Raw genomic sequence first — 144,179 nt, 5'->3', positions numbered from 1 at the left:
CCTGATCCTGGCTTTCAGGTCCCTCTGTATTGCCCTCAGCTCCTCCCTATTTCCATCTCTAACGCCCTCTTTTTAGCGTTCAGGATGTCCTTAATGTCCTTTGTCACCCATGGCTTGTTATTTGAATAACGAAGGACAGTTCTTGTCGGAACTTTGCAGTCCACACAGAAGTTGATGTAATCAGTGATGCACTCTGTGAGCCCATCAATATCCTTTCCACGTGGCTCACAGAGTGCCTGCCAGTCTGTCACCTCAAAACAACCCTGGAGCGCCTCATAAGCCTCCTCCGACCATTTCCTCACTGTCCTCGAGGTTGCAGGTTTACTCTTCACCAGAGGCACGTAGCAGGGTTTTAGATGCACCAGGATGTGATCTGACCTTCCCAGTGGGGGGAGGGGAGAGGAGCTGTATGCATCCTTAACGTTAGCGTACATCAAATCCAGAGTCCTCTCCCCTCTGGTTGTATAGCTCACATACTGCATGAAGTTGGGCAGTGTTCTATCCATGGTAACCTGGTTGAAGTCACCCGAGATGGTAATGAGGGCACTCAGGTGCTGGGTTTGTAGTCTGGCTATGAGGTGTAAATGATGTTACACGCCGATGTCGGGTTGGCAGAGGGAGGGGTGTACACAACATCCACAATTGCATGCGAGATTTCCCTTAGCAAATAATATGGCCGAAGTCCAACAGCAAAAAGTTCAATATCCGGGCTACAAACACGTTCCTTGATTGTAATATGCCCAGGATTGCACCATCTGTTATTTACCAGAACCGCCAGGCCCCCCTCCTTTACGCTTACCGCTCTCAGTGCAATTCCGGTCAGCTCGAAGGTCATCACGCTTGTAGCCAAGAAGTGGAACTCCTTACCTAGGCCAGCTCCTTCATCAGAGGGCCTGTAGTGGTTCAAGGCCATTTAACATAGAAACATAAAAAACCTACAGCACAATACAGCTGTACTGAACATGTCCTTATCTTAGAAACTACCTGGGGTTACCCTTAGCTCTCTATTTTTCTAAGCTTTATGTACCTATCTAGAAGTCTCTTAAAAAATCCTATTGCATCCACCTCCACGCACTCACCACTCTGCATAAAAAAATTTACCCCTGACATCTCCTCTGTACCTACTTCCCTGCACCTTAAATCTATGCCCTCCCGTGCTAGCTATTACATCCCTGGGGAAAAAAGCCTCTGACTATCCACACGATCAATGCCTCTCATCACCTTATACACCACTATCAGGTCACCTCTCATCCCCTGTCACTCCAAGAAGAAAAGGCCGAGTTCACTCAACCTATTCTCATAAGGCATGCTCCCCAATCCAGGCAACATCCTTGTAAATCTCCTCTGCACCCTTTCTATAGTTTCCACATCCTTCCTCTAGTGAGTTGACCAGAACTGAGCACAGTACTCCAAGTGGGGTCTGACCAGGATCGTATGTAGCTGCAACATTACCTCTCGGCTCTTGAACTCAGTCCCATGGTTGATGAAGGCTAATGCTCTGTATGCCTTCTTAACCACAGAGTCAACCTGCGCATGTTAGTTATGTCTTGTCATAAGTAACGCTGTCCTGATTTTCTGCCCAGTCCCACCTGGACCATATCATTCCATACTCCTCTCATTCACGTACTTATCCAAACTTCTCTTAATTTTACCTGCATCCACCACTTCCACTAGCTGCTCAAAACACACCCGCACTACCATCCGAGTGAAGAAGATTGTCCTAACATTCCTTTTAAATATTCCACCTTTCACCCTTAACCTATGATGACCTCTCACCCAGCCTGAAGGGGAAACATCAAGGATGAACAGTGCTGTCCTCACCAATAATCTCCAGATCTCAAAAAAAATCATGATTCTTTATAAAAATGATAAAAGCAGGCAAGTCCTGCACAAAAATGTGGCCTCATAGATCCTGAAATAGCTGGAGCGAGTTAAGTACCTTCGGACCATATGTGGCTCACCAACATCTTCTGAAGGGCAAATACTGAAGAGAATTGACTGCAATCTCGGACAGACTCAGGAATAAATATACTAAGAAGTATTTGTGAAAATAATTCCATTTATTTTCATTTCAATAGTGTGATTAATTCCACTGAACACATTTCCTATTTAATAAAAGAGATTTTGCATTAAAGCCTTAAAAAATCTTTCTTTATATGAATCAGTGTTTTGACTTTCAAAGAAACAATAACATTTTTTTCCTCCTTTTATTTTGGAACAATTACTAAAAATTGTAAACACTGTAATTCGGTTTGGGGTATTAAAAAATGCAAAGATTAATGGAAATCAGCTTCAGGCCTCTTCTCAGCAGACTCGGATAGCAGCTGCAGCTTTGCTTGTTAGTATTAATAGTCTCAAATGTGCATGAAGCTTTCAGTCACCCCTGCACAAAATGCACTTCCTTTCTACACACAGATTAAACTAACACGGGGCACCGCTGCTCACTTTAGTGGAGCCATGCACTGTGGGAATGAACTCCTTCCGTCAGCTAATTCGCAAGCCATCGGCTTCTTCCCCTGTGGGACAGAAAGCTTTGTTAGTAAACTAGAACATCACTGCAGTACTGAGGTCATTAGCAGAGCATAACCAACTCTTTGGCAACCGTTGGAAAGTCACAATGTGCTTTAGGCTCACCAACAAAAGCTGGAGTATTGGCTTCACCTACAGCTAAACCACTTCCTAAATGGAAATTTATTCAAGGCCAACGATACCAAGGTCAGCACTACCTCAACCTCACTGTTTTTTGCTTTTGAATCACTTATTTAATTCTTATATATACACATTCCTTATTGCAATTTATAGTATATGTAATGGGGTGACCATTGGATCTTATTCAGTATCGTTAAAACTGTACTTAGGCATCCATCTGGGTAATACTAGAACAGTTGTCTGTGCCTTTAAGGGAGACGGTGATGTCATTGCGCACATGCGGGATAGTGGGGAGACCATTTTGTTTTCTGCTGAAGACGCTGGTGGGGCGTTGGAATCTGGTCTCTGCCAGGGTGTGCTGGGCATGGTGAGGAAAGGTGAGCATTAATTGACGATATCCATGTGAATTCATTTATTCTTGCTGGCGAATTGAGAATATCGGTAGTTTGACATGTGGATGCTTTAGATTTTCTTGAGTGAATGACTCAACGCTGGATTGCGTGGCTTCAGCAAAGTTCCTCACCAGCCAAGTAGGTCAGTCTTCCTGTAATTTAACTACCAGGCGATACCTTGTAAAAGCTGTGCCAAAGTGTACCTTTTGTCTAACTCTATTGCATCGGGACTGATTGTGCATGTAACCGCGTAGCGTGAATGTTCAGTCTCTGTTCGGAAGTTCAGCACGTGTGTACGTCTCAGATGAGATGTATTCGCTTACACTTTTCACTGTTATGTATAAAATGCAGGGTGGGTGGGATTCTAATGTTGTTTGTATTGTGTTCCTTCAGGATTGCCACTACCGTATTAGTTCTGGTATTTTTATACTGCATATGCAATTCTGTCCATACATAAGGATATGAATTGGAAGTTAAACTGAGATTTTAACAGCAAGAACTGGTTATAAATTCATTTGTTTTGTTTCGCGACCCTCTACTGGCACTTAAACATCGAAAACCGATAAAGGAATTAAACCTGAAAAGGTCTTTGTTGTCCTGAACGTGTACTTTTCCCCAGGCAACATATATATTATGTATTACACTGTACTGTTGCCACAAAACAACAAATATTGCAACATATGTCAGTGGTTGGGTAGTGGGTAGTGGCTCCATAGGTCACTACCACAGGGCTTGACGACCCTGCCCTACACGAGTCCCGGGCTCAGCTGGCTCTGGCTGACAGTACCCGGTATGGGCCCCTATCCAGGGTTACGGATCCCACTGCCTTGTGGGTATCTTTGGGAGGAGAGAAGGCTAAGGAGTAAACCCTACACAAATCCGAAGTGGAGCCCCTAAAGCGGTTGGATGACGTATCACGTCACCTCCCAGCAGCTCCTGCAGCCAAGCTGATGCCAAATGTACCGCTTCGCATTCCTTTGGACCAGATCCGCGAGGCCGAGAGAGGGATCTCTATGTCTGGGCAGCCCAGGATCTCCATATTCATCGCCCTGGTCTGCCCCCTGGAGTGGTCACTCCGACAGGTGGATCCATTGTCTACTTAGGCAGACGGAGCCATTACATGTCAGTGGTAATAAACTTGATTCTGATTCGGAAATAACAAAGTACCCCCGGCCAAGACAATCCTATAACCCTTCTTCTTGAATACCTAAGCATTTGTGGCAAAACTGGAAGGGTAATCCCACAACCTAGTTATGAAATTCAAGTTACCAATAACCCTTTGTGCCCCACTATCACCCTTGTCTAGGCCCTGTCCCACAGATAGAGACGTTTCTGAGGTACATAGCCTTGTGGTTAGGTCAGACAAGTCTGGATGATGTTTGTCCCACTATCACCCCTGTCTAGGCCCTATCCCACAGATAGAGACGTTTCAGAGGTACATAGCCTTGTGGTTAGGTCAGACAAGTCTGGATGATGTTTGTCCCACTATCACCCTTGTCTAGGCCCTGTCCCACAGATGGAGACGTTTCTGAGGTACATAGCCTTGTGGTTAGGTCAGACAAATCTGGATGATGAAAGTTTAAGTCTCAGTAGAGCAAATACGAATTTAAATTCAAGGGATGAAAATCCATCAATCAATCTGGAACAATGACCGTGAGACCGGGGGTTATTTAAAGAAACTTATATGCCTTTTATATGATGATGAGACAGAGTATAGAGAGGAAGTGGATTGGTGTGAGAAGAACAGCCTAAGCCTGAATGTGGGGAAGCCCAAGGATATCATTGTGGACTTCAGGAAGGTGCAGATGAACCATCTCCTCTGTGAATACATAGCTCCTCCGTAGAGAGAGTTAAATGCACCAAGATCCTGGGAGTTCATATCACAGAGGACCTCACCTGGTCCCTTCATACCACCTCCCTGAACAAGAAGGCACAGCAGCACCTCCACTTCCTGAGGAGATTGAGGGCAAGTGAGGCTCCCGTCCCCCATCTTCGGTGAATTTTACAGGAGCATCATTGACAGCGTCCTGATAAGTTACATCTCCGTCTGGTATGGGAGCAGCCGAGCATCGGTCTGGAAGGCCCTACAAAGGACTGTGAGATCGGCAGAGAGGGTCATCGGAGTCTCCCTACCATCCATTGGGGACATTTTCAGGAGCACTGCGTATGCAGGGCCCTTAGTATTATTCAGGATCCCACCCAACTATGCAGCCAGCACCCCTTTTTACTTTCTACCATCAGGCGGGAGACTCCGATGCATAAAAACAAGAACAGTCAGCATGAAGCAGTTTCTTCCCTCAGGCCATTAGGCATTCGTTAATCTGTTCTGTGCCTTTACTTTGTTTATTCATATGTAATTCATCTGTAGATTTTATCATACTTTCATGAGTTATTGTGTGTTATATTTGTGCTACTGTGCTTTACACCCCAGTTCAAAGAAACTTTGTCTCGTTTGACATTATACACGTATATCTTAACTGACAATAAACTTGACTTGACTCAAGGATGCTCACCTACCATCCTTACCCAGTTTGGCCCACATGTGACCAGAGAAACCAATAAGGTTTGACTCCTGACTACTTTTTTCATTTGGGGAGCGCATGGTCACATGGACAACAAATGCTGATATTGCCCGGAATGTGCATGTCCTGAAGACACATACACACACTTGCACGTGGGCAGAAGAGATCGGTCACATTCATTCCAGACCCCACGAAGTCAAATAGCATCAGGTCAGACAAGGCCAGAACACATCAGGTGGCCACCTACAGACTTCTCTCAGGTTTCCTCCATGTTGAATACCACTAAGAAAAGCATTTAGAGTGCCAACGGTATAGAATGGAGTCACGGCAAAAGGGCTCAGCAGTTTTATTGGAGGAAGGGGGTAACTACAGTGAAGAAGCAGATTTCTAACTGCATGTGCTGTGTCATGCTGTGTGTGACTATATGTATTGCGTTTTGTACCTTGGCCCCGGAATAACAATGTTTTGTTTAGTTGTATACATGTGTATGTTGAATGACAATAAACTTGAACTTCTTGGCACAGTGTTTGAGATGTAACAACAATAGTTCAGCCACTCACCTTGTAAGTGTTACACACTAGGTTAAACAGAGAATTTACAGCCTGGGCCTCCAACTCTTGGGTGTGTTTCTGTGAAAGGAATCAAGATTTACCCCGGTCAGACCAAGCTTCCAATAGGAAATTACTTTCCTAATCTACTGGACCTCAACAAAAAGAATTAACGTAAAAGAAACGAATATCTAATGAGGATGTCATGAACAGAGCAAATACAAAAAGAGAAATAATGTATGAGATCATGAAAAGGCAACATAACTTCATTGGACATGTGATTAGGAAAGAGGAGTTAGAATGCACGGTAATTATGGGAAAGATTGAAGGGAAGAAAGCAAGAGGAAGACAAAGACAAATGATAATGGAGACAGCAGCCAGAGAACTGGAAATGAATACCAATGAATTGATCCACTTGACCCGAAACAGGAGTGTGTGGGCCATGGCAGTCAAAGCTCAAACTGGGCACGGCACCTGATGATGATGATAATGATGAATCAAACAGCGGGGAGAGAGCCAATGGCCAAATGTGCACCAATATAAATTAGTCAGAATGGGCATATTCACAAACTTGGCCCTACACATCCCAAGCTTTATCCAATGCTCTTCTATTAGAGAATGGGTAAATAATAATAATGATTGCTATTTTGTTAACTAATGAACAACAAACAACAAAGTAATAAAACTACTGTATATTGATTGCTGGCAACCAAGTTAAGTATTACATTTAAACACCCCCCATTCAATAACTGACTTGACCGCTAATCTATGCTGAAAGCAAGCAAAACAATCAAGGTATGAACTTTGTTTCTTGGAGGACAGAGAGCTAAATGGAAGCTGATAACGAATAATGCCAAGCACTGTACATCAAACAGCTTAGGACTATATTTTTAAATATCTGCATTACGCAATTTAGCAAAATTGAATATTTTAAGGTTCCAGTAGAGTATGTTAGATCTGGCAAAACTACCAAAGTGCGTTGAGCTATGTGAGACTGAGACTGGAACCATTTCCCTCAGTTGCCAGGTTCAGTCTAAGGAAAATGTGCTTCAGTGGAGAGCTGATAGAGGCCTTTAATACAAAAAGGAGCTTTGACAAAGTGGATGTGAGAGAACGTCTACATTTGACAGGAAGGGGCGCAAGTACGAGATGGTCCAGTAGGAAGTACAGATGAAACTTTTTTATCAGAATGTGGAACTAGCCACAACAGAGAATGGTTGAGGTTAATATTCAGATGCTTTTAAGAGACTGGGTAAGAATGGGTGAGAGAAGGGAATAGAGACTTAGACAAAGGAAAATAAGAGGCTCTCTTTGTCAATGCTGTTAGAGGATGTTACGGAAGCTCTACAATTTATGGATTGGACTGTGGACTGTAGTTCAATCTCACTCTCTTCCAGTTCTATGTTTTTTTTGGCAATCTGGCTTTCATTCATTCTTTCTTGTTGCCGTCTGGTGCGATTTGTAAGTTTTTTTGAGTGAGGGAGGGGCTTGGGGTTTGATGTTCTTATTGCTATTGGGCACAATCTATTAGCTTTTTGTGTGAGGAAGGGGCTTGGTGTTCTTGGTGTTGTTTGCTGCAATCTGTTGGTTTTTTCTTGTGCGAGGGGGGGGTTTGGCGGTTTGGAGTTTGATGTCTTTGTCGTTTGGCACAATCTGTTAGTTTTTTAATGTGAGGGAGGGGGTTTGACATTTTTGGTGTCGTTTGGTGCGACCTGTTATTTTTTATGTGAGGGAGGAGGTTGGAGGTTTGGGGTTTGATGGTCTTATTGCCATTGACGCAATTTGTTTTTTACGTGGAGTGGATGGTTGATAATCGTGTTGCCGTTTGTGAGAATTGGATTTCTTGTGCAGGGGTGGGGGTGGACGTCTGTCTTTGAATGAGTTCCATGGTTTTCATTGTTTCATGGCTATCTGGAGAAGACAAATCTCAAGAGTTGTATACTACATACATACTTTGATAATAAATGAACCTGTGAATGGAGCATGAACACATGCACGAACTACTTCTGTGCTGTATATCCTATGTGATCCTTAGTAAGATCTCCAGCTGCTGTTTTTACCTTAATATGCTTCTTTAAAGGAGAGAAAATATTGGTTATGTTCAACAGTTTAGAAAACAGTGGAGAAAGAAACCTCAAAACATCCTGATGTAAGGTAATCAATCTTAAAATTCAACTCTGTTATTCTCTCCACAGATTCTGCCTGACCCGAGGAGCATCTTCACTGTCCTCTGTTCTGTTCCAGATATGTAGCATCTGCAGTGTCCTGCCCTCGCTGGGACACGACTGTAACAGCAATGGAAGTTTGGCAACTTACCCCGTTGACCAGGATCCAGGGAACGTACTGGTGGGGCGGGCTCAGCGCTGAAGTTCGTTCTGCATTCTTGTGCATCAGCTTGTTTCCCAAGTCGCCTTTGACACATTCTTCGATAACACTCCAGGTGACATTGGGCTCGTAAACTTTTAGACACTGCAGAGGTGATAGAATGAAGCTGTAACTTCAAAACCGAACTTATAAGAGAATCGCGGCTCCTGTCACAGGGTGCGAGAACTTCGCTCTTGCACGGGACACGTTGTTTCTCAGAGGGACCCCATGGGTTAGTAATTGGACCCCGAGTCAGTGTTCTCAGTGATGGCACGGGGAAAGGAAAAGCCCTCAGTTCAGACTCGAGAGCTGGCTCTCCCGCCAGCTGGTTCAGGAACTGTGTTGCACTTGCAGCAGCACAGCTGCTGAGGGTATTCAATTCAAAAGCAACAGTAGGCACTCTGGTAGACCACAGCACAGGTGTTTTGAGCAAGAAAGGGGAACTGCAGACACAAAAATACTTTCTTAAAACAGAGGAAGTGGGAGTGTGTCAGAAAATGCCCCAGACTCAGACTGCTGTATGTCTAACCCACAGTCCCATTGATACTTCATCAGCTCACTGCTTTGTAGCCCAGGCTACAGTAAGACATAAGACCATAAGACATAGGAGCAGAATCAGCCCATTCGGCCCATTGAATCTGTTCCACCATTCTGTCATGGCTGATTTATTTTCCCTCTCGACCCCATTCTCCTGCCTTTTCTTCAATTACTATTCAGGAGGGAACGTCGACTCAGACCATGAGAGGTCTGCGTCGGGCATTTTCATGCCTTACAAGGCGCAGATTGGAAGTCTGTGTGGGGCACTACGCCTCGCACAGACACTAGAGCAATGTGTGGCTTGCTCAAGGACACAAGCACGCTGCCACAGCTGAGGCTCGAACTAGCAACCTTCAGCTCACTAGACGAACACCTTAACCACTTGGCCACATGCTATTCAAGAACCTATCAACCTCTGCTTTAAATATACCCAATAACTTGACTTCCACAGCCATCTGTGGCAATGAATTCCACAGATTTACTGACTAAATTTATAATTTAAATCTGATTTATAATTTACATTTCTAATATTTACTAATTTTAACTATTTTTAACATCTTTAATATTTAATATTTGTAATCCAGGGAGTGTGAAGCGCAGAATCAAATATCGCTCTGATGATTGTACGTTCTAGTACCAATTGTTTGGCGACAATAAAGTATAGAGAAATTCCTGACTAAAGAATTCCTCACTAAATTCTCTGACTAAAGAAATTCCTCTGCATCTCTGTTCTAAAGTTCCACCCTCAGCAATGAAAACTATCTCCTAGCCATCTCTTCTAAACCACGCCCCCCGCCAACCCCCATTCCAGCTTTGGCACAGTAGCAACCCACAACCTTGTACTTGGAACACTCCCTGATGTTCTCTGCAGAACAGTCAACCAAACTATGCTGCTGTATGTAACACTGTACAGCTCTGGGTTGGTTTTGTACTGGCCTTACATCTGCAAGCTATTTATGGGATCTTACCACGTGTCACAGCAATGCTATCTTGCAATCACTTAATTCCACTTCTGTTCTTCGATTCGAAAGTACTGAGGGACGGCTACGTAACTAAGCCTTCTGCACAATCCCTTGCTGGACCCCAGGGTCCAGGTAATGAGAGTCAAAGTGGGGAAGTCCTCATGGAACAGTGCTCAGGATACAGGGTCTCATTTGACCCTCAGTTTTGTCCAGTTACCCCACTCTTCCCCCTACTCCCTGGCCACCTTGCCCACCACCCATCCCATTGTCCCTAGTTCACTTTCTAAGATTTCGAACTTTGCCTCATTTCGTGGACTTGCCATGTGCTGGGTAAGCAGTTCATTACATAGTTCTCCTGAGTAGTCATCGATGGTTGGCTTTGGTTGGCTAAGGTGTGGGCAAAGAGCAATTTTAACTTCTGACATTCCGCATTTTCTAATTAAACCACACGAAGTAGTCTTTGCAAGTATTTCAGAAATTTGCCCTCCCTTCCAAACCATCAGCCTCGTTCTTCAGCAGCACCTTGCCCAAGCCTGGACCTTTATCTGAGAAACCTCCTCCTTGGTTTTGAACCCTTCAGTCTCGGGTAATGGCATCAGTTCAAGCCTGGTCTGCTGCTGAACTGATTCCTAATGGTGGGCTTGTCATGGATCATAGAACAATACAGCCCAGGAGTAGGACATTCACTCCACAATGATGTACCGAACTAACCAAACTAGTAAACAAATGTCCAACTAAACTACAAAATGATCATATCCTTTCATTTCCTGTACATTCGTGTGCCTGAGGATCTCCTGAATTCCTCCTTTGTATTTGCCCCCAACACCACCCCAGGCAACGCATCCTAAGAACCCACCATAGTCTGAGCAATAAATTTGCTCTGCCTATCTCCTTCGAATTTGCCCCCTCTTACCTTAATTACCTGCATTCTGCTATTAGACATTTCAATCCTGAGAAAAAGATACTGGGTGTCTAATCTATTTATGCGTCTCATAATCTTATAAACCCCGATCATATCTCCACTCAGTCTCCAGCGCTCCACAAAAAACAACTCAAGTTTGTTCAATCTCTTCTTAAAGCATTTGCCATCTAATCCAGTCAGCATCCTGGTGAACCCCTGTGGCATCCTCAGCACCCTTCCGGTAATTGGGCAACCAGAAATGAAAGTAATACTCCAGACACGGCCTGACTCGAATCTTATAAAGCTGCAACAGCTTACAACAGTGTCATTCGAGAGAAAAAAAGATTCTGACTGGGCTGAAACTCTACACGTAATATGTTTCCCCTACTTGGGGTGTTGAGAACCAGGGAGCACTTGTCTCAAAAGAAAGGATCAATCATTCAGTTCTGAGAGGAAAATAAATTCCCTCCTAGAGGGTAGAGATTCTTTGGAAATCATCACTTAAGGAGGTTGTGCAGGTTCAGTCACTGTGCATACGCAAGACAGAGACGGGCAGGATTTTAAATCTTACGAGGAATAAAGAGATATGGGTAAAGTGCAGAAAAATGGCACTGAGGAACATATCTTCCAGGGCAGGACACACACTTGAGGGGCTCAGTGATTTATTCCTGCTTCTTTTTTTAATGTTTTAAATCAATTGGTTAAGTGTAGAACATACATGTGTGTTGGCGCGTGGCCAAGTGGTTAAGGCATCAGTCTAGTGATCTGAAGGTCGCTAGTTCGAGCCTTGGCTGAGGCAGCGTGTTGTGTCCTTGAGCAAGGCACTTAACCACACATTGCTTCTGTGATGACACTGGTGCCAAGCTGTATGGGTCCTAATGCCCTTCCCTTGGACAACATCGGTGGCGTGGAGAGGGGAGACTTGCAGCATGGGCAACTGCTGGTCTTCCGTACAACCTTGCCCAGGCCTGCACCCTGGAAACTTTCCAAGGCACAAATCTATGGTCTCATAATAATACTATTAATGGATGCCTATTATTATTATTAGAACATACAGTCAGTGGCCACTTTATTCGGTCCCTCCTGTACCTAATAAAGTGGCCACTGAGTGTATGTCCATGGTCTTCTGTCTCTGTGGCCACTCCACTTCAAAGTTTGACGTGTTGTGCATTCAGAGAAGCTCTTCTACACACCACAGTTGTAACACATGGTTATTTGAGTTACTGTCTCCTTCCCGTCAGCTTGAAGCAGTCTGATCATTCTCCTCTGACCCCTCTCATCAACAAGCTGTTTTCACCCACAGAACTGCCGCTCGCTGGATGTTTTTAGTTTTTTTTCAGCATTCTCTGTGAACTCTAGAGACTTGTGGGTGAAAATCGCGGCATATCAGCAGTTTCTGAGATGCTCAAAACCTGGCACCGACAATCATTCCACCGTCAACGTGTCTTAGATCACAAATTCTTCCCCATTCTGATGTTTGGCCTGAACAACAACTGAACCACAGGACCATGTCTGCATGCTTTTATGCATGGGGTCGCTGCCACATGATTGGCTGATTAGATAATTGTATTAACGAGGAGGTGTACCTAACAAAGTGGCCACTGAGAATAGAATATTACAGCTCAGTACAGGCCCTTCAGCCCACAATGTTGTGCCAACTTTTTAATCTACTCTAAATTTAATCTAACCCTTCCTTCCTACATTGCCCTCCAGTTTTACATCATCCATGTGCCGATCTAAAAGTTTCTTAAGTCCAAACCCTTTGAGTAGTTTGACTTCTTTTGTCACCAATCACTTATCTTTGTTGTAAAAATATTAAACACCTGACCTGTATGTGGATGGAGACTGGCCTTAGTTTGGGAGGGTAGTGGGGAGTGGGAATATCCATGTCTGACCAGTAAAGTAAAGGCATCTGTTAGTCTTGTGAGACCATGGATCTGCGCCTGGAAAGTCTTCACTCTCCAGGGCGCAGGCCTGGGCAAGGTTGTATGGAAGACCAGCAGTTGCCCATGCTGCAAATCTCCCCTCTCCACAACACCAATGTTGTCCAAGGGAAGGGCATTAGGACCCATACGGCTTGGCACCAGAGTCGTCGCAGAGCACTGTGTGATTATGTGCCTTGCTCAAGGACACAACACGCTGCCTCGGCTGGGGCTCGAACTCACAACCTTCAGGTAGCTAGTCCAATGCCTTAACCACTTGGCCACGTGCCCACATACCAGTAGGTAACTGAAAACTCACCAGCGGAGCAGCTGAAAGCACATTGGATGCTGATTCCATGCAGAAAATGATGGGGAAGTATCGTTCAGGGACCTGGAGGGTGTGCATCAAGCAAGCCTGAAAATTGAACAACACAGGTAAAGGAAACTGCGTAAAGCAATGAAACAGCTACGTGTACCTGCTGCACCCAGATGGTCATCTGAAGAATAGCACTGAACTCAGCAAGTCAGGCAGTATCTATGGAAGGGAATAACCAGACGACTTCTCCTCCCAAGTTCTTTCATTGGACTGAAACACCAGCTGTTTATTCCCCTCCATGGATGCTGCCTGACTTGCTCGGTTCTTCCAGAATTTTGTGTAAACTGTCCAAGATTTCCAGCATCTGCAGAACCTCTTACGTTAAATATCCCCAAAACATTCTGATAATAAAATTATGCCTTTCACAGTCAAGTCAAGTCACTTTTTATTGTCATTTCGACCATAACTGCTGGTACAGTACACAGTAAAAATGAGACAACATTTTTCAGGACCATGGTGCTACATGAAACAATACAAAAACTACACTGATCTACGTAAACGCATTGAACAGGTCTTGCATTAACAGACAGATGCTGCAAAGACCAACAATCTGTCATTCATTCTTTGGAGTTTTTTCAGCTTCATGGATGTCTGTGAAGAGTAAGAATTTCAGGTTGTATGCATTCTCCGAGATTAAATTGAACCTCTGAAACATTGGAACGACTATCATAAAAATGAGGGGTGGGGGTGGGGTGGATCTTGCTGTTGGGAGAACAGTACACAGGCCCCAGATACTTGGCTAGAATTCAGCAATGATGCAGGGAAGGAGTACAAAAGCAGCATATTAATAGTATAGGACATTATCCACCCTGATATTAAATGGGATAGCTGCAGTGTGAATGGTGCATTCAGAACAATCTTTCATACATTACAGAAGAAGTCCACTATGTGAGGGTTGGTTTCAGAGTTTGCAAAGTGAAGCTGTAGATAGTGGAAATGGTGGTAGTAGGAGACCATCAGGTGCAGTTATGGAAAAGGACCAAAATACACTGGCAGTGCAGTATTAAACTAGGAAAGGCCAGTTTTGCTAAACTGAGACGTCATTTATCAATGTGAACAGGAAATAGCTGCTTAAAGAAAAAAGTCAGCCTGATAATAGTGAGGTACATAGCACCTATCGGTGGTGAGAGTCAATGTTTGGTCAAGGAAGTTGGAGGAGTGCTTACAGGACTGCTTTGAATCGGTCGACTGGACAGTGTTCAGGGGTTCATCTTCGAGTCTGAATGAATGTGCCACAGTTGTCACCAACTTCATCAAAGCCTCTGTGGATGTGCGTGTGCCTTCGAGGTCATACTGGACATACCCAAATCAAAAGCTGTGGATGAACCAGGAGATTCAAAGTGTGCTGAGGGCCAGATCTGGGGCATTCAAAATCAGGGATCCAGAACTGTACAAGAAGTCCAGGCACAAGCTGCAGAAGGCCGTCTTAGGAGTGAAAAGACAATTTCAATTGAGGTTAGGTACAGAATCAGATGCACGTTAGCTCTGGCAGTGTTTGCAGGCCATTGCTTCCTACAAAGTGAAACCTAACATCACGATTGGATGTGATGCATCACTCCCAGATGAGCTCAATGCCATTAATGCAAGCTTTGAAAGGGAGAATAAAAGAATACCTGCACAGATCCGTGCAGCATCCGGTCACCCTGTGATCTGTCTCAGAGGCCAACGTCAGAACAACTTTCAAGAAGGTAAACCCTCACATGGCATCAGGCCCTGATAGGGCTCTGAAAACCTGTGCCAACTGGTGGGAGTGTTCAAGGACATCTTCAATCCCTCACTGCTGCAGCTGCAGGTTCCCATCTGTTTCAAAAGGGCGACAATCATACCAGTGCCCAAGAAGAGCAGGGTGAGTTGCCTCAAAGACTATCACCCAGTGGGCCTCACATCTACTGTGATGAAGTGCTTTGAGAGTTTGGTTATGGCTAGAATCAACTCCTGCCTAAGCAATGACTTGGACTCACTGCAACTTGCCTATCGCCACAATAGGTCTACAGTAGATGCAGTCTCACTGGCTCTCCACTGGGCCTCGGATCACCTGGACAACAGCAATACCTACATCAGGCTGCTGTTTATTGACCACAGCTCAGCGTACAACACAATCATACCTTCAGTGCTAATCAAAAAGCTCCAAAACCTGGGCCTCTGTACCTCCCTTTGCAACTGATCCTCGACTTCCTCACCGGGAGACCACCGTCTGTGAAGATTGAAAATAACATTTCTGCTCTCTGACAATCAACACTGGCGCACCTCAGGGATGTGTGCTTAGCCCTCTGCTCTACTCTCTCAACACCCATGACTGTGTGGATAGGCACAGCTCAAACACCATCTACATATTTGACAATGACACAACTATTGTTCACAGAATTTCAGACAAGGAGGCAAACAGAAGCAAGATAGACCCAGTGATGTCACAGCAATAACCTTTCACTTAACATCAATAAAATCAAGGAATTGATCGTAGACGTCAGGAAGAGGAAGTCAAGGGAACACACATCAGTCCTCATCGAGGGATCAAAAGTGGAAATTCCTGGGTGTCAACATCTCTGATGAGCTATCCTGGGTCCAACATATCGATGCAATGACAAAGTTCAAAATAAACCTCAAAGTTCAAGGAAGACATGACTTTAGCTATATTTCGTTAGAAGTTTGAGGAGAATTGGTTTGTTGCTGAAGACATTCGCAAATTTCTACGGGGATGTACCGTGCAGAGCATTGCAGTCTGGTTTGGAGGGGCCACTGCACAGGACTGGAAAACGTGCAGAAAGTTGTAAACTCATCCAGCTTCATCATGGGCACCAGCCTCCCCAGTATCGTCAGGTGATGTCTCAGAAAGGACCTCCACCACCCAGGAGATGCCCTCTACTCATTGCTACCATCAGGGAGCAGGTACAGGAGCCTAATGTTTCAGGAACTGCTTCTTCCCCTCCACCATCAGATTTCTGAATACACAATGAACCCATGAACACTTCCTCAGTAATTTTTCTCCCTCTCTTTTTGTACCATCTATTTAATTTATTCTTACACGCGTCCTGTTGAAATTTATAGTTTTTATTATTATGTATTGCAATGTACTGCTGCCGCAAAACAACAAATTTCATGACATACGCCTGGTTCCATACTCAAGGCGGAGTCTGAGGGAATGAACAAGGAGACGAGAGAGAGAGTGAGACAGGGGAAAGAGATCATGAGTAAGAGCGAGTGATGAAAATGAAAGGTAGAAATATGACACGAAAATCCATGAATAGCCTAATACAGCATTAACCATTTGCTGGGAGAGGGACAGTGGCAAACAGAGTTATTAAGGAGAACTGGGGACACAGATTTTAATTAGAGAATGTTTCTGCCCTCCAGCACTGGACAGTGGGCAACTTAGAGCAAGGTACAATTGTGTGTTGTTAATGTGAGTGTCCGTGTCTGTGTGTTGGGCGGAACGGGCTTGTTTTTTAGATAGATAGATAGACATACTTCATTGATCCCGAGGGAAACTGGGTTTCGTTACAGCTGCACCAACCAAGAATAGAGCATAAATATAGCAATACAAAAACCACAAACAATCAAACAACAAAATGCAAACTATGCCAGATGGAAATAAGTCCAGGACCAGCCTATTGGCTCAGGGTGTCTGACCCTCCACAGGAGGAGCTGCAAAGTTCGATGGCCACAGGCAGGAACAACCTCCCATGACGCCCAGCGTTGTATCTCGGTGGAATATGGCCGGAGTCCAACAGCAAGAAGTTCAATATCCGGGTTACAAACACGTTCTTCGATCATAATATGACCAGGATTGCACCATCTGTTGTTAACCAGAACAGCAAGCCCCCAACTCCTTTACGCTTACCGCTCCCACTGCACTTCCGGTCAGCCCGAACGGTCTGGAAGCCGTCAATGGAAACATTTTGGTCGGGTATGTTCTCGTGCAGCCATGTTTCAGTAAAACACATAACACTGCTCTCCCGAAATGTTCTCTGACTCCTGGCTAGCGCGTCAACTCGTCCATTTTATTACCCAGCGATCTCACATTGCCCGTAATGAGAGAGGGAAGACACGGCTTATAACGCCTCTTCTCCATAAGTCTCTGTTGTCTCGACCCGGTCCTCTTTCCTCACCTTTTTGATCCCCCTCTGCATCCCCTGTGTGTTTTCCTCCAGATTTCAGCAGGGGTGTCCGCCGCTCTGTTCGCTAAACCGGCCAGCATAAGCGCACTCAGCTGGTCCCTGGAATAAACAATGTGACCATACTGCTGCCCCGCTAATGAGACGTGTCCGAATGTAACCATTTCCAGCGCTAAAAACCCAAATAAAACTCTCTCCACCAGCATATTAGAGAGGGTGCAGCTTCAACATGTTACCGCGAAATAAATACAACAAATAATGTAAGTTAAACAGAAAAAAGTAAGAAAACTAGTTGGAACGGCTATAACAGGCTGCGTGCATGACCGGCGCATGTGTTTTGTTGTTGTTCCTCGTGTTGTTACACTGAACGTGGTGGACATGCTACGTTGGCGCGGGAATACGTGGCGCTACTTGCAGGCTGCCCCCAGCGCATCCTCAGGTTGCGTTGGTTGTTAACGCAAACGGCACATTGCACTGTATGCTTCGATGTAGATGTGATAAATAAATATATCTGAAGGAAGAGATGGCATGTGATTAGATGTATTTGAGGAGCAGCTGGAGAATCCAAGGAGAGATCTTTGGAGGTCCCAGCAGTATCAGTGCAACCCTGGTCTTTGCTGGAGCTGCTCTGACTGGATAAGAATGAAGCAAGCCCTTCTTTTTCCAATCGGGGAGGATTTTAAATTGGATACAAAAAGGGGCGACTAAAGGAGAAAATGGAAGCGAAGCAGCCAACATGGACTGTTAGGATTTGGAGATAAATATCGTAACATTTGGTAACTGAGGAAAGTCAAGTTCCAGAGAGGGTAAGGAAACATTCAAGTAAGGTTCCACCACTCCTTCTGATTGGTTTCTGCTAAGCCCCATGATATGAGTATCATGACGATAAAGGGCAGACTCCATAGAGACTGGGCTGGGTCTGATGAGCAGGTATTCGTTTATTATTGTCATACGTACCAAGGTACAATGAAAACCTCATCTTGCATTCTGTTTATACAGATCAAATCATTACACGGTGTACTGAATTAAAGCAATAACAATGCAGAATATAGTGTAAAAGATATCAGAAAAGAGCAGTGTGGATAGATAATGAAGTGCAAGATCAGAACGAGGTAGATTGTGAGGCCAAGACTTCACCTTATCGTAAAAGAGGTCTGTTTAAGAGTTTTGATAACAGTGAGACAAAAGCTGTCCTTCAGCCTGGTGGTACGTGCCTTCAGGCTTTTCTATCTTCTGCCCGATGGGGACGGGAGAAGAGAGAATGTGTGAGGTGGGTGGGGACTTTTATTATGCTGGCTGCTTTACTGAGGGTGTGAGAGGTGTAAGTAGTCCGGTTCCTGTGTTAACAACTCTCTGCAGTTTCTTGCCAGTTGCCAATGTGCATCCAGGCAGAATGGTGTAGTTGGTACAGCCAGGCTCCAGCAGACATTTCGGGTGGCTGTATCAGTGAAGGGGCAGGATCTGCCACTGCTCGAGGGAAGATCATAACCACTGCCTTTCCGGGGGTGCACAAATGGGACCCCCAAGCAGATGGCAAGGAGGCGATTTGACAGCCAAGGTGTGCTGAAGGGATTCGGGAGAGCAGAGGATCTGAGAGGGGCAAAGGTGAAGGAGAATTAGAAAGGCTGAATTCAGATCAATAGGAGGCATGGATCTAGAAGCCATAGATAAAGTAGTCTGACAGGAAGTCTTAGGGAGTAGGCCAAAGGCCTTTATTCCTTTTTGAATCCAATACACACCTCAATCAAGTTTCCGGTACATTCGTCCTCGCCATGCTGACAGGTGAAAATCCACTTCCCACTTTCATTTTTCTCCTACAAGAGACAGAAAGAAAATGTTTCAGGGTTATCAAGGGAGATTTCAACAGAACCCAGAGTGGTTTGAAATCAGGCCAGCGTCACACAGTAAACAGCTGATGCAAAATCTTATCTCACCCCTCCAGATTTGGTGTCAATTTCTTCCTTTATCAAACTCGGTTCACCACAGGACAGGTTTCTGAAAATGTCAATTCAGTGTTAATGAGTGTAGGATGTGGCTGTAGCTGAGGGTCTGGTACTACAGTGGAGGAAGCACTGGGAGACTAAGGGGCAATTTGGGCATCGTGGAGGGAGGTGGGACCCTGGAAAGGGAAGTGTATGGTTTTTGCCCTTCAACCACCAACCCTACAATTCAGGATTTCTTTAGCTCTCAGTGTGTTGGGCACCAATGATCAGTGCAGTTGGAGCACCCAGCCTCTAAAGTTCTTTATAGTACCCGAACTTGCACAGTTTGGACAGGCCACCACAGAAAAAGATTCAGAGCTTTTCTAATGCAGAGAACACCAAAGGACAGAGAAGTACTTTGAATATAAATACAGAAGAGGTTAAGTGTAGGTTGACAACAGGCTGTGATGTAGGGCACTCTGAGTCAACTTGTGAATTGCTTCCTTCACACAGGAGAGTCAAACTTCCTCAGTCACCATAGAGAAAAAAGATCAAGCGCCCCCTCGGAATGGCCTCATTCCTTATGTGCTGGGGAACAGAGCATGGAACTACGTGGCCCACCTTTCCCCACTGACTGTCACCAGTGCTTACCATAGCGTTTCCATATGGGATGAGAGCGACGCTCATCACGTCGTTCAGCATCAGCCAGGTGGGGAAAAGCTGCAGTATAAGGAAACCTCGACACGCTCCGCAGAGACTCTCATAGTATAGGCTGACCTGGACGGGATCAGCGGACCCCAGCTGTTTGGACTCCAGACACTGGTCTAGCACCTAGAACAGGAAGCAGGTGGTCAAGTACTGAGCCAAAACAGAGAATAATGAAGATACTAGCTTTCAGCCCACCAAATCCATGTGAACCATCAAGTACCCATATACTTGTAAAAAAAATCCATCCAGATGAACGGCCTAATGATCCACAAGATTGTCAGCAAGAAAAAGGAGATGGTTATCAACTTCAGGGGAACTTGCTCCATTCACGCCCCTCTCTACGTTGGCAACACAGCAGTGGAAACTGCAAGCAGTTTCAAACTCCTGGGGATGCACATCGCACACGACCCCTCAGGGTCCCAGAAAACACCCTGCACAATCAGGAGAGCTTGGCAATGCCTCTGCTTTCTGAGGAGCCTAAAGAGAGCTGGACTATGAAGATCAGTATTCACATCATTCTACAGCTGCACAGTAGAGAGCATCCTAGCGTGCTGTGTCACTGCACAGTACGGAAACTACAGCAGACAGCAAGACTCTACAATGGGCATCCGCCATCAAGGACATATATACGGCAGCAGCTCCCAACCTTTTTTATGCTGTGGTCCGATACCAGTAAGCAAAAGGTCCACTGACCCCAGGTTGGAAACCCCTATAGACATGGAAATGGGCCAGTAACATCATGAAGGATCCCACCCACCCTGCTCATAGACTGTCTGCCCCACTCCCATCACAGAGGAGGCTACGTAGCATCCACGACAGTGCCAGCAGTCTCCAAAACAGTTACTTTCCCCAAGTAGTAAGGCTGATCAACATCTCCAGCCAACAACCCACCCTTCCACATGCCCCAAGCACCACTCCCAGAATCATTTCCTGTCAGTCACCTTTTGTACAGACACTCCTTTATGGACATACAATCAATCTATGTATATAAGCTTATCTCATGTGCTTATATTTATTGTGTTTTTTATTACTGGGTCCCTTATTGTGATTCCTTTTGTGCTGCATTGGATCTGGAGAAACAACTAATTCGTTTCCCTTTACACTTCTGTTCCGAAATCACATTCAACAATCTTGAATCGATTCCATCAATTGAATAAATTTAGAAATAAAATGGCAGCGTCAAGAAAGATGCCCATGAAACTCCTGCCCAGTCACAGAAACCCACCTGGTCTATAGATACGGCGCAGAAAAGCAGCTCTGCCAAACTGGCCCACTTTGACCTATTTGTGACTCGATCCACAGCAGAGTGAGTAACGTCAAATCACTCTCTGATAAAGCCCTGGGAAATGGCTCTACTTAATCATGAAGTACCAAGGGAGCGCCTTTACTGCAGGAAAACAAAAAGGTGCATCATCTTTCCAGTGGTGCTCAGAGGGAGGTAGCAAATGTCGACCTTACCAATAATGTCCAGGGATGGGATTAAATAACAACGAACCACCCTCACTCTTCTAAACTCAAGGATTGAGTAAGAAGCATGCAATAGGACCTGGTGTTAATCACTGCCACCCATAATCACCCTCGTGTTTGGGGGTGCTTCACCCTATCCAAGAACATATCTCCCCAGCCAAGGCCTGGGTGGGGGGATACTCACTGTCATGCAGACGAGGTTTGATCGGAACAGCATTATAATGCAGCTATTCTGAGATTTTTTTTAAATGTTCTATTGGTATTATATTTTAGGTTCCACAGCAGAATTTCAAAACATGGCATGAGGAATTGGACCAAGAATACAATTCAAGTGAGGAGCACCTGACCAGGTGAGGAATATTCTGTCTAACAGAGTGGGCTGGTCTCACTTTCTGGAGCTCCTGCCGGTTTCAGTAGAGGGAACAGGATTCCTGCCATGGAGCTCAGCAATGATTAACTCCCGCCCCCACCCCCCGGAGCTTCTGCTGAAGACAGAAACTGCGGCAAAACGCTGGAGGAAGGGTCTCGGCCTGAAACGTCGACTGCACCTCTTCCTACAGATGCTGCTTGGCCTGCTGCGTTCACCAGCAACTTTGATGTGTGTTGCTGGAGGAACTCAGCAGGTCAGAAAGCACCGATGGAAAAGAACAGACAATGTCTCGGGCCGAGACCATTCATCAGGACTGGTTCGGATCCCAGCAAAATAACCACATTCTGATTAAAGTTTGAGCACCTATTGCTGAAAGAACTGTTTTTTTTTAAAGAAAACATGCAGGTTACCTGTGTAGAGTAAATTCTAGCTAAACCCGATTGTGGAGTTTAGAAGGCTTGGAACCGTACCTGACAGGCGCTGGCGATCCGGTACGAGCTGCACCACAGCGCCGGCGGATAAGTACAGGCGGGTACCCCGCCAGCCTCGCCCACCACCAGCAGCAGCAGGCAGCTCAGGATCGCTTCCACTCTCATTCTGTACAAAACGAACGAATGCCCGGCACATAACCCGCGCTTCCCTAATAAAACGAGACTTCCTCCACCTCTCACGTGATAGGGAAGTGTTAAACCTTCGCCTACCGTTTCACTGTGCTTACACTTTGCATCTGAGTCAGACTCAACTTCCCCCTTGCAGAATTAAGCAACCAGATGCACAGGAAAAGATCCGACCCAGTGAGCAAGCCCACGTGACGAATGACCGAACCTTTTCATTTTTCTAAGGTCTCATTTTAATTTAAGAACGCTGCTAGATGGATAAAATCAGAATTGCCTCAGTGAAAATGATACACAGTGAGAGTCTCAGGAAAGAGATCTCCCCTTCTGCACACTTTGAGCCTGTGGAATGCTGGATTGTCCTTTTGCCCACCGCGCTGCGTTTCTGCAAATCCCGGTTGTGCACTGAAAACTCCCTTTTCAACATGGTCGGGAGAAACTGAAAATGGTTAACAGTGCCGTCCAGGGTCCAGGCAGTTGTCCATTATGTTTGTTCTTTGCGAGTAGTGCTTGCTGTAGTCCCACTCCCCCGATGTTTTCTGGCACAGTCGCAACTGCCAACGTGTTTATAACCATATAACAATTACAGCATGGAAACAGGCCATCTCGGCCCTTCTAGTCCGTGCCGAACTCTTACTCTCACCTAGTCCCACCGACCCGCACTCAGCCCATAACCCTCCATTCCTTTCCTGTCCATATAGCTGTCCAATTTAACTTTAAATGACAACATCGAACCTGCTTCAACCACTTCTGCTGGAAGCTCGTTCCACACAGCTCCGCTCTCTGAGTAAAGAAGTTCCCCCTCATGTTACCCCTAAACTTTTGCCCTTTAACTCTCAACTCATGTCCTCTTGTTTGAATCTCCCCTCTCCCCCACTCTCAATGGAAAAAGCCTATCCACGTCAACTTTATCTATACCCCTCATAATTTTAAATACCTCTATCAAGTCCCCCTTCACCCTTCTATGCTCCAAAGAATAAAGACCCAACTTGTAACTTAGGTGATGAAACCCAGGTAACATTCTAGTAAATCTTCTCTGTACTCTCTCTATTTTGTTGACATCTTTCCTATAGTTCCTATGTTTCCTCCCTCGACTGGACCAAGCATTAGATAGTAAGCATGAAGATGGTTATTTGTGTTGCTTTATGTGTGTGAGCAGCGATTCACGCCCAAATGGGTGGTGGTAGCTGGTTCTTGAATTACACCACTGGTGTATGCTGGTCTTCATGTTAGTGACTGGTGTGAATGGGGACTTGCAGCAGGGCCCGACGTGCATGCCCTGTGAGCCGAGTCTGGAGGTCAAGGCCCGGAGGTCGAAATCCCGTGATCGGCAAGTTATAGGGGGCCAATACCCAGAGGACAAGGAAGTCCTGGGATTGGTGAGTCCAAAGGTCGAAGACCAAAGCTGGCGAGTCTGGAGGTGAAGGCCCAGTGGTTGAAGCCCCTAGATCGGCATGTGTGGAGGTTGGAGGTTAAAGGTTGAAGGTTGGAGGCCCAATGTCTGCGAGTCCAGGCCTGGGACTGCAGGTTAGTGGCCTGATGTCTGAGAGTCCGGAGCCAAAGACTAGAAGTTGGAGGCAGCCTGTCTTGGAGCTGGAGGATTTTGCTGTTAACAACAGGAATTCTGCAGATGCTGGAAATTCAAGCAACATACATCAAAGTTGCTGGTGAACGCAGCAGGCTAAGCAGCATCTATAGGAAGAGGCGCAGTCGACGCTTCAGGCCGAGACCCTTCGTCAGGACTAACTGAAGGAAGAGTGAGTAAGGGATTTGAAAGTTGGAGGGGGAGGGGGAGATGCAAAATGATAGGAGAAGACAGGAGGGGGAGGGATAGAACCGAGAGCTGGGCAGGTGATAGGCAAAAGGGGATACGAGAGGATCATGGGACAGGAGGTCCGGGAAGAAAGACAAGGGGGGGGGTGACCCAGAGGATGGGCAAGAGGTATATTCAGAGGGACAGAGGGAGAAAAAGGAGAGTGAGAGAAAGAATGTGTGCATAAAAATGAGTAACAGATGGGGTACAAGGGGGAAGTGGGGCCTTAGCCGAAGTTAGAGAAGTCGATGTTCATGCCATCAGGTTGGAGGCTACCCAGACGGAATATAAGGTGTTGTTCCTCCAACCTGAGTGTGGCTTCATCTTTACAGTAGAGGAGGCCATGGATAGACATGTCAGAATGGGAATGGGATGTGGAATTAAAATGTGTGGCCACTGGGAGATCCTGCTTTCTCTGGCGGACAGAGCGTAGATGTTCAGCAAAGCGGTCTCCCAGTCTGCGTCGGGTCTCACCAATATATAAAAGGCCACATCGGGAGCACCGGACGCAGTATCTCACCCCAGTCGACTCACAGGTGAAGTGATGCTTCACCTGGAAGGACTGTTTGGGGCCCTGAATGGTGGTAAGGGAGGAAGTGTAAGGGCATGTGTAGCACTTGTTCTGCTTACACGGATAAGTGCCAGGAGGGAGATCAGTGGGGAGGGATGGGGGGGACGAATGGACAAGGGAGTTGTGTAGGGAGCGATCCCTGCGGAATGCAGAGAGAGGGGGGACAAGGGAGTTGTGTAGGGAGCGATCCCTGCGGAATGCAGAGAGAGCCCCCCATCCCTCCCCACTGATCTCCCTCCTGGCACTTATCCGTGTAAGTGGAACAAGTGCTACACATGCCCTTACACTTCCTCCCTTACCACCATTCAGGGCCCCAAACAGTCCTTCCAGGTGAGGCATCACTTCACCTGTGAGTCGACTGGGGTGATATACTGCGTCCGGTGCTCCCGATGTGGCCTTTTATATATTGGTGAGACCCGACGCAAACTGGGAGACCGCTTTGCTGAACATCTACGCTCTGTCCGCCAGAGAGAGCAGGATCTCCCAGTGGCCACACATTTTAATTCCACATCCCATTCCCATTCTGACATGTCTATCCACGGCCTCCTCTACTGTAAAGATGAAGCCACACTCAGGTTGGAGGAACAACACCTTATATTCCGTCTGGGTAGCCTCCAACCTGATGGCATGAACATCGACTTCTCTAACTTCGGCTAAGGCCCCACCTCCCCCTCGTACCCCATCTGTTACTCATTTTTATATACACACATTCTTTCTCTCACTCTCCTTTTTCTCCCTCTGTCCCTCTGAATATACCTCTTGCCCATCCTCTGGGTCACCCCCCCCCCCGTCTTTCTTCCCGGACCTCCTGTCCCATGATCCTCTCGTATCCCCTTCTGCCAATCACCTGTCCAGCTCTCGGCTCTATCCCTCCCCCTCCTGTCTTCTCCTATCATTTTGGATCTCCCCCTCCCCCTCCAGCTTTCAAATCCCTTACTCACTCTTCCTTCAGTTAGTCCTGACGAAGGGTCTCGGCCTGAAACATCGACTGCGCCTCTTCCTAGAGATGCTGCCTGGCCTGCTGCGTTCACCAGCTACTTTGATGTGTGTTGCTTGAATTTGCTGTTATTTTGTTCAGTACTTGCTGCTGTTGCTCGTATTGTTCTGCTGAACATTGTTGACATGCTGTGTTGGCAACACTTGCGGGCTGTTGCCAGCACATCTTTAGGTTGGGTTGGTTGATAACGCAAATAACACATTTCACTGTCTGTTCCACGTTTGAGACAAATAACTGAATCTGCATCTGGGGTGTGAGCAGGTACCCATTGTATCACCATGTTGTGTGATTGCGAGCAGTTTATCCTTGTGCATATGGGTTTGGTTCTGTGTTGCATGACTGCTTTAGGGAATGCCTATGCTGCATGGCTGATGTGATCAGAACAAACAGGCCAGTAGGCCACTCATACCCTCGAGCTTGCTCTGCCATTCAATAGGATCATGGCCAATCCAACTTTCCACAAGTTCTTACTCATTCTAACAGCATAAACTTTGATTTCCTCACAGATCAAAACTCTGTCCGTGTATTCCAGCTCTGGCCTGATCATCATGTTGATTGTGGCAGACAAACCTCAGTGAAACTTGACTGTGTTCACCGCCCTCGCACTGTAACTTCTGTATATGTGCAAACCAACTTGGAAATCCCCAAAAAGCAAGAGCTGACTGGACTTTGTGCACAGCATTGGTGCCCGAATCTGCAACTAATTCCCTCCACAGCTTGGCTGCTGCCGACAGAGACAATTTCATCACTGATTTCAAGGGACAAGTATGGCTTTGAGGGACTGAAGTAACTGGCAGTTAATTTAGAAGAAAACTACTACCTTATAGTAGTACTACTACCTTATCATGGAAAAGGATAGAATCAGAGAGGACAAGAACATTTTTAATTGGGGAAGGGCAAATTATGAGGCTATAAGGCTAGAACTTGTGGGTGTGAATTAGGATAAACAACAGGAATTCTGCAGATGCTGGAAATTCAAGCAACATACATCAAAGTTGCTGGTGAACGCAGCAGGTGAATTAGGATGATGTTTTTGCTGGGAAATGTACTATGGTCGAAGTTTAGAGATCTCTTGCAGGATGTTAGGGATAAATTTGTCTCAGTGAGGAAGATAAAGAATGGTAGGGTGAAGGAACCATGGGTGACAAGTGAGGTGGAAAATCTAGTCAGGTGGAAGAAGGCAGCATTCATGAGGTTTAGGAAGCACGGATCAGATGGGTCTATTGAGGAATATAGGGAAGCAAGAAAGGAGCTTAAGAAGGGGCTGAGAAGAGCAAGAAGGGGACATGAGAAGGCCTTGGCGAGTAGGGTAAAGGAAAACCCCAAGGCATTCTTCAATTATGTGAAGAAAAAAAGGATGACTGGCGTGAAGGTAGGACCGATTAGAGATAAAGGTGGGAAGATGCGCCTGGAGGCTGTGGAAGTGAGCGAGGTCCTCAATGAATACTTTTCTTCGGTATATTCACCAATGAGAGGGAACTTGATGATGGTGAGGACAATGTGAGTGAGGTTGATGTTCTGGAGCATGTTGATATTAAGGGAGCGGAGGTGTTGGAGTTGTTAAAATACATTAGGATGGATAAGTCCCCGGGGCCTGACGGAATATTCCCCAGGCTGCTCCACGAGGTGAGGGAAGGGATTGCTGAGCCTCTGGCGAGGATCTTTATGTCCTCGTTGTTCACGGGAATGGTACCGGAGGACTGGAGGGAGGCGAATGTCGTCCCCTTGTTCAAAAAAGGTAGTAGAGATAGTCTGGGTAATTATAGACCAGTGAGCCCTACATCTGTGGTGGGAAAGCTGTTGGAAAAGATTCTTAGAGATAGGATCTCTGGGCATTTAGAGAATCATGGTCTGATCAGGGACAGTCAGCATGGCTTTGTGAAAGGCAGATCGTGTCTAACAAGTCTGATAGAGTTCTTTGAGGAGGTGACCAGGTATATAGATGAGGGTAGTGCAGTAGATGTGATCTATATGGATTTTAGTAAGGCATTTGACAAGGTTCCACAAAGTAGGCTTATTCAGAAAGTCAGAAGGCATGGTATCCAGGGAAGCTTGGCCAGGTGGATTCAGAATTGGCTTGCCTGCAGAAGGCAGAGGGAGTACATTCAGATCGGAGGATTGTAACTAGTGGTGTCCCACAAAGATCTGTTCTGGGACCTCTACTTCTCGTGTTTTTTATTAACGACCTGGATGTGGGGGTAGAAGGGTGGGTTGGCAAGTTTGCAGATAACACAGAGGTTGGTGGTGTTGTAGATGGTGTAGAGGATTGTCGAAGGTTGCAGAGAGACATTGATAGGATGCAGAAGTGGAGTTCAACCCAGAGAAGTGTGAGGTGGTACACTTTGGAAGGACAAACTCCAAGGCAGAGTACAAGGTAAATGGCGGGATACTTGGTAGTGTGGAGGAGCAGAGGGATTTGGGGGTACATGTCCACAGATCCCTGAAAGTTGCCTCACAGGTGGATAGGGTAGTTTGAAAGCTTATGGGATGTTAGCTTTCATAAGTCGAGGGATAGAGTTTAAGAGTCGCGGTGTAATGATGCAGCTCTGTAAAACTCTGGTTAGGCCACACTTGGAGTACTGTGTCCAGTTCTGGTCGCCTCACTATAGGAAGGATGTGGAAGCAGTGGAAAGGGTACAGAGGAGATTTACCAGGATGCTGCCTGGTTTAGAGAGTATGCATTATGATCAGAGATTAAGGGAGCTAGGGCTTTACTCTTTGGAGAGAAGGAAGATGAGAGGAGACATGATAGAGGTGTACAAGACAGAGGAATAGAGTGGATAGCCAGCGCCTCTTCCCCAGGGCACCACTGCTCAATACAAGAGGACATGGTTTTAAGGTAAGGGCTGGGAAGTTCAAGGGGGATATGGGAGGAAGGTTTTTTACTCAGAGTGGTTGGTGCATGGAATGCACTGCCTGAGTCAGTGGTGGTATGGAGGAATTTAAGGTGGGGGCTTATATGGGAGGCAGGGTTTGAGGGTTGGCACAACATTGTGGGCCGAAGGACCTGTACTGTGCTGTACTATTCTATGTTCTATTAACTCTTTACTCTTGGAGAGAAGGAGGATGAGAGGAGACATGACAAAGGTATACAAGATATTAAGAGGAATAGATAGAGTGGACAGCCAGCACTTCTTCCCCAGGGCACCACTGCTCAATGCAAGAGGACATGGCTTTAAGATAAGGGGTGGGAAGTTCAAGGGGGATATTAGAGGAAGGTTTTTTACTCAGAGTTGTTGGTGCATGGAATGCACTGCCTGAGTCAGTGGTGGAGGCAGATACACTAGTGAAGTTTAAGAGACTACTAGACAGGGTATATGGAGGAATTTAAGGTGGGGGTTATATGAAAGGCAGGGTTTGAGGGTCGGCACAACATTGTGGGCCGAAGAGCCTGTACTGTGCTGTACTATCCTATGTTAAAGCATTTTTAAAATGCTGTAGGTTTTTTCTGAACACTTGTTTTTATAATTTTGAATTGGGTGGCAATTCTGCTGTGAAGTGTTGGCATAATGCAGGTCAGCTCCTTACAGTGCCAGCTCTAAGGTCGGATGTTCAATTCTTACTGCTGTCTGTAAGGAGTTTGTATGTTCTCCCCACGACTACTTGGATTTCCTCGGGGTCCTCCCACAATCCAAAACCGTACAGGTTAGTGTTACTAAGTTGTGGGCATGCTGTGTTGGTGCTGGAACATGTGGGACTCCCAACACAACCTTTGTTGATTTGATTTGATTCAAAATGGCACATTTCACTATGTTTTGACATGCGAAAAATAAAGCTGGAAAATTTCACTGCGCTTTAACATCTTCACCCGTCTTAGTGAAGCTGATGCTGATGTCTTTGAAAGGATTGCTCCATTCCCAGCATGCTGATTTTATAAAGTGGGAAACAATGCAGTTACCCAGAGGCTTTCTGCATGATTGTGTAAACGTAGTTACAATTGAAGATTTACACGAGGCAAGCAGAAACCTTCTACAGCAGGCGGTAGTGAGCGGAGGCAGACATTGTCTGCCTCTTAACGCTGTCCTGAGCTCATGCAGCCTGGATCAGAACAAGATCTTCCTGAACTGTGTTGTCCAAAATCAGTCACCAATGCAGACCAGGAAGCAAGTAACAGAGAGCAGGGTTGTACTTGTGACACCATACAGTGTGCAACACGTTTTCACATCTCTTGCACAGAAATATTGTGCATTTGAGAATTACAAAGTGTGGTCGCTGGCAATGAAGTAGCTCTTTTGCGGGGAGCTGAAGTGACTGAGCAGTGAGTGGCCTGTGGGTTGGACTCACCTTCTGTCACAAGTTCCCTCTACTTATCACACATTGCATTGAGAGGCAGGTTATAAAAAGCCAAACTTTATTTTTAAAATTCACAAAGAAACAATGAGAACAAGTGGAACACTTGGAGAGCAAAGATTTCAACACTGAACATTACAAGATTGCACAAAGAAAGCTGCTATACGGTTAAAATTGCAATGCTTATTTGTTACTGTAATTTGTGCCATGCTTAAAATCTTCTTTACTGAACCCAGTCAGACATTATAAACTGGTCAAAGCTGAATAACCAAAAGTGAAAGGAGATTCTCTGGGACACAGCTCTGTATCTCCATCCACTGCATTTGGAAATTAGAAGATTTTCCATAAACCTTTAATTGCAATTGTCAAAATTCTTAAGGAATAGCTACACTCAGTATCATAGTTGAAGACCTGTGATATTCACTTGCAGGATATGGCCTTTGTTGGTAAAGCTAAAAATTATTGCCCATCTTTAATACACTTGAGGGAATGCTTTCTAGAAAGCTGTGGCTCTTTCAGTGAAAGTTCATCCACACTGTTAGTCAAGAGTTCCAGGGTGAAGTGGAACCTGGAAATGATCTTGTGTATCTGATGCCTGTTGCTTTAGTGAGCAGAGATTAAAGTTTTGAAATGTACTGCTGGGACAATCTTGGCGAATATCTGCAGTGCATTGTGTAGATGGAACTGCATCTAGTGTAGTGAGAGAATATTCAGGGTAATACATGAGGAGCTAATCAGGTGGGCTGCTTGATTCTGAATAGTGTTGAGTTCTGTGATTGTTGTTAGAGCTGTAGGGAGTTTTCCATTACTCTCCAGACCCAAGTTTTGTTGAGGGTGGAATGGCTTTGGGAAGGCTGGAGGTGAGCAGTCACTACAGGACAAGCAACTCCTGACCTGTTTGTACAGCCATATGTAAATAACTGGTCCACATTATCTTCTGGTCAATATTGACATCTTGGATGTTGAAATTGTGGATTTCAGTGACAGTAATACCATTAAACACATTCTCTTATGGGTAATGGTTATTATCTGGAAGTATGACAGAAAGTTACCTGTTGCTTAATGGTCTGTGCCTGAACATTGACCAGATCTTGCTGGTTGGAAAAGGGTTGTGAATGGAACCATCAATAAACATCCCCAATTCTGATCTCAGTTTGTGAAACAGCTGAAGGTATCTGGGCCATGGATACCCTGAGGGATTTCTGCAACAATTTTGTGTGACTGAGATCAGTAGCTTCCAAGCACCATAACCATTTTCTAGATACATTGGAGAATTGACCAGAACAGAGTTACGATGATGTCCAGCGCCAAGTGGTTCTGATGGAAGCCAATCTCAGCATCAGTGAGCAGGCTATGAATATTGATGGCAGCCCTGTTGAAACCATCCAGAGAATGTCCACTTTGTTGGGTGCATGCCAGTGCAGTCACTGTACTGGAATAACATGGTTAGAAGTGGAGCACACATATCTAGTTTTACAGCCAGGTGTTCTCAGGGGCTGTACCCTCAGTTACATCAGTAATTTGTTAAAGTCACATGGAGTGAATTAAGTTGGCTAAAAGTCGGCTTCTGTGATGGTAGAAATCTCATGAGGAGGCCAAGATGGACTATCTGCTTGGCAGATATGGTTGAGGATTGTTTAGGAATAACGTGGCCTGCCAACTAACAGATGTTTTCATTCAGACGTGAGTCCCACCAGCACAAATGTGCTCAACTTAAACTGGCAGCTACACAACACTTGAACTAGTATTGGTCAGTAGGATGAGTCTGCAGCTGATCTGGAAGCTGGTGACTGCACTGTATATATGGGCATCAGAACTTCTCTGGCCTAAACTGTACTGAATGGTTATTAAAGCCAATAGCTACCATGGACGTACGAGTCAACCCATAGCCTCCACTTTGGTCCCATGCCAAGCATTGGTTGAAAATGTTAGCTTTAACTGAAAATACAATCCCTATATCCATAAGACCAATTAAATGGCATCATCTACCCAGTAACACAGACAAAAGGAATGCACTTTGTTCACTGAATCCTCATGCCCAAGAAAGCAAAATCTAGAATAACATTGCAATAGCTTGGATTGAACTGAGCTCAAGGGTAAATGACAATGGCTTCACATTCACTATGTGTTTTAAGGAATGTTCCAGTTACAACAAAGATGCTTCAGTTCATCCAAACTAACACTCCTGTGCAAGTACAGCAAGGGTTAAAAACTGAGTAAAGCTTCCTCTGTAGTGTCCTGTTAGACACTCCCAAGGCAGAGACAATGTGTGTTAGGTACAGTGTAAAAGCTTCCAAATTACACACTGACTTAATTCCAAAATATTTAACGGTTGAATTTCACTTTGGGATTTCTTTAATGCAGGGGTTCCCAACTTGGGGTCCTTGCTTCATAGTATTGGTCCATGGCATAAAAAAGGTTGGGAACTCCTGCTTTAAGGTATAGAAGGTGGCGTAGAGAAGTGTGTTTTTTTTATTCCTACCAAATCTCACCCAATAACATTTCACTTTTTCCAGTAGGATGTAACAAGGGCAGTTTGATCGCTTAACTCATACGGTGAAAGATACTGAAATCTTTCCCGTGACAAATTCAACTGGTGATTGTTCTATTCTTTGAAGATTTTTGGGGTTCAAAAGAACATGTCAGCACACAAGCTGGAGGAAGCAACCACTTCCCCTGCTTTCAGGGCTCACGGAGCACATGGCTTGTGTGATCACTTTACGCAGCTAATTGCACTTTCTGAGCTTATTTCAGGTTTTGTTTATGAAGACTTATGTAGATTTTTCATTCTTCCATAGTTTCACTTTATGCTTCAGGCACTCTCAGCATTCCAGTTCTGTAGTGCCTCAAAAGCACAGCCCACAAAGTGCTCCATCATATGGCATTGTTTCAAGTGTCTTTAGTTGTAAATGAGTTACCTCCACCTCTTGACTCATGACAGCAGCGTTTGGGGATTTCCTGAATAGATGTTTAACTGTTTCTGTAAAATAAGTGTTCTATAAAAGTATGCTTTCATGTTCATTAATCCTTCATTCATTGTACCTCCCAAACAATATACACGCGCACACACACACGTTCAGTAACCCATCATTCATTGCACCTCCCAAACAACCTGCACAGACACACCCACACACACACGTACACACTGACTCAATATTTTAATCCACTTTGATAACAGTGCTTTCAGTCAGGCTGCTGTGGATTTTGAAAGCCAATCTCTTAACACTTTCTTTCTTTTGGTTCCTTTTTGGTTTCCAGCTTGGAGGTTGTAGACTGAGCACGCTGTCTACAGCTGCCCACTGTTCCCGACGTGCTTCGCAGTGTTTCAGTGTCCGAAGATGCAAAATTCTCCTTTCTGCATTCTTCTAGCTCTCTGCGAAACCTGGACCTGCTGGCACCTACCATTAGCGCAGGCTGAACTAGATCTTCGTTTATTGTCAAGAAATCTTCAGTCTGACAGTGCAGGAGTTCTAACTGGTGATCTCCAGAATGGAGATGTTTATGACCAACAGGAGTCAATGAAACACTCATGGGAGTCACTACCATTTCCATTTCAGAGGGCGTGTCTTGTTGATTTGAAATCTGAAACGGATCTCCCTGTTTCCTCGAGTTGTTAGCTTCAGCTTCTCCAACACCCCCCATGGGTCTGCCAGGATATTGGCAAAGGCTTGAAATAGGATGAGTCGGCTGACATTGCCAATCCACAGCACCCCACTTCCGATTTTTCACCTCTGACCTATGAACCTCAATTCCTGGAACCAAGTGTGGTCTCCAAGTGTTGGACCCTTCATCATCACAGCACGTACTTTCTGCTGGGCCAGGACATGGGTCTGAATCAAATCCTGCCCCGACCCAAGTCCCTTTACACGGAGGGTAGTTGATTTCCGACACTTCCTTTTCCTCTTTGCTGGCTCTCTCAATCTTTGGGCTTTCCCGCTGAACTATGGCTGTTGCCCCATCACCAATGTTCACTTCTTCAACTGCTTCTTGCCTCAGGAGTGAATGATTCTTTTCAAGATACTTTGCCTTTCCCATCGGCTTGGTGTCCTGATGTGTCTTGTACTTCCGCACTGACCATTCTTCGGCCTTCTGGGTTCTCACAGTCTCTTCCAGTCCCTGTTGATCAACAGAGGCCTCGAGCTCGGTTGGCTCATCCAGATTCTGGGAATCACTGTGCAGGGTTTCACTTCCCCCTTCACCGAGGGACAACTCGGGATGCTTCTTTGACCCATACTGTTTCTTTTCAGCAAGAGAGACAGCTGATAACCTCTCTCCCAAGTGCAGCTGTCTCAGCAGGGGCGAGCGTATCGTTTCCACACTGCGAGGGCGCACCAAGTGCCTCACTATAGTTGGAGGGGACAGTGTCTTGCCAGAATAGGCTTGGATGTTCTTGGAGGCACAGGATAAAGGGGAGGGCGAACGGTGTGGTGAAGATGCCTGGGGTGTTGGAGACGGAGTGCAAGCCAGAGGCGAGGGTGGGATGCTGCTGGTGGACTTCCGTCGGCCAGTTTTGTAACGCTGGCTATTGGACTTGGAGGCCAGCCCATGCAAAGAGCAGGGCCTGAGGTTTCCTGCTGGAGAGGTTGGAGCACTTTGTCCAGGAGAGATGCTCTGGGGTGAGGTGGTCCCTGTTAAAAAGAGACAGGACCCAGTTAGATTTGTGTTTTATATAATTAAAATTGGACAGAGACTGATTCTAAATTGATCCTGATGTAGCTCAGTAATAATCTTAGATCAAAATTAACCACTAAAATACTCTAACCATTGGAATTTAGAACCCAGCTGGCCCAAAATTCATCGAGACAAGAAAAGAAGAGGTGATAACCTGAGTGCGGATCTGGTGCTGGGCTCCGACAGGGAGTTGCTGGTCCTGGTGACAGACTGCAAGTGGGAGATCCCGGAGCACTTTCACTAGACGACTGATACAAGCCCGATGGAAGGCATCGGCCTGTGTTCCGTGCTGCCGGCTGCTTTGAAATCTTGAGGCGTGATTTCCTTCTGTGAAAGCCAAGGAGTTGGACATGGTTAGTGACCACTTCTCTCAAATGCCTGAAGAAAAGAAAAGACCATTACTGGTCTATCGACACATGGATTAAGGGTTTTTTCTTTAACCCATGTGGCTGTAACTGTGAAGGCCAGCATTTATTGTCTATCCCTGAAGAGGAGTAGCTTGCTAGGATACCTGCGAGTCAACTACACACCTGAAGGTCCGGAGCCACAAAGAGGCCAGACTGGAGGTTCATGGCAGGGAGAGTTTCTCCCTTCTGCTGCCTGCGTGAGATGATGAGTCTATCGAGACTTTGAGACTTTTTTTTACCGTGCCCATGGTCTGCTCTTTATCAAATTACGGTATTGCTTTGCACTGTTGTAACTATATGTTATAATTATGCAGTTTTGTCAGTTTTAGTCTTGGTTTGTCCTGTGATTTCCTGTGATATCATTCTGGAGGAACGTTGTATCATTTTTTAATGCATGCATTTCTAAATGACAATAAACGAGGACTGAGTGTCCTCATAATCTAATCTAATGTCAAAAGGGCAATGTTACTATGCAGGTAGATTAGGAAAATCTGGATCCCAAGAGGGGCTATCGCTAGAACGCCTATGAGATGCTTTTTTACAGCAGCTCGTGGTTGAGCCCGCCAGGGGGATCAGCTATTCTGGATTGGGTGTTGCGCAATGAACTGGAATTGATTAGAGAGCTTAAGATAAAGGAACACTTATCTTAATGTAATCATAATGTAACAGAATTCACCCTGCAGTTTGAGAAGGAGAAGCTAAAGTCAGATGTATCAGTATTACAGTGGAGTAAAGAGAATTATAGAGGCATGAGAGAGGAGCTGGCCAAAATTAATTGGAAAAGGACAATGGCAGGGATGATACTCTATTCTTGGTTGGTGCAACTGTAATGAAACCCAATTACCCTCGGGATCAATAAAGTATGACTATGACTATGATGTCAAAACAGCAATGTCTGGAATTTCTGGGAGCAATTCGAAAGGCACAGGATATGTACATCCCAAAGAGGAAGAGGTATTCTAAGGGCAGAAGGACACAACTGTGGCTGACAAGAGAAGTCAAAGCCAACGTAAAAGCCAAACACAGGGCATATAATAGAGCAAAAATTAATGGGCAGTTGGAGGATTGGAAAGCTTTTAAAAACCAACAGAAGGCAACTAAAAAAGTCATTAAGAAGGGAGAGGGGAATATGAAGGCAAGCTATCCAAAAATATTAAAGGGGATAGCAAAAGTTTCTTTAGATACATAAAATGTAAAAGAGAGGTGAGAGTAGATAACAGACCACTGGAAAATGATGCTGGAGAGGTAATAATGTGGGACAAGGAAATGGTGGACAAACTGAGTAAGTATTTTGCATCAGTCTTCACTGTGGAAGACACTAACAATATGCCAGAAGCTTGAGAGTGTCAGAGCAGAAGTGTGTGAAGTTACTAGAGAGAAGGTTCTTGGGAAAACTGAAAGGTCTGAAGGTAAATAAATCACTTGGACCAGACGGTATACAGCCCAGGGTTCTGCAAGAGGTGGCTGAAAAGATTGTGGAGGCATTAGTAATGATCTTTCAAGAATCAATTGATTCTGGCAAGGTTCCGGAGGAATGGAAAATTGCAAATGTCACATCTCTCTTCAAGAAGGGAGAGAGGCAGAAGAAAGGAAATAATGGGCCAATTGGTCTGACCTCAGTGCTTAGGAAGATGTTGGAGTCGACTGTTAAGGATGTGGCTTCAGGGAACTTGGAGGCACATGATAAAAAAGGCCGTAGTCAGCATGGGTTTCCTCAAGGGAAAATCTTGCCTGACAAATCTGTTGGAATTCTTTGAGGAAATAACAAGCAGACTAAACAAAGCAGAGTCAGCGGATGTCGTTTACTGGGATTTTTAGAAGGCCTTTGACAAAGTGCCTCACATTAGGCTGCTTAACAAGTTAAGAGCCCATGGTATTACAGGAAAGATACCAGCATGGATAAGGGAGTGGCTTACTGTCAGGAGGCAAAGAGTGGGAATAAAGAGAGCCTTTTCTGGTTGGCTGCTGGTGACTAGTAGTGTTCTACAGGGGTTTGTGTTGGAACCGCTTCTTTTTACGTTATAAGTAAATGACATGGATAACAGAATTGGTGGCTTTGTGGCCAAGTTTGCAGACAATACAAAGATAGGTGGAGGGGCAGGTAGTTTTGAGGAAGTAGAGAGGCTACAGAAGGACAGACAGATTAGGAGAATGGGCAAAGAAGTGCAAATAGAACACAGTGTTGGGAGGGGTATGGTCATGCACTAGCAGAAGGAGTAAAAGGTAAATTATTTTCTAAATGAAGAGAAAATTCAACAATCTGAGGTGCAAAAGGACTTGGGAGTTATCGTGCAGGATTCCCTAAAGGTTAATTTGAAGGTTGAGTCGGTAGGGAAGAAGGCAAATGCAATGTTAGGATTTATTTCAAGAGAACTAGGATATAAAAGCAAGGATGTAATGTTGAAGTTTTATACAGCACTGGTGAGGCCTCACGAAGGAGTATTGTGGGCAGTTTTGGGCCCTATATCTAAGAAAGGATATGCTGACATTGGAGAGTCTTTCAAGGAGGTTCACAAAAATGATTCTGGGATTGAAAGGCTTGTCACCTAAGGAGGTTTTGATGGCTCTGGGCCTCTACTCACTGGAATTATGAAGAATGAGGAGGGATCACATTGACATGTATTGAATGTTGAAAGGCCTGGCTAAAGCAGATGTGGAGAGGTTGTTTCCTATGGGGGGGGAGGGCTAAGACCAGAGGACACAACCTCAGAAAAGAGGGGTGTCCTTTTAGGATGGAGATGAGGAGGAATTCTTTAGTCAGAAAGTCGTGAATCTGTGGAATTCGTTGCCACAGGTGGCTGTGGAGGCCAAGTCATTGGGTATCTCCAAGTATTGTGGATCAGTACTTGGAGATATGATGTGGTGGCCATTACAGAGACTTGGATGGCTCAGGGACAGGAATGGTTACTTCAAGTGCCTGGTTTTAGATGTTTCAGAAAGGACAGGAAGGGAGACACTGTTGATCAGAGATAGTGTCACGGCTGCAGAAAAGGTGGACACCATGGAGGGATTGTCTACGGAGTCTCTGTGGGTGGAGGTTAGGAACAGGAAGGGGTCAATAACTTTACTGGGTGCTTTTTATAGGCCACCCAGTAGTAACAGGGATATTGAGGTGCAGATAGGGAAACAGATCCTGGAAAGGTGTAATAATAACAAAGTTGTCCTGATGTGAGATTTTAATTTCCCAAATATCAATTGGCATCTCCCTAGAGCAAGGGGTTTAGATGGGGTGGAGTTTGTTAGGTGTGTTCAGGAAGGTTTCTTGACACAATATGTAGATAAGCCTACAAGAGGAGAGGCTGTACTTGATTTGGTTTTGGGAAATGAACCTGGTCAGGTGTCATATCTCTCAGTGGGAGAGTATTTTGGAGATAGTGATCATAATTTTATCTCCCTTACAATAGCATTGGAGAGAGATAGGAAAGACAAGTTCGAAAAGCGTTTAATTGGAGTAAGGGGAATTATGAGGCTATCGGGCAGGAAGTTGGAAGCTTAAATTGGGAACAAATGTTCTCAGGGAAAAGTACAGAAGAAATGTGGCAAATGTTCAGGGGATATTTGTGTGGAGTTCTGCATAGGTACATTCCAATGAGACAGGGAAGTTATGGTAGGGTACAGGAACCGTGGTGTACAAAGGCTGTAATAAATCTAGTCAAGAAGAAAAGAAAAGCTTACAAAAGGTTCAGAGAGCTAGGTAATGTTAGAGAGCTAGAAGATTATAAGGCTAATAGGAAGGAGCTTAAAAAGGAAATTAGGAGAGCCAGAAGGGGCCATGAGAAGGCCTTGGCGGGCAGGATTAAGGAAAACCCCAAGGCATTCTACAAGTATGTGAAGAACAAGAGGATAAAACGTGAAAGAATAGTACCTATGAAGTGTGACAGTGGGAAAGTATGTATGGAACTGGAGGAAATAGCAGAGGCACTTAATGAATACTTTACTTCAGTACTCACTATGGAAAAGGATCTTGGTGATTGTAGTGATGATTTGCAGCAGACTGAAAAGCTTCAGCATGTAGATATTAAGAAAGGGAACGTGCTGGAGCTTTTGGAAAGCATCAAGTTGGATAAATCACCAGGACCGGATGAGATGTACCCCAGGCTACTATGGGAGGCGAGGGAGGAGATTGCTGAGCCTCTGGAGATGATTTTTGCATCATCAATGGGGACGGGAGAGGTTCTGGAGAATTGGAGGGTTGCGGATGTTGTTCCTTTATTCAAAAAAGGGAGTAGAGATAGCCCAGGAAATTATAGACCAGTAAATCTTACCTCAGTGGTTGGTAAGTTGATGGAGAAGATCCTGAGAGGCAGGATTTATGAACATTTGGAGAGGTATATGATTAGGAATAGTCAGCATGGCTTTGTCAAGGGCAGGTCATGACTTACGAGCCTGACTGAATTTTTTGAGGATGTGACTAAACACATTGATGAAGGAAGAGCAGTAGATGTAGTGTATGTAAGGGGTTTCTTCTTTCATGTTACTTGCTAAGGCTAATAAAATGGCTTCTCTGTAGTGTTATAATGAAATAGCTTCTCTGTAATTTTAACGGATGAGGTAATGTTCTCTGTAGCAGCATGTTTGGGTTATAATTAGTGACAACGGGACTTGTATTCGTTTGCTAACCAATTGGGATAGATGTTATTCTTTCTTGTGTATCTGAAAGCTGTTATTTGCACGGGATTTGGGAGAGAAGGTGCGAGGAGGATGAAGAGAGAAGATGTGGCTTGAGGAGACGGTTGCTGGACCTGCTGGGCCTGGGCTCGGGCCGGGAGCCCAGGGGTCAACGATGAGTGAAGGAGGATCAGCGAAAGGGTATCCGTGAGCTCCAATGTTTGTGCACTGGACATGTTTATGAGATTATTGGCACCTTTTATTTGTTTTCCTTTTTTTTTGTTTCTCTACTAACCCCATACTTAAATATAAAATCTTAATCATTTAACCGCACATTGTGAACTGAATGTTATTTCGGGGTACTGATGTTACACAGGGGACACAACACGCAGCATCCACCCAAACAAGAGTGCTAAAGTTTGGTCGCGTAGGGCGCGTCACCCCCAAGATCATGCCATAAGATGCAATGAGTCTGACATGTATATGGATTTCAGCAAGGCATTTGATAAGGTACCCCATGCAAGGCTTATTGAGAAAGTAAGGAGGCATGGGATCCAAGGGGGCATTGCTTTGTGGATCCAGAACTGGCTTGCCCACAGAAATCAAACAGTGGTCGTAGACGGGCCATTTTCTGCATGGAGGTCGGTCACCAGAGGAGTGCCTCAGGGATCTGTTCTGGGACCCTTACTCTTCATGATTTTTATAAATGACCCGGATGAGGAAGTGGAGGGATGGGTTAGTAAGTTTGCTGATGACACAAAGGTTGGAGGTGTTGTGGATAGTGTGGAGGGCTGTCAGAGGTTACAGCGGGACATTGATAGGATGCAAAACTGGGCTGAGAAGTGGCAGATGGAGTTCAACCCAGATAAGTGTGAAGTGGTTCATTTTGGTAGGTCAAATATGATGGTAGAATATAGTATTAATGGTAAGACTCTTGGCAGTGTGGGGATCAGAGGGATCTTGGGGTCTGAGTCCATAGGACACTGAAAGCAGCTGCACAGGTTGACTCTGTGATTAAGAAGGCGTATGGTGAATTGGCCTTCATCAATTGTGGAATTGAATTTAGGAGCCAAGAGGTAATGTTGCAGCTATATAGGACCCTGGTCAGACCCCACTTGGAGTACTATGCTCAGTTCGGGTCGCCTCATGACAGGAAGGATGTGGAAGCCATAGAAAGGGTACAGAGGAGATTTACAAGGATGTTGCATTGATTGGGGAGCATGCCTGATGAGAATAGGTTGAGTGAACTTGGCCTTTTCTCCTTGGAACCTCGGAGGATGAGAGGTGACCTAATAGAGGTGTATAAGATGATGAGAGTCATTGATCGTGTGGATAGTCAGAGGCTTTTTCCCCAGGGCTGAAATGGTTGCCACAAGAGGACACAGGTTTAAGGTGCTGGGGAGTAGGTACAGAGGAGATGTCAGGGGTAAGATTTTTACTCAGAGAGTGGTGAGTGCATGGAATGGGCTGCCAGCAACGGTGGTGGAGGCGGATACGACAGGGTCTTTTAGGAGACTTTTGGATAGGTACATGGAACTTAGAAAAATAGAGGGCTATAGGTAAGCCTAGAAGCTTCTAAGGCAGGGACATGTTCGGCACAACTTTGAGGACCGAAGAGCCTGTATTGTGCTGTAGGTTTTCTATGTTTCTATGTTTAAGGCAAAGGTTGAGAGATTCTTGTTTGGTCAAGGCACGAAGGGATGAGGGGAGAAGGCATGAGACTGAAGCCGAGAGGGAAAACAGATCAGCCATGAGAGAATGGCGGAGCAGACTCGAAGGGCCAAATGGCCTAATTCTGTTCCTATATCTTATGGTCTTATATCCAAATATCATGTAAGGATTGGGTATTTAGTGTATTAGAGAGTCAGGTAATACCTGTGAAGGGAGAAACAGAATTAACATTCCAGGTTAATGACCTTACATCAGAGTTGGGAAAAGTTATTTGACATAGTAACACACACAAAATGCTGGGGGGAATCAGCAGGTCCGTCAGCATCTATGGAGATGAGTAAAGAGTCAACATTTTGGACCAAAACCCTTCATCGGGACTCGACAAGCAGGTTTGAAAATCCAGAAAAGAGAGGGTGGTGGGTACAGAATTTCAGTGTCAGGATGTTGATCAAAGGTGAGTGAATGGTGCAAATGGCAGTGCAAAGGGTGGTGAAATCTCGTTAATTAATGCTGGTCTGTCTGAGATAAATGAGTAATCAGTATAGATTTACGCTCTTTCTCATTCTATGTAGAGTACTGTGCAAAAGTCTGAGGCAGCCTAGATATATATATGTATTGGGACACTCCGGGGGTGGGGGTGGGGTTGTCAGTTCACGCCTGCGTTTCTAATGACCAGTGCTGTTTATTGTTCCTGTGTTAAAATGCTTTTGTGGGATTATGATGGGAAGTTCAACTTCACTTATTGTTACACTTTGGCTTGGGTTATATAGTTATTCTCCTATGTATTTGTGGGTCACCCTGACTGTAACTGGGATTTTTGATGGTCACCTGAGACTGAGTGGGGCCTCAACCCCAGGTCATAACGTCCTGATTGTTTTTGTGTAGATCACAATAAAAACGGTTGTTGAGTTTAACGAGCTTACCGAATGCTCGTCACACTGATGTCAGAAGTGGAATTAAAAAACAGATGACAAGACTGAAGTACTATAATGTTGGATGGAGTACCTTAAGACCTGGGGAATAAATTGAGGGACTGAGCAATATGCCTCTCCCACACCCCCGGGCTGGGCTCATGAAGGCGGGACCTGGAAACCAAGCATTGTGCCTTCCCAGGGAGCCCCGACGGAGTGAACGTACCCAGGCTCCCCAATCCAGGGGACATGGCGGACTGCATCACCTGCCTCCCTTGCGACCTGCACCAGGGAACCCAAGACGCCGTTGCCGTGGGAGTATGGGCACCATGGCAGACACCGCCAGAGCAAGAGGAAGAGTAACGGGCCTCAGCAATTAATGCCACAAGGCCCACCCTGAAGCTCCCCAGGTACAATGGTATCAGCCGCCTGGAGCCGTACCTGGCGAAAGTCAAACTTTCTGCATGGCTCAATGGGTGGAGCCCCACTGAGAGGGCAGTACGCCTTGGCCTGGCACTGGACTGGGAATGCCCTGTGGGCCCTCCTTGACCTAACGCTGGTGGAACAGTGTGACTACTGGGCCCTCTTAGCAGCACTTCGAGCAGAGGCCGGTGGCAGAAGCAATGAGGGAAGAACTGTGCACCAGACAGCACTGTATGGGAGAAGGTCTGGGGGCGTTTGCAGCAGATCTCCGCCATGGCTACCCCCAGTTCCCTCCCACAGCGCAGGAAGAGCTTGCCCTCCATACCTTTGTAAGGGCGCTGACGCCAGAGCACCTTCGGCAGAATGTTGGCCTGATGCCGCCATCATCATTGGCCGAGGCATTGACAGAGGTGGAGAGGACAGAAGCAATTTTAGCCCCCCAAGGTGTTCCAGTGTCGCCCCGCACACCATGAGCCCGGGCTTGTGTCACCAAGGCGGAAGAGGAAAATGACGAGGAGGAGCCCGCAAGACAGGTCCAACCAGTGCCGTGCCAACCCCGCTGTGGGCCATGGTGATAAGATGGCGGTGCGCATAGACACAGTGGCCCCTCGGGCACGGCTCCTGAGAAACGCTGTCTCATTCTGACCTGCAGAGCTGATGTACGGTTAGAATGACAATAAAGTTTTTTGAATCTTTGAATCTTGAATCTTGAAACAATCTGTGCTCCCAGTGTGGTGAGGTAGACCATTTGGCCTGGGACTACCCTGCATCAGTATCACACCACAGCCCAGCGCAGCCATCGGGAGACAACGAGCGGGTAGCACCACACGAGACTACCAGCAGAACCCCTCCGTCGTCGCCTCTCCAGAAGAGCCTTTTGGGTGAAGAGCAAGGCTTATACATAGACTATGTGATGGAGGGCATCAGATGCTGTGCATTGGTGGACACGGGGTCAACCGTCACCATCATCTGCCCTGGTGTTCTCCCCAGTATGGTCCAGCCATCCCTGCCTGGGTGGATAACGACGGCAGTCCAGTTGGCTACGGTCACCGGCGACTGTGCGGCGATGTGAGGGAAGAAGAGGCTGCGCATCGCAGTGAGCACGAGGTGTGGCTCGCTGACATCCAGGAGTCCTGCATCATTGGGTTGGATGTGCTGTCCCGCTGGGGACCTGTGTGGACGTGCTGGGGGCAGCACTCTACCTTAGCGCTGAAGCCATGGCTCTCCAGCAGGGGGGGAAACAACCACTACCAGTCTCACAGTGGCATACAGCAGTTCAGCGTGGCCTGCAGCCACCCATCGCAACACAGCGCAACCAGAGGCAAGCAGCAGAGGCGTTGTTTCAGGTGGCAGCCGGTGGCAAGGTAGACCACGCCGCGGGCAGGTGAGTGATCCCTGGCTGGCCCCGGTGAGGGGACAGCTGAGTGTGAGACGGCGGCCGGAGTCTGCCCTGGATCCAGACAGCAAAGCCCTGTACTCGCAGTGGGGAACTGAGAGTGCACGACAGATTGCTGTTCAGACGGTTGCAGTTTTCAGTTTTCTGATGGGGAAAGCCATCTCCTGCAGCTGGCTGGTGATCCCCCAGAGACTCAGCGTCACGGTGCTGTGGTTGTTGCACGGGCTGCTGGGAGCCGGCCATTTCAGGGTTGCAAGGCTGAATGAACGCTTCCACTGGCCTGGGCACTGCTGCGACGCTTGCACGTCCCAGAAGGGGCTGGGCCGAAAGCCTAGGGCTGCCTAGGAGCAATGGTGGGGGCCCCAGTAAAGGCCTACTGCCCCTCCCAGAAAAAGAGACTATCCCTTAAGCTGGGAAGCCACTGGAAGGGGCTGGGTGAGGTGCTCGACTGCATCTCTGATGTGGTATATCAGGTGCGATTGCCTGTACTGCACTGGGACAGGCTGGCACCGTGTTGGCTCTTGTCCACCACCAACCCCAGTGAGGCTGAAGGAAGAAAGTGACACTCCGAGTGCCCTGCCTCTCGCCTCACTAAACAATGCCTCCCCTTTTGTGGGGGGGGGGGGCTCCAGAAATACCCCCCACCCAGTGCCCCATGTGACAGCGTCAATCACCATCGGGACTTCTGGACTTTGTTATGGACTCTGGGGTTGCCGAGGACAGCTGACCCCTTGGGTGGTGGCAGTGTGACACTCTGGGGTGGGGGGGGTGGGGTGCTGTGGTCAACAGCCCGCCCTGTATTTCTGATAACCATCACTGTTTATTGTTCTTGTGTTAAAATGCTTTTGTGGGATTATGGTTGGAAGTTCACTTATTGTTACGTTTTCGCTTTGGTTATACAGTTACTCGCTCGTGTATTTGTGGGTCACCCTGACTGTAACTGGGGTGCATGATGGTCACCTCCCCTGTCTGTATGACAGCGAGTGAGTTCTCTCCCTAGGTTAGTACTGGTCTGTTTTTGTGTCTATCACAATAAAAACGGTTGAGTTTAACGAGCTTACTTGTCTAGTGTCATGCATTGAATGCTTGACACAGTATATGTACTGTATGTGCCCAAAACCTTTGCACAATTCTGTAGTAATTTTATATATTGCTCTGCAGTACTGCAAAAGAAAAACAATTTTCATGACATATGTGAGTGATGATAAACCCGATTCTGATATGGGTCTCTATTGTGAGTGGGAAGGGAGCAGGAGAAGGGAGGGGGCAGGAAACACCAGAGAGACATTCTGTAATGATCAATAAACCGATTGTTTGGAATCAAGTGACCTTGCCTGGTGTCTCAGGGCTGAGTGTGTCTACACCCACACCACCCACCCCTTCCACTGCTGGAACTCCTTCTCTGCCACCTTTCCCACATCTCTCCCACGGCACTCCACCCTCGTCATTCCCAACATCCTTTGCTCCAGCCAGATTTACAAACTCGCTCTCTACTCCACATTGACGTGCAGTATCGTGCAAAAGTCTTAGGCACCCTATATTATATTATGTGCCTGAGACTTTCTCACAGTACTGTATCTCTTCACTTTATTTATTTTTAACCATCTGACATCTACAGTATCTGTCTGGTTTACCTCCCAGTGAAGTTAGTTTCAGCCTCTCCGTGGTTAAGTCAAACTAACGACTGGCTTGTTTATACGGTGAAAGGGGCTAATATCGCACCTGAGTCTCAGCAACACCACCTCTTGAACCTATCTTGGCTGAGGACCATTTGTCAGCCATGATCTGCGTTCTTCACTTGGTTAACTCTCCATCAATTCAAATGTTAAATAGAGAAAATCAAGAAAAAAACCTGTTAAAAATAGTCAACAAGTCAGGCAGCATCTATAGAAATGTTTCTGACTGATGTCATTTCATTCAGAACTGATGCTGCCAGATCTGCTAAGTCATGCCAGCATTATCCTTTCTTATTTTCTTATCATTCGCTTTGATAAATCTGTACAACCACCATCCACTACATTTTCTGTACCAATACAAGCTGTTGTTGCTTCAAATAACAAATTTGCCAATCATGTAATGCTTTCATCAGCTCTTCTAGGTTGTCATTCATGAGCTGTTGTTTGTGAGCAGCATTAACCACGCAACACCAGAGCTTACATTGCCGGTAGTCAGCTGGAGCTCAAGAAATGCAGCTACGATCTGCACAAAGTCATCGAGCAGCGAAACAACAATACAGAAACAAGATTCAGACTCATCTTTCCACCAACAACACACGCACCTTATGACAAGGTCTGCACACCTAGATTTCAAACCTAAATAGAGTGGGGTTTCCAGCATCGCTGCCTCTCTCCCAGATGGGCTAAGTCTTTTTTTTACGCTCGATTCGATGTTGCCAATACTGAGCCCCTGAGGAGACCTGCAAATGATGTGACCAGTAGCTTGGTCATCTCTGAGGACGAAGAGGCAGGACTGGACGGCATCCCAGGGTGAGTACTCAGAGTGTGCGTGTGGCACAACTGGCTGGTGTGCTTACAGATATTTTCAATCTCTCCCTCTCCCAGTGTCGGGTGCCCTCCTGCTTTAAAACATCCACCATTGACCCTGTACCCAAAAAGACCAAGGTAACGTGTCTGAACGACTGGCATCCTGTCACACTCACCTCAATAATAAGCAGGTACTTTGAGAGGCTGGTCAAGGACTACATCTGCAACATGCTGCCACCCACACTGGACCCCCTACAATTCACCTACCATCACAACCGATCGACAGATGATGCAATAGCCACAGCTCTAACACTGTCCTTACACATCTGGAGAAGAGGGATGCTTATGTGAGAATGCTGTTCTTGGACTATAGTTCAGCATTCAACACTATAATTCCCTCCAGGCATGACAAAAAGCTCAGAGACCTCCGCCTTCACCCTACGTTGTGTAGCTGGATCCTGGACTTCCTGTCAGATCACCAGCAGGTGGTAAGAGTGGGCTCCCTCACCTCTGACCCTCAACACAGGTGCCCCTCAGGGCTGTGTACTAAACCCCCCCCTTTACTCTCTGCATACCCATGACTGTGTGTCACCAGCCACAGCTCCAATCTGCTAAATAAATTTGCTGACGATACTACATTGATTGGTTTTATCTCAAATAATAATAAGGCAGCCTACAGAGAAGAAGTCATCACCCTGTCAAGAAAACAACCTCTCCCTCAATGTCGCAAAAACGAAGGAGCTGGTTGTGGACTATAGGAGGAATGGAGATAGGCTAACCCCTATTGACATCAATGGATCTGGGGTTGAGAGGGTGAACAGCTTTAAGTTCCTCGGCATAAACGTCACCGAGGATCTCACGTGGTCTGTACGTACCAGCTGTGTGGTGAAAAAGGCACAACAGCACCTCTTTCACCACAGATGGTTGAAGAAGTTTGGTATGGGTCCCCAAATCCTAAGAACTTTTTACAGGGGCACAATTGAGAGCATCCTGACTGGCTGCATCACTGCCTGGTATGGGAACTGTACTTTCCTCAATCGCAGGACTCTGCAGAGAGTGGTGCGGACAGCCCAGAGCATCTGTGGATGTGAACTTCCCACTATTCAGGACATTTACAAAGACAGGTATGTAAAAAGGGCCTGAAGGATCATTGGGGACCCTCATCACCCTCATCACAAAGTTTTCCAGCTGCTACCATCTGGGAAATGGTACCGGAGCATAAAACCAGGACCATCAGGCTCCGGGACAGTTTCTTCCACCAGGCCGTCAGACTGATTAATTCATGCTGATGCAATTGTATTTCTATGTTATATTGACTATCTTGTTGTACATAATATTTATTATAAATTACTATAATTGCACATTGCACATTTAGGTGGAGACTTAACGTAAAGATTTTTACTCCTCATGTATATGAAGGATGTAAGTAATAAAGTCAATCCAATTCAATTCAATGCAATGGTGAAGGTGACTTTGTCATGCCATTAGCCCGAGCAAAGGTGCAGTGAGCGAGACTCACGTTTCCTGGCCATCTCTCTTACGCTGCCGCTTCTTGCGTCGAGCCATCTTGCCCCTGAAACTTGTCTTCCTTGCAGGGCCGATCTTTATCGATGTGTTCTCCAGTGGGGTGGAACAGACAACAACCTTGTTCCCACTCTGTGGCAGAAAGAAGGGGGTTCATTATCAGTGATGGTCCAGGAACAGCCTTGCTTTCAGAGCCTCTCGAATCAAAGGTCCAACTAAGTTTACAAGATGGAATTTAGAAATATTCTAATTTGAACATAGACAAAGGATATGTACACAGGGAACATGGAATTGGGAAAGGAAATAAGCAATAGAAACGTTCGACCAAAATGGAAGACAGAGTGACAATCGGAGAGGAATGGCACATGCCAGTAGTCCAGGATTTTAAAATGTCAGATCGTTATGGGATAAATATGGTAAATGGTAGGGCACTAAAGAGTGCCGATGAATAGAGAGACCCAAGGTTTCAAGTCCATAGTTCCCTGAAAGTATTAACATAGCTACACAGGATGGTGAAGAAGGCATATGGCATATCTGCCTTCATAGGTCAGGGTATGAAATATCAAAATTAGGACATAATCTTTCAGCTTTATAAAAGACTGGCTAGACAGCACTTCAGTATTGGGTGCAGTTCTGTTCGCTGAACTAAGGAAAGGTTGTGATTGTGCTGCAGGGAATGCCGAGGAGATTCAGCAGGACGTTGTTGGGATTGGAGGACTTTAGTTGCAGGGAGAGATTGAATAGGTTGGGCTTGTTTTCTATGTAAAGGAGGCTGACAGAGATAAATGAAATACAAGATATGGTTTAGTCAGAGTCTTTTTCCATTGGTAGAGGTTCCAAAAACGAGGGCACAGGTTTAAGGTGAGAGTGAGGAAATTTTGAAGGAGTTTCTTTCACACAGACTGGTTAATATCTGGAACATGCTGCGAGAGGCGGGGAGGAATCAGGGACATTTAAGTAGACGAGGTAGTGAAAGATCCAGACTTAATGCAAGCAAATCCCCATACTACACGGGAGCAGAGTTAGACCATTCAGCCCATCGCTTCTGCTCTACCATTTGAGATTAGTGTAGTAGGCAAAAAGGTCATCATGGATTTGATGGGCTGAAGGGCCCCATTTCCGCACTGTATAACAATGACAGAATGACATGCTAAATGATGAGGGACAGACACTGCCAGACAAGGAATGGGAGAGGCTTGGGCTTAGTGGAACAGGGAAAGGAGAAGGGAGAGCCAGAGAGTTTTGATTAACACGATGCAGAACTCACTGGAAGACATCCAGGCCATTGACAGCAATGACAGTACCTTCAAGAGGATCTCCACCACTTCCGTATGAACAAGTCCCATCACCGATTCACCATTGATGTGAGTGATTAGGTCACCAGCGCTCAATCCTGCCTCGTGAGCAGGGCTTCCTTCCTCTACATTCTGCAGCAAAGCATAGACAACAGCTCAGTGCAAAGGTGAAGAGGGTCCCAACATTTGTCCACCAGTCCCTACATTTTAACACCCTAACTCTCTGAGCTGTTTATTGATCCTAAAATCCCAATGCTCTCTATCATTCCTGATGCCCTCTCTAACATTGTACTCAGCTGTCCAATCCCTCTCCCTTCTGCTTGGTACTGAACTCCAATCCTACCTCACCAACAGCTATGTTGATGTTAGGGCCCACTCCTCCATTTCTGCAAACCTTTCACTGTTTCATACCCAAACCTCCCAGCCTAGATATGCATGACCTGCTCTACCGCCTGTTGAGCAAATTCTCACACCTTTCATTCTGACCTTCCCTCTCTTTGGTGCCTCGTTTGCTCTTTTTGGTCTTCGCCTTCAGCAGGCTGGGCACCCTTTCAACCTGACTAGGTTCAACAACCTTTCCAACCGGGATTGTCAGAGCTGACAAAGTCTGGGCTATTACTCAAAAGCAGCTTCCCCTCTGTAAAGTCAGCCGAGTTTCTCTATTAGGCATGCTCCTTGGTAAATAACAACAAATAGGAAATGATGCATTATTCATGTAAACTCTGGTACGAACTTGAGAGACTTTTAAATTATGTGCAGCATGCTTCAATGGAATTATCTTACACTGAATCCACAACACTAGAGCAGGGCATTTGTCCCAGCCGGTCTGTGCCCACATGAGCTTTTCCTAATCAACATCCATCACAACAACCGTATTCTATTATTTTCTCTCTCAAGTGTTTATCCAACTTCCCCTTAAACACAGCTCTTTTCTGCATCTCAAACATTTCCATGGAGATCCACAATCTCATGAGTCTCTGCGTGTGGAGTTTTCTCCTAAATTCCCAAGTTCGGATTCTCGACCTTTTCAAACACTTGCAATTTTAAAGATTTTTATGGATATAACAGTTTGGAGGAATTCGGATGTCTGGTTTGTTAATTAGTCCCACAGCCCGTATCATTATCTGGCCCGAGATCCACTTACCCAGACCATATGGTGTACAGTATACACATCACTGTCTCCCACATAGACTGGGATTGCCCGCAAAGTGAAGCCGAACTTCTTTCCAGAACTGTGGATAATTATCGGAGGCCGCAGACTTGTGATATTTAGTGAATGATCGCGACTTGGAGAGGAATCCCTGGACGAGGAATTTGACGAAAGGGAGTGTTGAGAAATTGCACCAACCAGGGGCCCACGGGCAAGCTCTGAAATGAGGAAAGCAACCAGAAGTATTAACATCTGCCAGTTAAATAGTAGCTTGTTTCAGACAGATCTGCAGCCAGTGAATTGTGTGAATGGATCCAATTCTTCTCATGCAGTCTGAGGACTGAGTTTCAATGTGAGGAATGCAGTAAGGGCATAGGCTTGGCGGAGATTAAGGACACATTCAAGGGAGAGAAATAAAGACCGTAAGGCACAATTCTTTGGAACAAACCAGGAGTCAGGGCTCTAGATTCCTCACTGCACATTCCCAGTCTTCACAACAAGAATCTTCACCTGATGCTTCCATCTACATCACTCACACACTCCACCAATGAATCTCTGCTTTCACAGCTACATATCCCCGTTACCTAATCAGCACTATCCTACATAACACACACAAAGGGCTGGAGGAACTTAGAAGGTCAGGCAGCATCTATGGAGAGGAATAAACAGTCGACATTTCGGGCCAGTCATCAGCACTATCTCATTCCTGCCCCAGCTCCAAATGCTAACCTAGGTATATGCATCCAGAAATCGTCTCTGTGCCCTCACCCTGTCAGTCAAGGCCTGCCCTCAGAATATTCACCCCAACCACATTTTTCCAGTCAAGGGATTTGACAACTACTGAGCCCCTTTTTCATTACCCAAGACAACACACTCCCACAGATTCCTAGGGTCATATCCATAGGACTGTATAAAGTTATCTGGAGCACCAAAGAGGTGTGGGCAATTCCTTGTCCTCTTCATCTTCAACATCCCTAAAACATTGATCCTGGACGTAATTCCCATGTTTAGTTTCTCTACCCTTTCAAACACTCATACTTTAAAAAAAACAATGAAATGTACCAGAGGTTCCCAACCTGGGGTCCAGAGACTCATTGCTTAATGGTATTGGTCCACGGCATAAAAAAGTTTGGGAGCCTTGATTTGGAGGAAGATATTGGAATCTGATTTCTGATTATGCTTTATTAATCAGTTCCACAACCAGTATCACTATCTGGCCTGAGACCCACCTACCCGGACCATATGGTGCACCATGTACACGTCACTGTCTCCCACACAGACTGGAATTGCCTAAAACATGAAGCTGAATTTCTTTCCAGAACTGTGGACGTAAGAAAACCCCCGCTTACCAGGTGAGATTAGAAGTGACAGTGCTCCACTGGAAGCTGATTTTGGAACTGTCCTCCCTGGAGTCAGCCTGTTCTCTAAAGTTCCGGAGTGATCCTCGAGTTTATGACCTGAGAGCCGTGCTTTTGGAGTGGAACTTCTGTGATCCACACTGTTGCTGCGTACGCGCATGAGATTAATATTGCTGGCGAGAACATCTGCAAAACAATTAGCCCACGGCAGACAATAAATGATCAGCAGTTGACAACACCTGGGATAAAATCACTATTAAAATATCACAGCAGCTTTGGATTCTGCTTTGCGACTTTTGTATTGTTACAACAAAATTTTGCACTTTCAGTATTGCACCCACGTCCAACTCCATGTATCACTAATAATTGCCTCCTACCCTGGACACTGCCACCTCCCCAATATTATTTCCTGCCTCCTAGCCCACACGCTGTTACTTTGATACCTTTGCTTTCAACTGTTGGATAAGTTGTTTCTGTGGTACTTCATCAGATGTCTTTTGGAAGCTCATGTAAATAACTTTCTCTACATGGCATGAACTCAGTTTAAGGAACTCATCTAGGGTGCATTATGCTCAACAGAGTCTGCACATATGTGTATTTTATACACTGTATAGTTTACAGTGATAATCTACAGGAAGTTCCAGTTATGGTTAGGGTCTATGTATGGATAGGACTTGTATATTGCTGCACTCTGCATTTTCTCTGTTATTTGTTCACTTTTCAGGATGTCGTCATTGCTGGTGAGGCCACTAATAATTGCCCTTGAGGAAGTAGTGGTGAACGGCTGAAGGCAGTGATATTATTGGGTATTAGAATAGTGTGTGCCATACTATTTGGAAACTAAATTCAAGTCCACTCAATGATTCCTATTTTAAGGAACAAATTAAAAAAGAAATTGGTCTTTACTTAGGATTCAATGATAAGGGAGAGGTTTCACCTTCCATTCTATGGGATACTATGAAGGCTGTGTCTTAAGAGGGAAAATTATAGCGATATCTTCATACAAGAAAAAAAAAGGAATAAAATATTAGAGAAGTTACAAAATAAGCTGAAGGAACTAGAAAAAAAACACAAATTGAGGTTGGCACAGGATACACTAAAGGAAATTTTTAAAATTAGGAATGAAATTAATAGCTTGGCTACACAAGAAATTAGAAAAAAATTTACGTTTCTGAAACAGAGACACTATGAGAGTGGATCTAAATCTATGAAAATACTGGCGTGGAAACTGAAAAAAAAGATAGCAGAAAATACAATTCATAGAATTAGGGATCCAAGAACAAAAGTGATAAAAAAATAAGCTAAGTGAAATTCAAGAAGCTTTTGAAATGTTTTACAAAACTCTATATTCCAAAGCTCCAGGGGGAAGCATAGCCCAGATTGACACCTTCCTGAATTCTTTAGAGTTACCCACCTTAAGCAAAGAACAAAATAGAACGATGACTGCTGACATAACTGAAGCGGAACTAAAAACTGCAACTAGTAGGCTTAAATTAAGCAAGTCACCAGGATCAGATGGATATACAGCAGAGTGTATAAAGAATTTAGAAATTAGTTAATTCCTGTTTTGCTCCCCACACTAAACTGGGCTCTAAGAAAGGCGCAAATGGAAGAAGGAAGAAGCCAGCTGGAAGAAGGCAAGGATAAAATGGAATGTGGGTCATTTAGACCAATATCTGTTCTTAATGTGGATTATAGATTATTTACCTCCATCATGGCCAAATGATTAGAACAGTTTCTCCCTACACTGATACATAATGATCAGACAGGTTTTATACAACAACGCCAAACACAAAACAACATACGAAGGACACTTCACATTATGGATCATATAAAAAGAAATGAAATTGAAGCAATAGTGATAAGCGTGGATGCTGAAAAGGCATTTGATTCGGTTAATTGGAATTTTCTTTACAGAGTCTTACATAGATTTGGTCTACATGACACAATTATTAAAACTATACAGGCACTATGACAATCCTACTGCTAGAATTAAAATCAATGGATATTTATCTAGTAGCTTTACGCTAGAAAGGGGCACGAGACAGGGTTGTGCATGGTCACCGCTACTCTTCGCATTATATCTGGAACCATTAGCTCAACACATCAGACAAAATGAAGATATCGGGGAATTACCATTAAAGGGACAGAACATAAATTGGTCTGTTACATGGATGACATTTTGGTTTATCTAGGGCAACCAACATACTCTTTAACTAAATTGATGCAATCCTTTGAACAATATAGCCAATTATCAGGATACAGGATCAACATAGATAAAACCCAACTACTTTCATATAACTATAACCCACCAAGAGAAATTGAAAGTAGATATCCTTGGGCATGGCGAACAGAGTCTGTCAAATATTTGGGCATCATTGTGCCAAAAGATTTGGCAAAATTATCAGAATGCAGTTATCAGCCTATACATAAAAAAAATTAAGGAAGATATAACAAGATGGAACCAAATTCCTTTTCTTGGTCTCAGTTCAAGGATTGAATCTATTAAAATGAATATACAGCCCAGACTGCTATATCTCTTTCAGACCCTACCAACAGAGAATAACCAAAATCAATTCAATGAATGGAACAAGATGCTATCAAGATATATATGGCAAGGGAAAAGGCCTAGAGTTTGTCTCAAAACTTTGTAATTAGCCAAGGAAAAGGGGCGGGGGGCATGAGGCCTACCTTCTCTTAGAGATTACTATTTTGCAGCACAGTTGAGAGCCGTGATATGCTGGTGCAACCCATCATATGACGTTCAATGGAAAAACATTGAGGAGAGGATACTTTCCATCCCCATACAGGCAATTTTGGCTAATAACAACCTACAAAGTTGCATAAATACTATTGATAACCCATGGGTGAAATGGACTCTTAAAATATGGAAAACTATTATAAAAGAATATAAACTGGAGAGAGACATTGCAATTCTTAAATGGTGTGCATATGACTCAGATTTTACGCTGAACAAACTGGATGCTAGATTTAAGGACTGGACAGCTAAAGGAATAACAGCTATTTGCAATATAATGAAAGAAGAAACACTGTTCAGTTTTGAAATGCTCAAAGAGAAACGCCTATTAGAAAAACAAGACTTTTATCGATATTTACAGATGTGACAGTATGTTAATAGGACGGTTAAAAATGTAACCAAGGCAAGTACATGTTTGATAGAGCTATTTAGAAAAGCATATAATTCAGACAACGGTAGTAGAATAATTTCAAGCGTGTATAAGGGTTTGTCAAATCTTAAAACACATTCGACTTCATACATTAAAATAAAATGGCAGAAGGAAGGAGGGATAATAATATCTGAGGAAGGCTGGACAATAATATGGAGGTATCAATGGAAGTGTACCAGTTCACAGAAATGGAGGGAGTTCAGGTGGAAAAACCTGATAAGATATTTTATTACACCCTCTCAGAAATCCCATTATGATAGTAACCTCCCTGTTTGCTGGAGAAATTGTGGAAATCAAAATGCAAACCATTATCATATTTTCTGGGAATGCCCCGTTATCAAAGACTAGTGGAGTGGGATACACAATGCCCTACAAGACATCTTTAAGTGTGAAATACCCTTAGAAATTAAGACCATATATTTTGGGTATATACCTCAAGAATGGTTGAAAAGAGATAAATATTTAATGAATATACTGCTGGTGGCTGGTAAAAAGACCCTTACCAGGAAAGAGTTATCACAGGAGTCCAACTTTAAATGTATGGATGGAAATTACAATGGACATTTACAAAATGGAGACGATAACAGCATCTGTTAATCATAATTTGGAACAATTTGATTTGTACTGGGAAAAATGGTTTAACTACATAACACCTCATAGGCCTGATTTTATTCTCACAAGTCAATGAATATGTTGTAAAAAAAATCACTCCCTACTTTGTCAGGCAGGACAGATTAGAGTGCTTGTCTACTGAGTCCTTATGGGTGGAGCTGAGAAACAGGAAAGGTATGGCCACAATAGCGGGATTGTATTACAGACCACCCAATAGTCAATGAGACTTAGAAGAGCAAATCTGCAGAGAGATAGCAGGCAACTGCAGGAAACATAAAGTTGTGGTGGTAGGGGATTTTAATTTTCCATACATTGATTGGGACTCCCATACTGTTAGGGGTCTAGATGGTTTAGAGTTTGTAAAATGTGTTCAGGAAAGTTTTCTAAATCAATATATAGAGGGACCAACTAGAGGGGATGCAATATTGGATCTCCTGTTAGGAAACGAGTTAGGACAAGTGACGGAAGTCTGTGTAGGGGAGCACTTTGGTTCCAGTGATCATAACACCATTAATTTCAATTTGATCATGGACAAGGATAGATCTGGTCCTAGGGTTGAGGTTCTGAACTGGAAGAAGGCCAAATTTGAAGAAATGAGAAAGGATCTAAAAAGCGTGGATTGGGACAGGTTGTTCTCTGGCAAAGATGTGATTGGTAGGTGGGAAGCCTTCAAAGGGGAAATTTTGAGAGTGCAGAGTTTGTATGTTCCTGTCAGGATTAAAGGCAAATTGAATAGGAATAAGGAACCTTGGTTCTCAAGGGATATTGCAACTCTGATAAAGAAGAAGAGGGAGTTGTTTGAAATGTATAGGGAACAGGGAGTAAATCGGGTGCTTGAGGAGTATAAGAAGTGCAAGAAAATACTTAAGAAAGTAATCAGGAGGGCTAAAAGAAGACATGAGGTTGTCTTGGCAGTCAAAGTGAAGGATAATCCAAAGAGCTTTTACAGGTATATTAAGAGCAAAAGGATTGTAAGGGATAAAATTGGTCCTCTTGAAGATCAGAGTGGTCGGCTATGTGCGGAACCAAAGGAAATGGGGGAGATCTTAAATAGGCTTTTTGCGTCTGTATTTACTAAGGAAACTGGCATGAAGTCTATGGAATTGAGGGAATCAAGCAGTGAGATCATGGAAACTGTACAGATTGAAAAGGAGGAGGTGCTTGCTGTCTTGAGGAAAATTAAAGTGGATAAATCCCCGGGACTTGACAGAGTGTTCCCTCGGACCTTGAAGGAGACTAATGTTGAAATTGCGGGAGCCCTGGCAGAAATATTTAAAATGTCGCTGTCTACGGGTGAGGTGCTGGAGGATTGGAGAGTGGCTCATGTTGTTCCGTTGTTTAAAAAAGGATCGAAAAGTAATCCGGGAAATTATAGGCCAGTGAGTTTAACGTCGGTAGTAGGTAAGTTATTGGAGGGAGTACTAAGAGACAGAATCTACAAGCATTTGGATAGACAGGGGCTTATTAGGGAGAGTCAACATGGCTTTGTGCGTGGTAGGTCATGTTTGACCAATCTATTGGAGTTTTTCGAGGAGGTTACCAGGAAAGTGGATGAAGGGAAGGCAGTGGATATTGTCTACATGGATTTCAGTAAGGCCTTTGACAAGGTCCCGCATGGGAGGTTAGTTAGGAAAATTCGGTCGCTAGGTATACACGGAGAGGTGGTAAATTGGATTAGACATTGGCTCAATGGAAGAAGCCAAAGAGTGGTGGTAGAGAATTGCTTCTCTGAGTGGAGGCCTGTGACTAGTGGTGTGCCACAGGGATCAGTGCTGGGTCCATTGTTATTTGTCATCTATATCAATGATCTGGATGATAATGTGGTAAATTGGATCAGCAAATTTGCTGATGATACAAAGATTGGAGGTGTAGTAGACAGTGAGGAAGGTTTTCAGAGCCTGCAGAGGGACTTGGACGAGCTGGAAAAATGGGCTGAAAAATGGCAGATGGAGTTTAATACAGACAAGTGTGAGGTATTGCACGTTGGAAGGACAAACCAAGGTAGAACATACAGGGTTAATGGTAAGGCACTGAGGAGTGTAGTAGAACAGAGGGATCTGGGAATACAGATACAAAATTCCCTAAAAGTGGCGTCACAAGTAGATAGGGTCGTAAAGAGAGCTTTTGGTACTATGGCCTTTATTAATCAAAGTATTGAGTATAAGAGCTGGAATGTTATGATGAGGTTGTATAAGGCATTGGTGAGGCCGAATTTGGAGTATTGTGTTCAGTTTTGGTCACCAAATTACAGGAAGGATATAAATAAGGTTGAAAGAGTGCAGAGAAGATTTACAAGGATGTTGTCAGGACTTGAGAAACTTAGTTACAGAGAAAGGTTGAATAGGTTAGGACTTTATTCCCTGGAGCGTAGAAGAATGAGGGGAGATTTGATAGAGGTATATAAAATTATGATGGGTATAGATAGAGTGAATGCAAGCAGGCTTTTTCCACTGAGGCAAGGGGAGAAAAAAACCAGAGGACATGGGTTAAGGGTGAGGGGGGAAAAGTTTAAACGGAACATTAGGGGGGGCTTCTTCACACAGAGAGTGGTGGGAGTATGGAATGAGCTGCCAGATGAGGTGGTAAATGCGGGTTCTTTTTTAACATTTAAGAATAAATTGTACAGATACATGGATGGGAGGTGTATGGAGGGATATGGTCCGTGTGCAGGTCAGTGGGACTAGGCAGAAAATGGTTCGGCACAGCCAAGAAGGGCCAACAGGCCTGTTTCTGTGCTGTAGTTTCTATGGTTTCTATGGTTGTACATAGTTTTCTTCTTTTGATTGTTCTTTCTTTCCTCTACAAAAGTATATACCTCAGATAAATATTATGTGGAAATGTGTGACAAATATGACTATATGATATATATGTACAGTATCTGAAGTACAACTTATGGAAATGTTTGTTTGATGAACTTCAATAAAAAATAAATTACAAAAAAAAGTGCTTCACAGGGGAACCTGCGGGTGGCACTGTTCCCTGAGCCTGCCTTCGTTCTTGTGGAAGAAGTTGCGGATTTGGGAGGAACTGTCAGAGTAGCATAGACCAATAACTGAAGGGCATTTTGTAGATAGTACATATTGCAGCCACAAAGCAAAGCGAGGCGGGGGGGGGGGGACAGTTTGAGTCTAGGGTTAATGATAACCTCCAGGTGTCCATAGTGGGGTACCTGATAACGGTAATACAACAAACGTCAAAGATCTTATTAGATGGTCACTTCCCACCACTTTTACTGTATGACTGTTACTTGTCAACAATCAGCCCTTTCAATGCAGGCACAGAGTACTTTATTTGTTGAGAAGTTGTGAATGGAATTAAGCATGTGAGGCATCAGTCAACATCTCTGCTCTGATATTATAATGGAAAGAAAGTCACAGTTGAAGCAGTGGGCCTGTGACATCACTCTAAAGAATTCCTACAGTGATGACCTATATACAGAGATGATTATACGCTAATTTTGCTCCCCCTGTGGGTTTGAGACGTGGGGATTTGTTTCAGAGATTGTGCTCAGTTATAAATTTGTTCAGGTACATCTCTCCAGAAGGATCATTTGGAGTTCTGAGACTATAAAGGACGAACCCTGATGAGACAAACAACGGTATCCCCGTATACAGTAACTCTGACACCAGTTCGTACTTTAGAATGGCAATATTAAAAGGAATTTGAGATTTTCCCATTCTAGTAATAGTGAGGGAGTCCTTCCTGCTGGAGGTGTACGATGGAGGAATCACAGCACGGTGGGAGCAATACTACAAGAATGCTGTACTATTGGAAGAGATGTAATGAGAGAGCGCTGCACTCCTGAAAAGGAAACAGAGAGGGAGGGCTACACTCTTGGAAGGGCAAATTATAGTGCAGTCAATCTCACACCATTGCAGTGCGGCCAATACTGTTCTTGTGTGGTCCTCTCTCACCTGAGTATGTTCTGGCTCTTGGTCTGTTTGACTCAATATCTGATGATGCGTCCAACTGGTCTTGCCTCTCTGGGCATGGCACTCGATGGCTGAGAGCACAAAGCTCACTTTCATCCTCTGTGGAGAATGCAAACCAGGGCACGGTGTCGGAGCTAGCAGGACCACGACTGGGACTGTCAGCTCGGTCAAAGTGGGAACTGGTTGAAGATGCTCCAGATCTTAGAAATAGAAAAGGCACCAGTGATTAGCTTAAACAGCTATGCACACACTGTCTCTAACATTCATGACAAAAAGATTAATCTTTGACCCATAATGCAGTGCTAATTCTTCTATACAGCTATAATTGCTATCATATAACAAGAACTAAGCCATACATATTCCTACACAAGCTATTGATAATAGTGTACTCATTCCCCCATTGGGCTGGTATCATTGTCAGCTCTTTTATACAGCAATGTCATTACCATTCAACAAGAACTAAACCACACACATTGTCTACAATGCATAGTTAAAAGAGTGAATTCTCCTCATGCTATACTTGTTGATATAAGCATTGCTATAGTACACTGGTATTGGTGACACTTTGCCCTTAACATCTGAGGTCTGCATGCTTGATAATGCAAATTCCCAAAATTGTACTGTTAATGTATAAACCCCATATTACATGGTATTACTGTGTACGATCCTCACATTATACTGGTGCAAGTTTGCCCGTGCATTGATAATTGTCCACACATTTTGCACGACGTAATGGTATTTAGTGAACTGATTATGGTATACACATTTCCCTCTATTAGTTTTCACTCTGATAGACTCTACACCTTCAAACAATCCAGTGTTTGGTAGCAGAAAATTCCTAAAAAAAACATTGGGGAGAACAAAGCTATTATCTTCAATCTTATTACATTCTCTCAGGACAAGCTGGAGCTCTGCTATTACCTGCTGACTGAGTGCTTTGGGCTGCCCTTACATACTCGCTCCTGTGCCTCCTCTCTGGGGTCTGCTGTTTCATGGCTCGAACTCAAAGAAGCTGCCAAATGCTCAGAGCTGCCATAAACCTGCAACATATTGGGAAAATTAAACCTGCACACCCCAAGGGTTAAACAAATTAAAGCCACTGAATCAGAATGTGTAGTTGCACAACAGATCACTTCACGATGGACAACGCAGTCAATGGCCAATTAACACAAAATGCTGGAGGAGCTCAGTAAATCAGGCAGCATTGATGGAGGGGAATAAACAGTTGATGTTTTGGGCTAAGACCTTGCATCAGGGGTCCTGAAGAAGGGTCTCGGCCCCAAGAGTAAATTGTTTATTCCCCTCCATAGATGCTGCCTGACTTGCTGAGTTCCTCCAGTATTTGCAAGATATCCAGCATCTGCAGAATCTCTTGCATCAATAATCAATTAATTCACATTTAGAAGGAGGGATGGTGGGGCCAACAAAGCAGCCAGATCTCTGGACCTTCCACCAATGAATGCATAATGAGTGTTTAGGATGGTGCTCGCTTAGCACTGTTTCTGACAGTGCAGTGCTGCTCCTCAATTCTCTCCCTTCAGCAGTGCAGCTCACCTTCGGTACTGTGCCTCGGCAATGAGGGACCATCGTGCTCTGATAGGTGATTGCCCCTCCCACAGAGCAGCTCTCCCAGAGGAGTGCTCCTTCCTTCCCACCCTATGTCTCTGTACCATACCTTACTGAAGCGGTGTGAACAGGACGAAAACTGTCGAATCTCCTGAGAAGATTCTTCGTCATTGGTGTCATCTTCCTCGTCGGAAGCTAAATGCTGGTACCTCTCCGAGCGAGCTGCAGGAATACAGGGAACAGGATTCTCAGAGGCCCAGAAAGCATTCTTGGAGCATGATAGGATCGTCACACATGGGGGCTGGTAGGTATCATGATCTCTGGGGTTAACCTCAGGATGCAGAACCACTGCAGGGACTCTAGGATTAATCTTTGGAAGCAGACCGCAGTACAGGGGGCATGGTAGTGTAGCGGTTAGTGCAATCGCATTACAACCTCAGCAATCACTGATTAGGGCTTGGTTTCCGGCACTGTTTGTAAGGAGCTTGTTCACACTCCCTATGACCGTGTGACTCCCCTCCGCGAGGTCCAATTTCTTTCTACATTTCAAAGACATGGTTAGGGTTAGCAAGTTGTGGGCATGCAATGCTGGAGCTGGAAGCATGGTGACACTTGCAAGCTGCCCCCAGCGCAAACTTCACTGATTTGATTTGATGCACTGTATGTTTCGACATACATCTTTGGCAGTGCGGGAATTAATCTCATTAAGGGATCTGGGATTAAATACAGTAGAGGCACTCTGATTAATGAGGTAGCAAAGTGGTGTGGCTAGTACAGTTGCCAGAGACCTGGGTTCAGGCTTGATCTTGGGCTTGGTCTGCCTACAGCTTGCACCTTCTCCATGTGACCCCTCAGATTTCATCCAGGGATTCTGTTTCCTTCCACATCCCAAAGATGGCCACGTATATTGTACCTAGTATGTAGGGGAGCGGTGAAGTCAGGGGAGGGGACAAATTGATGAGAATAAAAAGTGGAATTAATGTTGGATTAGTGTAAATGGGTGGCTGGTGGTCAGAGCAGATTCAGTGGGCTGAATGGCTTGTTTTTGTGCTAATGACTCTGTGAAGAGCACTGGTATTAATCACAGCAAGGGCACTGGCACCAGATCGGGGGTGGCTCCTTGGGCGATTTAAAGCCAGAGGATTTTTACACTGGTTCTGGACTCACTGTCGAAGTAGCTGGTGTCTTCATCTGATTCGAGCTGAGGGATGAATTCAGCCTTCTGGCGCAGTAACCCGTTCCAGTCCAGCCGAGTAAAGAAGGCATGCTGTTTCACCTCAAGAGCCCCACCTGCAAACCAGAAAATTGTGGCAAACTTAAAACCCCATGCAATACTGAGACCTCCACATCCTCATAGCCCAATCCCACACACTGACATTGCCCGATCCCATACTCAATCTGGTACAAGGTTCCATAGCTTAACAATGTCCAACACCACAGCCAATGTGCTGTTGCCCCAGATATCCTTATAGACCAATGTCAAATACAATGAATGTTACAAGTCAATCCCACAGCCAATGTGGTACTGGGTCACACAGACCAGCACAGTCCATCTTCACACCCAATACCATACTCAGTGAGTTCCATACACTTGGACAGACCAATTCTGGACCCAGTGTGATACAGAGTCCAAACCTTGAATTCACACTCACTACCCCATGGATCTCTGGATCAAAAGGTCACTAAAAGAGCTGGGCAGAGAGAACAAGAACAATGGTGCAAGTTGTGTTCTGAGATTGTTACTGGAATATGGGGGATTTACTCAGTAACAGACTAATTAAGTACTTGGACAGCATAACACATACAAAGAGCTGGAGGAACTCAGCAGGTCAGGCAACATATCTGGAAAGGAATAAACAGTTGATGTTTTGGGCTAAAATGCTTCTCTTCAAGGGCCGCAGCTCAAAACATAGATTTTTTTTTTCCTTTTTATGGATGCTGTATGACCTTCTGAGTTCACCAGCATTTTGTAATTGTTACTCTGGATTTCAGTATCTGCTGAATTTCTTCTTTAGTATTTGGACAGAATCAGCTAGAGAGAGACAAAAACAGAATGCATTTGTAAAACTAGGTTTCATTCAACTAATCTGAATTGGGCTGGGAACTAATGCCGATGGACTGGTAGGACAATGTCCATGGATGTTGTTTCTACGAAATGCAGGAAAGTGTTTCTAATGTTTGAGAGAGCTTAACAGCCAACAAGATGGACGTAGATAAAGGTCAAAGGCTCAAGATCGGTCTCACAAATATCAGGAGTGAATCAGAGTCAGTCCGTAAATCACTTTCTCATAAACCCACTGCCTTTGAGAATTGACAATTGGTCTGACCACCTGTCAGTCAAAGGTCTGGGTTCTTACCAGTGCCCAAGCGATCGCGTGGATTCTGCCTCAGGAGCCTGTTGATGAGATCTTGGGCTTCCAAAGGAAGGGCCTCATCTTCACTTGGCCACATTATTTCATCTGGAACACATCACATATCATTTGTCATTTCCAACTCAATTCATGGGACAGCTAAGCAATATCCACATCTAAGACTAACAGTGACATCAGATATTAGTGCTTAGGCTCAGTGCCTTAGAAACATAGAAAACCTGCAGCATAATACAGGCCCTTCAGCCCACAAAGCTGTGCCGAATATGTCCTTACCTTGTGATCTTGTGGTCACACTTGCTGCCCTAGAGAGATTCTCTGCTCACCCTCACTGTCCAGAGCGATTCTGTGCTCACCCTCATTTTAGAGAATAATTCTGAGCTCACAATCACTGCTACCTCCCTCCACTCTCAGGCCCCACCACCGTCAAGCCTAGTTCTGTTTCTATTGCATCACAGTTCTACATTAGCAGGAAAGCAATGCTCTGGTCAAAGTCTCACTCCCAACCCCGTTCCCCTGGAACATGAACTTGTTGTCCATTGCAACTTACCGCTGACCACCTGCCCGAACAGCTCTTCCGGAGTCTCTCCGAAGAAAGGGACACAACCAACCAAGAATTCATACAGAATGATCCCCATGGCCCACCAGTCTACAGGTTTGCCATATCCTTGCCGGAGAATTACTTCAGGGGCAATGTATTCAGGGGTGCCGTAAACCTGTCAGAAACAGAACATCTCATTTCCAAATTGGCCATACAGCATCCAACTCCCCCCAAGCAAATAATGACTCAGATCACTGAACCAGCATGGCACACTTTGACCACATCAACGCCTGAAACTCCACTGCAAGATCCCCTCTGTCTCCATCAACACACCAACCCAGTTCTTCGTCCACTATGGCACTATGCTGGGAAAGCTGAACACTCTTAATGACATAACGCACGGGTCATCAGCAGCTCCAATTTAATTCTGGTTGAAGGAAAATCACAACAGCACTTAGGCTGGATTCAGGTGGTTAGGTTGTACACACACGACCAGGTCATTACACTCTATAACCACAAGTTCCTTACATACACAAACCACATTGTTTTCTACCTTTGCAAACAAATGTGGGAGCATTCTTCTCATGTCTATGTTGTCATGATTAGTTCAGTCTATTGAAAGGCCTCCTTATCAGTTCAACCTCCCTTACCCTGCACTTGTCTTTCTTCCATGAATTGGAGAACCTGCACCTACTGCAAGGACAATATTCAGCGATTCATCTTTGAATCCGACTGAATACGCCACAGTTGTCACTGACTTCATCAAAAGCCATGTGCCTTTGAGAACATACCGGACATACCAAAAGCAAAAGCCGTGGATGAGCCAGGATATTCATAGTCTGCTGAGGGCTAGAACTGTGGCATTCAAGATCAGTGATCCAGAACTATACAAGGAGTCTAGGTATGATCTACGGAAGGCTATTTTAAGAATGAAGAAAACAATTCCTATTGAAGTTAGAGATGGAATGGGATGCACGTCAGCTCTGGCAGGGTTTGCAGGCCCTTACTTTCTACAAACCAAAACCTAACATCATAAATAGCTGTGATGTTACACTCCCAGATGAGTGCAATGCCTTTTATGCATGCTTTGAAAGGGAAAATAAAACTACACCTTTACAAATACCTGCAGCATCTGGTGACTCTGTGATCTATGTCCCGGAGGGCGATGTCAGAGTATCTTTCAAGAGGGTGAAGTCTCACAAGGCGTCAGTCCCTGAAGGTGTACCTGGTCTGTCTGTCTGTCTAGGTACCATATCTGATACGGACTTTGGTGACCATGGTTTTCCATAGAGATCTATCCTTCGTTTTTTGGATGACTTCCATTTCCTCAATGTGTAGCCACCTGGCTATGCTTTTGATGTACATAAGCCGAGGTCTTCCTCTAGGTTTGCTCCCCTCAATCTTTCCAGAGAGTGTGAGTTTTTCTAGTTCATCTTTCCGCATGATGTGTCCTATAGGAATCTGACCTGAAGCTGAATCTGAATCTGAATGTGTACCTGGTAGGGCACTGAAAACTTGTGCCAACCAACTGGTGGGAGTATTCAAAGATATCATCAGTTTCTCACTGCTGATGTCAGTGTTTCCCACCCGACTTCAAAAAGGCGACAATCATACCAGTGCCCAAGAAGGGCAGGGTGAGCTGCCTCAGTGACTCTAGCCCAGTTGCACTCATATCTACTATGATGAAGTGCTTTGAGAAGTTGGTTATGGCCAGAATCAATTCCTGCCTAAGCAAGGACCTGGACCCACTGCAGCTTACCTATCACCACAGTAGGTCAACAACAGATGCAATCTCACTGGCTCTTAACTTGGCCTTGGATCATCTGGACAACAGTAATACTTAGGTCAGACTGTTGTTATCGATCAGCATACAACAATCATACCCTCAATTCGAATCAATAAGTTCTAAAAGCTGGGCCTTTATACTTCCTTCTGGAATTGGATCCTTGACTTCCTCACTGGGAGACCATAATCTGTGAGGATTGGAAATAATATCTTCTCGTTGTTGACAATCAACATTGGCATATCTCAAGGATACATGCTTACCCTACTGTTCTATTCTCCTACACCCACGACTATGTGGTTAGGCACAGCCCAAATGCCACCAATGAATAATTACGTACTACAGTGTACTGCTGATGCAAAACAACAAATTTCATGACGTATGCCGTGATATTAAACCTGATTCTGATTGGCTTAACTTACTGTTGCTCAATATTGTTGGACTCTACCGTACATCTACATCAGGAATAGACTCACCATTTCAGTACCTACAAATACATCTCTTGCTGTAATCAACTCTGATCTTATTCCTAACACACATCAAGTATCTTTTGAGCTACACTTATGGATAACAGGAATGAGGTCCCATTGCTGGACTTTGTACTTGCACACTTTACACATATTCCATGTATAGTGAAGACCTGTCTCAACTCTTCACTGGCACGTCAGCTGTTCCATAATTATATACGTGGTTGATTTCAATCCATTTTGGGTCAGAGGGCATGAAGGGCAGTGTTGTTATCATTTTGACAGGGTGTTAAAATGTTGGAGGAGTTCAGCACGTCAGGCAGCATCTATGGAGAGGAATAAAGAACCGATGTTTCGGGTCAAAAACCCTTTATGAGGACTCATCTGGATTCAATTTCAATCAAGATTCAATATGACACCATTGAACAATCAACTCTGCCATTTTCATCGCTGTAATGGCTGTAGCGGTGTCTCAGGTGATATGCAGGTAAACTGTCTACAGTGACTTGACTGCTTCCAAATCTTTCTCAACTCATGGCCAAAGCACAAAACATCTGGAAATGGCTTTCCCATTGGCAATGTCAGTGCAGCTCATCTAAAATCCACTTTTTGAGACTCCTTGAAAGAATTACACAATAACTCCATTTCAGACAGCCCTGATCTGTAGATGATTCAGATCCAAGGTAGGTCTTCACTTGCAATTCTTAGGTCAGATTGTTGTTTATCGATCAGCGTACAACAATCATACCCTCAATTTGAATCAAAAAGCTCTAAATACTGCTGTTCTGAGCTTTGTCTTGAACATATTCAGTGTCTGCTTTCACTCCCTTTGACTGGAGAGTTCCAAAGACTTATGACCCTCAGCAAAAAAACACCATCTCATCTCTGTCTCAAATGAGTGATCAATTATTTTTGAACAGAAATACTCCTGTTCTAAGTTCTTCCACAAGAGAAAATGTCTTTCACACATCTACCCAGTCAAGACCCCTCAGGATCTTACATATTTCAATGGAGGCACAGGAGACTGCATTGCTGGAATTTGGAGCAACAAACAATGTGCTGGAGGAACTCAAAAGATCCAGCATTATCAGTGGGAGGAAAGGAGTTGTCTACGTTTCAGGTTGAAACCCTAGATGAGTCCTGAAGCAGGCTTTCAACCCAAAACATTGACAATTCCAAGTGCTGCCCGATCCACTGAGTTTCTCCAGCAGATTGACAGTTAAATATTTCAGTCATTGCCCCTCATTCTTCTAACTCCACCAGTACAATTATAGTTTGCCCAGTCTTGCCTCATATGAACTTACTCTGCAATTACATCCTCTCTTAAATACAAAGTTTGTAAGATGACTAATTCTGTATGTAGTATGTCAGATACAGCTCATTAATGTACAAGGCTCCAAACTGATGGCATTAACATCAATTTATCTAACTTTCAGTAATCATTCCCCTATGTCCCTGCCCTTTTTCCCTGATCTCTGTCTCCCTAGCTCTTTCCTCTTTCCTACCCTCTTCATCTGCCCTTCACCCACACATTCTTCCCATTGGTTCCTCTCCTCCATCTCCTTACCTTTTCTCCATGATCCACGGTCCTCTCCTATCAGATTCCATCTTCTTTAGTCCTTTGTCAATTTCACTTATCCCCGCCCAACTCCTTACATCATTCCCACTCTCCTTCCTCCCTCACCTGGATCCACCTATCTCCTGCTGGCTCTTGTTCCACCCCTTTCCTCCATCTTTTTATATTGGCTATCTTCTCCCTTTCTTTCCTGTCCTTTGAAGGGCCTTGATCCAAAACGTTGACTGCCCATTTCCCTTCCATAGATGCTGCCTGACCTGCTGAGTTCCTCCAGATCCTTTCTGTGCTGCAGAATTATAACCACTTTACTTTTTCTTCAATGCTCCTAGCAATGAAAAAAGTTCTGTTAGTTTCCTAATTATTGCCGTATTTGCATTTTAGCCTCTCGTGAATCAGATACAGGGATACCAGATCACTCTGCAGCTCAGAACTCTGCAGTCTGTCACTATTTAGATAATATGCTCCTCTTTCAGATTTTCTGTAAAACTAACAGATTTATATTTCCCACATTTGGCTCTGTTTGTCAGATCTCTTCAAAGATTTCAAAGAACATTTATTATCAAAGTATGTTTGCAGTATACAACCGAGATTTATCTTCCCTACCGCCAGCCACGAAACAAAGAAAACCATGGAACATGTTCAATGAAAAACATCAAAACCCACCTACATGCAAAAAAAAAATCGCTCAAACGTCAACAGAAAAGTGAGCAACAAATACAGAACATAAAACACCAAAATCGAAAGAGTCTCTATTCAATTCTGCTCAGATTCTTATCTGTAGGACACTCCAAACAAAATCACCAAAATAGCAACAAAAAAAAGGAGTGACCAGAAACCAGAAACACATCATAATGTGAATGACAGAGTCCAATCCACAAACTCACTCCTCAATTTTTCTCTATCTCTGTTGTCTCCATATACCCTCTTCACAGCTTACAATCCAACAAGTGACCATATTTTCGGTCCCTTCACTCAAGTCATTTGTAGAAACTGTAAGACATTGAGAGTCCAGGACTGATCCATTTTACATCAGATGATTCAGGTGGTAATCTAGACAGAGTGTCACCAATTACATTTTGCTTTGACAAACAATATCCAAGCAGAAAATTATTCTGTGATAACAAACTGCCCCACCTGTACATCCCTTGGAGCTCCTATTGTTGAACTTTTGTCCTCATGATTGTTAATAACAGTTTATGATCAGCAATAGACCAAAGAATCCTACCAGCAGCAACTGAATACCAAAAAGAACTGCTTGTACTTCTTACCCAATGCAAGTGCTATTAAGCTTGCCTTTGTCAGGAATATGTGAAGGAATTGCTTTAGACAGTTCCTGTTCAGCATGCACTACGTGCCTGGTAATGGTGTCCACATCCAGGCTATGCCATTGCACTCTAGCTTTAAGGTTTTGAATGTATCGCAGCGAACTCATGGAAATCTGCTACCAGTGAGACTGTGCATTTTGAGCATGAAGAAGAATATTACTGGCTTTGAAAAGCATCTCTAGCTTCTCTTTTTGTTTTAAATTCTGTTGATGAGGTTCTAAGTGCAGCTGCTGCCACCTGCACTTCTCTCTCCATTGAGCTAGTCTGATGGCACCTGCACAGAGGCTCTCAGTGAGCCTGTACCAACACTTCCCTGTTCAGGTTGTTCAATGTCTTTTCAGCTGCACTTGCCTCACAACTGCAGACACTTCCCAGAGTTTCACAACTATTGCAACGTTGTGAGGATGTGTTAAGAGTTGCAACAACAAATATTTTCCTGTCAGGGTAATTCACTTAGAAACTGAAACCACCTTCAGTGCTGGATGTGGCTTATCCTGGTTTGGGTCTCTTTCTATGCTGGGAGAGCTGGTACGATTTAAATGCATTATGTCCACAAAATCAAGAGTTTGCAAGTATGGTCATGGAGTTTAGGCCACAAGAACCTAAGACCCATAAGATAAAGGAGCAGAATTAGGCCATTTGACCCATTCCATCGTGGCTGATTTATTATCCCTCTCAACCCTATTCTGCCTTCTCCCTGTAACCATCAACGTCCTTACTAAACAAGAATGTCAACCTCTGCTTTAAATATACCCAAGGACTTGGCCTGCACAGCCATCCGTGGCAATGAATTTCACATATTCACCATCCTCTTATTAACTAAATTCCTCCTTATCTCTGTTCTAAAGGGACATCCTTCCACTCTGAGTCTATGCACTCTGGTTCTAGACTGTCCCACTACAGGAAACATCCTCTCCATGTATCTGGACTAATAACAAGGTCCACCAACACATGGTACTGAGGCTGCATATACAAAGGGTGTTTAAATATTATACACAGATACACACCACACTCTAACCTCATTTCCCTCCCCCGCACTGTACCTGTTTATCGATGAACTCCCGGGTATCTTTCTCAAAGTGATCCTCGTAGAGGTTGGTGGTCAGGTTCATAAGTCCAATCCGCGAGAGGCCAAAGTCAGTCAGCTTGATGTGACCCATCGCAGTGATCAGCAGGCTGGAATCACATAAACAAAGTGACCACTGACCAATGGTCAGCACAGAGGGACAATCTGAGCAGAGACACAACTGGACCAATGAAGTGGTAACGTCAGCAACGTTGAGTGGGGAGCTATCGTTTGACCAACAGTCAGTGCAGAGGGACAACCTCAGTGCAAAGTTTTAAGTTTTATTTTTATATATTTAGAGATAAGTATGGTAACAGGCCCTCCCGGACCAACCAGCCTGCCCTGTCCGTTTTACCCATGTGATTAACCTATTAACTCATAGATCTTTGGACTGTGGGAGGAAACTGGAACACTCGGAGGAAATCCACACGATCATGGGGAGAATGTATAAACTCGTTACAGGTAATGGTGGAATTGAACCCTGGTCACTGGTGCTTTAATAGCATTATGCTAACCACTATGCTACTGTGCTACTCGTAAATATAAGCCCAACACTGATACCTGGTGCCCCCACTAGTCACAGGCCTCCAGTGCAAAGAAAACCTCCTATTAACACCCTCTGCTTCCTAGCACAATGCCAATTACTTATCCTCTTAGCTAGCTCACAGACTATTAGTTGACTCAGAGTCAGTGCAAAGTCATGCCTTGAGAAACGGTCAGCGCAGAGCAACACTTGGCCAAAGGACAGCATGGTGTGACAACGTAAACGCTGATCAGCACAGAAGGACGCTCTGAGTAACTGTCATGACAGAGTGACCACTTGCCCAACGGCCAGGAGTGGCAGCTCAGAGAATGGTCAGCGCAGACTGGTGACGGTCAGCAGTCAGGATGGTAATGCTTCCACAAGCATCCAGTCCCTCCACCATCGACGAACAGTTGCAGCAGTGTGTACTGTAGACAACAGATGCACTGCAACAACACACCAAAGTTCTTAAGGCAGCACCTTCCAGACCCACGACCACTACCATCCTGAAAGTTGAGAACAGCAGATACCTGGGAACACCCCCACTTGGAAATCCCTCTCCAAGTCACTCACCATCCTGACTTGGAAACATATCGCTGTTCCTTCATTGTCGCTGGGTCAAAATCATGAAATTCCCTCCCTAACAGCACTGTGGGTTTACCTACACCTCAGGGACTGCAGCGGTTCAAGAAGGCAGCTCATCACCACCTTCTCAGGGGCAACTAGGGATGGGCAATAAATGCTGGCTTAGCTGGCAATGCCCACATCCCGTAAAAAAAAAAGTCTGAGTGGAATGTTGAATTAATAATCAAAATCTATCAATCCTAGGTTTAAAATTAACGAATGATCAACCATTAAGCTAGCTTCTCTCCGAAGGACCTGGCACTTCAGATAGTGGATTGTAATTTTTACTCTCAGCAATCACACAGACTATCTAGACAACTTCAATCAAATTGCCACAAGACTCCACTACCCTAAAATGTGTTGCCAGAACTGCTCACAGTATTGTCTGCAAACACGAAGAAATCTGCAGATGCTGGAAATTCAAGCAACACACATCAAAGTTGCTGGTGAATGCAGCAGGCCAGGCAGCATCTTCGTCAGGGCTAGCTGAAGGAAGAGTTAGTAAGAGATTTAAAAGTGGGAGGGGGAGGGGGAGATCCAAAATGATAGGAGAAGACAGGAGGGGGAGGGATGGAGCCAAGAACTGGACAGGTGATTGGCAAAAGGGATATGAGAGGATCATGGGACAGGAGGCCCAGGGAGAAGGAAAAGGGGGAGGGGAATCCAGAGGGTGGGCAAGGGGTATAGTCAGAGGGACAGAAGGAGAAAAAGGAGAGAGAGAGAGAAAGAATGTGTGTATATAAATAACGGATGGGGTATGAGGGGGAGGTGGGGCATTAGCGGAAGTTAGAGAAGTAAATGTTCAAGCCATCAGGTTGGAGGCTACCCAGACGGAATATAAGGTGTTGTTCTTCCAACCTGAGTGTGGCTTCATCTTTACAGTAGAGGAGGCCGTGGATAGGCATTATCAGAATGGGAATGGGATGTGGAATTAAAATGTGTGGCCACTGGGAAATCCTGCTTTAGCAGGCCTGGCAGCGTCTACGGAAGAGAATAATCAGTCAATGTTTCTGGCTGAGATCCTTCTTTAGGACGGAGAAGGAAGGGGGAAGATACCAGAATAAAAAGGCTGGAGGAGGGAAGAAGGCTAGCTGGAAAGTGATAGGTGAAGCCAGGCAGATGGGAAAGGTCAAGGACTGGAGAAGAAGGAATCCAATAGGAGAGGAGAGTGGACCATAGGAAAAAGGGAAGGAGGGAACCCAGGGGAAGTAAGAGGCAGCTGAGAAGAGGTAAAAGGTCAGAGAAGGAAATAGAGCGGGGGGGGGGAATGACACAGAATTTTGTTTATTGGAAGGAGAAATTGATATTCATGCCATCAGGTTGGAGGGTAACCAGATGGAATACAAGGTGTTTCTCCACCATCCTGAGGGTGGCCTCATCTTGTACTCAGTAAGTTTAAAGGGAGCGTGGGAACTGGGGCTCCAGTGACTTGAAAGGGAGCACAGGAGAAGGAATGATAAAGGGAAAGAATGAAATATAGGAGGAGAGAGAGATAGATGGAAGGAGAATGAAAGGAGAATGAGACAATAGAGGAATGGGGGAGAAAAAAGAAAAAGGAGCACAAAGTTAAAATAGAGTACAGAAAAGTTTGAGAAAGTTAGATAGAGAAATAGACAAGACATTTCTTTCCCGATTTGAAGAAGATCAGGTGCTCTCACATGTTGTTGCTTACTTGTCTGGTTTGAGGTCCCGATGAACAATGCCATAGTTATGGAGATATTCCAAGGCCAGAACTGTTTCTGCAAAGTACATTCTGCTCATGTCAACTGGCAGGGGACCAATATTCTTCAGGAGATTTGCACAGTCTCCACCTAAACACATGAAGCACAGAAAGTCACACCAAGTGCTGGAGCCTTCTTTAGCTGAATCACACTCACTCAGATATCACACTCTATTAGCTTCTGCTATATCCCATTCCACAGACTTCTGCTACACCCACTACCCAGATTAGCACTACCGAACTCTCAGGTCCCCTGCAGCACTCTCTTTCCTGGGCATCAGTTAATCCCCACCCTCACTCGCTGGACCCCAGCTACAACCCACAACCTTTCTTTTCTTTTTAAATCTTTTTATTAATTTTCAAGATTATAAAGACAGTAACAAAGTTAATACAAAGAGATTGGAATAGTCTTAATAAGCATATACAAAAAGGATTTTAAGTAACATAGGTATAATAGACTTCCAAACTCATAATGAGATTAGTCATAAAGAATAAAAGAAATAAAAAGAAAAAAATATATATAAACAAAGAAAAACCCCCAAAAGAAAAAGAAAAAAAATCCAAAAAGAAACAGAACAAAACAGGGCTAGACCAATATCTTGAATCAGACACGTTCAGTAATGTTGTCAACTCCGCTCCTCTATTCATATAATTTATGTTAATAAAAAAAAGATTCGAAAAGGTCAAATTACATCATACGAAAATGTTGCATTAAAGGATTCCAAGTTTCTTCAAATTTAACCGAAGGATCAAAAATATCACTTCTAATTTTTTCCAAATTTAAACTTAATATAGTTTGAGAAAACCACTTAAATGTAGTAGGAGGATTGAACAACCCACAACCTATGCCCTCCTACATGTCACTAGATTGCACATGTGGGCTCTTGGATTAAACACACACACACACACACACACACAGCTTCATCAAACTGTGATCTCTAGATCCCAATGTACTAATGTTCTGGAAAGAGTCTCACAAACTTCGTCATACTTTCAATGCAGTCCTTGGAAATGAAAGTCCTGGGGTCAAAGACCAGGTGACTGAGAACCTCCAGTACAGTGCAGACACTGAGATCCTGCAGTCGTGACCCCAGTGACCCAGAACCTGAAGTCCCAGGTCCCAATTATTAAGGGCTCTGAGTTACAGATCCCAGGCTGCAGAGTTGCGAGCTCCAATGACACTGGTATTCTGTATCCAAGGCCTGGGATTTTGGCCACAGATGCAATGTTGGAAAATTAAGCAGTCAGAGGACCAAACCTCAGCCACATACTCCGCCTGACAATCCTGAACAGTAAGAGGTCTGTGCCCATGACCCTGAGGCTCACCTTCCACATACTCCATCACCATGCACAGATGGCGCCTGGTCTCGAAGGAACAATACATGCTGACAACGAATGGGTTCTCAGCGAATGTTAGGATGTCTCGCTCAACGAAGACTTGCTGGATTTGGTTCCTCAGGATCAAGTTGTGCTTATTTACCTTCTTCATGGCAAATCGTTGTCTTGTTTCTATATGTCGGACCAGATAGACAGCCCTGGGGGAGAAAACACCCAGTCACAAACACATTCGCTGCGACCTGATGTTGTCAAAGGGAAAGGGGCAAAATGGTTGTGTATCTGACCTACCCATATGCTCCATTACTGATCAGCTTAATCGTCTCAAAGTCACTCTCGGTAGGTATTCTGCGCAGTGGAATTGATCCAGCTCGTTGCTGAGAAAACAACACTTTGTGAATTAAAAACAAAATCACTCTTCCACTTCAACAATTCAGTAATTCATTGGAAATTGTAAGCATAAGAAACAAAATGCGACCGATTGAGCCTTCAACATTGTGTAGCCTTTCCCAAAACTACTGCCACTTGCGCTGTGCCCATTGCCTTGAACTTCTGTGCCTTGCACTCTGCTTTCTGCCATGTACCTCCAAATGCACTAAAGCTAAAGACTTGCCAACAGTGAAACAAGTGGAAAGGCCAGCCCCCATTCTGCACACAGCAAGCTCCACAAACCGATGGTTATAATGGTCACAAGGTCTAAGTATGTCTGTATTGGAAATGCACCAGGATGCTGCCTGGATTAGAGAGCATGTCTTATGAGGATACATTGAGCAAGCTAGGGCCCTTCTCTTTGAAGCAAAGGACGATGAGAGGAAATTTGATAGAACTATACAAAATGAGTCAATAATTCAGGAATAGCTTCTTTCCCTCTGCCATCAGCTTTCTGAATGGACATTGAACCCATGAACATTATCTCACTACTTCTTTTTCCTACTGTAATATATATATATATATTCTTACCGTAATTTACATTTTATTATGTATTGCAATATACTGCTGCCACTTGACAACAAATTTCATGGCATACACAGTAATAATAAATCTGATTCTGATTTCTGGTAAGAGGAATAGATAGAGTGGATAGACAAAAGACTTTTTCCTTGGGAAGAAATGGCTAATATTGGGGGCATAATTTTAAGGTGATTGGTGAAAAGTATAGGGAAGCAAGTTCTTTACACAGTGAGTGGTGAGCGCATGAAACACCTTGCCAGGGATGATGGTAGAGGTAGATACATTAGGGGCATTTAAAAAACTCATAGCTAGTTACATGGATATCAGAAAAATGGAGGGCTATGTAGGAAGGAAGGATTAGGTTGGTCTTAAGAGTAGGTTAAAAGGTCAGCACAACGTTGTGGGCCAAAGGGCCTGAACTTTTCTGTAGTGTTCTATAACAATCATTGGCAGGTGGCTCTTCTTGCAGTGCAGCATCACATTTATACTGTCCATCTAGTAATGCAGCTCTTCTTCAGTACTCCCCCTCTGATAACGCAGTAGTCCTTCAGCACTGTTTTGCAAATAATGAGATATTCCCTTAGCCCTACTCCTCTAGAGTTGCCAGAACACTGATGGTTTCTGAAATTACCTGGCGTCACAGTGGCAAAACCAGACTTTCCTGTGCCACTTTAGCACCAGTTTCCTTGCAAGAAATAAGCTCCAGCTCATTTGATCTGAACAGAAATAATTCTGCAATACTCACATCCTGAGACTCATCTGTATTTGGGAAGATTGTGGTAGCACTGTCCAGCTGAACCATTTCTGGGTAAAAGAAAAAACAATTTCAGAAACAGGATTAAACTCAGCACACATCATGCTCACAAAGTCCACAGAGTCGTGTATGATTGAATATGGTCCGGGAAACACAAGACCTCATGGTGTTAGTAGAGAGAGATTATTAGTAATAAGCATCTGAAACATAACCTAAATTTTTACCATGGAGTGGATCCTTTGTCAATCCCAGCTGACTAATGATATATCGAGGGATATCAGTCTTTATCCCTTGTCCAATTTTTGCATGACCCTCAGCTGCTTCCAGTAAATGGTAGAATTCCTCAGGGTCAAATTCCTGTCACCAAATCAGATGATATTTGTTAGATAGCAACCAGACAAAGCTGTTCAGACAGGCTGAGGACAACTAACAATATAATTGTCTTTTCAGGATAACAGTCCTTAATCTGTCTGGTTTATACATGACTCCAGATCTAGCAACAAGGCTGAACCTTTACTACCTCCTCAGTTCAGAGATAATGAGGGATATATAGCAATGCCAACATGAACAATGATCTAGATATCCAAGAAATGTATTTACAAAGAAACTCACCTTAACAGTGCAATATCCCTGTGTTGAAGGATAAAGGTCACTCCCTCCATAAGTGACTACACATTGTTTATTCAAGGAGAATGTCACTCAATGTAATTTGTTCAGATGCTCTCTCTTTTACTAACAGTTCAAAGTTAGTGATTTATTCAGTGTGTCAGTCCCTGCGTGACCATGCCGAGACACTGTTTACTTAGAGTGTGGGTCATTCATTCTAGCTGAAGGTTAGGCACAGATCACTCGCTATATAACTTCTTGAAGTCCCTACGTATTCAAAGTGATGATTGCTCTCTGTGTCGCTTTGTAGCTGCTATTTATTCAGGGTAACCTCACCCATGCTGCAACTGTACAGATCCTGCTTATTAAGGGTGAGGTGTTGTACATTCGAAGAACAAATGCAAGAGGAAAGCATATACAGTAAATGGTTGGACCTTTAGGTACACCAAGGTACAGAGGGATCTCAGAATAAGAGTCCATAGCTGACTAAAAATGGCACCACAAGCAGGCTGATAAAGAATGCATAAGGCATACTTGCCTTCAGTCAAAGTGCTGAATAAAAAAGCCAGGAAGTCACGTTGCAGCTGCATAACATGTTAGGCTGCATCTTGACACTGTGTAGTTCTGGTCACTGCATTACAGGAAGAATGTTGGGGCTTTGAAGAGGATGCAGAAGAGGTACACCAAGATATTCTCTAAATTAGCAGAGTAGTAGCTATAAGGAGAGGCTGGATAAACTTGGCTTGTTTTCTCTAGAGTGTCACAAACTGAGTGGTCACCTGATAGAATATATAAAATCATCTGTGGTTTAGGCAAGGTCGGACATTCAGGGACATTTTCCTGGGGTGGCAATGTCAAATACCAGAAGGCTTGGTTTTAAGGTGGGAGGGAGGAAGTTTAAAGGAGATTTACAAAGCAAGTTTTATTTTTTTACACAGAGAACGGGAGGTTCATGGACTTGCTGCCGGGGTAGGGCTGGAAGCAGACACAATAGAGGGATAATAGATGTCTAAAGGGATAGAGACCATCTGCAGGCAGATGGGATTAGTTCCATTTGGCAACATGGCTGGCACAGAATCACGGCTGAATGACCTGTTCCTGTACTATTTTGTGTTCATGGTCGGTGTAACGGTATAGAGTTGCAGTTTATTCAAGGCGAGGGTCAACCATGGTGTAACTATGTTACAGGGACTATTCATTCAGGGTGAGGGTCACTGACTGTGTAATTATACAAAACACTTAATTGGGTGAGGGTGACTCACAGTGCAACTGTATAATGTTACCATTCATTTAGGGTGAGGTTTACAACCTGTGCGATTACACAGAGACACAGTTAGTTCAGAATGAGGACCCTTCACAGGGTAACTCGACATAATCACTGTTTCTTTCAGTGGTGGTGTGGGATGGGCGCTATCTATAATACTGTGTAAAAGTCTTCAGCACATATATTTAGTTAGGGTGCCTAAGACTTTTGCACAGTACCGTAGTAATTTTATGTATGCATTGTCTTCAGCTGTCCATTGATTTTGATGTTGACTGAGGCCTGGGCAAGGTTGTATGGAAGACCGGCAGTTGCCCATGCTGCAAGTCTCCCCTCTCCACGCCACCGATGTTGTCCGAGGGAAGGGCACTAGGACCAATACAGCTTGGCACCGGTGTGATCGCAGAGCAATGTGTGGTTAAGTGCCTTGCTCAAGGACACAACACGCTGCCTCAGATGAGGCTCAAACTAGCGACCTTCAGATCACTAGACCGACGCCTTAACCACTTGGCCACGCGCCACACTGCTGCTAAAAAAACATGACATGTACCTGATTCTGATATGGGTCTCTACTCCAGACAGAGAGTAGGAAGGGGGCAGGGAGAGGGGAACCATGGTTGGGAAAGGGGGAAGGGAGAGGGAGAGAGAAGGGAGCAGGAGCACCACAGAGACATTCTGTAATGATCAACAGACCAATTGTTTGGAATCAAATGACCTTGCCTGGTGTCTCAGAGCTGAGTGTGTCTGCACCTGTGCCTGGCACTCCTTCTCTGCCACCTGTCTGCCACCCCTCCCGTGGTGTTCCACTCCTGCAATTCCCAACATCCTTTGTTCCTGCCGGATTTACAAATCTGCTCTCTGCTCCATATTGGGGAGGGAGGGAACGTCGATTCAGACCATGAGAGGCCTGCGTCGGGCATTTTTCATGCCTTACAAGGCGCAGCTGTAAGTCTGTGTGGGGCGTCACTGCTCTGTGCGAGTGTGTGTGTGTCCATATTGACAAATACAGTACTGTGATAAAGTCTTAAACACCCCAGCTATACCTAAGACTTGTGCTCAGTACTGTACTGTAAATTCCAGGGGGTTTCTCTTTCTGCCTTAATGCAATTTCTGAAGGACTGGCAAGTAAGACCCTGAGATACTCACCAAACACTCGAGCAGGCGAGCCGGTCGAGCAATGATCATCAGCAGTTTCTTCACCAGTTGAGTAATGAACATCACCTCCTCACTGTCCGAGCGGTCAAAGGCCTGGAGAGAGAAGCAGAGCACAGCAATGGGGAACTGGGATACAATGGAAGGGGGTAACCATACAAGAAGGAAGAGGAAGTAGAGTGAGCAGAAAGGGAGGAATGCAGTCCAATCCTCCCTCCGACTCAGTTCCTGCTTGACAAGTTGTTGTTTGGGAAGGCTCCACACAGACCTCTCGCTCTGGAGGTGATCAGAGTTCGGGCTGCAGACTGTCATCCCAGCAGAGTTCAAAAGATGATAAATGCAAGCTGTGAGTGGCAGTGGATCCCTGGTTGCAGGATGTGAGGATCCACAGTCAAAGTGTGTACAATAATTATCATTAGGTCAGAGTTAGAGATGTTTACTGGTTAACTACATTCTCAAAAAGCAGCCACACCTGCATGAGGCAAGATTTGGACAATATTCAGGCATGAGAAGCAGCAAGTAACATCTATGCCACAGGAATGCCAGGCAATGGCCATCTTCGTCAACAGAGTCTAACTCCCTTCCCTTGACACTGAGTCCCTAACACGAACATCCAGGAAGTCATCACTGAACAGTCAGCCAAACCACACAAATACTATGGCTACAGGACAGAGGCTGAATGTACTGTGGTGAGTGACTCACCTCATAATATGACAAAATTTTTCCAGCATTACGGTGTGGGTTGTTGGTGGGGAAAGGGGGGAGTCCCAGACAGTGTGCGGGGGGTGGGGGGTGGAAGTGTGGTGATCTAGACCTAGGGTTCAGGAGTTAGTGCTATATGAGTTTGTGGATGTGTTTGCGATAGATTACAACACAGGGTCAAGGTTATATCTGGTCGTCTCATTATGAGAAGGACGTGGAAGCTTTAGAGAAGATGGAGAGGAGATTTACCAGGATGCTGCCTGGTCGAGAGGGCATGTCTTATGAGGATAGGTTGAGTGAGCTAGAGCTTCCTCTTTGCAGGAAGGGTGTTTGATAGAAACATAGAAACACAGGAAATAGGTGCAGGAGCAGGCCATTCGGCCCTTTGAGCCTGCACTGCCATTCAGTATGATCATGGCTGATCATCCAACTCAGAACCCTGTACCTGCCTTCTCTCCATACCCCCGATCCATTTAGCCACAAGGGCCATATCTAACTCCCTCTTAAGTATAGCCAATGAACTGGCCTCAGCTGTTTCCTGTGCAGAGAATTCCTCAGGTTCACCACTCTCTGTGTGAAGAAGTATTTCCTCATCTCGGTCCCAAAAGGTTTCCCCTTTATCCTCAAACTGTGACCCCTCGTTTTGGACTTCCCCAACATCAGGAACAATCTTCCCACATCTAGCCTGTCCAATCCCTTTAGAATTTTATATGTTTCAATAAGATCCCCCCTCAATCTTCTAAATTCCAGAGAGTATAAGCCTAGGTGATCCAGTCTTTCATCATATGAAAGTCCTACCATCCCAGGAATCAATCTGGTGAACCTTCTTTGTACTCTCTCTATGGCAAGAATGTCTTTCCTCAGATTAGGGGACCAAAACTGCACACAATACTCCAGGTGTGGTCTCACCAAGGCCTTGTACAACTGCAGTAGTACCTCCCTGCTCCTGTACTCGAATCCTCTTGCTATGAATGCCAGCATACCATTCACCTTTTTCACCGCCTGCTGTACCTGCATGCCCACTTTCAATGACTGGTGTACAATGACATCCAGGTCTCGTTGCACCTCCCCTTTTCCTAATCGGCCACCATTCAGATAATAATCTGTTTTCCTGTTCTTGCCACCAAAGTGGATAACCTCACATTTATCCATATTAAATTGCATCTGCCATGAATTTGCCCACTCACCTAACCTATCCAAGTCACCCTGCATCCTCTTAGCATCCTCCTCACAGCTAACACTGCCGCCCAGCTTCGTGTCATCCGCAAACTTGGAGATGCTGCATTTAATTCCCTCATCTAAGTCATTAATATATATTGTAAGCAACTGGGGTCCCAGCACTAAGCCTTGCAGTACCCCACTAGTCACTGTCTGCCATTCTGAAAAGGTCCCGTTTATTTCCACTCTTTGCTTCCTGTCTGACAACCAATTCTCTATCCACATCAATACCATACCCCCAATACCATGTGCTTTAAGTTTGCACACTAATCTCCTGTGTGGGACTTTGTCAAAAGCCTTTTGAAAATCCAAATATACCACATCCACTGGTTCTCCCCTATCCACTCTACTAGTTACATCCTCAAAAAATTCTATGAGATTCGTCAGACATGATTTTCCTTTCACAAATCCATGCTGACTTTGTCCGATGATTTCACCGCTTTCCAGATGTGCTGTTATCACATCTTTGATAACTGACTCTAGCATTTTCCCCACCACCGATGTCAGGCTAACCGGTCTAGAATTCCCTGATTTCTTTCTCCCTCCTTTTTTAAAAAGCGGGGTTACATTAGCCAAAGACTTGTACCCAGGGTGGAAATGACTATAATTTTAAGGTGGTTGGAGAAAAGCACAGGGGAATGTCAGAGTTTAAGTATTTTACATAGAGAGTGTTGGATGTGGAACTCTCTTCCAGGGATGCTGATAGAAGCAGATGTTTAGAGCCATTTAAGAAATTCTTAGATAGGCACGTGGATGACAGAAAAATGGAGGCTATGTAGGAGTCAAAGGTTAGATTGATCTTAAGAGTAAGTTAATAGGTCAACACAACATTGTGGATCGACAGGCCTGTGCTGTACTGTAATATTTTGAAGGTGCGGTATTGGTTGTTGGGGTTTATAGATGGGCATTGGCTGTTTGCAACCAGATTTGGGCTTGTGCAGTTTTGCAAGTGGCAATTAGGCTAGGGGGTTAATAGTACTGTGAGGATGTGGTTGCATGCAGGTTTGTATGGGTCACCCACAGCTGTGTGTAGAGATGGGTCAGGTTATAACTCACATCATGCAACAACTTCTCCAGATTTTCCTGTAACTCCAGGAAGTAGCGTGAAGTGACAAGGGCCTCCCGTGACTTGTCCAGACAGTCCCGGGCCAGCTCAATGATCTGATGGTGGATGAATCCCAGCACCCCATCGGCCAGGGGCAAAACAGCTTTTGGCGAGAAGCTGCTGATGATCTCCTGCAGTTTCTCCTCCATCTGAGCAGTCGCCTGTAACCAACAGAGTATAAAGTGGAACGGATAGTAGGAGGCAAGACCATTATACACAGAACACTACTGAAGCAGACAGAAACCCAATATTACTGTGGTAGGATATGAAACTGGAGCATACACCCACTTCACTTTTCAATAAAATCTGATCCTGGCCTCAGCTCCACTTACTCAAACTTTCAATTGCCTATAGTAAAAACTCTATAGTCAAAAATATATTCAGTGTCTTAGCCTCCACAGCATTCTATAGCAAGGAATTCCAAAAGTGCACATCCATCTGATTGAGTTTTTCCAAGAGATAACTAAGTGTGCCAAGAACAGGTGGCGCTGTTAACCTGACCAGCATGGACTTCTGTAAACCCTTAGATGAGCTCCAAAATGAGAATGTAGCCAATGGATAAACGTTCATGGCCTCCAAACTGCCCACGGTAAACTGGATCTAAATTGCTAATGGCTAACTAGATCAAAATTGTCAACAGCAAACTGGATCCAAAAGTAGCTTGATGATAAGTGGGTGATAGTTGATTGTTTTTTCAACTGGAAGCCCGTGACCACTGGTGTACAAGGACTGGTGCTGGGAGCTTTGCTGTTTGTTATATACAGTGGCATGCAAAACTTTGGGCACCCCTGGTCAAAATTTCTGTTATGTGAATAGCTAAGTGATTAACAGATGACCTGATTTCCAAAAGGCATAAAGTTAAAGATGACACATTTCTTTAATATCTTAAGCAAGATTATTTTTTTATTTCCATCTTTCACAGTTTCAAAATAACAAAAAAGGAAAAGGGCCCAAAGCAAAAGTTTGGGCACCCTGCATGGTCAGTACTTAGTAACACCCCCTTTGGCAAGTATCACAGCTTGTAAATGCTTTCTGTAGCCAGCTAAGAGTCTTTCAAATCTTGTTTGGGGGATTTTCACCCATTCTTCCTTGCAAAAGGCTTCCAGTTCTGTGAGATTCTTGGGCCGTCTTGCATGCACTGCTCTTTTCTTTCTTTCTTTTTAAATCTTTTTATTGAGTAAGTATACAAAAAAGGTAAGCCATATAAACATTAATACAATGTTAAAGTATAATAAAATTCCAAAAGATAACAATACCAAAAAGAAAATACTACAATGTAATTTAAGCATAAGAAACCAAGATAACATAATAGTTTACTAAATTTTATATATATCAATGGAAAAAAAGAAAAAAAAACCCCCCCAAAAAAAACCCACCGTGCAACTAACTAAAAGCAAGGCAAAGCAATGGGCTAACTTGAAACCAAACAGAGTTAAACTTAAAATCACGTCCTCAATCCCGACCTCCATTAAAACAGTGAAAAAAAAACAAGAAGGGTAAATATTACATTAAATGAAAATATCGAATAAAAGGTCCCCAAATCTGTTCAAATTTAAATGAAGAATCATAAAGGTTACTTCTAATTTTCTCCAAATTCAAACATAAAATCGTCTGAGAAAACCAAAAAAAGGTAGTTGGGGCATTAAGCTCTTTCCAATGTTGTAAAATACATCTTTTCGCCATTAAAGTAAGAAATGCAATCATTCTACGGGCTGAAGGGGAAAGATTACTAGAAATTTTAGGTAGTCCAAAGATAGCAGTAATAGGGTGAGGAGAGATATCTATATTTAATACCTTAGAAATAATATTGAAAATATCTCTCCAAAAAGTTTCCAAAGTAGGACAAGACCAAAACATATGAGTTAAAGAGGCTATCTGCCCCGAACATCTATCACAGAAAGGATTAATATGCGAGTAAAAACGCGCTAACTTATCTTTGGACATATGTGCTCTATGAACCACTTTAAATTGAATTAGGGAATGTTTAGCACAAATAGAGGAAGTATTAACTAATTGTAAAATCTGCCCCCAATCATCCACAGAAATGGTAAGCCCCAATTCCTGTTCCCAATCTACCCTAATCTTATCAAATGGAGCTTTCCTAAGTTTCATAATAATATTATAAATCATAGCCGATGCACCTTTCTGACATGGATTAAGGTTAATTATCGAATCTAAAATATATATAGGAGGGAGCATTGGAAAGGAAGAAAGTATAGTACTTAGGAAATTTCTAACTTGTAAATATCTAAAAAAATGTATTCTTGATAAGTTATATTTATTAGATAATTGTTCAAAAGACATAAGGGAACCATCTAAAAATAAATCCAAAAACCGTAAAATACCCTTAGTCTTCCAAGTTTGAAAGGCGCGATCCGTAAAAGAGGGAGGAAAAAATATGTTACCTAAAATAGGAATCGCTAACCCGAATTGATTAAGATCAAAAAATTTTCTGAATTGAAACCAAATGCGCAAAGCATATTTAACTATCGGGTTAGAGACCTGCTTAAGGCGTTTCGAATCAAAAGGAAGAGAGGAACCTAAAATAGAACCAAGTGTATAACCCTGAACAGATTGTAATTCCAATGCTACCCATTTAGGAATAGATAGTATGTCCCGGTCAAGTAACCAAAATTTCATATGTCGAATATTAATAGCCCAATAATAAAATCTAAAATTAGGTAATGCTAAACCTCCATCTCTCTTAGCTTTCTGTAAATGTATTTTACCCAGTCTCGGATTCTTATTCTGCCAAATAAATGAAGAAATTTTAGAGTCAACTTTATCAAAAAAAGATTTAGGAATGAAAATTGGTAATGCCTGAAACACATATAAAAATTTTGGCAAAAAAAACATCTTAACTGCATTAATACGACCAATCAAAGTTAAATATAAGGGAAACCATTTAGATGAAAGTTGAGTAATATGGTCTATTAATGGTAAAAAGTTAGTCTTAAATAAATCTTTATGCTTACAAGTAATTTTAATCCCAAGATATGAAAAGTAATTATTAATCAATTTAAATGGAAATTTATAATATAAGGGAAGATGTTTATTAATCGGAAAAAGTTCACTCTTACTAAGATTTAATTTATAACCTGAGAAAAGACCAAATTGTGCTAATAACTCTAAAACAGCAGGAATGGATCTCTCAGGATTAGAAATATATAAAAGTAAATCATCAGCATAGAGTGATAATTTATGGGACTTTAATCCCCGAGTTATCCCAGTAATATTTGAAGATTCTCGAATAGCAATTGCAAGAGGTTCTAATGCAATATCAAATAATAGGGGACTAAGAGGACAGCCTTGTCGAGTACCACGAAAGAGAGGGAAAAAAGGTGAGTTTAAAGAGTTAGTACGAACCGAGGCTACAGGGGAATAATATAACAGTTTAATCCAGGATATAAATTTCAAGCTAAAATTAAACATTTCAAGCACCTTAAATAAATAAGGCCATTCTACTCTATCAAAAGCTTTCTCGGCATCTAAAGAAATAACACACTCAGGAACATTTTGTGAGGGAGTATAAACGATATTTAACAATGTACGAATATTATAAAAAGAGTAACGACCTTTAATAAAACCCGTTTGGTCTTCCGAAATAATAGAAGGAAGTACTTTTTCTAGTCTATTTGCTAATAACTTAGAAAAAACTTTAGAATCAACATTTAATAAAGATATTGGTCTATAAGATGCACATTGAGCAGGGTCTTTATCCTTCTTTAGTATTAAAGAAATTGATGCTCTATTAAAAGATTCCGGAAGTTTACCAAGTTTCAAAGAAGCCTCAAAAACCTTATAGAGCCAAGGAATCAATAAAGAAGCAAAACATTTATAAAATTCAACGGTAAATCCATCAGGGCCAGGAGCTTTCCCCAGATTCATAGAAAAAATAACATTCTTAATCTCATCCATTGTAATGGAAGTATCTAATAAAGAAGACATATCCCGTGAAATCTGAGGGAAGTCTAACTTATCTAAAAAATCATTCATATATTTAGAATCTCGAGGAGACTCTGATTGATATAAAGAAGAATAAAAATCACAAGCTCTTTTGAGGTCTATTCACAGATTTTCGATAATGTTTAACTCAGGGGACTGTGAGGGCCATGGCAAAACCTTCAGCTTGCACCTCCTGACGTAGTCCATTGTGGATTTTGAGGTGTGTTTAGGATCATTATCCTGTTGTAGAAGCCATCCTCTTTTCATCTTCAGCTTTTTTAACAGACGGTGTGATGTTTGCTTCCAGAATTTGTTTTAATTGAATTCATTCTTCCCTCTGCCAGTAAATGTTCCCCATGCCACTGGCTGCAACACAAGCCCAAAGCATGATCGATCCACCCCTGTGCTTAACAGTCGGAGAGGTGTTCTTTTCATGAAATTCTGCACCCTTTTTCCTCCAAACATACCTTTGCTCATTGCGGCCAAAAAGTTCTATTTTAACTTCATCAGTCCACAGGACTTGTTTCCAAAATGCATCAGGCTTGTTTAGATGTTCCTTTGCAAACTTCTGAAGCTGAATTTTGTGGTGAGGATGCAGGAAAGGTTTTCTTCTGATGACTCTTCCATGAAGGTCATATTTGTGCAGGTGTCGCTGCACAGTAGAACAGTGCACCACCACTCCAGAGTCTGCTAAATCTTCCTGAAGGCCCTTTACAGTCAAACGGGGGTTTTGATTTGCCTTTCTCGCAATCCTACGAGCGGTTCGCTCAGAAAGTTTTCTTGGTCTTCCAGACCTCAACTTGACCTCTACCGTTCCTGTTAACTGCCGCTTCTTAATTACATTACGAACTGAGGAAACGGCTACCTGAAAACACTTTGCTATCTTCTTATAGCCTTCTCCTGCTTTGTGGGCATCATTTATTTTAATTTTCAGAGTGCTAGGCAGCTGCTTAGAGGAGGCCATGGCTGCCGATTGTTGGGACAAGGTTTGAGGAATCAGGGTATTTATAAAGCTTTGAAATTTGCATCACCTGGCCTTTCCTAACGATGACTGTGAACAAGCCATAGCCCTAACAAGCTAATTAAGGTCTGAGACCTTGGTAAAAGTTATCTGAGAGCTCAAATCTCTTGGGGTGCCCAAACTTTTGCATGGTGCTCCTTTCCTTTTCTTCACTCTAAAATTGTACAAAACAAAAATTATACACTAATCTTGCTTAAAATGTTGAAAAGAATGTTTCATCTTTAACTTTATAAGACTTTTGGAGATCAGTTCATCTTCTACTCACAGTAACAGAAATTTTGACCAGGGGTGCCCAAACTTTTGCATGCCACTGTACACCAACAAGTTGGATGACGATTACGACAAGTGATCAAGATGCTTGCAGACAACCTGAAAGTTGGCAATGTTGTTGATAGTGAAGAGGACTGGCCATAGGATATCACTGATGAGTTTGGAAAGATGGACAGAGCAATGACACATGGAAACTAATCGTGAAAAATGTTGGGATGACTAATAAGTAGATCCCTGGAAGTAATAAAGAACAGAGGGACCTTGATATACTCAAGACAGATAAGAAGGCATACAAGTTACTTGCTTTTATTACAGTAGATGGGACATTTAAGAGTAGAAGGGTTATAGTACAACAATATTAAATATTTTCCCATTATTTTCTGTTTTTATATTGGATTTCTAGCACCTGCAGATTTTGATTTTCATGTTATTAGTTCAGCCGCAGCTGGAGTACTATGTGCAGTTGCGTTCATTACCTTATAAGAACGATGTGATTCAACTGAAGTGAGTGTGGGATGGGGGGTGGAATTCAACAGGATATTGCCTGGAATGGAGCGTAACAGCAATGAGGAGAGACTGAGTAGGCTTGATGTTTGTTTTACTAGGGCAGAGTAAAACAAACAATCAGGGACCTGACTGAAGTGTATAAAAGTACGAAGGGCATGGGCAGGGTAGGTCGTGGGAAACTTCTTCTCTTAGAAAAGTTGCAGAGTTTTAAGATAAAGGGCTGGTGATTTAAAGGGCATTTAAAGAAGTTGAAGCACTTGAGAATCTTATAAATTTCAATAAAATTACCTCCTATTTTTCTAAACCCCAATTAGTTTAGATCCAACTGTTCAATCATTCATCTCAGGGTAATCTCTTCATCCCAGGAGTTAATCTTGTCAACCTTCTCTAAATTGCCTCCTGGGTAATTACAGACTTCCTTAAATAAGGAAGCAGAAGCTAAATGTAGTGTTGTGGGTGTGATCTCAACAAAGCTCCGAGAAACAGTGGTGGAAATCATGCTGTCAGTTTCAGCAATATCGTTTGAAGAATAAATCCTGGCAGGTCACTGGGAAGAATATTTTCCCAAAGATGGGTGAGCTGGTGACGCAGAAAATAAGTAGGAACTCACACCCTTCTCCTTCAGTGGAACTCACCCAGATTTACACTGGAATTTTGTTCTCATGTCTGAGGCGAGCAAGAAATCCTTAGAACTTAAAGGTTTGGATGCAAAAGATAGGCCAAGCATAGCACCTCATGTGTACAGCATCAGAGCTGAAAGAATCCTGGTTTACAAGGATATCATGGGTGTTATGTCCCCTCTGGTTTGGTTGCTATTTTTTTTACTTACTAAATCTCATTGCTTACTTGTAAGCTGTTGATTACTTACTATTGCATTGTTAAGCAATTAACCTTCGATGTCAAGTTGTCCATTATATATTCGCTTGTATTCATTCACTAGTCAGAAGCACCTTTACGGGATGAAGGAATTTTAATCAACATTTGATCAATCTTTTGTGAGAATGCCGAGAAATACTGTCTTTTTACTCAGCTCCTTGTGTACTGTAACTGGTTGGTGAACAATAAAACCGCATTCAAACTACAATTACACTGAGACTGGAGTTTATCGATCTGCTTGAGAGACAGGGGAAATCCTAAGTGAAGGCAGAATAATGGGACTTACCTTAGGAAACCGTTCTTTATAAACATGGTTCATCATCACAATCTCATTATCGAAGGAAAGCGAAGAGCGTCCAGGGCTATGAGGAAACAGAAATAACAAAGGTATTATTACCTTTATTAATAATATTTACATTATAGACAAAATTTTATTGGCATTACCACCACAATTGATATTGATGATAGCGCTGACATCAGACGTGTTGAAGCACCGAAAAATCAAGCTGCTGAGGAACTCAACAGATCAGACAGCATCTGTGGAAGGAAATGGGCAATTGACATTTTATGTCGAGATTCTTCATCTGGACTGAAAGAAAGAGGAAAGACATCGAGTATAAAGAGGGGGATGGGTGGAGCAAGAGGTGTCGAATGTCAAGAAGGGGTTGATGGGCTGATGGATTCAGGTGGGGGAGAGAGAACGGTGAAAATAGTGACACTCAAAAAAAGAGCTGCAGATTATGGAATCTAATAAGAAAGGAAGACGAAGAGAGGAACCAAATAAGGGAGATGGGATCAATGCAGGGTGGGGGGGGGGGAAGGATGGTCAGCCATTTTAACCTTCCTCCTGTCAGTACAGCCCTCATGCCTTTGCCTCCCCATGAGAGATCACTGTCAACAGAAGCTGCTGCCCTCTTGAGTATTTCAGTCTACAAGATTGTCCTTGTTCCAATGTGTGTACGAGAGTGGCTTCAGTGTCTGCTGGGTGACCTGCATCCCAGGGAGTGGATATCGGTCACACTCAATGACAGTGAAAGGCAGGGTAATCAAAATACAATGATTGTTCCTCTGGATCTCCCTCCCTCCCTTTGTCTGTCTGCCTGTCATACCTGAGACTCCGGGATCGAGGACGGGTGGTGGGTGACTGAGAGCCCTCGTCATCGCCGACGCTGTCAGTGCTGCGGAAGTGCTTGCAGAGGGAACGGAGCTCCTCTGCAGTGGGCTGGAATGGCAGCTGGTGCAGCCGCTCCTGAGAGGAGGAGGAGGACTGGAGGGAACATGGAACAATGTGAAGCCGCGGTCTGAACAAACTCTACATAATGCCCACAAACAGCCTCCCCAACCCACACACAGCCATCTTTTCCCACACTCTCCCCTCTCCCCGCCATTCACACACACATTTCCATTCCTACGCAGTTAACCCATGCTGTTCTTCACCCCTCTCACTCCCCACATTACATGTAGGTAGAATAGGGTAACTGCCCATCAGCCTTGAGCATGGACTCACAGACAGGGTTGAGCTTGGAGTGTTGGTTCCATATCCAGACGATGGGAGCGAGGCCAAGGACCAGCGGCGGCCATCCACCCTGTAAAGAAGATCAGCACAGCATGATCCCGTCACTGCCAGGAAATAACAAATCCCTTCATAACCAGCCACACCTGCCCCACCAGTAACTCCCTGTACAGCTAACCTCAGACTGGTCAATCTCGGAATAGTAATGAAAACAAAACATTGGAAGAACTTTCCCCCTATCTTCTTATTCTGGTATCTGCCCCCTTTGCAGTTCTGATAAAGGGTCTCAGACTGAAACACCGACTATTTATTCCCTTGCATAGATGTTGCCTGACCTGCTGAGTTCCTCCAGCATTTTGTTTGTGTTGCTCTGCATTTCCAGCCTCTGCAGAATCTCCTGTATTCATGTCTGGGCGAACTCAGTGGGTGGAGCATTACATGTGGAGGCAAGAATTGCAAGCTAACTTTTCAGGTTCAGACCCTGCATCAGGACTGAGAGGGAAGAGGAAAGACTGGCAGGATATAGCAGAGTGAACTGGGATAGGATAAAGGCTGGTAAGTGATAGGCAGAACCAGATGGGGAGGGGATGGTGGTAGATAGGGGGAGGGGTGAGGATGGGACAGGTGAACAAAGCAGTAACCTCAAACAGGTCCCTTCTCTGCTCCTAGTAAAACAAACATCAAACCTACTCGGTCTCTCCTCCTTGCTGTTACCCTCCATCCTAGGTAATATCCTGCTGATCACCCCACCGCTTGCACTCCCTTCAATTTTATCAAATAGTTCTTACAAGATATTCAATACAACTGCACACAGTACTTCAGCTGTGGCTTAACTAAGGCAAAAAGATGAGTGGATAGGGTGTGCAAGGAGAACAGAAGGGGTGTGGATTACCTGAAATCACAAAATTCAATGCCCCCCCAAAGGAAATATGTGATGTTCTTCTTCAAATTTGCATTTGGTTTTTCTGTAGTAATGGAGAGGGCCGAGGATTGATGGGTGGGTGTGGGAGAGCGAAGGAGGGTTAAGATGATGTGCTATCAAAAGCTCAATATGGCTGTTGCAGACAGAACCCAGGTAGTAGACTACACTGTCTCACCAAGGCTAACGTTTTTGTTCCTTAGGACATAGGAGAATGAGAGGTGACTTTACAGAGATGTTTTAAATGATGAGAGGAATGGATAAAGTGGACAGTAACAGTCTTTTCTCCAGGTTAGAGCTGTCCAAAACTAGGGAGGTTAGGTTTAACTTGAGGGGAAAGAGGTTTAAAAGGGACCTGAGGGTCAACTTTCTCACACGGAGGGTGGTGAGTATATGGATTGGGCTGCAGAGGAAATGGTTGAGGTAGGTTCAACAGTATTAATTAAGAAACACTTGAATAGGTAACTGGAGGGGTGGGGCTCGGAGGGACGTGAGCTGAATGAGGAAGTTGAGCCTAGCTGGGTGGGCTTTTTGGCTGAGGGACCCATGTCCATGCTGTATTGCTCTATGGCCAACAGTGGCAGCATCGTGAGCACCAAATGCAGTAAATCAGTTTGGGAGAGATGCGGGTGAACGTTTGCCGCACCTGAAAGTGTGATTTAAGTCCTTCAATTGTAGTGAGTCAAGAGCTGAAAGGGCAGGTGTTATGGCTGAAGGGGACGGCAGTGGATGAGTGGTCCAGGAGGTTGTGAGGAGAGTGTCCCTGCAGGAAGCAGGAAGGGTGAGAATGTGTCTGGTGGTTGGATCACATTGGAGCTGGAGAAAACGCAGAGGATGACGCTCCAGATGCAAAGGTTGGAGGGGTCGAGGATGAGGATGCTGTTCTGTCCACGCAGAAGCAGACGTACAAGAAATAAGGGAAATGCATATGAGGACTCCGATCAATTATGGCAAAGGGGAAGGCATGTTTCTGGAAGAAGGAGATAATCTCAGACGTTCTAAACTAGCAGGCCTCAACATCAGAATAGATGGAGTGGAGACAGAGAAATTGAGGAAACGAGTTAGCATCCTTATAGGGGGCAGAACGGGAGAAAGTGGAGTCAAGATAGCTGTGGGAGTTGGTATTATATAGAAGAGGTCAGTGACATCTGTCTCATGAGATGGAGAACAAGAAATCCATGGGTTATGTGACAAGGTTAGCTTCAGATTCAAGGCCTAGGTCTGGATCAGGCCTGGATTCACATTTAGGGGTTGGAGGCTGAGGGTCCTGGATTGGTGTAGGGGTTGTGGTCATAGATTGAGCACACAGTCAAAGCTGGTGTCCTGGAATTGGATCAGCCACAGATTGGGCTGCAACAGTATCAGGGCACTTAAAAGCCTGGTTAGGAAGTGACCTCCAGCACCTAAAGATGTACAGACTCAAAATTTAGAATCAGGGTCAGGCACAAGGAAAGGAATCTCAAGCATTAGGGGAACTTCAAGGAAATCTCAGGTCAACCGATAAGTTAACCTCACATTGAGTGTGCTTAAGATCATCTTCTTAGCTTGTGCCAAGCAAATCAAGTGGAACTGGAATTGTGGAGAGAGGCAGGACTGGAAAGTGAGCAGGCTAGCCTTTCAGTGGAGGGAAGGAAGGCATGGATTGGAGGAAGGACAGGTACAAGATTAGAGGGAGGGAGGAAGGGAAAGAAGAGGCTTGTGAGGGAAGGAAAGTACAGGATTGGAAGGGATGGAGGGAAAGAATGGGATTGGAAGGAAGATATGGGATTGGAGAGAGGGTAGAAATAGATCACAGAGGAACAACTGAGATTGGACTGAGGAAAGGGGTAGCCAATATCCTTCCTTCCATCTAGAACACTCTGTATATGTCCCAATAAGCAGAAAAATTCTCACATCCAGAATTCTACCATACCTGCGTGCGAAGGGGAAGTTGAGAGCAGGACTGGTGGACAAATTCCTTGGACTGTCCAGCGGGCTTCCAGCTAAACAAATTCACAGACATTAGTCAAAGAAATTGTAATTAAGAAGTGAAATCTAAATTAAGCAACAGCACAGGTGTTAGAAAATAAAATGTTCCAAGCATTGGTTAGGTATAGAATAAAGCAGCCTCTTTACATTGCCCTTCCAGGGGCTCCTGGCTGTTCCGCGGTCTAAACTTATGCTCAGGGGTGACCGTGCTTTTGCTATTGTAGCCCCTAGACTGTGGAACAGCATTCCCCTCCCTATCAGATCTGCCCCCTCCATCGACTCTTTTAAATCCAGGCTCAAATCTTACTTTTATTCACTAGCGTTTGAATCCTCCTGATGTGGCTGATTTTTGGCTTGTGCCAAGGCCCTTGTGTTGTTTCTTTTGTGCCTATAAGCTGTTTGCCTTGTTGGTTATGTCTGTGTTTCTCGTATTTGTAATTTTAGCTATTCTGCTCTGATCTGTACAGCACTTTGGTCAACGTGGGTTGTTTTTAAATGTGCTATATAAATAACTTTGACTTGACTTGACTTGACTTGACTTCCAAGGCCAGGGACAACAGATGTTTAACACTGAGATAATCAACATTAATTTCTTCCTTTGCCCCACCAGACTCTATTATCTCCATCCTCTCCCTGATACACGATCATTCACAATCTTGACATGATGTCTGACCCTAAGCTGAGAGTATCAGGGACATTTTCACACCACCTCTCAGCCAGGTCTATTTCTATCTCCGTAACTGCTTTCTGCCTCAGTTCATCTGCGGTTGAAACCTTCATCTACTCCTCTGTCACTTCAGACATGACAATTACATTCACTTCAGCCTATTCCCTCTCATTGTACTCTCTGCCAACTTGCGATCAGCAAAGTATCATAACACCGTGTCCTAACTCACACCAAGAGCTGCTTGCCATCCCAGATACATGGGATCAAGGTCTAACATAGTCATAGTCATAGTCATACTTTATTGATCCCAGGGAGAAATTAACATTGGTGGATGGGAACTAAGACCAAAATCAGGGGTTGGGCTGCAATAGAATCAGGACCCTTCCTGGTTTTTGTTCAGACAATGCCATGATTTTATAATACTCATCCTTATTTTCAACTCCCTTGGTGGTCAGATCCCTTCCAAACTTGGTAATCTCTTTGAGGCCTTTAACCCTCTGAGCTATCTGCTCTTCTCCAGTTTGGGCCATTTGAATAACCCTAAACTTAATCACTCCAATATAAGCAGCCATGCCTTCAGCTGCCAAGACCCAATGCTCCAGAATTCTCCTCAAACCTTTCCACCTCTCTATCGCTTTTAGCTCCACTGAGATGATCCTTAAAAATAACCTCATCTACCCTAATTATGCTTTATATATCCTGGTATCAATGTTTGTCTGGTAATGTTCCTGCGAAGCATTTTGGTTTATTTTGCCTTATGAAAGGTGCTACCACGTATTCATGAATAGAGTGATAAGAGCCTAACTTGGACAAACGGCTTCAGGGTATTTCGGTGTCATGGTCTGCATGGACGACTTGGGCCAAAGGACCATGCTAAACTCTGCGAATATATTTTACAAACATCATTATCTTCTTGCAGCTGTGCCTATAAGGATTGCTGGTTAGGCCACACATCAACCTGATCCTTCTCTGGCCTGAGGCCGATGGCTGGCTGCTGTGCTCATGGGGACAGCAGAAGTGCAACTGGCACGGATTCCAATTCAGATAAATATAGCAGATTTGAACATAAGCAAAGGAAGGTTGGAAGAGATTAATCCTGACGTCAAGACAACTGTGACTCCGGGGAACCGAGGAAACATCTATCCTAGTTAAAGTCGCCTGTTTAACTAGTACCCTTGTCATCGCGCTCAATCATAGACCCGCCATCACTACTGCACTATGGCTGCAGAGTGCAACATCTTAAAGATCTACTGTGGCTACCAGCCAAGGCTCTTCCAATAGCAGCTTCTAATCCCACTCGCTCTATACCAAACAGACAAGGCAGCAGGTGCACTGAACCCCATCTACCCCATGTTCTCTTCCAACCTATACATCATCTTGATTTTGAATTTGACTGGCATTCCTTTATCACCACCAGATCTGCATCCTAGAACTCTTTGTCAACAGCACTGTGGGAACATCTTCATCAGAAGGACCTACAGCAATTCAAGGCCACAGCTCATTACAACTATTTTAAGGGCAGTAGAATGGGCAATAAATATTGGTTTTGCCAGGAATTATTGGGAAATGTTCCATTAATAGTAGTCTCCCAAACAGCCACCTCACAGGATAATATGAATTCTACTTCTAAAAAGCCATCAACCTCCCACCTCATCTAGTATATTCTCTAACTTCAGGAGTTCACAGTCAACCAGTAATGGGATAATGTGTTCCAGTGATCCCTACCTATCTACTGGGAATAAAATTGGAAATAAAACCAGAATATGAAATGGGAAACTGAAATTATACATCAGGGCTTAAATACAAATGGGACTCTCTAACAGACCAACGTGAAACTGATTTTCCTACTCCCACGACTGTGTTGAAAATAGAATTCCACTCTTGTGTACAGATATACAAGATCCTGGACAACCTGAGACATTTTCCCAGGGGCATTTCCCAATGGGTAATATCAGGGGGCATAATTTTAATATGATTAGAGGAAAGCATGGGGGGGATGTAACAGGTAAGTTTTTTTACACAGAGAAAGATGGTACATGGAATGCCCTGCCAGGAGTGAGGCAGATACATTAGGGACATTTAAGAAACCCTTAGACAGGTGCATGGGTGATAGAAAAATGGAAGGCTATGTAGGAGGGAAATGTTAGATTAATCTTAGAGTAGTTTAAAAGTTCATCACAAAATTGTAGGCTGAAAGCCCTTTCCTGTGCTGTAGTGCTCTATATTCTGTGTGTCATTGTTAGGGTTCAGCTTTCATTAGGTCTCTCACTGTCCCAGTCACATAGCCCATTATGAGTTATCTGCTGGACATCTAGGTCCATGGGCTGTCAGTCACACCTCTTTTTAAGACTCTATTTTAAGCCCTGCTTCTGGCAAGAAACAGATAAATGACTTGGAATGTTTCATTACCTGCTGGTAGAGAGAGTGGAGAGAGAGGACGAGAGAGGCTGGGAGACCCTGAACTCACCACCAGGCTCTTCCTGTTACTGCGGCAACTGAGGAAAAAAAAGACATTAAGATCAATCTAAGAAATCCAGAAACTGGAAGGAATCCAGATGTAACAGCAAGAACTGAAGCTAGAAAACTGGGAATAAAACCAGAATATGAAATGGAAAACTGAGAACAATCATTTAAAACATGAGCAAAATCTGGAAACCAGCAGCATCAAGTGTGAATCTGGTTGTATCATGGGGATCAGGAGCTAGAAAATGAGAACCGGTACATATGTGATACAAATGTTAAGACACTGATTGGGCCAGTGTTGCCCTCTCCCGAAGATGAATATATGCACACATATACATAAACGTAAATACTAAACAGGAGTACGACCAAGTCATTTGGCTTCTCAAGTCCATTCTGCCTTTTATTAAGATCATAGCTACTAACATTGCCCTTAGAAGAAGGGAGTTCCAATGGCTAATGACCTTTTGTTAAAAAAATCCTCATTTTCTTCAATGGGTGCACCCTAGTTCTAGATTCTTCCATAAGGGAAATCATCCATTCATATCCACTCTGTCAAGACCCATCATGTTCTTATATGTTTCAATTCAGCTTGCACTATAGAAGCTAATTCTGACCAACCTTTGCTCATAAGATAGCCCAATCATTCCACGTATCAGTCAATAAACTTAATCTGTACTACTGCCAATGTATTTATATTCTTGCGGAAATAAGGAGAACACATGTGGACTTCTGTTTACTTTATTCCCGGTGTTGTCTCAACAGTTTCTATAAAACTGAAGAATAACCTCCTTACTTTTGCATTCAATTGTCTTCACAATACATAACAATATTTTGTTTGTTCTTACTGTACCCGTATGCTAATCTTTTTTTTTAAACCTGAGAGTGCCATGAGCCTCTGGTACCATGACACCTAACTCCTCTGCATCTCACAGCTATCATTTAGGCATTTTTTCCCTGCCAAACCAGACAATTTCATACAGTCATAGAGAAGAACAACACAGAAACAGGCCCTTTGGCCCATCTAGTCCATGCTGAAGCTATTTAAACTGCCTACTCCCATCGATCTGCACTGGGATCATGGCCTTCCATATCCCTATTATCCATGTACCTATCCAAACTTCTCTTAAATGTTGAAATTGAGCTTGCATGCACCACTTGTGCTGGCAGCTCATTCCACACTCTCATGACCCTCTGAGTGAAGAAGTTTCCCCTTAAGCTTCTCACCTTTCACCCTTAGCCCATGACCTCTGGTTGTAGTCCCATCCAATCTCAGTGGAAAAAGCTTGCTTGCACTTACGCTATCTATACCCCTCATAACTTTGTATGCCTCTGTCAAATCTTCTCTCAATCTTCTACATTCTAAAGAATACAGTTCTAACCTAGTCAACCTTTCCTTATTACTCAGATACTCCAGACCCAGCAACATCCTTGTAATTTTTCTATGCTCTCTTTCAACCTTGTTCAGATCTTTCCTGTATGTAGGTGACCAAAACTGCACGCAATACTCCAAATTAGGCCTCATTATCATCTTATGCAACTTCAACCAAACATCCCGGCTTCTGTGCTCAATACATTGATTTATGAAGCCTAATGAGCCAAATGCTTTTTTTATAACCATATCTACCCGTGATGCCACCTCCAACAAATCACGGACTCTATTCCCAGATCCCTTTGTTCTACCACACTCCTCAGTGCCCTACTGTTCACTGTGTAAGACCTACCCTGGTTGGTCCTACCAAAGTGCAAAACCTTGCACTTCTTCACATCTGCCATATTTTAGCCCATTTTTCCAGCTGATGCAGATCCTTCTGCAAGCCATGATAGCCTTCCTTACTGTCCACTACAACCCCAACCTTGGTATCACCCGCAAATTTGCTGATCCAGTCAACTACATTATCATCCAGATCATTGATATAGATGACAAAAACAAAGGACCCAGCACCAATCCCTGTGGCACACCACTAGTCACAGGCCTCCAGTCAGAGAGGCAGCCTTCTACTACCACTCTCTGGCTTCTCCCATAAAGCCAACGTCTAATCTAGTTTATAACCTCATCCTGAATGTCGAGTGACTGAACCTTCGTGAGCAGCCTCCCACACAGGCCCTTGTCAAAAGCCTTACTAAAGTCCATGTAGACAACACTCTCTGCCTTACCTACATCCAGTTTCCAGTGATCCTCCTTGAAAAGCTGTGTAAGATTGGTTCGAGATTATGTATCACAAACGAAGCCATGCTGACTATCCTTCATCAGTCCATGTCTATCCAAATACTTATACATCCAGTCCCTTAGAATACCTTCCAATAACGTTCCCAGAACTGACATCAGACACACCAGCCTATAATTTCCTGGTTTTTTAAAAGACCGAGCAACATTGGTTATCCTCCAATACCCTGGTACCTCTTCTGTTGCAGATGATGTTTTACATATCTCTGCTCGGGCCCCAGCAATTTCTGCACTTGCCTCCCATAGGGTCCCAGGGAACACCTTGTCAGGGCCTGGGGTTTTATCCACCCTAATTTACCTCAGGATAGCAAACACCTCCTCCTCTGTAATCTGTACAGGGTCCATGAAGTTGACACTGCTTTGCCTCACTGCTATAGACTCTGTATCTATGTCCCGAGTAAATACAATTGCAAAGAATTCACTTAAGATCCCTCAAATCTGTTTTGGTTTCACACATGGATTACCACTCTGATCTTCCAGAGGACCAATTTTGTCCCTTGCAATCCTTTTGCTCTTAGCATAGCTATAGAATCCGTCAGAATTCTCCTTCACCTTGCCTGCTAGAACAACTTTATGCCTTCTTTTAGCCTTCCTGATTTCTTTCTTGAGTGTTCTCTTGCATTTCTTACACTCCATAAGCCCTACTTGCCTATGCAAGTACTAGTTGTTTGCTATGCACCTCTTTTTTTTCTCTTAACCAGGGCCTCAATATCTCTTGAAAAATCAAGGTTCTCTACCCTTCTTATCTTTACTTTTTATTCTGAAAGGCACATACAAGCTTCGTACTCTCAAAATGAAATTTTTGAAGGCCTCCCACTTTCCAAGCACACCTTTATCCTGTCCTAATCCACGCTTGCCAGATAATTTCTCACACCATCAAAATTGGCTTTCTCCAATTTAGAATCTCAACCCACAGACCAAAACCTATCTCTTTGCATATTTACTTTGAAACTTATGTCACCGTGCTCACTGGATGCAAAGTGTTCCCCTCTACAAACTTCTGTTACTTGCCCTGTCTGATTCCCCAACAGCAAATCCGGTATTGCACACTCTCTCACTGGGACTTCTACGCACTGATGAAGAAAACTTTCCTGAACACATTTGACAAACTCTATTCCATCGAGTCTTTGTACAGTGTGGGATTCCCCGTCACTATGTGGAAAGTTAAAATCACCTATTATAACAACCTTACGTTTCTTGCAAAGTCTGCAAACTCTTTACAAATTTGTTCCTCTAAATCCCTTGGACTGTTCGGTGGTCTGTAATAAAGCCCCATTAACACGGTCATAACTTCCTTTTTTCAGTTCCATCCATAATGCCTCACTAGTCGAGTTTACCAGTCTGTCCTGACAAAGCACTGCCATGGCATTTTTCCTGACTAGTAACACCACCCACTCTGTCACATCTAAAACAACGGAAGCCCAGAATATTGAGCTGCCAGCCCTGCCCCCCCTGCAACCAAATCTCACTAATGGCTACAACGTCATTAATTCCAGGTGTTGATCCATGCCCTGAGCTCATCCACCTTTCCTGTGACACTTCTTGCATTGAAATAGACACAGCTCAGGACACTAGTCACACCATTATTAATCTTTTGATTCCTGACTTTGTCTGAGGTCTTATCAACATCTGCCTCCATGACCTCTCCTCTAACTGTTTTGGCACTCTTGTTTCCAACTCCCTGCAACTCCACTGTGCAATATTAACAAACCTTCTTGCTAGGATATTCGTCCCCCTCCAGTTCAGGTGCAAATCATCCCTTCTGTACAGGTCCCACTTTCCCTAGAAGAGAGCCCAATGATCCAAAACCTTGGGCCCTCCCCCCTATACCAACACTTTAGCCACATGTTAAACTGTATAAGCTTCCTAAGTTTTGGCCTCACTAGCACGTGGCACGGGTCCTGCCCTTTAACTTAGCACCAACTCCCTGAACTTCCTATGCAGAATTTCGTCACTCGTCCTACCCATGTCATTAGTACCTACATGGACCACAACTCTGGCTGTTCCCCCTCCTACTTCAAAATGCTGAGGACTCGATCTGGGACGTCCCAGACCCTCGCACACGGGAGGCAAAAACCATCCGAGAATCTTGTTCTTGCTCACAGAACCTCCTGTCCATTCTCCTAACTAATGAATCCCCTATCAAACAGTCGTGCCTCTTCTCCCCACCTTCCCTTCTGGGTCACAGAGTCAGACTCAGTGCCAGAGACCCAACCACTGGGACTTTCCTCTGCAGCAATATTCAAAATGGTAACCTGTTGTTGAGTGGTGGATGGCCATACCCTGCCTACTCCTTAACCCCTGTCTTGATGTCAATATTAATCTCTCGATCAATGGCGACCACAGTTATTATCAGTTGTTTACGGGAGCTTGCTGAATGCTTATTTGCTACCACGTTTCTTGCACTGTTACAGCAACAACAACACATCAAATGCACTTTTTGGCTCTGGAAAGCTGTGGAACATGCTGAAGTTGTGTTAAGCAGAAACTTGCAAATGTTTCTTAGAGTTAAGCGTGTACGCCTGGCTGCTTGCTCTAAACTTCCGAACCACCTCCTCTCATGCCAGCATTATAATTAGACTCTTCGACAAATCACACAGTAAATAACGTCACTGATTTCTGTTCCCTTCTGTAACTCTCAGACGGAAGGCTCAGCTGCCCTGATCTATGTTAACTCGTCCTATCTGCTTCTATCATGTCCCGACCCAGGAGCCAACTGCAGCAACAAGCTGGTACTGGGTGGTACAGCTGCACACTGTTGGACCAGCCACGATATCCTCTTGGCATCAACCCAGAGCAAGATTCAAAGCCATTACCAGAAAGTCACAAATTAATAAACGACTAAAGAAACCTCTGGCCCTGGTGGAATGCAACAATTTGAAAGCAAGTACAGGCCCAAGGTCTTCTTTCCTTTCTGAACTGATTCCACAACCTATGGACTCACTTTCAAGGACTCTACATATATTATTTATTTAAAAATTTGCACAATTTGTCTTCTTCTGCGTATTGGTTGTTTGGCAATCTTTGTTTATGTGCAATTTTTCATACATTCGATTGAATTTCTTTATTTTCGTGTAAATGCTTGCACAAAAATGAATCTCAAGGTTGTATCTGGTGCCATACATGTACTTCGATACAGTAATATACTTCAAAATTTTGAAATTTAAATTTTCTTTCTTGGAAGCAAAAACCACAGTAGAGTTTTGCTGTTCAGTTTCTTGCTCTTGAAGTTGTTTAACTGTTTGACCGTGACAGGCATCACCTGTGACTTCCAGGTTGTTATGGCAGGCCGCCAGCCTGAAACTTTCACCCTCCACCTGTTCTACCCCTCCAGCCTCCTCCTCCACCACTCCATAATATCATGGTTGATCCCCTGCTTCACTCCTCCCAAGAACCCAATTATAACTGTTCTGCAGGAGATCTCCAGCCTAACTTGCTGTCTCGTAGATCTGTGTAATCCCACTGATCCACTTCCTCCATATGAATCCCAAGCTAATTATATTGCCTTATCCACTTCACATATCCCTGCATCAATCCCCAACTACTGCCACTGCTTCAATGCCTTTTTGTAGTCCTGTATCAAATTGGAGATTTGTTATTTAATAATAGATTTCTCAGACCTTGCCGCAGCCACATCACGGTTACATACCGTTTTTGCCCTTTGCTCGATAGTTCCTCAATTTCTGTTGCTCTGCTTTAGCCTCCTAGGAAGACAATTTAAAACCACCGCTACTCATTACAGCGCCCACACCCCAGGTTATGAATGTCAACTCAGTGCAGCCCATATATATGATCAATGTCTGGGAGCCCGATGGGAGGATTTACCAGTTTGGTGGGCCTGTGCTTTTATTTAAATATATTGCCCAGCGAATGCATTTCCAAACTGTGCGCGCTGTTCTGGTTACAAACAGTCTTCACTAATGGAACCTTGGGCAGGAAATGCAGTTGACCCTGGGGGAAAGTGTAAGGTCAATTCTCTTGCATATGATCACAATCAGAGGGATGGGAAACGAGCTGAGAAAGGAGTGGGCACCTTTCCTCGACCCCATCAAGCAGTCTGTCCTCCAAGGTACATGCATATATGGTACACAGTTGATGCATAAGACAAGCTTCTTTAAAGTCAGAAAATAGGCTCCCCAAATGTAAACAGAAGGGGGGGGAGGGAAAAGGGGAGGGGAGGAGAGAGGGGGGAAGGAGGAGGAGGAGGGGAGGAGGAGGAAGGGAGGGAAGTGAGGAGAGGGAGGAGGGAGGGAGGAGAGGGAGGAGGGAGGGAGGAGAGGGAGGAGGGAGGGAGGAGAGGGAGGAGAGGGAGGAGGGAGGGAGGAAGGGAGGGAGGGAGGAAGGGAGGGAGGGAGGAAGGGAGGGAGGAGGAGGGAGGAGGAGGGAGGAGAGGGAGGAGAGGGAAAGAAGGAGGAGGGGAGGGGGAGAGAAGGAGGGGGGAGGGGGAGAGGGGAGGGGGAGAGGGGAGGGGAGAGGGGGAGGGGAGAGGGGGAGGGGAGAGAGGGGGGAGGGGGAGAGAGGGGAGAGAAGGGGGAGGGGGAGGGAGGGGGAAGGGGGAGGGGGAGGGAGGGGGAAGGGGGAGGGAGGGGGAAGGGGGAGGGGGAGGGGGAGGGAGGGGGAAGGGGGAGGGAGGGGGAAGGGGGAGAGAGGGGGAGGGGGAAGGGGGAGAGAGGGAGGGGGAAGGGGGAGAGAGGGGGAGGGGAGGGGGAGGGGAGGGGGAGAGAGGGGGGAGGGGAGGGGGGAGGGGAGGGGGAGAGAGGGGGGAGGGGAGAGAGGGGGAGGGGAGGGGGGAGGGGAGGGGGAGGGGAGGGGGGAGGGGAGGGGGGAGGGGGGAGAGGAGGGAGGAGGGAGGGGGGAGAGGAGGGAGGAGGGAGGGTGGGAGAGGAGGGAGGAGGGAGGGGGGGAGAGGAGGGAGGGGGAGGAGGGAGGGGGAGGAGGGAGGGAGGAGGGAGGGGGGAGAGGAGGGAGGAGGGAGGGGGAGAGGAGGGAGGAGGAAAGAGGAGGAGGGGGAGGGGGAGAGAGGGGGAGGGGGAGAGAGGGGGAGGGGGAGAGAGGGGGAGGGGGAGGGGGAGGGGGAGAGGGGGGAGAGGAGAGAGGAGGGAGGAGGGAGGGGGGAGAGGAGGGAGGAGGGAGGGGGGAGAGGAGGGAGGAGGGAGGGGGGGAGAGGAGGGAGGGGGGAGGGGGGAGAGGAGGGGGGAGGGGGAGAGGAGGGAGGAGGGAGGGGGGAGAGGAGGGAGGAGGGAGGGGGGAGAGGAGAGAGGAGGGAGGAGGGAGGGGGGAGAGGAGGGAGGAGGGGGAGGGGAGAGGAGGGAGGGGGAGGAGGGAGGAGGGAGGAGGGAGGGGGGGGGGGGGGGGAGGGGGGGGGGGGGGAGGAGGGGGAGGGGGAGGGGGAGGGGGGAGGGGGGAGGGGGGAGGGGGGAGGGGAGGGGGAGGGGGAGGGGGGAGGGGAGGAGGAGGGGGGAGGGGAGGAGGAGGGGGGAGGGGGAGGGGGAGGAGGAGGGGGGAGGAGGGGAGGGGGAGGGGGAGGAGGGGAGGGGGAGGGGGGAGGGGGGAGGAGGGGAGGGGGAGGGGGAGGAGGGGAGGGGGAGGGGGAGGGGAAGGGAGGAGGGGGGAGGGGGGAGGAGAAGGGGAGGGAGGAGGGAGAAGGGGAGGGAGAGGAGGGAGGAGGGGAGGGAGAGGAGGGAGGAGGGGAGGGAGAGGAGGGAGGAGGGGAGGGAGAGGAGGGAGGAGGGGAGGGAGAGGAGGGAGGAGGGGAGGGAGAGGAGGGAGGAGGGAGGAGGGAGGAGGGAGGAGGGAGGAGAAATGAAACAGATCAGAAATGACCAGAAAAGAAACAGGTAAGAAAAGGTCGGGAGAGACGGAAGTAGAGGACACGCCTGTGGAAAAGAAGTGGGCTTAGAGAGGCAAACGTCTGACGTCAATAGAAAGAAATAATGAAAGGCACTGAACAACAGGAATTCTGCAGATGCTGGAAATTCAAGCAACACACATAAAAGTTGCTGGTGAACGCAGCAGGCCAGGCAGCATCTCTAGGAAGAGGTACAGTCGACGTTTCAGGCCGAAACCCTTCGTCAGGACTCACTCTTCCTTCAGTTAGTCCTGACGAAGGGTCTCGGCCTGAAACGTCGACTGTACCTCTTCCTAGAGATGCTGCCTGGCCTGCTGCGTTCACCAGCAACTTTTATGAAAGGCACTGAGTAATTCTGTACTATCATGTGTGATGATGCAGCTTCGAATTTGGAATCAAGGGCACATCTCATCGCCTCAATTCTGTCAGCATTGAATGTGCTCACTTCACTCAATCCCACAATTACTGAAATGTTCAGCAGTCTTATCAAAGGAAGCACTTTCCATCTGAAACAAATGACAGCCTGCTGCCTTTCTTTAGAACAGCACATGGCTTATTACAAAGTGAGATCAGGGATGAGATCACAGATCAACAACATACACTGACATATTTACCTTTTCGAACGCTGGAGCAAGGAGCCTGTCACACAATGGCTCTTGTAGCTGGGCAGCCCCATCCACTCACTTGGATCGGACATAATGACACCAAGGCAAGTTCTGTTCAGCAATCCGAGGGTTAAAATCAAATGTTGATTCTGTACCTTGAATACAGGGATCTTCTCACTGTGCTTTTAAATTCTGTGCCTTGGCCTTTTCATCTTCTGCGAGCCCACAATGCAAATTCATTACTGTTGCCACCATGGCCAACATAGCTCTTTGTCTTTCCCTCACTACCTCTTAATATCTTCCCCTCTCTCAATCTCCCATTGTCTTTCCTTCCCCTCCTCCAAACACTCAATTTCTCCTTTCCTTCAATTCTCACTCCCCTCTCTTTCCCTCCCCGTTTCTCCTTCCCTGCCTCCTTACACCCTCCCTACCCCTCTCTAATAGTCCTTCCTCTTCCTTTTTACATCCACCCTTCTTCCCCTCGCTGTTCTCTCCCTCCCTTTCCTACTCCTTCTCTCCTCTCCCTCCCCTCTCTGATTCACCTCTTTCCCTCCCCTCCCTGCTTCCCCCCTCTCTCCTTCACCTCTATATCTCCCTCCCACCTTCCCCTCTCCTCGATGCCTCCCCTTCACTCCTCCACTTTACATTCCCCCACCACACTCACTCACTACCTTTTCTTTCGCCCTTCCTCTCACTACCGTGTTCTCCCCTCCCTCTCACACTTACTCCCTGTTTTTTTCTCCCTCCTACCCCCCTTTTTCTCCCTCCCGCACTCCCTCGTCTTTCGCCGAGAGAAGATCAGAGGCCGTCGCGGTGCTTCGCCCCTCCGCTGAGGGAACTCCCGCCGACTCGCGGCCACAGAAGAATCCGAGCTGCAGGCCCCATCAGCGGCCCCGGCAGCAGCGCAGGAAGCAGCTCGTCGCACGGTGACAGGAAGCCGGCAGCTGGGCGGGGCGCGGCCGGGGCCTGTTGTTTTCCACTCATCGCTTCTTTGTGAAACCGATGAAGAGGCCGCCCTGCCCCCGGGCTGAGGCTGCAGGCGGGGCTGCTCGATGGATCCGCGTTTGCTGGGAAACCCCGCAACCCCCGATACCCCAACCCACACGACACCACCTCGCCACGTCCCAACTCCCACACCGATCCTCCAAGCCCCCGGAATCCCGGATCTTCCGTCAGTAACTCCAACTCTCAGACCACTCCAACCCCACAAAATACCCCAACCCTCCAAATCTCTCCGTATTTTGCTATCCCCCTGCCAGATCTTCATAGCCCAGCATCAACCCTCCCCCACATCCTCTACACCCGTAAAGCCCCCAACACATTTCCAGTTCTCCCTTGCTTGGACCCGAACAGCAGGCTTATTGTTCTCATCATCCTTTCCCTCAGCTCCCAATCCTCATTACCTACCTTCCCTCCCTTCTCACCCTGACCCTCTGCCTCCCCTTCTCTCTTCTTCTCCTCCCCATGATTGCTGAGTATATTGGAAGAGCTCTGCACAGATTAAATATAGAAAGCCTACAGCACAATACAGGCCCTTCAGCCTACAAAGCTGTGCTGAACATGTCCTTACCTTAGAAATTACGTAGGGTTACCCATAGCCCTCTATTTTTCTGAGCTCCATGTACCTGTCCAGGAGTCTCTTAAAAGACCCTATTGTACCCGCCTCCACTACCGTCGCCGGCAGCCCATTCCACGTACTCACCACTCTGCGTAAAAAACTTATCCCCTGACATCTCCTCTGTACCTGCTTCCAAGCATCTTAAAACTGTGCCCTCTTGTGTTAGCCATTTCAGCCCTGGGAAAAAGCCTCTGACTATCCACACGAACAATGCCTCTCATCATCTTATACAACTCTATCAGGTTACCTCCGTTGCTCCAAGGAAAAAAGACCGAGTTCACAGATCCTATTCTCATAAGGCATGCTCCCCAGTCCAGGCAACATCCTTGTAAATCTCCTCTGCACCCTTTCTATGGTTTCCACATCCTTCTCCTCTGCACCCTTTCTATGGTTTCCACATCCTTCCTATAGTGAGGCGACCAGAACTGAGCACAGTACTCCAAGTGGGGTCTGACCAGGATCCTATATAGCTGCAACATTACCTCTCATCTCCTAAACTCAATCCCACAGTTGATAAAGGCCAATGCACCATATGCCTTCTTAGTCACAGAGACAACCTGCGCAGCAGCTTTGAGTGTCCTATGGACTCTGACCCCAAGATCCCTCTGATCCTCCACACTGCCAAGAGTCTTGCCATTAATACTATATTCTGCCATCATATATGACCTATCAAAGTGGACCACCTCACAGTTAACTGGGTTGAACTTCATCTGCCATTTCTCAGCCCATTGACATCCTATCAATGTCCCGCTGTAACCTCTGACAGCCCTCCACACTATCCACAACACCTCCAATTTTTGTGTCATCAGCAAATTTACTAACCCATCCTTCCACTTCCTCATGCAGGTCATTTATAAAAATCACGGTGTAGGGGATCCCAGAACAGATCCCTGAGGTACACCACTGCTGACTGACCTTCATACAGAATATGACACATCTACAACCACTCTTTGCCTTCTGTGGGCAAGCCAGTTCTGGATCCACAAAGCAATGTCCCCTTGGATCCCATGCCTCTTTACTTTCTCAATAAGCCTTGCATGAGGTACCTTATCAAATGCCTTGCTGAAATCCATATACACTACATCTACTGCTCTACCTTCATCAATGTGTTTAGTCACATCCTCAAAAAATTCAATCAGGCTCATAAGGCACGACCTGCCTTTGACAAAGCCATGCTGACTATTCCTAATCTTATTATGCCTCTCCAAATGTTCATAAACCCTGCCTCTCAGGATCTTCCCCATCAACTTACCAACCACTGAAGTAAGACTCACTGGTCTATAATTTCCTGGGCTATCTCTACTCCCTTTCTTGAATAATGGAACAACACCCGCAACCCTTCAATTCTCTGAAATCTCTCCTGTCCCCATTGATGATGCAAAGATCATCGGCAGAGGCTCAGCAATTGCCTCCCTCGCCTCCCACAGTAGCCTGGGGTAGATCTTGTCTGGTCCCAGTACTTATCCAACTTGATGCTTTCCAAAAGCTCCAGCACATCCTCTTTCTTAATATCTAAATGCTCAAGTCCACTGTAATTCAACCCTACAATTGCCACGATCCTTTTCCTTAGTGAATACTTAAGCAAAGTACTCATTAAGTACCTCTGCTATTTCCTCTGGTTCCATGCACACTTTTCCACTGTCACACTTGATTGTCACTATTCTGTCACTGTTACTATTCTCTCACGTCGTATCCTCTTGCTCTTCACATACTTGTAGAATGCCTTGGGGTTTTCCTTAATCCAGTCTGCCAACGCCTTCTTATGGCCCCTTCCAGCTCTCCTAATTTCTTTCCTAAACTCCTTCCTATCAGCCTTATAATCTTCTAGATCTCTATCATTACCTAGTTTTTTGATCCTTTCGTAAGCTCCTCTTTTCTTCTTGACTAGATTTACAACAGCCTTTGTACACCACGGCTCCTGTACCTCCCATCCTTTCCCTGTCTCATTAGAATGCATCTATGCAAAACTCCACGCAAATATCCTCTGAACACTTGCCATATTTCTTCTGTACATTTCCTTGAGAACACCTGTTCCCAATTTCTGCTTCCAAATTCTTGCCTGATAGCCTCATATCTCCCCTTACTCCAATTAAGTGCTTTCCTAACTTGTCTGTTCCTATCCCTCTCCAATGCTATGGTAAAGGAGATAGAATTGTGATCACTATCTCCAAAATGCTCTCCCACTGAGAGATCTGACATCTGACCAGATTCATTTCTCAATACCAGATGAAGTACAGCCTCTCCTTATCTACATATTGTGTCAAGAAACCTTCTTGAACACACCCAACAAACTCCACCCCATCTAAACCCCTCGCTCTAGGGACATGCCAATTGATATTTGGGAAATTAAAATCTCCCACCTCAACAACCCTGTTATTAATACACCTTTCCAGAATCTGTCTCTCTATCTGCTCCTTGATGTCCCTGTTACTATTGAGTGGTCTATAAAAAACACCCAGTAGAGTTACTGTTCCTAATTTCCACCCACAGAGACTCCATAGACAATCCCTCCATGTCTTCCTCCTTTTCTGCAGCCATGACACTATCTCTGATCAACAGTGCCACGCCCCCATCTCTTTTGCCTCCCTCCCATCCAGATACTCAGCAGATTTACGATGGATTGAGGTAATACTGGAAGTTAATCTATCTGCAGATGACTTTCCCAGGAACTTTGCATAGGATGTGGAGAAGGGTGGGGTCACTTGGCATTTAACAGTTACCTTTTTCTGAATTTTGACTTCCAAATATTCCAGACTTCAGATTTCAACTCAGCGCTCCAGATTACAGTGACCATAGAGTCACAGGGATACAGCACATAAAAGACCCTTCAGCCCATCAGGTCTTCATAACCACCCATTTACACTAATTTTCCATTAATCCCATTAACTTGCCCCCAGATTCCGCCACTCACATACACACTCAGTGCAATTTACTTTGTCCCATTACCCTCAGTAGCAGAAAGCAATAATCAGTCGGAAATTTTAAAAACTGAAACACTCTCTGCTCCTGCTAAAGTCCGTACTAAGATACTTAGCAACGGTTTGGGCTTAAATGTAAAGTAATAACCATGAATAACTGCTGTAGTTTGCCAACGATACCAATATTTGCAGTGAGAATATATAGGCTGCAGGAAATATAGGAATACACTAGTTAGGTGGGCAAATAAGTGAGTTTGGGATTTGGGAGGGCAACAAGGTAGGGTACAGAGGTATCAGATGCATGTCCATAGATCCCTGAAGGCAATGGGGCATTTAATAAGATAGTTACAAAATCATATAGGATATTTGTTTTAGTTGGCTAAGCAATAGAATAGAGTTGGGGGGGGGGGTGCGGAGGTCAGTTATGGAATGTATGTATACAGCAGTTGTTGACCATAGAATGCAATGTACAGTTCTAGTCACCACACTACAGAAGGAATGTGATAGCACCAGAGAAGATTCAGTAGAGATTTATGAGAATATTGCCATGAACAGAGAGTTATAATTATGAGGGGTGTTTAATTTAAGATTATTTCCTTTTGCATAGAAATGACTGAAAGGAAATTTATCTAAAGTGCATAAAGTGCATAAAATGGACAGGATGAACAGAAATGATTTATTTCCTTCGGTAGAGAGCTCAGTAAATTGATGGGGTGGGAACAGATTTAAAATAATCGACAGAGGCATTAGAGCAAGGAGAGAAACTATTTCACTGACAGTGATGAGATCTGGACCCCACTGCCTGAAAAGGTGGTGAAGGCAGAAACCCTCATCATATTCAACATGTATCCAGAGGGAGGCTGGGAAGTGGGGTTAGTTTAATTAGTTCATTTATTTGGCGGCAAGGAGGTGATGGGTCAAATGATTTGTCTTATAAATTTCTATGATTCCAAGTTTCTACTGTGGAATTTGAATCCATGTCACTGGACTAATGGCTAAGGACTCTGGCTGCTAGTCTTGTAACCTAATTGCTACTACTCTTGTAACTTAATTTTTAAAAATGGCTATTCCCTAACTTCTCAAGTGCTGGACACTTAATGCTGTCCTTGACAGTGACATCCTCATTCAATGAATGAATTTTTTTTAAAGTATGAGCATATGGAAGTGTGGTAGGCAAATAAATGCTGAGGTACTGAACTTCAGATATACTAGGAGCTACTCCTCAATTACAGGTCCTCCCCAATTTATGAACATCTAACTAATGCACAGCTCATACATACAAACGAGCATCTGAGAGCACAGTGGACGGATTTGTCAACTGCTGCGGGGCTGCCATGTGTTTATGCTGCCATCAGTTTATGGCAGCATTGCTGACTTGCAAACTGTTAAAAATAACAAACAGTTCACAGGATAGAATGCTGCCATATCCTGGGAGGACCTATATAACAGGAAGGTGAGGAGACAATCGCAAATCCATGACTCGGGGAAAGCTTGTTCCACTTGGTTCAAAACCCAATAAGAATCTTGATCCAAACTGCAGTAGAAAAGATGAATAGCAGGGGGAAGTCAGAATGCCCTGGTGTCATTTGCCTAATTGTCACATGGAACCTTGTAAAACCTGGAGTTGTAAAAGTAGAAAACGTAACATATAAAAGTTAACCACATGGCTCCTTGAGCCAGCTCTGCCATTCAATAAAATGGTGAATGATTTAATATTTGCTTCAACTCCATTTTCCACCCTGTAATTTATAACCCTTGACTCCCCTATAATCCAAAAATCTCTCTATCCCAGCCTCATTGGGAGAGGCATGTCCTATATTTATAACTCTTAAAGAAGACATGTTTTTTCTTCTCAGTCTTAAATATGTGACTCTTCTTTTGGAATTATGATCCATAATTTTCAAATCCCCATAAGGGGAAATGTCCTCTCAGTGTCTATCTCAACAATCCCTAAGAATCTATGTTTCAGATCATCCTTCTCAATTGAAAACTCAACTGGAAATTGGCTGTGGAGACACATAATCTCAGCAACAGTCTGTTGTTGCAGGAATTCCTCATGGCAATGTCCTAGGCTCAAACATCTTCAGCTGCTTTATTAAGATTAATACTGTCATTGCACATTTGGCAGGCTTTGGAATTCCCCTGGAACTTCAACAGAGGATATACTTAAATGACTGTGTTTTGTGGTGTGTAATTAGATTGGACTGTTTTGAGCAACAGTTAATGGTCTATGACCTCACATAAATTAGGCTGTTTTGCCACTTGGACATTGTATGCGCTGAGTTGAAGAAGAGGAAGTGAGGGACTGGCTTGAGCTGTGAGCACAACGGGGCAAGTTAGTGTGTTAGGACGGTGTGTGAAGGGCTCGGTACTTACATACTGTGCCTCCTTGGCAAGCTGAGCTCTTTCTGCAAAAGATGGAAACAGCAATCAGCTCATGTTCTCTTCCGGTTCTGGGAATGAGTTAGATAAAAAGGGAACAGGAGACATTAAATCAGCTGTGTCACAGTCACCCCAGAGGCACTTGGGTCTTACACTATCTTGAGTAATTTAATGCTGTTATACCAAAATTAGGTAATGATCTTCTCCTTCTCTTTGCCTCCCTCAATGATGTACCTTAGGTTTCTTTCTTTCTTTATTTTTTTCTGAGTATCTTTCTGTGTTTCCCTCTCCATTGCTTAGTCTCTTTCAGTCCCCTCATTCCCAAGCCTCGGTGTCTTTCTTCTTTTATCTTGATCTCTCTCTCTTCATTGCCATCTTTTATTTCTCTCTCTATCTCTCTCTCTATTATTTTACCCAGAGGTTGCGGGCTTATCCCATGTCAGAGGTGAACACATACTTGACTCATTGGTTGCACAATGTTTTTGAGCAATCTGAGTTGTGAATGGTTTCTAATAAGCATTAGCAGGATCAAAACCCATACGGTTAAAAGGGCGGTAGCTGAGGGAAGTCAGATTTTGCTAAGTACCAAAAAGCAGAGAGATTTTTTTTAAATGAGTGACTGCTGTTTGAAGAGGGCACCATTCCAAATTCGGCAGATGACAAGAAATTTGTGGCAAACAATGAGAAAGATGTAACTGACTTTATGGGGAAGTAACTGGGTATGTGAAATGGAAGAATGGTTTGAACTTATTCATTCGAATATTAAGGATGAGAAGAAGTCAGTAGAGATCCATGGAGCAAAGTGGCCCATTATTGTTCCATAAAATGATACCACTCTTTAGAAAAAGGAGAGAAAAAAGTTAGCCTAACAACAGTAGTAAAGGGAATGGTGGAATCTACAGTGAAGGATGTTATAATAGAAGGCCTTGAAAAGAATTAGGGGACTGAAAAATGTCAACAAAGAAATATCATGCCTCAGTATTGGAGACAGAAGAGATTCTGCAGATGCTGCAAATCTTGGGCAACACCCAAAAAATGCTGGAGGAACTCAGCAGATTAGGCAGTATCTATAGAGGGGAATGAACAGTCAATGGTTTAGGTATTTTGTTATCAGTGGGATACTACAAGGTCTGGTACTTGGGGACCCAAAAATTAATAACTTGGCTGAAAAGATTAGATGTTGTATTTACAGAGTTGCTGATGATAAAAAGTAGGTGGCTTATTGAGTACAGAGGAAGGTGTAAAGAGGCTCTCTATGTTACACACTGGCATTCAAAGGGGTCTGTCTATGTGCTCTTGTATATAAATTACTGAAAACCAATATCCAGGAGCAGCTAGTAGTTGGCCTTTTGTTACAGAGAAAAGATGTTTTACTGCAATGATATAGGGCTCTGGTGAAACTACACTTGGGGAGTAGTGTATACAGTTTTGGTTTTCTTGCCCGAATAAAAACTCGTCACAGAAAGAGTTAGTTACTGCCCGTAATGCTGCAGGCATTTAGGGCAGTAATGAAGGCCCTCTATCTCTGTCTGTCCATACTGTTGCACACAGATATAGAAGGATTCTTCTTTGCTGTTTCTGTAACAATTTTTTGACAGTCAGGGTTGTTAGCCCTGAGCTGAACCCCACCGAACCTGGAGGACTGGTGGCCCACTCTTAGTATGGCCTCTACCCTTTGACCTGTTTTGCATGGGTGACCCCCTAAATAGTAACTCTACTATTGGTAGCCATACCATCAACTGCCCAAGTCCACCCCCTAAACCTCTCCAGCTCTCTCTTCTTTCCTTTAAAGGCACTCTTTCCGACCTTTCCTCTACACTCCCTGCCCTAAAACCTTTTAGAATCATAGAATCAGAGAGATAATGCTGAAACACTCAGCCCTCTGAGTCTATGCTGTCCATTAACCCCTCATTTATACTAATCCGACATCAATCCCGTTTTTATTTATTCCTCCCACTTCCCCATAAACAGGTCCCCAGTCTCTACCGCTCATCCATGTATCAAAGGCTGTTTACGGCAACCAATTAACCTACCAACCTGCATATCCTTAGTATATAGGAAGAAAGAGAAACACCTTTGGGAAAACCATGCAGCCACAGGAAGTCCAGCAAACTCCACATAGGCACTTTAGATTTTATCTGTTAGATTTATTAGATTTAATAGCAGTTGTTTGTGTAGTCCCTTGAGCAAAATAAGAGCAAGAGCACTCAAGAGAGTAGAGCCTTCCAAAGGCAGGGCAGCAAAGCATGCTAATGCCTTAATACCCTGGGTTGGTTGCAGTGAGCAACAACCTTACGTATCTCTTTCTTCGGGCTCTCAATATTAGGATGACTTGGCCTGAAAATGAGGAGGATCCCCTATACTCACTGGCGATACTCCTATGATTCATTGATCGCAGTGTCTATGTACTGAACGGTATAATTCTCCAGTATTTCCTGATGTTAATTTCCAAGCTATTTACTGATGTATTCCCCAGGTTATTGATTTTCTCTGCCGTGAACATTACCATCATTCTCTACATTGGTGCAGCTCGTCTTTCTTGTGATCCTTGATCGTTGTGTCTCACTAGTTACTCACTTTTACTCTTTCACTAGTCACTCTTCCTTTGGTATTCACTAGTGTTACTGCTCATGCTATTCACTGCTATTTTTTGTGTGACTGATGTCACAGTGATGTTTCCTTCAGTGCTACAGGAGGAGCAAGTGTAGACCACTTGGCCCCTCAGGCCTGCTCTGCCGTTCACTAAGATCACAGCTGATCTGACTGTAATTTCAATGTTGCAATCTTGTTTATCCACATTAACCTTTCATATTCTGCCTTAAAAATATTCAAAGACATTGCTTTCACTGCATCTTGAAGCATTCCAAAGACCCACAATCCTCTGAGAAAGGTAATTTTGCCACACCTCTGCCGTAAACTGGGTAATCTTTATTTTTCAACCATGGTCCTTTGTTCTAGATTCACCAAAAAGGAAAAAAAAAATAGCCTTTTCCACATCCATCCCATTAAAACCACCCAGATCAATGATATTCCTCTCCATATTGCTTGTAATGCTATGCCCCATCACATTGCGAATGTTACTTTCCAAGTTATTCCAGACCATTTCTTCTGAGCTGCTAGTTGGCCTTACTCTGCATACTATTCCTGATGCCCCTTAGGACCTTTAATATTTCAATAAGATCACCCCTCATTCTTACAAACTCAAAATAATAGACTATTTGGGTTTCAGAATATTTGGCCCTTCTTTACAGGGCAATCCTCTTATCTCAGGAATTGGCCTAGTAAATCTCCTTTGGACTGCCTCCAATGCTACTATATTGCTTCTTCTGTAAGGAGGCCAAAACAGTGCAGTGTTTCAGTCTTGCTGAAGTGTCTCAGCAGGAAACGTTGACTGTACTCTTTTCCATAGATGCCGCCTGGTCTGCTGAGTTCCTTCAGCATTTTGTTAATGTTGCAGTGTTTCAGGTGTGCCTTTATCAGCACTCAAATAACCACCACCCGTGTCTTCTTTCCCTTGCTATTTTTTTTTCATTTACGGGATGTGGGCATCACCAGCTAAGCCAGCATTTATTGCCCATCCCTAGCTGCCCTAGAGAAGGTGGTGATGAGCTGCCTTCTTGAACTGCTGCAGTTCCTGAGGCGTAGGTACACCTACAATGCTGTTAGTGTCATGGTCCAGATCGGGGTCTCTTTAAATTTACTTTGTTTATGTTACGATCCGGACCATTGACTCCCTGTTTCCCTTTGGTTCCCTGTTTTCCCGTGTCCCTTGGCCTTGGTGATTAGAGGCAATTTACTCTCGGCTGAACAGGTAGTTTATAGTCTCCGGCTTTCAGCTGTTCGGCGTGACAGCGTCTGCAAAGTCACCAAAGGTACAGTGTGCCAATGTCATCTGGCCGGAGTAAGCCTAGTCTCCGCCCGAAGCGAGTGCTGGTAAGTTGCCTTTCCTCACTGGAGCAACCCTGTTAAGTTACCTCGCCAAAGCGAGCCTGCAAAGTTTCCTCACTGAGGTGGGTCCGTCAGTTAACCTGCCAGAGGGAATCAGGAACCACTGTCTACTGTTCCTGGGCCGAGTCGAGAGCTCGCCACTACCCGGAGGCTCCAAGTTAAGTCCTGGCTCTGGGGGCATCCAAGTACCGAGTCAAGTCTCGGTCCTGGCGGCATCCAAGTACCGAGTCAAGTCCTGGCCCTGGGGCATCCAAGTACCGAGTCAAGTCCTGGTCCTGGCGGTCTGTGATTCCAGTCCTACCCCCCTGTCTGAATCCCTTCTCTGCCCCTCTCGTCTCTAGCCCTCGTCTGCAGCCCTTGCCTGCACCTCGGTCTAGTTCTATTGCTGGAGCTAGATAGGTACTGTCTGGTGTTCTTTGGTGTTGGTCTTGTCTTGTCCTCGCCTCCGTGGGGCAAGTCAGGCCATCTTGCCATTGCCCCGCGGGGGGTCATGTCTTGTCTTGTCTTGTCCTCGCCTCCGTGGGGTAAGTCAGGCGTCTTGCCGTTGCCCCGCGGGGGGGGGTCATGAGTCCCGGCCCTATGTCCTGTACCCAAGGAGGGGTCCCGGCTCTCTGTTCTGTGTATGTGTCCATGGTTCCATGTACCTGCTCTCCCAAGGCCGAGGCTCTGTTTTCCATGTTCCTCCTCTCCCTAGCCCATGTCATGTCCATGCCTGATTCTGGGGTCCGAGCCCGAGGCAAGACCCAGGTACTGGGTCCTTGCCCAGTCCCTGGCTTGGAGTCCATACCCTAGCCTCTTCATGTCTCCTCTAGTTCTGGGATCCAATTCCGAGTCCAAGCCCAGACCCTTGTCCCTGCCTAGTCGTAGTCCTGAGTCCTTGTCCAGTTCGCTATTCCTGCTTTTGCTTTACTCTCCTGGTACCGAACAATAAACTCAATGTAATTAACCTCACAAGGTGTGTCTTGCATTTGGGTCCACCCTTGCTCTCAATGCCCCCCTATTGTGACAGTTAGGGAGTGAATTTCATGCTTCTGACCCAGCGACAATGATGGAATGGCGATATATTTCCAAGTCAGGATGGTGAGTAACTTGGAGGGGGATTTCCAACTGGTTGTGCTCCCAGTTATTTGCTGATCTCATCCTTCCAGATGGTAGTGATCATGGGTCTGGAAGGTGCTGCTCAGACCGACTCTACATCACTGTCCACTGCACATACTGTATATCATAACAGCACCAATGATGTCTTCATTAATTAACAACACTGCCCTGTCTCCTTTCTCCTTGGCCTATTCTTTTGTGACACTGTTTAACCTGGAATATTGAGTATCCTACCTAGAAAACAATGCCTCATATGCCAGGATGCTGTTCATCAACTTCAGCTCAGTGTTTTACACGATCATCCCTCCGAGGTTGCTGGGTAAACTGTCCTCTTTGGGACTCCACGCCTTCCCTGTAATTGGATCTTGGACTTCTTAGCAGAATGACCCCAGTCAGTTTGAATTGGCAGCAACATCTCAAGTTCTGTCATGCTAAGCACTGGTGCTCCTCATGATTGTGTGCTCAGCCCGCCGCTGACTCACAACCGCATTTCCAGACTTGGCTCAAATCGCATCATCAAGCTCGCTTATGATACTACAGTGTTTGGCCCCATCAGCAGCAATGATGTGTTGGCCTACAGTGAGGAGGTTGAGAGGCTTGTCAAATGGTGCAAGACCAACAACCTGAGTCTCAAGATGGACAAAACAAGAGAGATGATTGAGAACTTCAAGAGGGCACAGGTTGACACACATTGCACACCAAGGCTCTGCTGTGGAGGGAATGAAGTTCCTTGGTGTGCACATAACAGATGATTTAACCTGGACCCAAAACACCTCCTCATTAGTCAAGAAGGCACAGCAGCATCAACACTTTCTGGGGAGATTGAGGTGTGCATGGCTCCCCGACCCATTCTAACAGCTTTCTACAAGAGTATCATTGACAGTGTCCTGTATGGCTGCATCATTGTGTGGTATGGAGGCTTCAAGGAATCAGACTGCAAGACCCTACGGAGGATAGTAAAACCCACTGAAAGGATCACTAGAATCTCCTTCTCCCTGTTTGTGACATTTGTGAAAACCTGGCCAGCAGGAGCCATCTCTGCTCTTCAAGACTGCTTTGAGCACACTGACTGGCACATGTTCAGGGAGGCTGCACCCAATGGCAACTCTACCAACTTAGAGGAGTACACGGCATCAGTGACTAGCTACATCAGCAAGTGCATTGATGACGTCACTGTGGCCAAGACCATCACTACACGCGCTAACCAGAAGCCATGGATGACCGCGGAGGTGAGTGCACTGCTGAGGACCCGTGACTCCGCCTTCAGAGCAGGTGACAAGGCAGCCCTAACAACAGCGAGGGCCAAACTGTCCCGGGCCATCAGAGAGGCAAAGCGTGCACACGCCCAGCAAACCCACAGCCACTTCTAGGACAGCGGCGACACGTGGCGTATGTGGAAGGGCATTCAGGACATCGCCAATTACAAGACAACACCACCTGCCTGTGCTGGTGATCTCTCCCTCCCAGATGCGTTGAATAACCTCTATGCTCAGTTTGAGGCGGAAAATGACGTGATGGTGAGGAAGATCACCCCTCCTCCAAAAGACCAGGTGCTGTGTCTTACCGTGGCTGATGTGAGGAGAACCCTGTGCAGGGTCAACCCACGGATGGCTGCTGGACCAGACAATATTCCTGGCAGAGTGGTCAGAGGATGTGCAGACCAGCTAACTGAGATTCTCACTGACATCTTCAACATCTCCCTGAGCAGTGCCGTCGTTCCTACGTGCTTCAAGGCCGCCACCATTGCCCCCGTGCCGAAGAAGTCTTCAGTGTCCTGCCTCAACAACTACAGTCTCGTTGCACTCACATCCATCATCATGAAGTGTTTCGAGAGGCTCGTCATGAGGCACATCAAGACCCTGCTGCCCCCCTCACTGGACCCCCTGCAGTTCACATACCGTCCCAACCATTCAACAGATGACGCCATTGCCATCACTCTCCACCTGGCCCTAACCCACCTGGACAAAAAAGACAGTTCAGCATTCAACACAATCATTCCTCAGAAACTGATTGGAAAGCTGAGCCTACTGGGCCTGAACACCTCACTCTGCAACTGGATCCTAGACTTCCTGACTGGAAGACCTCAGTCAGTCCGGATTGGAAGCAGCATCTCCAACACCATCACACTGAGCACAGGGGCCCCCCAGGCTGTGTGCTCAGTCCACTGCTCTTCTCTCTGCTGACCCACGACTGTGCTGCAACACACAGCTCGAACCACATCATCAAGTTCACCGATGACACGACCGTAGTGGGTCTCATCAGCAAGAACGATGAGTCAGCATACAGAGAGGAGGTGCAGTGGCTAACAGACTGGTGCAGAGCCAACAACCTGTCTCTGAATGTGAACAAAACAAAAGAGATGGTTGTTGAATTTAGGAGGACACGGAACGACCACTCTCTGCTGAACATCGGCAACTCCTCTGTAGAGATCATTAAAAGCACCAAATTTCCTGGCAGAGAATCTCACCTGGTTCCTCAACACCAGCTCCATAGCAAAGAAAGCCCAGCAGCATCTCTACTTTCTGCAAAGGCTGAGGAAAGTCCATCTCCCAGCCCCCATCCTCACCACATTCTACAGAGGTTGTATTGAGAGCATCCTGAGCAGCTGCATCACTGCCTGGTTCGGAAATTGCACCATCTCGGATTGCAAGACAATGCAGCGGATAGTGAAGTCAGCTGAGAAGATCATTGGGGTCTCTCTTCCTGCCATTAGAGACATTTACACCACACGCTGCATCCGTAAAGCAAACAGCATTATGAAGGACCCCACACACCCCTCATACAAACTCTTCTCCCTCCTGCCATCTGGCAAAAGGCACCGAAGTACTCAGGCTCTCACGACCAGAATATGTAACAGTTTCTTTCCCAAAGTCATCAGACTCCTCAATACCCAGAGCCTGGACTGACACCTCTATTTATTTATAATTATAAACCTACTGCCCTCTACTGTGCATATTGTCTTGTTTATTATTTATTGTAATGCCTGCACTGTTTTGTGCACTTCATGCAGTTCTGGGTAGGTCTGTAGTCTGGTGTAGTTTTGTGTTTTTTTTTACGTAGTTCAATGTAGTTTTTGTATTGTTCATGTAGCACCATGGTTCTAAAAAATATTGTCACGTTTTTACTGTGTACTGTACCAGCAGTTATGGTCGAAATGACAAGAAAAAATGACTTGACTTGACTTGATTTGCTGGGAGCATTGCAGATAAAGGGTCCAAAGCATTGTTGAGGATCCCCCACCACCCATTTCACAATCTCTTTGATCCACTACCATCAGCAAGGAGGTACAGAAGCAGCGGGACTAGGACTGCCAGACTGGATAATAGCTTCTTCCCTTAGGTGGTGACTAATGACTACCCTTCCACCACCAAAGTCTCGTCACCGGGGAGATTTGATACCTCTATACAAAATTGAGGGGCAGGTAGTTTTGGGGAAGTAGAGAGCTAACAGAAGGACTTGGATATGGAGAATAAGTAAAGTGGCAGATGGAATATAGTGTCATGAAGTGTATGGTCATGCATTTTAGTAGAAGAAATAAAAGGGTAGATTACTTTCTAAATAGAGAGAAAAATTCAAAATCTGAGGTGAAAAGGGACTTAGGAGTGCTTGTGCAGGACTCCCTAAAGATTAACTTGCAGGTTGAGTCCGCATTGAGGAAGGCAAAGGTGATGATAGAATTCATTTCAAGAGGAGTAGAATATGAAGTACTGGTGAGGCCTCGCTGGAGTATTGTGAGCAGTTTTGGGTCCCTTTTCTTAAAGGATGTACTGACACTGGAGAGGGTTCAAAGGAGGTTCATGAAAATTATTCCAGGATTGAAATGCTTGTCATATGAAGAGAGGCCTTGATAGGGAGGATGTGGCGTGGATGTTTCCTATGGTGAGAGAGTCTAGGACCAGAATACACAGCCTTAGAATAGAGGGGCATCCTTTTAGAATGGAGCTGAGGAGGCATTTCTTTAGCCAGAGAGTGGTGAATTAGCGGAATTCATTGCCACAGGTGGCTGTGGAGGCCAAGTCTTTATGTATATTTAAGTTAGAGGTTGATCGATTCTTGATTGGTCAGGGCATGAAAGGATACAGGGAGAAGGCAGGAGATTGGGGCTGAGAGAAAAAATGGATCAGCCAAATGTCCTAATTCTCTCCTATATCTTATGGTCTTATTATGAGGAGTATAGATAGGGTAAGCACTTTTTCCACTGAGGTTAGGTGGGACTACAACTAGAGGTCATGGGTTAAAGGTGAAAGGTGAAAAGTTTAAGGCTAACATGAGGGGAAGCTTCTTCACTCAGAGGATCATGAGAGTGTGGAATGAGCTGCCAGTGCAAGTGATGCATTTGAGCTCAATTTCAACGTTTAAGAGAAGTTTGGATAGATACATGGATGGTAGGCGTATGGAGAACTATGGTCTGGGTGCAGGTCGATGGGTGTAGGCAGTTTAAATGGTTCAGCATGGACTAGATGTGTCAAAGGGCCTGTTTCTTTGCTGTGTTTTCTAATGACTCCATGACTAGATCAGTGTGCTGTTTTCTGTGAACTGTACTGTTTACTTTCTACCTGTGCTGTATGCATTTAGAATTATATTTTATTTACTTATTTATAGTAATATTTTGGTTTATGTGCTGTGTGTTATATGTCTTGTGGGTGCATCATAGTCCGGAAGTATGTTGTTTTGTTCAGTCGTATATACTTGCAGTCAGATGGCAATAAACCTGGACTTGAACTTGAGTGCTCAGCCCTGGTCACCCTGCAATCATATCCCTGTAATAGAAGTTGGATCATATTCATATCTTCCTATTTGTATCTCAACTCGGCTATCTTGTTGAAAATGCTGTGTGCGTTCAAATAAAGCACCTTAAATTTTGATTTCTTTTTAGTACTTTACTTACTCTTCCTATCACTCTCCAGCAGAAAAATAAATTGCCTCAAATGTGTCTTAAATAGATGATCTTTTGTCTTTGTGGTTCTGCTAATCTCCACAAATCTTGCTTGCGATCAAATTTCTCTTAAAAAGATCCAGAGGAGGTTCACGAGAATTATTCCAGGAATGAAAGGGTTAATATATGAGAAGCTTTGGGGCTGTACTCGCTGCAGTTAGAAGTGTGGGGGATGGGGAGGATCTCACTGAACCCTATCAAATATTAAAAGGCCTGTTTGGAGTGAAACTGGAAAGGATGATTTTATAGTGGGGGAATAAAGGTCAGGAGGACACAGCTTCAGAATACAAGGATGTCCCTTTAGAACAGAGATGAAGAGGAATTTCTTTAGTCAAAGGATGATGCATCTATGGAATTCATTCCAGACGGCTGTGGAAGCCAAGTCATTCGGTATATTTAAACCAGATGTTGATAGTTTCTTGATTAGTAAGTATTATAGGTTACAGGGAGAAAGCAGAAGAATTGGATTGAGACGTTAGTAAATCAGCCATGATTGAATGGCGGAGCATACTCGATGGGTTAAATACCTCATTCTGCTCCTCTGGCTTCTGGTCTTAAAATCCTACTTCTAGATTATCTGATGAAGAAACATTCTCTTCTCTTTCACCCTCTTCAGATTCCTCAGGATTTTATACGTTTCAATCAAGGACTCTCTCAGTACTAAATTCCGATGGATGGAAGCCAAGTTTGTCCAATCTTTCTTCATAACTAGCAGATCAAAAGTTGAGTTTATTGACAAATGCACAAGTACATGTATGCATAGAGTCATAGAAAAAGGCAGCACAGCAATAGGACTTTTGGTCCACCTAGTCCATGCCAGACCATTTACACTGCCTACTTCCATTGACCTGTACTGAGATCATAGCCCTCCATACTCCTACAATCCATGCAGCTATCCAAACTTCACTTAAGCATTGAAATCCAACTCACATGCACCACGTGCTGGCAGCTCGTTACACACTTCCACAACTCTCTGAATGAAGAAGTTTCTCCTCTTGTACCTCTTAAACTTTTCACCTTTCACCCTTAACCCACGACCTCTGGTGCAATGGTGCAATGCAAAGCATACTTGTAGTATCACAAGCACATAGTATGGTATAAGTAGCATTCATAAGAAAAACATAAATTAAGCACAGATATACAAAAAAGAATACAATTGTGACAAAAGAGTCCATTTTAATATAAAGTGATCAAAGTGGTTGAGTGTTGTTAACCTGTGGGGGGGAGGGGGTGGTGTTGGCTATGGTCCATGGTCTGGTAGATGGGAATAGGCAGAAGACCAGGCTGGTGTGGACGGGGTGGGCTGGTGGGATGCTGTTTCTGTGCAGTCATGTTCTATGTACAGTAATATTCTGTTAAATTTCCTAATTATTTCCAGTACCTTTGTACTACAACATCCAGGTCTTTCTGCATCTCACAGTCTCTTGCTATTTACATTATATAATTTCTTTTTAGTTTTTCTGCCAAAATGGACAATGTTATATTTCCCACATTATATTCAATTTTCCCTGCTTTCAAAGCTTGTGTTGCCAGCCTGGCGCCACGACTAAAGAGTGAGGGTTGAAGGGGAGGGGAAAGAACTAATTGATCTCATCCCCTTTAGGAGCCAATGGTGCAGATATGATGCAAGGAGTTCGACTGAAGGAATGTGAGCAGCTAGGGTCCAAATGAAATGAGATCAGTGACCAGGGTATATGCTTCATAAGTTGTTTTCAGTGACTGGATCACTGGCACCACTACTGGGAAAAGGGATAGCTGTTGCGATAGGTTTGAAATGGTTTGGGACCTGTGCCCTAAATATTTGGATAATTTGGTCCACAGATAAGATTTAAACTAAGTGGTTGGTGGAGGATTCTGATGGGAGGAAATTTAAAAAGTTAAAGAGAAAGGACAAGGTGTTAGTGAGATAAGACGCACGGTAGCGTAGCAGTTGGCACGATCGCTTCACGGTGCCAGCGATCACCAATCAGGGTTCGATTCCCACCACTGTTTGTAAGGAGTTTGTACATTCTCCCCGTGACTGCGTGGGTTTCCTCCAGCTACTCCAGTTTCCTCCCTCATCCCAAACACATAGAGTTAGGGTTAGTAAGTTGTGGGAATGCTACGTTGGTGTTGGAAATGTGATATCGCTTACAGGCTACCCCCAGCATATGCCTCCCTGATTGGATTTAATGCAAACGTCTCACTCCCTATGTATGTTCCTATGATGCTATGTACATGTGGCAAATAAAGCTAATCTTTTTCTCTCTCTCAATTTTGCAATATAGGTAATAATCAGCAATTAGTGTCAGAGCATGGGAAAATGGTTCAAAGACAAAATTGAAGATTCTATCTGAATATATGCAGCATTTCTAACAAGATAAGTGAATCAGGCACTCATAGAAATACAGGCCACCGCCGGTAACAAAGGAGTTCTGTTTTTACAGAAATTCTTAGGTCAATTTTTGTAAGTCAGAAAGTATGCAAAAATCGCTTAATATGATAACCATATTAAGTAATGTATTGAATGGTATCATAAACACTGATAAGAAAAAATGATTACTAAAAGTGGAGAAGAAACTAATTCTGCCTTTTATAGGAATGAGTGTATGTACAGTACATATACTCTGGCTAATTTATTGGTTACCACTTGAAGAAAATAAAGTGACCACTGAGTGTATATTTGTGATCTTCTGCTGCTGCAGCTCATCCACTTCAAGGTGTGATGCGTTCTGAGTTCTGAGATGCCCTTCTGCACAACACTGTTTAATGGGTGGTTATCTGAATTATTGTCGCCTTCCTGTCAGCTAGAACTAGTTTGGTCATTCTTCTCTCATTAACAAGGTGTTTTCACCCAGTTCTGTGCGCTGGGTGCTTTTTTCTGTTTTGCATCATTCTCTGTAAACTCTACAGACTGATGTGCTTGAAAATTCCAGGAAATCAGCAGTTTCTGAGATACTCAAACCACCCTGTCTGGCACCGACAATCATTGCCTGGTCAAAGTCACTTAGATCACATTTCTTCCCCATTCTAATGTTTGGTCTGAACAACAAATGAATCTTTTGACCATGTCTACCTGCTTTTATGCATCAAACTGTTGTCACGTGATTGGTGAATTAGTTATTTGCCTTCAAGGAGCTTCAGAAGATGATAATCAAAATATGGTAGAATTGTAAGTTAAATTGAGAGTGAAGTTTTCAATTGCAAGTGAAGGTCTTAATTCTGAATGAAACAACTCACAAGGGAATGAGCCATGAATTAGCTATTGAAGTGGCTAACATTTAAAGAATTGATGTCTTAAAGGGGTATGATTACAGCTGATATATGTCCTTATAAGATATGAAAATTCAGCATGGAAGTGGTCTCGGTATGGCTGTCATGATAAGTTAAATATAGCATTAGATCAAAGGAAAGAACATAATGTTGCCTGTGGGTTGGGAACATTTCGGAATTCAGCAAAGGAGATCCAAAGCATTGATAAAGGGGAAAGCAGAGTAGAAAAGATGGCTACAAGAAACATAAAAACTGATTGTATAAACTTAGATAGTGTTGCAAAATGGGGACGATTAGCTAAAGTTAATGTGGGTACCTTAATGCAAGAGAAAGAAGAAATCATTATGAGAAATAAAGAAATTTTATCAAGCAATGGCAGAGAAATGTTAAAAATATATTTACATTTGTCTTCTTGGAAGAAATCAATAAAAATCTCATGGGAGTATCAGATGATTACAGGCTTAAGGTGAATGGGCAACTAAATAAATTACCATTAGCAAAATAAAATAACTCTTGTTAACCATCTTTTAGATTTAAAATCCTTCGGATGTGAGGACCTGCTTCCTGGTGTTTGAAGGGGATTGTATGCATCTATTGTCATCTGCCGCAATTCTAAAGTGAGCCTTACTTGACTGGGAGATAGCAAAAATAACCCCATTATGTAAGAAAGGAGCAAGAGAGAATACTGAGAACTACCAAGCAGTTGGCTGTCATAACTAGCACAGAAAACACTGGAATCTATTATTAAAGAATTGGTAATAGAAGACTTAGATAATGATTGGACCATGAGAGTTAGTTCGGCATTCAGTATTTGTGTGGATTGAGGATTGGTGGTCAGACAGAATAATGAGAAAGATTTAAAAGGCAATAGTCAGGTTGGGAGACTCTGGCCAGTGACATACTGGAGACTGGTGCTGGCGTCCCAGAGGTAGGAAATCTATACCGATGTCTTGGATGAGAAGATCAAGTGTAATATATCCAAGTATGTTGAGAATAGGAAAGTGGGTGCCAGAGTAGACTGAGGAGGATGCAGAGAGGCCTCAGGTTAAGTGCAAGGATGTGGCAGATGGCATATACTGTCGAAGAATATGAAGCCATTCACATTGGTGGTAAGTAACAGAATCTTAGAGTACCCTTGAGTATTGGTGCACAGAGGAATGGGCATTCTTGTGCACGGATCACTGAAAGTTAACATGCAGGTACAGAAGCAATGAGAAAAGTAAATGGTGCTCCTTGTTGCAAAAGGATTTGAGTACAAGAGTAGAAATGCCCTGATTCATTTCTATAGGGTCCCTACTGAGGTAGCATCTGGAATATTGTCTGCAGTTCTGCAATCCCTAGCTAAGGAACGATATACACTCAGTGGCCATTTTATTAGGTACACCTGTACACCTGCTCATTAATGCAAATCAGCCAGTCATATGTCAGTAACTCATTGCATGAAAGCTTGCAAACATGATTAAGAGATTCAGTTGTTGTTCAGATCAAACATCAGAATGGGGAAGTAACCTGATCTAAGTAACTTAGTCCGTGGAATGATTGTTGGTGCCTGACGGGTGGTTTGATTATCTCAGAAACTGCTTATCTCCTGGGATTTTCATGCACAACAGTTTCTAGAATTTACAGAGCATGGTACAAAAAAAAACAAAGCAAAACATCTTAGGTGTATAAGATGATGAGAGGCATTGATCATGTGGATAGTCAAAGGCTTTTTCCCAGGGCTGAAATGGCTACCAAGAGAGGGCACAGGTTTAAGGTGCTTGGGAGTAGGTACAGAGGAGATGTCAGGGGTAAGTTTTTTATGCAGGAGAGTGGTGAGTGCGTGGAATGGGCTGCCGGCGACAGTGGTGGAGGCGGATACGATAGGGTCTTTTAAGAGATTCCTGGATAAGTACATGGAGCTTAGAAAGATAGAGGTCTCTGGGTAGCCCTAGGTAATTTCTAAAGTAAGTTCGTGTTCGGCACAGCTTTGTGGGCCGAAGGGCCTGTATTGCGCCGTAGGTTTTCTGTGTTTCTATGCAGTGAGCGGCATTTCTATGGGCAAACTCCTTGTTAATGAGAGAGGTCTGAAGAAAATGGCCAGACTGGATCAAGCTGACAATAAGACGACAGTAACTAAAATACTCACGCATTACAACAGTGGTGTGCAGAAGCGTGTTTCTGAATGCAGAGCACGTTGAACCTTGACGGGGACGGTCTGCAGCAGAAGGCGGCCACGACGTACACTCAGCGGTCACTTTATTAAGCATCTGGACTAGTATTGGAACCGCCAAGCCACAGAAGCCTAGCAATGCAAGTAAACAGGATCAGTGTGGACGGGTGCAATTGTTAGCATGAGTGCGATGGGCTGAAGGACCTGTTTCTGTACTGTATGACTCTGTGAATAGCCCTTTCTGAGTCTGGAAGATTGAGAGTTAATCTCATTGAAAATAAAACACTCTAGCGGAAGTACACTGAGTGGATGCTCCTGCAATATCTCCCCTGGCTGAAGTGTCAAGAGCCCGGAATGAGTCTCAAACTAAGCAGACAGCCGTTCAGGACGAGTAGAAATGTCCCGTTCCGGAGGAGTTTCCTACTGGTGAACTGAGGGGGCCAAGACATTGATAATGTTCACGCAGGCAACAGAGTTTTGGGCATTAAGGGAATCAAGCGATGAGTGTTCGGCGCAGGAAGGTGGTTCTGAGGTAAAATGATCAGCAGCAGTCTCCTTGAATGGCAGCACAGAGACGAGAGGCCCAATGGCCTCGTCCTGCTACCACTCTTTTATGCTCCTGCGTTGTGTTGCCCCAGTTACTGACGGCATTAGTCGCAGGGGAGAGCTGTTCGTTTCCCATCGCCTTCGCTTACCTGGAGTCCACGCCGTCTCAAGATGTTCGACTCATCCATCAGCAGTCGCGCTCTCTTGCTGTCTCGGTCCCGAGTGCGCGGGGAGATGCTCTCTCCCCCTCCCCGTGCAAACAATGAATGAAAGAATTGCTCGCACCAGACCCTGCCGGTCTGTATCCGCTGCCGGCCTCAGCTGGGATGAAGAGCCGACTTGCCTGTTAGCGGCGGCGGCTGGGCGCAGTGGTGGGTGAGCTGAGCGATGGTGCCTTTGACGGATTCCCTCACGGACAAAGCAGCAATCTGAGTCTCAGGCACTGCCTACTGATTACAGTACCGACCTCTAGGGGTGGATCCTGTGATCGATGGTCCAACCCGCTGAACATCATACAGCCTCCCCAGCGCGATGTGCCGCTGACTAGCGCATCCCGTTGGATAGCTGCCTGCCTCAGCTCCCGCGCCCGAAGCAGATTCCCAGAGGAGGGGCAAAGTGGAGACACAGGAGTCTGCAGATGTTGGAACCTGGAGGAGCTCAGCAGGTCAAGCCGAATCTGTAAAGGGAAGTGGACAGTCAGTGTTTCAGGCCCTTCACCTGACCGTAGGTGTTGCCTGCCCTGCAGAGTTCCTCCAGTGTTGCTCCCTATTCCGAGCATTGTGCCAGCTCAATCTCTGGCATTCTGAGGATGGGGACAGAGGTCCAGAGAGGAAGAGGGTGAGTCACTCGCTCACCTTCCAAGGTGGACCCGAGAGGCTGAATAATGACTCAATTTCGCTCTAGTTCAATGGGCTGTGAGGTGGTTCAATGAGACCATTGTGGGATCTGCAGCCAGCCACAGGTGAGGCCAGAGTTTCTTGATGGGGTGGGTGGATGAGTAATAAACTCTTCCCGGGCTTCCAGCCAGGTACAGGTATCGGTTATAACTGACGTTTCGATGACCAACTTTGCCATCTTCATCAGGGATGATGCCTGGGCATGGTGGATAGTTTGTGGAATGATGTGCATCTGAGGTTTACATTTGTATTCTCAATGGGGACTCCAGGCCCCTGTACCTTCCCAAATGTAGTCATGAACAGGGATGGAATTGTTCCACCTTATCAAGCATTCTTCATTAATATCCTTTAACCTTGCCCTTTGTTCCTCACCCCCCCCCACCCCCAGCCCATATCCTCTTCTAATGGCTGAGCTTGAAATAAAGTCTCCATTACAGGGGTCTGGTGTTGGGCATGAGTTTAATTTGGCTCCTGATCCTGGACACAGGCATTGGTTCACTTACACCGCTAGTGGATTTGCAGAAGTTTATGGAGATGGCATTGGTAGTATCCCCAATGTGGCACTTGTTGGATGAAATCCATGTGTCAGCAGCAGGTAGGAGAACAGGAATTACTGGTAAGTCATGAGTTTTGTGCCAATGCTGAGACCTGGCTCATTAGATATATCCATTTCTTCAGATGGCCAAAGACTGATGGCCACTGCCACTGAAGGCAGTGATGAACTTCTCCCTTCTCTGGGAGATGACTCCTGAGATATGGAAATGGTCCACAATCTCCAGAACTTCCCTGTGGACCCTTTTGGCAGCCTTGGACAGTGGAACAGAGTGATACAAGGCTTCTGTTTTAAAGACATTGAATTTATTCTTCTCATTTGCTTCAGTGACGTTTTGGAAACTAAGCCTCAGTCTGGACACACTTTGGACTCACTGAGAGTATACAAGGGTTAAAACAACACACTGGGGCATACAGTAAACACTAGGAGAACACCTGGTCAATTGCTGGCAATGAACTGGAAGAAATATTGGGCTACAGGTGGGGGGGTATCATACTGAGGACATCGGATATATATTGAGCATATGGAGAGTAAACTGGGATATACAGTACATCCCCATGCATCTGTTCACATGAACATTGATCTCTCTAACTTTTGGCAACCACTTTCCCTGTCATTTTATATTCCTTCTGCCCCATCACCCCATCTCTTTCTCCTTCCCCACAGAATGATCTGGCCATCACCCACACGTTCCTGCCTGCAGTTCCCCTCCTGACCTCATTTCCTTTATTCTATGGTCCTCAATCTTCCATCAATCACTTCCCAGCTTCTTGCATCATTCCAAATCTTCCCCTCCCTCACCAGCCATGAACCCCCCCCCCCCATCTGGATCTGTCATCACCTGCCAGCGTTGGTTCCACCCCTCCCTTTCCTTTTTATACTATCTCCCCGCTTTCTATCCAGTCCTGAGGAAGGGTCATTTCCCTTCATGGATGCTGTCTGACCCACTGAGTTCCTCCAGCATTTTGTGTGTTGCTCCAAATTTCCAGCGGCTGCATTCTCCCTTGTGTCATGTGTTTCCATACATCTAGTATCTTGGTCTTCCCTGGTAGTAGGAGTCACTTGTATTGCTGATGACATAGTTTTGGTGATTTTATAACTGGTAGATATGAGCCATATTCAGTTAATCAGCCTCATTAGGCTTGTTCTCAATGTAAAATACTCATATACTCTGTATCCCTACTGTAAACATTCTGATAAGCTCTAGAGACCTCACTGCAATACATTATTTCACACACCTCCATGACATACCCTGTGCCCCTCACTGTGATACACCGTTATGTTCCTCACACCTCTCACTGCAAAACTCTACTCTCTCTAACTCCCTTCAGTGTAACACTCCGCTCTCACAAACACTCCTCACTGTAATACTCTGCTCTCTTGAACTCTGCTCATTGTAACAGTCAGCGATCTCTAGCACACCGCACTGCCACACTCTGTTCTAACACCCCTCAGTAATATTTTGTTCTCTCTAACACCCCTCACTGTAACACTGCGCTCTCCCTAACATTCCACACTGTAACACTCCACACTCTTTAACATTCTGCACTGCACTCTGCTCTGTTCAATGGCCCTCGGTGTAACACTGAGCTCTCTAATACCCCTGTGCCCCAACACTCTGTGCCTCTCTTTCCTGGGCCTGTGTGGTTTGGATTGCCTGCTTTGTCCTCACGGCTGGACCAGAGCCAATTGCCTGGCGGTGCCAGCACTGGAACTGATTGAGATGCAGGAGATCTCTGTGTGACACTATGCTTTTCAAGTCCAGCTGAACAGTCGTGCCTCTGTACCCGCTCCCCACACAGCCTCTGTACCCAGCTTCCTGTTCCTTGCCGGAGCCAGGCGTCAGCAATGGGAAGAAGGGCAGTCTCTCCCACCCTAACAGATACTCAGCAGCCATTCTAAAGTTCACTCTTACCCGAAACTTCAGAGGAAGAATGTCGGAGGAGAAAAAGGCAGGATCAGGGGGAGAGAGGGAGATGGAGAGAGGAAGTGTATGAGAAGAGAGCATGGAAGTGAGGGAGAGGAAATGGGAAAGCAGGAGAGAAACAAAATGGAAAGGGGATTGTGTTGAGAGGAAAGAGAGGGAGGTTTGGAAGAGGTAGAAGAAGGAGGAGGAAATGAGAGGGAAAGAGGAGAATGAGGGTAGAAAGAGTGGAGAGAGTTCCCAGACAATATGGAATAATCATTTCAATGGTTATTTGGCAGAGGTCAGAGCGCAGATACTGAGGACCTGCAGGGCTGTTTGTAGTGTGATGGGAATCGACTCTATTGTATCCTCTCTCGATCTTATATGTCTCGATACACTCACCCCTCATTTTACTTTACTTTAAAGAATACAGATCCAATTTACAGTCATAAAGCATGACAGCATAGGCACCGGCCCTTTGTCCCATTGAATCCATGCTGAACTATTATTCTACCTCGTTCCATCGACCTGCACCTGGACCAAAGCCTTCCAATTCCCTCCAATACCTCCTAAATGCTGAAATCAAACCTGCATTCACCACTTCCTCCTCAGGTTGCCCTTAAACATTTCACCTTTCACACTTAACCCATGACCTCTAGTTCTAGCCTCACCCAATGTCAGTGGGGAAAAAGGCCTACTTGCATTAACCCTATTGATACCCTTTATAATGTTGTATACCTCTATCAAATCTCCCCTCATTTTCCTTTGCCCCAGGGTATAAAGCTCTAACCTAGGTAACTTTACTCTATAACTCAGGTTCCCAAGTCCCAGCAACACCTTTGTAAATTTTATCTGCACTCTTTCAATCTTATTGATATCTTTCCTATAGGTAGGTGACCAGAACTGCACACGATACTCCAAATTAGGCTGACCTGCATCTTATACAACTTGAACGTAACTTCAATTTCTGTACTTAGTACGTTGATGTGCTAGAAGCTTTCTTTATGACCCTATATACTTGTGAAGTCACTTTCAAGGAATTATGGATCTGTGTTCCCAGATCCCTCTGTTCTACCACACTCCTCAGTGCCCTACTATTTTCACTGTATGTTCTACCCTAGTTTGTCTTCCCAAAGTGCAACAACTCATCCAGTTATCTGCATTAAATTCCTTCTGCCATTTTTCCCTGCCTTTTTCCAGCTGGTCCAGATCCTACTACAAGCTTTGGTAGCCTTCTTCGCTGTTCACTACGCCTACAATCTTGGTGTCATCTGCAAAACTGCTAATATAGTTTACCACATTATCATCTAGATCGTTGATATCGATGACAAACAACAATGGACCCAGCACCAATCCCTGTGGCACAGCACCCACTACCAATATCTGGTTTCTTCAATGAAAGTAATGTCTAATCCAATTCGCTATCTCGTCCTGAAAGCCAAGTGACTGAATCTTCTTGACCAACCTCCCATGTGGGACTTGTCAAATGCCTTGCTGAAGTCCATGTAGACAACATCCAATGCCTTTCCTTCATCTACTTTGCTGGTAACCTCCTCAAAAAACCTGATAATATTGGTTAGATACAACCCATCATGCACAAATTCATATTGTCTCTCCTTAATAAGGCCCTGTCTAACCAAGTACTTATACATCCAGTCCCTTAGAATACCTTCCAATAACTTACAAACTAGTGATGTCAGGTCACCAGCATACACTTCCCAGCTTATTCTGAGAGCCTATCTTAAACAATGAAACGTTAGCTACCCTCCAATCCTTTGGCATCTCAATCCTGGCTAAGGATGTGTTGACATCTCTGAAGATCTAACCTGGGCCCAACATATTAATGCAGTTGCAAAGGAGTTTGAAGAGCTTGGTATGTCACCAAAGACTCTCGCAAGTTTCTCCAGATGTACCGTGGAGTACACCCCAGCTTGTTGCATCACTGTCTGCTATGGAGGGGTGACTGCACAGCACTGGAAAAAGTTTCAGAAAGTTGCAAACAGCCAGCTCCATCATGGGCACTAGCCTCCCCAACATCAAGGATAACTTCAAAGGGCGATGCCTCAAAGACATGGCATCCATCATTAGGGACCTGCAGCAGCCAGGATGTGCCCTCTTCTCATTGCTACCATCAGAGAGGAGGTACAGGAGCCTGAAGACACACTTGCAATGTTTTAGGAACAGCTTCTTCTCCTCTGCTATCAAGATTTCTGAATGGATAATTAACCCATGTACACTACCTTACTGCTTTTGCTTTTTTTTTGCACTATTTGTTTAATTTTTTTCTACGCATATTTCTTATTTTAATTTGTAATCGTTTTATTGTGTATTGCAATGCACTGCTGCTGTAAAACAGCAAATTCCACAACATATGCCTGTGATATTAAATCTGTTCCTGATTCTTTAAATACAGCTGCCAAGACTCTTTAACTTCTGCACTCGCCTTCCTCAAGGACTGAGGGGACCACCATGTCAGATCCTGGGCATTAATCCACTCTAATACTGTCCCTGGTTTCACTGCTGCTTTTCCTCACTGTGGCTAAACTTGTTGAGCTTCCCTTGGTAGTACCATCGTGATCTCAATTTAAGTGCAGATGAATTAGATGAAGACAAAACAGGGGAAAGATGATGGAGGTGGGAACTTCATCCTGAACCCTGTAGCCGCTTCCCATCACAATATTGACATCAGGAACTGCGTCCCTCACGTTGATCTCTACATATTCGGTAGTTAGATATTCACCGTGGCTGGTGTTCACCCGGTCCGTGCACCAAGAGCTCCCCCCTCTGGCCCACGACATGCATGCAGCCAGTACACCTAATCCTGACCAAATTCATTTTGCTTCCATTGATTTTCATAACAGAGACAGGGGTCCTTCAGCCCAATGAGTCTGTGATAGCTCTTTGTAAAAAAAAATCTCTCCGATTAACCTCACTTTCCTTGCTCTTTCCCTGTAGCTCATAAACTGCTCTGCCCTTCGAATGTTTATCTAACATTGCCCATTTGGAAGTTGTGATCAAAGCTGACTTCACTAACCTGTGCGGACAGCGTGCTTCAGAGCTCTGTCCCGTTCTCTGCCGGCTTTCCACACGGTCAGCTCGAGGGACCGAGTGGCTGATTCATCGGATCACTAACCATCAGAATCAAGTTTGTTCTCACCGGCATGTGTCATGAAATTTGTTAATTTAGCAGCGGCGGCACAATGCAATAGTCAAGTCGTCACTTGTTATTGTCATTTCGACCATAACTACTGGTACAGTACACAGTAAAAACGAGACAACATTTTTCAGGACCATGGTTTTTTATACATGATAATAAAGAGAGAAAGAAATAAATAATTTATCAATTACAGTAAATAAAACATACATATATACAGAAAGGTGCCGGAGAAAGGCTAGCAATATTGCGGCAGATATTACCCAACTCCACCCCACCCCCGGCTCACAGACTCCCATCAGTGATGAGGCTACGCAGCATCCACACCAGGAGTACTAAACTCAAAAAAAGTACTTCCCCCAACCTGATCAACACCTCCCACCCGTTAATCTACCTCACCACCCCCACCACCATCACTACATTCACATCACCCAGTGTCACTTTATGTACATACAATCATTCTATGTATACAACATTATGTTGTTTATATTTATAGTGATTTTATTGTGTCCTTTATGTTTATAGTTTTTATACAGAATCAGATCCGGAGTGACGATCATTTTGTTCTCCTTTATGCTCGGGTAGTGAAGAATGACAATGAACAATCTTGAATCTTGAATTGAAATTCAGCAAGAAGACCACTCGGCCCGTCATATCATCCTATCCTCGTTCTCCGTCGAGTTGCGGGGCGATCCTGCTTGGGTGCAATTGCTCATTGCGCGCAAGCCCTGCAACCCCGTCTCTACAGCCATGCCACATCTGCACCGACACGTTCCCTGCCGTGGCTGCTCCCGCACGCACTCCACATCCTCTCCCTTGCCTGCCATCCGGCAATGGTGGGGGGGGGGGGGGTCCCAACAGCATCCTTGCAGCTTTCTCTGCACGGTTGGCGACCAACGGACTGAGTTGCAGAATCACTCGTTCTGTAACAGCTGGTTGTTAGAGTGCCAGTACACGGACACCACCCATGTGCTGAGCAGGAAGAGTTTCAACCATACTCAGTGGGCTGAACGCAGCACTGGCCACAAAGAAATCGCTGAGACACAGACATATGTCTGTAAAACAGTGCAGAGAAAATTCACAAGGATGCAGAGAAAATTACAAGGATGTTGTCAGGACTTGAGGATCTCAGTTGCAGGGAAAGGTTGAATAGGTTAGGAATTTATTCCCTGGAGCCTAAGAGAGTGTGGGGAGATCTTACAGAGATGAGATGTATCGGAATGACAATAAACAATCATGAATCTTGAACTGAAGTTTAGCAATTAACATGCGGGCTTTTTTCCACTGAGGGTGGGTGAGTCTAGAACTAGAGGTCATAGGTTAAGGGTGAAAGGTGAAATACTCAAGTTGAACCTGAGGGAGAACTTCTTCCTTCAGAGGGTGGTGCGAGCTGCCAGTGGAAGTGATGGATGTGGGTTTAATTGCAACATTTAAGAGAGGTTTGGATGGGTATATGGATGAGAGAGGTACAGACGGCTATGGTCTGGGTGTGGGTAGATGGGACTGGGCAGAAAAACAGATTGGCATGGACTAGATGGGCTGAATGGCCTCTTCCTGTGCTGTAATGCTCTATGACTCTATAACCCTATATACATAATTGACTTGAGAGCCTCCTTGTCCTGATCTCCAGGTGAAATCAGGATGAAGAATTGATAGGATGTCCATCATGTCACAGTTGTCGACCAGAGCGGTTTCCTTAATTTCTTTGCTGACTGATGCTTTTCCACACTAGGGAGCAGAAATTTCCTTTATCTACACTACATTTCAAAGCTCCCCTGAGGATGATACACTAGCTTTTATCAATGGAGCTCAAAAGAGTGACTACTTCTCGAAAGGTCTATGCTTTCGGGGACCTGTATCTAAGAAAGGTTGTGTTGGCATTGGAAAGAGTCTAGAGGAGGTTTATGAGAATGATCCTGGGAATGAAAGGGTTAACATATAACCATAACCATATAACAATTACAGCACGGAAACAGGCCATCTCGGCCCTTCTAGTCCATGCCAAACGCTTACTCTCACAATCATATTTGTCACAAATCTCCACATAATATTTATCTGAGATATACACTTATAGAAAGGAGAGGAAAGAAAGAACAATTTAAAGAAGAAAACTATGTACAGAGTAGGGAGTGATCTTTTTTTTACAACATATTCATTGACTTGTGAGAATAACATCAGGCCTATGAGGTGTTATGTAGTTAAACCATTTTTCCCAGTATGATTTTGTTTTCGATGGCTCTAGGCCTGTACTCACTGGAGTTTAGAAAAATGAGGGCCATCTCATGTAATACTATTAAATATTGAAAGACCTAGATAGTTGGTGTGGAGAGGATGTGTCTGATGGTGGGAGAGTCAAGGACTAGAGCATGCAGCCTCAGAATTGAAGGATGCCCCTTCAGCATAGAGCTGAGGAATTATTTCTTTTGCCACAGGGTGGTGACTCTGGGGAATTCATTTCCACAGATGACTGTAGAGGCCGAGTTATTAAAGCAAAGCTTAATAGGTTATTGGCTAGTAAGAGAGTCCAAAGTTACAAGGAGAAAGCAAGAGAATGGGGTTTGTAATGTATTTAATATTTCAGTAATATTTGAGTAATATTGTAAATATATTGTTAGATTTAGCATGCTTTGTTTACGTTATTTATTATAGGTTAAATGTAAGAAGTATTTGTGCTTTACTACAGTAAAATGGAGTAGGTACGCATCTCTCAGCTTCCGTGCTTTTCTTTTGACTAGTTTCTGGGGATACAAAACATAACAGTGGTGACAAGTAAGTTTTAAAACAAACCTGAGAGGGCTACCTACCTGTTCAAGAGTTTTTTCTTTGGAGGGGTGAGAGAGAAATACAATCATGTTTTTAAAAAAAGTGCAGCATGTGTTTCTTCACAAGGGGAGAGAGACAGTAGAGATAAAAAGAAACGCAGAAAGCAGACAAAATCATGGGTTCATAAACAGTGAGTACTGGGTGATAATAATCATAAAGCAAAAAAAGCAGAGCTGGCTGAGAAATATCAGAAAGAAAGATGCATTCGATTACACAACAGATAACTGGATAATGTATACTGAGCAAATTGAGTGGTATTTTGAAGCAAAATAAATAGCCAATGAAAAGTGAGTGGTAGTGCAACTGAGTGCAATAGTTGGGAAAGCATACAGTTTGCTTAGAAATCTATTTCAGTTCATGTGGCCGAACTGACGAAATTGTCCAAGTTCAGAGATGGGCATAATGATGCACTGAGAGATTGTTTAGTTTGTGGAATCTTACAAGAAAGTACTCAAAAACTGCTCCTAACTGAAACACAACTTACATTTAAAACAGCAGCTGAAATTGTTATATCAATGGAAACAGCAGCCATAGATGCAGTTGAGTTGCAGTCAGGAATGAAAGAGAGAGTGAACAGAATTGCAAGGTCTGAACAGAAACCTGCCTGGTGCAACCAATTGTGGTACCATTGTGACAGGGACTCACATACACCAGACCAATGCTGGTTCAAAGGCAAAACCTGCAGAAAATGCAACAAAATAGGACACATACAAAGAGCATGCAAAAATAAATGGACTGCACAGGGAAGAGAATAAGATAAAAAGTCAAGTCACAGTTTAAAAAAAGAGCATTAATCTGCATGCTGTTAACGAAAACTCTGATAATGATGAAAGTGACGCAGGAACGGGTAGGCCTAAGATTTACAATGTGAAACCCAACAAGTGACGAGCAATATGGTTTACACCAGAAATAAATGGCAAATTAATTAAAATGGAGTTGGACACCGGCTTGGGTGCTTCAGTCATTCCACAAAATGAGTTTGAATGACATTTCAAAGATGCTGAACTAAAGCCTGCAGGTATGTGGGGCAGTACAGTAGCACAGTGTTTACAGTACCAGCAACCTGGGTACGTTTCCCACTGCTGTCTGTAAGGAGTTTGTATGTTCTCCCCGTGATACACTGCTTTCCTTCTAGTCCCACAGTCTAAAGATGTGCCGGTTGGAAGGTTAATTGATCATTGTAAAATGTCCCATGATTAGGCTAGGGTTAAATCAAGGGTTGCTAGGCAGCGGCTCGAAGGGGGCAAAAGGGCCTATTCCATGCTGCATCTCAATAAACAAATAAAAAGATATCCAACTAAGAAATTATGTTGGAGAAAAGATAGCTCCTGTGGAAATGACACTTGTAACAGTGAAATACAACCAACAAGCCACATTGGGCTTGTATGTGGTGAAAGCGGGAGAGCCAGCATTCTGGGGCCGTGATTGGCTAAGACAACTACAACTTGATTGGAGATCCATCCACCGTTTGCATGCCACATCCCCTGCAAAAGAGTCAACTGAAAGAGTTAACATTTATGGCTAACACAAGAGGGCACAGTTTTAAGGTGCTTGGAAGTAGCTACAGAGGAGATGTCAGGGGTACATCTGTTCCCCTCCCTGTCTTTTCCCCTCCTCGCCTGACTCCCTGCCTGGATACAAGTTTCCCCCGCCATCCGAAGGTAGAGTGTTCCTATGAAATGGTTCGTAAGTCGGAATGTCGTAAAGCGAAGCAATTACTATTTATTTATATGGGGAAAATTTGTGAGCGTTCGCAGTTCCAAAAATAACCTACCAAATCATGCCAAAACCTAAAATAACAGTAACATATAGTAAAAGCAGGAATGATATGATAAATACACAGCCTATATAAATCAGAAATACTTCTCTACAACGATTGTCTGCACTGTTCTCCGTAGCGAAAATCTCACGCAAGCACTCTCGGCAGAAAATCTCACGCAAGCGCTGTTGGCAAAATACTCTCTCCAGTAACCTTTAGGCTATGAAGCTGCCAAATCATACCAATTAACACGTAAAAATACACAGCCTATATAAAGTAGAAATAATGTATGTACAGTGCAATATCACTTACCGGAATTGGGATAGTGCCGAGCACACTGATGATAGTGTGTTAGGCTGAGTCGGAGGTTGGGGTGGTGAAGTGGCCCCCACCCTCCAGGCTGCATCGCCTCTGATCTGGGCTGACATTTACGTGCCGGGCAGCTCCTAATTAATTAGCTTGTTTATTTTGGCTTTTTTTCTTAAAGATGTGCTGTGTGCCTCCCGCCTACCGTTGCATTCTGCGCGAATCGGTATCTGTCCGCAGCCTGGGTGTTGGGGTGATGGGACTCTGGGGTGTCATCTCATCATCGTCTGTTTCCATTAGGGCAGGCAGCTCATCTTCTCCTATGACTGCCCGCCTCAATGTCAAAGGTCAAGGTTTGTCGTCTGCTGTGGCTGATGTGGAAGGCTTGCTTGACTGCTGAGCCTCACACATTTTTCTATCATACAGTTCTTTGTAAGCACTCAAACCATCCTGAAAATATGCCCTAAACTGATGTACCCTTTCAAAATTAAAGTTGTACTTTATCATTGCAGCGAAAATCTCACGCAGTTGCTTCACGTTCAGTTCCTGGACGACATTACCTTCGGTCCATTTGCTACTGCATTCGGTTTTGATTGTTATCCTTCCCTTTTCCAATTGCATCAGCTCTTCATCTATCAGTTCTTGGTCATGGGATGCCAAAACCTCTTCAACATCATCTTCGTCAACTTCCACAAGCCAAACTCACTTTGTCCTTGCTTCGTTCACCACGATCGAAATGCTTAATTATGTCTCGTTTTACGCTAAGTGTAACACCCTTACGAGATCTTTTAGGCTTTTCTGATACCTTAGAACTCATCTTGCAAACGACTGCTCACAGGCACGTGTTTAAGCAATGCCGTTCCGAATCCAGGGGGAGAGTGGCTGCTGGGGGCATGCGCTGCTTTTATCGTAACAGTGAAAGCACCTTCTGTTACTGAAAACAGGGAACTAATGTAGGTCTTTTGTAACAGTGAGGTTTCATAAAGCGAAAGTTCAAAAAGCGGGGGACACCTGTACCTCGCCTGACTCCCTGCTTGGATACCTCGCCTGGATACCCTGCATGGATACCCTGCCTGTACCACTGAAGTGTTACTGCCAGAGCAAGACCGGAGCCTTGTTAGGTCAAGATAAGGAACTGTCTTTTGTTGTGTGGAATTGTCTCTCCGTGTCCACGCCTTCGCTAGGTGGGTCCGGCTGTCTGCTGCCACCTAGTGTTGAGATCTGTCTGTGTCCACACCTTCACTAGGTGGGTCTGGCCGTTTGTTGCCACCTTGTGTTGGGATCCGTCTCTTCATGTTCAGTGTTCTGTGTGTGAGTCCCGGCCCTACGTCCTCTTCCCAAGGAGGGCTCCTGGCTCTGTGTTATGTGTGTGAGTCCCAGCCCTACATCCTGTTCCCAAGGAGGGGTCCCGGCTCTGTGTTCTGTGCTCCGGTCTCTTCTCGTCCAAGGCTCTGTGCTTCTAAAGGCCCTTGTCCAGTCCGTGCCTAGTCCAGTCCTATCCGAGTCCTGTCCATGTGCCTTTACCTGTCCTTGTGTCTCGCCCTACCCAGGAGTTCCTCACCCAAGCCACGTCCAGTGCTGTAGTCTCGTGTTGTCCTCGCCTAGTTCTGGAGTCTGAGCCCAAGTCAAGTTCCAGGTTCTGGGTCCTTGCCCAGTCTCTGGCTCGGAGTCCATACCCAAGCCTCGAGGATCCCAAGCCAAGCTCCAAGAACCCAAGCCTCTAAAACTCAGCCTGTCTCCAAGCTCAAACCTCAAGACCTAGACCCCAGCCTGTCTCCAAGCTCAAACCTCAAGACCAAGACCCCAGCCTGTCTCCAAGCTCAAGCCTCAAGACCAAGACCCCAGCCTCAAGCCTCAAGTCTCAAGACCCCAAGCCTGTCTCCAAGCCTCAAGTCTCAAGACCCCAGCCTGTCTCCAAGCTCAAGCCTCAAGACCAAGACCCCAGCCTCAAGCCTCGTCTCAAGACCTCAAGCCTGTCTCCAAGCTCAAGCCTCAAGACCAAGACCCCAGCCTGTCTCCAAGCTCAAGCCTCAAGACCAAGACCCCAGCCTCAAGCCTCGTCTCAAGACCCCAAGCCTGTCTCCCAAGCCTCAAGTCTCAAGACCTCAAGCCTGTCTTCAAGCTCAAGCCTCAAGACCAAGACTCCAGCCTCCTCCAAGCTCAATCCTCAAGACCAAGACCCTAGCCTGCCTCCAAGCTCAATCCTCAAGACCAAGACCCCTGCCTGTCTCCAAGCTCAAGCCTCAAGACCGACCCCAGCCTGCCTCCAAGCTCAAGCATCAAGACCAAGACCCCAGCCTGCCTCCAAGCTCAAGCCTCAAGCCTCAAGTCTCAAGACCTCAAGCCTGTCTTCAAGCTCAAGCCTCAAGACCAAGACCCCAGCCTCCTCCAAGCTCAATCCTCAAGACCAAGACCCTAGCCTGCCTCCAAGCTCAAGCCTCAAGACCAAGACTCCAGCCTGCCTCCAAGCTCAAGCCTCAAGACCCCAGCCTCAAGCCTCAAGTCTCAAGACCCCAAGCCTGTCTCCAAGCCTCAAGACCCCAGCCTCCAGTCCTGCAGTCATGTCATGTCCATGCCTGGTTCTGGCGCCCGAGCCCGAAGCAAGACCCAGGTTCTGGGTCCTTGTCCAGTCTCTGGCTCGGGGTCCAAGCCCTAGTCTGTGTTCTTGTCCCTGCTCCTTGTCTGTATCCCATCATGTCCCTACTCTAGTCAAGTCCTGTTCCTTGTACTTCGGTGTCTGTGTCTTGCATTTGGGTCCGTTCCCAGTGCCCTCATGTGACAAACCCTAGGTAATTTCTAAAGTAAGTACATGTTCGGCACAGCATTGTGGGCCAAAGGGCCTGTATTGTGCTGTAGGTTTTCTATGTTTCTATGCTTCTAAAATTAAGAAACGTACTGGATGATGCCACACCAGTGTTCAAGGATGTATATCGAGTGTAAAATAGTGTTAATGAAAATACCACACCCAAGTGTTACAAAGCCCATTTGGTTCCTTATACCATCCATGATAAAATAACAAGTGAGCTAAATCACATCGAAGAAGGAATTCTTTCCAAGGCTGAATGGAGCCCCTGGGCAACACCAGTGGTCTTGCTGGCCAAGAAGAATGAGTCTGCCAGGATCTGTGGTGACTTTAAAGTCACTATCAACCTAATACTTAAAGTACTGTAGATCAAAAACCTCTGCCCAGCATAGGGGATATCTTTGCAAACCTTTCTGGAGGGACACACTTCAGAAAATTGGACTTAACTGAGGCTTACCTACAGGTGAGATGGAAGAAGAATCCACAAACACTCACTAAGGGCTTTATCACTATAATAAGCTTATTTCTGGAGTAACATCTGTACCTGCACCCTGGCAGAAAGCTATGGACCAGGTCTTGCAAGTCTCCTCAGGCACTTAGTGTCACCTGGATGACATCATTGTTACAAGTGAGAAGGATTAGGTTGAGTCAGGAACGTTTACGCCATGACCCTGTTAATCTGAAAGGAGACCAATCCTGACATCACGCGCCAGACCAAATGATCCAAAACCCTCGGCCCACTGGAAATCATGAAAATCATTAGCCACAACATCAAAGGCTTCAGCCACAGTAAAGCAGAAATCCTGGCAAACTTAAAACCAGACATCTTGTGCGTACAAGAAACTCATAGGCTGAACAACCAACCCTATGTGCCAGGAATGCACTTGGCTCTTGACACCCCTAGCCAAACTTATGGAAGTGCAATCTTTGTTAAAGTTAATCTATAGTAATGAGCACAGCAAACATCCAAGCTGGCTCAGTGGAACTTCTGAAAGGTGAAACAAAACACTTACGTATCATCTCGGTCTACAAACAACCTAATGAACCATTCATGTGGCCATCTAACCTAGATCTCCAGGACAAAATGTACCTCATTACTGGTGTCTTTAATAGCCATAGCACCAACTGAGGATACGAAGATGATGATGCAAATGAAGTTGTATCGTGGGCTCTAAACAACAGCCTTGAGCAAGTCAAAGGACACCCCTACCTTCACAAGTGCCAGATGGAGAAAAGGATATAACCCAGACCTTGCCTTTGTTACCTCGACAAGCTCCAACCTCTTCACACGATAAGTCCTCCAACATATACCCAAAACCCAACACTGTCCAGTCCAGGTAGAATCCTTTCCAGTTCTGAGACCTGTACCAAAGTGTCTACCAAGACTTAACCTGAGAAAAGCGAATTGGACATCTTTCGCAGAATCTCTTGATCAACTTATCGATACCATACCACCAGAACCTGATCATTATGATGAATTTGTCTGACTAATCTGGAAAGTAGCGCAGCAGAACACACCTAGAGGCTGCAGAATCAAATAGATTCAGGGATTGACTGGTGATATCAAGCACAGTTATGATGAGTATGTCAACTTATATGACCGACACCCGTTTGGTCAAGACAATTGAAATGGGAGAGTCAGTTCTGTCCCTAATGAGCCAAGAGAGACAACAGCGTTGGCAGGAACTGATAGAAAAGACAGACATGACCAAGAACAGTAAGAAGGCATGGGCAACTGTTCGGAAACTCAGACAATAGATCACCACAGGGAATTGCTGCTGTAACTCCGAATCAGCTTGCCGACCAACTGATACTAAATGGTTGACTAAATAACAAGGAACGGAGGCAAAAAAAAGCAACATCAGGAGATGGAGTCAGCTCTCTCAAACAGGAACAACTTCCCACCTCTCACCCTAGAAGAACTAAAGGATGAAGTATCACAGCTAAAATCCAAGTTGCTGGCATAGATGGGATTCTTAATGAATTCCTTAAA

At 44.8% G+C, this 144,179-nt stretch overlaps 2 protein-coding genes across 3 annotated transcripts; both read right to left on the bottom strand.

The window, feature by feature from the left end:
* Positions 1 to 2,059: 2,059 nt before the first annotated feature.
* Positions 2,060 to 22,509, bottom strand: LOC134337589 (gamma-interferon-inducible lysosomal thiol reductase-like). Its single transcript, XM_063032737.1, has 7 exons — positions 22,223 to 22,509; positions 19,859 to 20,038; positions 19,025 to 19,099; positions 13,117 to 13,212; positions 8,428 to 8,580; positions 6,124 to 6,192; positions 2,060 to 2,516 (listed from the first exon to the last, which is right to left on the bottom strand). Exons 1-7 carry the CDS (start codon positions 22,346 to 22,348, stop codon positions 2,442 to 2,444), a joined length of 774 nt encoding a protein of 257 aa, XP_062888807.1. The 5' UTR covers positions 22,349 to 22,509; the 3' UTR covers positions 2,060 to 2,441.
* Positions 22,510 to 30,082: 7,573 nt separating this feature from the next.
* On the bottom strand, positions 30,083 to 128,424 carry LOC134337444 (microtubule-associated serine/threonine-protein kinase 3-like). 2 transcript variants are annotated; one of them, XM_063032451.1, is made up of 27 exons: positions 128,136 to 128,424; positions 112,049 to 112,080; positions 96,406 to 96,491; positions 93,274 to 93,343; positions 90,437 to 90,515; positions 90,039 to 90,196; positions 89,216 to 89,291; positions 82,262 to 82,471; positions 79,280 to 79,381; positions 76,491 to 76,623; positions 76,258 to 76,316; positions 74,853 to 74,938; positions 74,553 to 74,761; positions 73,179 to 73,317; positions 70,337 to 70,469; positions 64,152 to 64,317; positions 63,590 to 63,691; positions 62,400 to 62,522; positions 61,342 to 61,454; positions 60,588 to 60,706; positions 59,649 to 59,866; positions 51,926 to 52,120; positions 50,571 to 50,794; positions 49,436 to 49,558; positions 48,127 to 48,263; positions 34,863 to 35,035; positions 30,083 to 34,665 (listed from the first exon to the last, which is right to left on the bottom strand). In XM_063032451.1, exons 1-27 carry the CDS (start codon positions 128,172 to 128,174, stop codon positions 33,257 to 33,259), a joined length of 4,713 nt encoding a protein of 1,570 aa, XP_062888521.1. In that variant the 5' UTR covers positions 128,175 to 128,424; the 3' UTR covers positions 30,083 to 33,256. The 2 variants fall into 2 exon arrangements, with proteins under 2 accessions (XP_062888521.1, XP_062888520.1); XM_063032450.1 differs by lacking the exons at positions 112,049 to 112,080; positions 128,136 to 128,424 and adding an exon at positions 105,146 to 105,543.
* Between the last annotated feature and the right edge of the window lie 15,755 nt (positions 128,425 to 144,179).

Source organism: Mobula hypostoma, chromosome 24 (assembly GCF_963921235.1).
Source record: "Mobula hypostoma chromosome 24, sMobHyp1.1, whole genome shotgun sequence".
Classification (NCBI taxonomy): Eukaryota; Metazoa; Chordata; class Chondrichthyes; order Myliobatiformes; family Myliobatidae; genus Mobula; species Mobula hypostoma.
The sequence above is the reverse complement of the archived record's forward strand: the minus strand, read 5'-3'. Positions and strand labels throughout refer to the sequence as shown.

What these genes read in the sequence shown, in the direction of transcription:
- LOC134337589 (XM_063032737.1), bottom strand. Translation starts at nt 22,348, where the DNA reads ATGAGAGTGGAAGCGATCCTGAGCTGCCTGCTGCTGCTGGTGGTGGGC. An exon ending in GGATCGCCAGCGCCTGTCAG is followed by an intron (nt 20,039 to 22,222) that starts GTACGGTTCCAA and finishes TTCCTGTTCTAG; the next exon opens with GTGCTAGACCAGTGTCTGGA. An exon ending in GTACCGGAAACTTGATTGAG is followed by an intron (nt 13,213 to 19,024) that starts GTGTGTATTGGA and finishes TTCAATTTTCAG; the next exon opens with GCTTGCTTGATGCACACCCT.
- LOC134337444 (XM_063032450.1), bottom strand. Translation starts at nt 105,228, where the DNA reads ATGTCCGATCCAAGTGAGTGGATGGGGCTGCCCAGCTACAAGAGCCAT. An exon ending in TTGCTCCAGCGTTCGAAAAG is followed by an intron (nt 96,492 to 105,145) that starts GTAAATATGTCA and finishes TTTTTTCCTCAG; the next exon opens with TTGCCGCAGTAACAGGAAGA. An exon ending in TGGAGAAGTTGTTGCATGAT is followed by an intron (nt 79,382 to 82,261) that starts GTGAGTTATAAC and finishes TTCTCTCTCCAG; the next exon opens with GCCTTTGACCGCTCGGACAG.